Here is a 135,544-nt window from a genome sequence, read left to right on the forward strand (position 1 = left end):
CAATTCAGTTCAGTTGCCTGGCATTGAAAAGGTTGCAGAAACAATTGCCTGCTAAGAGCGACTTGGGGAGGCACCCACAAGGTCTAGTCTCCAGTGCCGGAGTTTTCTATTGACACAGAGCACAACTCAGCACAAAGGAATTCAAAGTATGAATTCACTTTTCACCTTTTGTTTGAACAGGGAGATCAGGTTTAGCTGATAAGGAGTGAAGAAAATAACACAGCTGTTAAGAGCCTTATGCAGCCCATGAATGTGAATGTGCATGAGTGAGTTCTTTGCAAAGGGGTGTTTAGGAAGGCCCACTGCCTGTGCTGCTCACACACATATTTGAAGAGCAGGGCAGCAGGCATTTCCCACATTTGTCTCAGAAGATGGGAAAGCCCTGCTGAGTCTTGGATGGAACATCCTGCTTCCAACCGTGGGCAGCAGCGGGATGATTCGAGAAACCCTCAGACAGGCGACTGAGGCAACAACGTCGTCTCCGTCTTTCTTTGAAGACACAACTTTTCTCCTCTGGATCGCAGTGCTAGTTTCTTTCCATCCGCCTCAGGCTGGATAGCATTAGCTTAGGCTACCGTTTTGTATACTGTATATGGTTTAATGGTTGCGTTGTTAACTCACTGTGATTTCAGGAAAGGCGGCATTAAAATATTTCAGATGAAGAAAAACAAGGGACAAGCTACTGCCTCTGCAAAATGAAGGTTCATCCTAGCAGCCTTCCTAGCTCATAGCCTTGCGCATCCCGATCTCGTAGTGGATTTGCTTAACCCTCTAACCTGCTTTTTATTGATGATTTTTTTAAAAAACCTTACTCTTTCAAGTCCCACTCAGATTTAAACACCGACTGACTGGGCCATTTATTCTCGCGCCCTGACCAAGTGCCCCACAGGTAGCCCAAGCAATCTTCCCCTTAGTTTTTTTTAAAGCTGCCAGCGGCTGCAGCTCTCCCGTCGCATTTCTTCTTCTGCTGCTCCTCTTCTTCTTATCGTTTTAGCTGCTGCTGCTGCCGCTGCTGCCCAGGAAGTTGACTGGGAGGCCAGCGCTCGTGGGGCCATGTGATCGTTGCTCACCGATTAGGTGGTTGGATCTGGTGAGCCCTGGGCGAGGGGAGAGGAGGATGGGAACCCAGCACTGGAAGCATGTGACAGCCACATAGTTTCGCACCACCTTCTTCCACCGAGAAAGAGACCAGAGAGAGGGCTGAGCAGCACCCAGGAAGCAGCAGCAGCAGCAGCAGCAGCGCGTATTGCAAGGTAACCTCAGCTGCGCAAAGGGCGATCCCCAGGGGGAGAAGCGCAATTGCAACCTGCTGCTTGCCTTGGCAGGCTCCAGGGGGGTTGTTTCCCAGGGGCAGAGGCAGTGAGCAGCAGCCGAGCGAGGACCTGGCGGGCGTTTGCAGGGGGCAGAGGAAGGAGGACTGGGAGCGAGGGGCCAAGGTGAGCGCCAGCTGAAGGAGGAAAGGGCTGTGCATTAGGAGAAGGACTGAGCTGGAAAGAACGGGAGCATCTCCGCGCGCCTCTCTGCCCGCGTTCCGTGCACCGGGGATACGCGAATTGGCAGCAGTCACAGTTAAACCAACCTAGAGGAGAGGAGAGGAGGGATGGGAGGCTGCTGCTGCCCTGTGGCACTGAATGCTCTCTGGCGCACAAAGAGCTTGTGACTTCCTGCTCATGGGGACGCCTCTTCGCCAGAGGCGCCCCGAGGCCGATTGAAGGTTAATTTGGGAAGCAAGAAGCGCCATGGCTGCACATGGCTGCAGATGACTCCACATGCGCCCTTTCTGGCAAAGCTGCCGACTGGGGTAAAAAGAGCAACTTCCTTGACTTCTTTCCTTCCGGAGATTTAAATGTGGGTTCATTTTTACTGTTGACATGTTGTAACTGGAAAGGCACATTTCCAATTTCTTACTGATTTGTTAAATGTAAACTATGGAAATAAAGCCAATGCAAATCTATAAAAGGGTACCCCCCCATGGAAAGTCCCATTTCAATAACACTTTATTGAAATATTTATGAAAGTGCTTGAAATAGTTTTGAGCAACACCGGATCTATCTCGTTTTTGATCAGGAGTCAGGTTTCAGCTCCATCAAAGTTGCAGCAGTATTTGGACAACTCCTTCTGTTTATGGAAAGCTTTTTTATAGACGGCCAGTCTGACAAATAGATCCAAAGCCCCGGAAGTTGTTAATGGCAAACAACTAGAATATGCAGATCACTCTCATCTCCAGCCAAGGGGCTGCAGATTGTTTTCCAGCCCTGCAGATCAGATGATGCCCAGCACTCAGCATCTGGAAACTGGTATCTGGCCAGCTGACTGGAGTTGGGGCTGATTTGCATATTTGGTACTTGTTCTCAATAAATCTAGTCATTTGTCACTAATAATAATAATAATAATAATAATTACTTTTTTACCTTTAATCACCACCACCCTCATCTGTGGCTGTGGCCTTTTGTTAGATTGATTATATTTAGCATTTATTTTAGGTTTCAAATTATATTAACTAGAAGGCCAAGTTTAAGACACAGGTAAAGTTTATGCAGAATTTACGGTACCACCTGCAAATACAACCATATTCAGTGGTAACTGAGGGTATTCTGAAATTGTGTAAAGAACTAATGTGCCATGACTAGAATGATGGAACTGGGTGTCAGAAATCCAGGATCATAGAACTACTTTGCTAGAAAGCTCATTGATATGAATTGGAGAGGTTGAACTGATCTACCTATCAGGTTGTTGAGGTGCTAAAGCACTGCTTTGAACTCCTCAGAAGTGTGGCATTAAATGAAAATTGCATCTCACATCTGTGGGGATTGTAGTTTGCTAGGATTCCATGACCCCACTAGAAAAAGTGTCTTTCGCTGTCTGTTGCTGAGGCTGAGGCTAAAAAATATATGACAAGTCCAAACTACTGCTGTTCATCTCCTCCTTGTCCCCACCCCACCCTTTAGGGTGTGATTTCAGGATAACAGCAAAAAAAAATGGGAGGTGGGTTGCAATTTCTCACAACTTCTGTGTGCCTAATGCACCATTTTATTTCTCCCCTCTGCAGGGGGGTTAGACAAGGAGCCAGCATAACCGACATCAATGTGCAGGTGGACAGAGTCATATTTGACAGAAGCACGTCTGGCCTCTTTCAAAATCACTCCACAGACCCACCCTCTAGTAGCCGGTCTACAGTCAGCATCCATACCTTTAGGAAGAGGTTTTTGGACTGTAGTTATGGTTTAGCCTGGGGGTGGGTGGGGGTGGAGCTAGTCTGTTAACTGGTTGTTTAGAGGTTGGGAGGTTGTTTGGCTCCCAACTCCCACCAGTCCTGGCCAGCACAGCATGCTGGGAATTGGACTCCCAACAATTTCTGGACTCTGTCCCTGGTTTCCCCATATCCGATCCTAGCAACATTCTAGTATTCTGGAATTTCAACAGACTTTCCCACTAAGTCTTATTTTTGTTCTTTAAGGAGGCCTGGCATAGCGGTTGAGTCCCCTTTGGATGCGCTGTTCTGTTGGAGGGATTCGGTCTCACACCAGCATGTTTAGGAAAGTGATGTTGTAGACAGTGAGGGATAATGGTTAATGGAAAGTGATATAATCTCCACACAGGCAATAATCAGATTGCCTGGAAATGGCCTAAGAGACAGAGCGACAAATCAAGAGGTTCCTGTTCAGATATCAGCTCTGCCACCTTTTCTAAGCCCCAGGGCCTTCATAACACGGCGGTGATATGGACCTACCTTACATGATTGGTGTAAGAATGAAGTACTTTGAATGCTCTAAAGCACTGTATAAAAGTGAAGTAGTATTATTCGCTATCTTCCATGCTTAAGCAAGTGACAAAATGACTGACTTGACCAGGTTTCCAAATATGGGGTGCATTAACTTGTGGAGCTTATAGTGGTAGGGAGAAATTGCAACGCCTGCTTCCCTTCTGGTGCCCTCCAACTTTTCTCATTATTTTGCTTCCAATACCTTGAGTGGCTGAGATTGGTATGATTATTCATTTGAATCACGGGGGAGAGAGAACTTAGATTTATGGGTGGCATTGGCAGCAGTGATCTGGAGTCTCCAGTCTTCTCTAGGTTGACCTTTGCAGCTCTATTGCAGGACGGAGGCCTTCCACCTGTGTACTTGAGTGTACTTGAGTGTACTTGAGTGTACCCCCCCCAACTGACCCTCGCTGGGCTGGTTCCTCTGTGAGTGGAACGGGGGACATAAGCAGAACCATCTTCTCCCATCAGCGCAGCACCCGGAAGGAGAAAAGACACATTTTCTGAAGCCATGTTTGAGACCCTTCTCTCTCCACCTCCCTTCTCTTTTAAAGTTCATCACTTTATATCATGTTTCAGGATCCATTTGTCCCTTGCAGTTTCTTTTGACTAGTATAATTGTTCTTTAGAATTCTGTAGAAAACTCTTGTTAAGTCAGTAAGCAACAAGGCATAAATATTAGACCAAGTCTGCAGAATGTAGGAAGCAATACTTTCTCTTATGTGTGGCTGTGAGATCACCGATGGTGGGGTGGGGAGGTTAAGCATGGGGTGTTCACTCTATTTTGCCTTTGTCAGACCCCGCCTGGAGTCCTGTGTCCAGCTCTGGGCACCACAACTGAAGGAGGATATTGACAAGCTGGAAAGTTTTCAGAGAAAGGAGGCAATACCAGGAGAATCCATCCTGGATTATTTAAACTAAAAGGCTAAAACAAGTCTATCTAAGCTTCTCTTTAAATTGCAAAGGGATGACACTCTGCTCACGGGAGGGAGGAAGGATAATATCTAATAAATATATCCTCTCTGAGCATCTAATTCACATCCCAACATAGGTTATGGGCCCAGATTAGATTATTTTTGAAGTATTTTGGTGAATGCACCTGAATTCTCTTCAGAAAGAAGAGAGGTCTAAAGCAGAACTCTTTCTTTTGTTTCTGGGTGAGCATATGGTGACTCCCTTGCCTCCACTGTGAAGAGAGATAGAATGATAGAATCATAGAGTTGGAAGAGACCACAAGGGCCACCCAGTCCAACCCCCTGCCAAGCAGGAAACACCATCAAAGCATTCCTGACAGATTGCTGTCAAGCCTCTGCTTAAAGACCTCCAAAGAAGAAGACTCCACCACACTCCTTGGCAGCAAATTCCACTGTCAAACAGCTCTTACTGTCAGGAAGTTCTTCCTAATATTTAGGTGGAATCTTCTTTCTTGTAGTTTGAATCCATTGCTCCGTGTCTGCTTCTCTGGAGCAGCAGAAAACAACCTTTCACCCTCTTCTCTATGACATCCTTTTATATATTTGAACATGGCTATCATATCACCCCTTAACCTTCTCTTCTCCAGGCTACACATACCCAGCTCCCTAAGCCGTTCCTCATAAGGCATTGTTTCCAGGCCTTTGACCATTTTGGTTGCCCTCCTCTGGACATGTTCCAGCTTGTCAGTATCCTTCTTCAATTGTGGTGCCCAGAACTGGACACAGTACTCCAGGTGAGGTCTGACCAGAGCAGAATACAGTGGTACTATTGCTTCCCTTGATCTAGATGCTATACTCCTATTGATGCAGCCCAGAATTGCACTGGCTTTTTTAGCTGCTGCATCACACTGTTGACTCCTATCAAGTTTGTGGTCTACCAAGACTCCTAGATCCTTTTCACATGTACTGCTCTAAAGCCCGGTGTCACCCATCCTGTATTTGTGCCTTTCATATTTTTTTTGCCATAGTGTAGTATTTTACATTTCTCCCTGCTAAAATTCATCTTGTTTGCTTTGGCCCAGGTGTCTAATCTGTTAAGGTCATTTTGAAGTGTGATCCTGTCCTCTGGGGTATTAGCCACCCTTCCCAATTTGCTGTCATCTGCAAACTTGATCAGGATGCCCTCAAGCCCATCATCCAAGTCATTGATAAAGATGTTGAATAGGACTGGGCCCAAGACAGAACCCTGTGTCACCCCACTAGTCACTTCTCTCCAGGATGAAGAGGAGCCCTTTGGGTTCGGTCAGCCAGCCAGTTACAAATCCACTGAATGGTAGCATTGTCTAGCCCACATTTTACCAGCTTCTTTACAAGAATATCATGGGACATCTTGTCAAAGGCCTTGCTGAAATCAAGAGAGGCTATACCCACAGCATTCCCTTCATCTACCAGGCATGTAATTCTGTCAAAAATGAGATCAGATTAGTCTGACATGACTTATTTTTCAGAAACCCATGCTGACTTTTAGTGATCACAGCATTCCTTTCTAGGTTCTCACAGACCGTTTGCTTAATGATTTGCTCTAGAATATTTCCTGGTATTGATGTCAGGCTGACTGGGCGGTAATAGTTTGGGTCTTCCCTTTCCCCCTTTTTGAAAATAGGGACAACATTTGCCCTTCTCCAGTCTGCTGGGACTTCGCCTGTTCTCCAGGAATTCTCAAAGATTACTGCCAGTGGTTCTGAAATCACCTCTGCCAGTTCTTTTAATACTCTTGGATGTAGTTCATCTGGCCCTGGAGACTTGAATACATCTAAACTAGCCAAGTATTCTTGTACTACCTCCTTACTTGTTCTGGGCTATGTTCCTCCTGCTGAATCATTTGTTCCATATTCTTCAGGTTGGGCATTGTTTTCTTTTTTGGAGAAGACTGAGGCAAAGAAGGCATTGAGGAGTTCTGCCCTTTCTCTGTCCCCTGTCTTTTCAGTCCTTGACATTTGGATGATCATCTTCAGCACTTGGTAGATTCCTACCTTCAGGACCACTGTCTCCCTCCCCCACATAAGTCAGTTTAAAGCCCTCCTGATGAGGTTTTTGAGTTTCATGGCAAAAACATTCCTCCCAACCCTTGTGAGGTGCAGCCCATCACTTGCCAGAAGTCCATCTTCAAGAAACTGCAGACCAGGATCTAAGAATCCAAACCGTTCCTTCTTGCACCATTTGCGAAGCCAGTTGTTCACTGCCCCTATTTTTCCTTCTCTCCCTGTGCTACGTCGTTCAACTGGAAGGACAGATGAGATGACAATTTGTGCATTTAATTGCTTTAACTTCCTGTCCAGAGCCCCATAATCACTTTTGATCTTCTGAAGTCTATGGCTTGCAGTGTAATTGGTTCCCACATGGACCAAAAGGAAGGGGTATTTTTCAGTGGGTTTTATGATTCCTTGCAGCTGTTCTGTTACATCTTGGATCTTGGCCCCAGGGAGACAGCACACCTCTCGAGACATCTTGTCAGGCCCACAGATCACTGCTTCTGTAGCCCTCAGTAGGGAATCCCCTATCACCACTACATGCTACCAAGTGGTCAGGATTCTTCCATGTGTTGTCCCCACTTCCCTCACAGAGCAGTAGCTAGATAGTGAAGATTTTTTATCTTACATTTTTTAATCTTAAATTTATCTTAAATTTTCCATTGGAGACTTTGTTCTGGTTTTGGATTTGTCACATTGTCCTCCAATTTTTGAGTTTTGGACATTTCCCCCATTTTTGAGATGGCCAGTGAGGTTTACTTCAGTGATGCAAGCCTCAAGACGCCCAGATTAACATCCTTACTCAATGGGGAAGTGTCTGATGTTAATAGCAAAGAAATACTAGGTGGGATAAAAAGTCAAAGGTCTACAGGCAATAACAAAGAATCTAGAGCTCCAATCAATGGATGAGAACGGCAGAATAAACAAGCAAGAGCCACAACTTTAAGCGGCATTTCAGATGCCCAGATTGTGCATTTTAAGGAGACTGATACTGCAGTCCAGATACTTGAGGGTCTGGAACTTTCATATGGATTTGGAAGGAAAAGATTCCATAAAAAATGGATGTGAGATTTGCTGAAGCTCAGGTTGAATTCTAAGGCAGATTGTCCCAAACATGTGATTGAGATCTTAACGGTTCTCAAGAAACTAGAACTGTCAGGGTACCCAATGTAGGAAGAGCAGTTGTTGTTGTTTAGTCGTTTAGTCGTGTCCGACTCTTCGTGACCCCATGGACCATAGCACGCCAGGCACTCCTGTCTTGCACTGCCTCCCGCAGTTTGGTCAAACTCATGTTCGTAGCTTCGAGAACACTGTCCAACCATCTTGTCCTCTGTCGTCCCCTTCTCCTAGTGCCCTCAATCTTTCCCAACATCAGGGTCTTTTCCAAGGATTCTTCTCTTCTCATGAGGTGGCCAAAGTATTGGAGCCTCAGCTTCACGATCCGTCCTTCCAGGGAGCACTCAGGGCTGATTTCCTTAAGAATGGATAGGTTTGATCTTCTTGCAGTCCATGGGACTCTCAAGAGTCTCCTCCAGCACCATAATTCAAAAGCATCAATTCTTCGGCGATCAGCCTTCTTTATGGTCCAACTCTCACTTCCATACATCACTACTGGGAAAACCATAGCTTTAACTATACGGACCTTTGTCGGCAAGGTGATGTCTCTGCTTTTTAAGATGCTGTCTAGGTTTGTCATTGCTTTTCTCCCAAGAAGCAGGCGTCTTTTAATTTCGTGACTGCTGTCACCATCTGCAGTGATCAAGGAGCCCAAGAAAGTAAAATCTCTCACTGCCTCCATTTCTTCCCCTTCTATTTGCCAGGAGGTGATGGGACCAGTGGCCATGATCTTGGTTTTTTTGATGTTGAGCTTCAGACCATATTTTGCGCTCTCCTCTTTCACCCTCATTAAAAGGTTCTTTAATTCCTCCTCGCTTTCTGCCATCAAGGTTGTGTCATCTGCATATCTGAGGTTGTTGATATTTCTTCCAGCAATCTTAATTCCGGCTTGGGATTCATCTAGTCCAGCCTTTCGCATGATGAATTCTGCATATAAGTTAAATAAGCAGGGAGACAATATACAACCTTGTCGTACTCCTTTCCCAATTTTGAACCAATCAGTTGTTCCATATCCAGTTCTAACTGTAGCTTCTTGTCCCACATAGAGATTTCTCAGGAGACAGATGAGGTGATCAGGCACTCCCATTTCTTTAAGAACTTGCCATAGTTTGCTGTGGTCGACACAGTCAAAGGCTTTTGCATAGTCAATGAAGCAGAAGTAGACGTTTTTCTGGAAGTAGAAGGAAGAGCAGAATATCTGCTATTTCCTAGGGTCACTAGGACCCAAATTTGAGACTTTTGCAACTCTAATGGATGGGAAAGAGGACTTGACTTGACTTTCAAAAGATTAATTGCCTGTTTAAGAGAGGAATGTGTACAAAGGGGAGAAGAGTCTCCAATCAGGGGTGCAAAAGCCAATGATTCTAGTTATGTTTCTAAATGTCAAATGAGACTGGAGGTGGGGGAAAAGATAAATTTTGACAATGGGGCAGATTTGTCAGGCGTGCGCAGGAACAGCTTGAAGGCTTTACACAGAGAGGAAGCCCCGCATGGGTTTCCCTGCATGTAACGTAAGAGGTACCGGTAGGGAGCCAGCTCAGATAGAGATAAATACATTGGGGGAGGGGAGGACAAAAGAGCACCAAAGTCTGCCCCTAAGGGCTCTGGGACCACCCTCCCTAAAATATATACTTGTCTTCAATGTATTGTTACCACTGTTATTCTATAGTACAAATCCTTTTGAAATTAAACACTATCTCTAAAATAAAAACGGCAGAAGTAATCAGTAGCATAGATATCGAAGGAAAGGCGAGAGAATAGTCCCTAATAGATACAAGTCCCTAATAGTTACAGGTAGGTAGCCGTGTTGGTCTGACGCAGTCAAAACAAAATAAAAAAATCCTTCCAGTAGCACCTTAGAGACCAACTAAGTTTGTCATAGGTATGAGCTTTCGTGTGCATGCACACTTCTTCAGATACAAAAGCTCATACCTATGACAAACTTAGTTGGTCTCTAAGGTGCTACTGGAAGGATTTTTTTATTTTGTTTTAAGTCCCTAATAGATACACAAGCACACAGAAGTAAACTCCCCAGCCTTGGGGAGAGGGGTAGGAATGTACAGTTTGCTGTACTTAGCCTTGAGATGGGAGACTGAAAGGGCTTAAAAAATAATAGTCTTGTGTCTAGGAATATTTTTCTGCAAAAGCATCACTGGTTGTCATTGTGGGGTCCTGCCTTCATGCAGGGGAGACGGGTGTGTGCGTGAGTCCTCCTCCGCCTCCTCAACGAGGGGCTGCTGCCACTCTGGGAAGGAGGGGGAAGGGGGCTGGGAGCCTCCCTCTTCCCTTCTGCCCCAGGACGAGCTGAGCGGAAACCAAGGGACCGCCCCGCCCCTTTCCCCAGTGTGGGCACAACCGTGTCATGGTAACACTTTGGCTCTGGAGCCAGAGCCTCACCAGAAACCAGAAACCAGAGCCAGAAACCAGAGCCAGAGCCAGAAACCAGAACCTCACCGTGATCCCACACGGACTGCGCATTTGTGGGCGGATGGGAGGGGCATACCAAGTGTCACCCCCCCCCAGGGTGGCACCTGGGGCGACCTGCCCCCAATGCCCCCTTGCTACGCCCCTGCATTTGTCCGGAGAAAGTTAAGGGGAGTGCAGCCCTGCTCGTTCTCCTAGATCTCTCTGCTGCTTTTTAAACTGTTGGTGCCTCAGGAAGGTGTGGATGGGGGGGGCACTGTACTAAAGGGCTCCTGGGAGGCACCTGGGAATTCTCCTGGGGTGTTCCACAGGGCTCCATCTTGGCCCCCATGCTAGGTAACACCCAAAGGAAGCCTCTGGGAGCTGTCATTAGGAGATTTGGAGTGAAGTGTTGTCAAAATGCTGGTGACAACCAGCTCCATCTCTCTGTTCAGACTGAATCAGGAGAGGCAACTGAGGTTTTAGACCACTGCTCGGAGGTGATGAGGGGCTGGATGTGGGCCAGTAAATTGAGGCTGAATCCTGGAGAGACAGAGGTATCCCAACTCCTCATGTCTCTGAGGTGTGGAGGCGGCCTATCCTGGACAGGTTAGTACTCTCCTGGAAAGGAGGCTCAGTTGGCCTTGATAGCTTGGAGTGCCTTCTTTGGGCTCCATCTGGTTCGCTAGTTATAGCCCCCTTTCGACAGAGATTACTTGGCCACTGTACTCCCTGCTCTGGTAACTTCCAGATGGGATTATTAGAACGTGCTCTATGTGATGTTGCTCTTGAAGATGACTTGGAAACTTTGGTTCATCCAAAATGCATTGAGCAGGCCAAACTGGGGTGGGATAAGGAGAGAGGGAAAGTTCACTGTGGGTGATGTTCTTGGATATTTATACAGGAAACTGAATATAAGGTGACTGAGCAGCAGCCACCTCTCTTACAGGGTGACGTACCAGAGTGTATGTTGCACAGCCTCTCTTTAAGCAGAAAGCACAGTGGTATCCAATATACAGGCCTTCCCTTTGCTTAACAACCATCATAACAGAAGTCCTTTTGCTAGGTTAACATAAATATAATCTGATCTTGATTACATTACTTCTGCAAATAAGTTGTGTGCTGGCTTGTTCACTGGAGAAACAAATGGCAGGAAATCAGCCGACAGTCATGCTGAATTCATTTTACCTCTCACACTAGGGAACAGTCTTATACTTACTGCTGTTGGCTGAGTGATCCAGTTGTGCGGCCCTGTAAGATCCCACTAATGGACTCTAAATCTTATAACCAGGTCATCTTGTCTATGTAAAAATGTACAGTGTTTAAATACTTCAGATGCCCAGTGTTGTGTGAGAAATGCATCGTCTAAGTGTGACTTGCACAAATAACATTCATTGGCAAGTAAAGCAATAGACCGCTGACCAGTATCAATTAGGAGCAGGGATTGCAGCCGAGTGGGGCCACCAAAGGTCGGGGGGGGGCGCTTTGGCTTCCTGCATTGCCAATGGATGACGTTGGCTCCTCCATCAGCCGCTAGGGCTGTTGTGTCCCCCCACAATTTTTGAGTTTAAACTGGCTTATCAGGGCAAAGCAAGCAGGCAGTTTCACAAGGGTGGATCTGACCGCTGCCTGACTTCAGTTAGGTCCACCAGCTGACCAAAAACACAGGCTGTGCTGGTACTCTGTGGATCATCTAGTCCAACCCCCTACAATACAGGAATTTCAGCCAAAGCATCCATGACAGATGGCCATCCATCTTCTGCTTCAAAACCTCCAATGAAGGAGAATCCACCACCTCCCAGGCTTTTCCACTGTCAAACAGCCCTTACTGTGAGATGTTTAGTCAGAATCTTGAAGCCATTGGTTAAGGTCCTTCTTTCCAGAGCAGGAGAAAACAAGCTTGCTTCATCTTCCATGTGACAGCTCTTCAGATATTTGAAGGTGGCTATCATATCTCCTCTCAATCTCCTCTTTTCCAGGCTAAACATGCCCAGCTCCTTCAAGCTTTCCTCATAAGGCTTGGTTTCCAGACCCTTAATCATCTTGATTGCCCTCCTGTGCACAAGTTACAACTTGTCAACAGCCTTCTTAAATTGGGGGTGCCCATAATTGGATGCACTATTCCAGGTGTGGTCTGACCAAGGCAGAATAGATCACTACTATGACGTCCCTTGATCAGGACACCCGATTTCTGTTGATGCAGCCTAGAATAGCATTCACTTTCTTCTTCTTTTTCTTTTTTGCTGCTGCTGCTGCTGCATCAAACTGTTGACTCATGTCAAGGTTGTGATCCAACAAGACTCCTAGATCCTTTCCACATGTTCTGCTAGTAAGCCAGATGTTCCCCATCTTATATTTGTGAAGCTGGTTCTTCCTGCCTTAAGTGCAGAACCTTACATTTGTCCCTATTGAATTTCATTTTGTAAGCTTGGGCCCAGGTATACAATCACTTAAGGTCTTCTGAATTCTGATTTTGTCTTCTGCAGCATTAGCTACCCCTCCCAGTTTTGTGTCATCTGCAAAATGGAGATGAGCTTCCCCTCAATTCCTCCATCAAAGACATTTATAAAGACGTTGAACAATGGTCCCAGGGCAGAACCCTGTGATAGTATCCTGTGGCACCCCACTTGTCACTTTTTTCCAGGATGATGAGAAACCATTAAGGAGTACTCTTTGGGGTTGATCAATTAACCAGCTGCAAATCCACCGAACAGTTACCTCATTTAACCCACATTTTACCAACTTCCTCGCAAGAATATCATGGGGGATGTCAAAAGCCTGACTGAAATCAAGATGCACTATGTCCACAGCATTCCCCTGATCCACCAAGCTTGTGACTCCATAAAAAAAAAAGACAAGAGATTTGTCGTGCATGACTTGTTTTTGAGAAACCCCTGCTGGATCTTAGTAATCACAGCATCCTTTTCTAAGTGCTCACAGTATTAAATTATCTGTTCTAGAACCTTTCCTGGTATTGATGTCAAGCTGACTGCTCAGTAGTTGGCTGGGTCTTTCTTTCCCCCACTTTTTGAAGATGGGGACAACATTTGCCTGCCTCCAGTCTGCAGGGACGTGTCACCTGTTCTTCAAGATTTTTCAAAGGTCATAGGCTCCGAAATTACCGTATTTTTCCGTCTATAAGACAGAATGAGATGCCTCCTATTTTGGGGGACTCAGATTTTTGGGGACTCAGATTTAAGAAAATGGGGGGTGTGGCACAGAGTATAAGATGCCCCCTAATTTTTAACATTATATTTTTTGGGACCTAGTCTTATACACGGAAAAATATGGCACATCTGCAAGTTCCAGTCATACCCTTGGATGCAGCTCATCAGGCCCTGGTGATTTGAATTCATTTAAAGTATCTAGGTGTTCCCTTACTACCTCTTCTCCAATCTTGGGCTGCAGCTTCCTCCTTGCATCATTTATTCTGTTATCACCAGGTTGGGCATCACTTTCTTTTTGGATGAAGAAGGAAGCAAAGTAGGTGTTGAGCACTTCTGCCTTCCGTCTGTCAACCAATAGCGTTTCTCCATCTTCTCCACACAGAGGACCTACCATCTGCTTGTTCTTCCTCTTGCTTCGAATATAGTGGAAGAAACCTTTATTATTATTATTATTATTATTATTATTATTATTATTATTAACCTCTCTTGCAAGCCTGAGCTCATTCTGGGCTTTAGCCAGCCTGACTTTCCTGCTGCAACTGTTGGTGTCTACACCTCCTTTGTGATTTCCCCTTTCTTCCACTTCTTATACATGTCCGTCTTAAAACTCAGCTCATCTGGAATCCCCTTATGCAGCCTCACCGGTTTCTTTACATGCCTCCCATTTTTCTTTCTTGTTGGAATTGTCTGCATTTGACTTGGGTCACTTTATCTGCTTTCCCAGAGTTTAAATGGGCCTTTTTCGTTGTTTGTTATCTTGATGCAGTTATAAATTTAATTCAGGCTCATAATGAAGCAATCTTCTGTTTCCATATACTGAAATGACCTGACATGTATGGTCAGATAAAGGCCCTGTTGTTCATTTTGCCCTTGGAAATGAGAGCAGCTCGTCAGGAGTGCCTCTGCCTGAATCCGTGCTGAGCAAAGTTGGCCTGCGAGTGTGGGATCAGCAGACTTTCTTGGCAGACCTTTCTGTCTCTTCACTGGCAACCTCCACAAGTTCAGTTTACCGGACAACTTCCTGGAGAAGAAGCAGCTGATCCAGTTTTTTTTACTTCTGGAAAGAAATCTACCCAATTTTAAGTCTGTCCTGTGTATTATTGCCAGTTCCTTCAATTCTGTGTCATTAGGCCTGATCCAGTGTGCGTTCCTTGTTTGACAACTGTGCAAAGGTAGGGGATTTCTGGCTGCCTGTCATGCATTTCAGGGCGACGGGAATGCATTTCTCCATTTCTCATGATGGCTGCAAATTGTCTTTTGACAAAGTCCACCATGAACTTCTTGCAGAGAAGCTGGTAAAATGTGGGTTGGATGAGGTAATTATTAGGTGGATTTGTAGCTGGTTGACTGACCAAACCCAAAGAGTACTCATTCATGGTTCCTCGTCATCCTGGGGAAAAGTGACAAGTGGGGTGCTGCAGGACTCTGTTGTTGTTCAAAGTCTTAGATGAAGGAATTGAGGGGAAGCTCATCTCCAATTTGCAGAGGACACAAAACTGGGAGGGGTAGCTAATGCTGCAGAAGACAAAATCAGAATTCAAAAGACCTTAACTGGTTGTGTACCTGGGCCCAAGCTTACCAAATGAATTTCAAGAGGGACAAATGTAAGGTTCTGCATGTAGGCAGGAAGAACCAGGCGCACAAAAATAGGATGGCGGACACCTGGCTTGCTAGCAGTACATGTGAAAAGGCTCTAGGGGTCTTGATGCAGCAGCAAAAAAGGTGAATGTTATTTTAGGCTGCATCAACAGGAGTATAGTGTCCAGATCAAGGGAAGTCATAGTCCCACTCTATTCTGTCTTGATCAGACCACACCTGGAGTCCTGTGTCCAGTTCTGGGCATCACAATTTAAGAAGGTGGTGGTGGTAGTCTTATTTAATTTATTTATTTTAATTAAACAAATATCATTGGAGAATAATGAGTTCTAACCCATTTGACACAGTTTACCCGACTTTTGTTCTTGATTTTTAGGTGCTCTGTTTTCTAAAGATGGGAAGGCGGAAACTGGATCTTTCCAAACTGACAGATGAAGAGGCTGAGCATGTTTGGGAAGTTGTTCAGAGGGACTTCGATCTGCGAAAAAAAGAGGAAGAGCGTTTAGAGTAAGTGGCTAAAACACGAGAATAGGAGCTTTGATGATTCTTCAAAAGGAGAGCTGTGGGAGGCCTTTAGCATTTGTCATTTTCAAGCTGTTTTCCACATTTGGGGGGGGGGCTACAAAAATGGCTATGGGATAATATAGATAATGTCGTCACAGAATTGGTTAATATTTGTAATGACACAGTTTAATTTAAATTTAAAACTTCCAAAATTTAAATAGGAAAATTCTTTTACCACTTACCGGTACTAGCTGCTGCATACTAAATCTAATGGAACAGAAAAAGCAGACTTAAATGCATGAGATTCAGGAAAAGACAGGCATTTAGTGAATGACTGGAAAAACATGTACTTTTGTATTTTGCTTGGTCCATAGATTTATCTTGTAGACTTCTCTAGGAGTCGGTTGGTTGGAAAATGCAGCTTATACAAAAATGCTCTTTCCATCTTCTCAAAGGTCTCAGTTATATGCTTCTGAAAGTACATGTTACAATTTATACGCAGTTCTGGCTCTATCAGTTTCAAGCTCAGCCTTGATCTGTGATGCACTGTGATGCAGTGGCATTCCTACCCCAGCTGGTACCGGGGGCGGCGCCTGCGTGGCGCCCCGTGCGGCATCCCACACATGCACAGTCCGCACAGGGTGGCTCGCAAGAGGCACCCTGCTTTGCCCAACTCAGGGAGGGAGGGAGGGGAGAGTGAGACAGTGGCCCGTCACCTCCCCAGCCCAGCGAGCTCTGCCTCCGTGTGCAGCCCCGCCCTGCCCTGCTGGCCACTGTTGAGTGGCGGATGGCAGCCAGCAGCAGCGGGGCAGCCTCTCCGCGTGGCGGCCGCCGTCGTTGGAGGTGCGGAGGGGCCAGGGAGCCCGCCCCCCCCCTGTTGTGGCACCCTTGCTGTGATGTCACTTTGGCGCAGCACATTCTGACCTACCCTCATAGCTCCCAGAATGCCAATTTTGAATTTTTAAAAGAAATATCTGTGTTTCCAGCCCTTGATGTTTGGGAGATCTATTTAAGAGCCAGGCAGGAAGTGCTTGACAAAGCATCAGGAACAAGTTTAGGAAGAGTCCTTTCCACGTGGCAGTGAAGCATTTCTCTTTTATCCATGGTGCTGTTAAATTATGATCATCAATTGCTTTTTTAATAATTCCCTGGAAGAGTTCGGGATGCTCAAAGTACGTGGCACTTTCCCTTTCTCTTCAGAAGAACTCTGTGAGGTTGGTTAGGTTGAGAGACAGCTAACTGCTAGTAGTTTTTCCTCAGGTGTCCAATACTGCCCTGGGATGGATGGAAGAAACATGGCCATGGCATTGTTTTGCAGTATAATTTGAAGTACAGAAGTGTATAGTATTTTTCTAGGCACAGAAGAATTGTGAATGCACAGGTGTAAAATGGAACCTTTAAGGAGTATATTTAAGAAGAGCCAGTGTGGTGTAGTGGTTAAGAGCGGGGGACTCATAATCTGGTGAACCGGGTTTGATTCCCTGCTCCTCCGCATGCAGCTGCTGGGTGACCTTGGGCTAGTCACACTTCTCTGAAGTCTCTCAGCCCCATTCACCTCACAGAGTGTTTGTTGTGGGGGAGGAAGGGAAAGGAGAATGTTACCCGCTTTGAAACTCCTTAGGGTAGTGATAAAGTGGGATATCAAATCCAAACTCCTCCTCTTCTTCTATCACAGCACTATAGAAACAATATTCTGGCAGTGGGGAGAACAGCTTAGCTGCGCATAAAATTCCCCAACAGTGACTTTTGAATGCTAGAAGGGAATGAAGAGTCAGAATAGTTATTTTTCTTTCATTCTTAATCCTTACAACAGGAGTCAGGGCAGAAGGGGGAGAGGCAGGAGAATTGGAGTGGCTTCGTCAGGGTTTCCAGTCCTCTTTAGAATAATTTAGTTTGATGGTGTTTTTACCAGAGAGGACAAGCTGCCATACTGCAAAATTAAAAATAAATCAATTATACAGTTTGGAGTGCCTGGACCCTGCCTTGAAGAACAGAGACGAGGATGTGAAAGAGTTGCTATGTTTCTTGGGAAGAGAAGGAAAGATTAATTCACTCCTCTTAAAGGAATTATTTACTTTGAGGGAAGAAGCAGGAAGTGAGTCATCAGATGGATGGCTTCTTTAATGCGTGCACTGACAATCATGGCTTTACAGTATCCATAATGAGAAAAAGAAAAAGAGAAACTTTCCTATGTCCATGTACTATGAGTGGTCCAGGAGGAAATGCATTTTTGGACCATTATAAGCCTCCTGGGCTTTTGTCAATGTGCTATAACCCTTTGCCTGAAGAGAATTCATTTTATTCATTCCAGATTCATTCTCTCAACCTAGATTTCCCAGGAAGGCAGTACAAATTGTATTCAAATAGCAATAGATCTGTTCTTGCAATCTGGAGAGTTTTTGATCCCAATAAAATCCCCCAACCTCCTTTACTTCTACTGTCTTTGTAAGTCTTACATCCAGTGTTTTGGGCAATCCCCCCCCCTCCATTGCATCCTCTTCGTACTCCCAAGATGAGATCTTTTGAGTGGTTTGCAACTAATTATACACTAGCCCTGGGGGGGGGGGAACCCACTCAGTGACCTGCTGCGATTAAAAATAAATCAGTTATACAGTTTGGAGTGTCTGGACCTTGCCTTGAAGAACTCTTTGTATGAGTTTCAGTTGGTGCAGCTCAAGGATGTGGAAAAGGTGCTTGGCCAGGATTGTGTGGCCACTTGTGTGTTTCATGGCTTATACTACCCAGCAAGGAGGTGACAGGGGGTGGGCCAAGGAAATGACTATTGCCTTGTTACAAGAGGGGGTGGTCGCAGGCTACCTAACAGGCCACTGGGTGTGACCGTTCCTGAAAAGAGCTTTCCATGGATCTTAAAGATCCAGCTCATGACAGACCACTTTCAAATGTTCCCTCTTGATCGAGCTTCTTAAACAGGCAATCTGCAGCCAGGCCCAGGTGCTCCAGGATCAGTGATTTGCTGGGTCCAGTTCAATGTGGGTTGAGGCTCAGTTTAGGCACTACAATTGTCTTGGTTGGCCTGTATGATTATCCTTGTCAGGATAGAGACGGGGAGAGTGTAACACTGTTGATGCCTGATCTTTAATGGCTTTTGATACCCTAAATCAGGCACCCCCAAACTTCGGCCCTCCAGATGTTTTGGATTACAGTTCCCATCTTCCCCTACCACTGATCCTGTTAGCTAGGGATCATGGGAGTTGTAGGCCAAAACATCTGGAGGGCCGCAGTTTGGGGGTGCCTGCCCTAACTGATGGTATCCATCTGGAGTGACTGTCTAAGTTGAGGTGGGCAGCAGTGTTTGCAATACAGATGACATGCAACTCTATTTCTCTTTTTCTATTTCTATGGGAGTGGTGATGCATTGATTGCTTGGCTGCTCTAAAAGACAGGATAAAGGTAAAGGTAAAGGGACCCCTGACCATTAGGTCCAGTCGTGACCGACTCTGGGGTTGCGCGCTCATCTCGCATTATTGGCCGAGGGAGCCGGCGTATAGCTTCCAGGTCATGTGGCCAGCATGACAAAGCTGCTTCTGGCAGGATAAGGGCTATTTAACTAAAATTCAATCCAGACGTGGCAGAGACACTGTTAGTAGGTGACTGCTGTCCCCAGATAAGTAGTGTTCACCTAGTCCTGGATGGGGTTCCTCTCTGCTGACGGCTCATGCTACTAGTTTGTGGGTACTCTTGGACCCCTTGTTGTCATGTGGCCTCCATGGTTTGGGGTGCCTTCTAGCAGGTTCTGTAGATCTTTTAGCATCTGTAGATCTTTTAGCAATGTTTAATTATTTTATTTCATTTTTCTGTTGTAAGCCGCCCAGAGTGGATGGGGAAACCCAGCCAGATGGGCGGGGTATAAATAATAAATTATTATTATTATTATTATTATTATTATTATTATTATTATTATTATCTCATCACTGCTTTGGGGGGTTGATCATTTTAATGGTGATCAGGCTTACCCTTGTAGGGGGAAGTGAGGTTCCAAATACTGTATAATCACTTTCAGGGTTTTAGTGGCTAATTGTTTTGCACCTTGCAGTAAGCCATAGGGGCAGCATAGCTGCCAAGTTTTCCCTTTTCTCGCGAGGAAGCCTATTCAGCATAAGGGAAAATCCCTTTTAAAAAGGGATAACTTGGCAGCTATGAGGGGCATACAAGTGAGCAAAGGCTCAGCATGAAAGAGCACCATGCTGGTGCATGTTGCTAAACTCACACCAACCCGACTCCTCTCTTCACCAACAGGAGAGGAAAGAAACCTCACAGCACCAGCTTGGCATTGCATGCGGACGAGTGCTTGTGGTTTGATTGTCTCCAAACAAGCCATGAGAGGAGGTAAAGGTTTGTTATTGGCTTCCTCTTGCGGTTTGTCTGGAAAGAAACAAATGTGATGCTTGTTCCCCTGTGGTGCTACAATGGGGTGGAAATGAAGTCATACTTTGTAACTACAGCATAGTTTCCTGTGCCGTATGACTTGTCTCTTGTCTCTTTCGCCTTCCACTGTTGTTTGTATCTGATCCCTACAGCAGCCTCTACTTTGCTATGCTGCCCATGGTCCTGATGCTTTGGAATTCAGCCTACCAATTGTGTTCTAATTTGCTGATGATTTGATGACCTATTTGGTCCAGCTAAGCCCTAGTGCTAAGAGTTTTCTGACCCTAATTCTGCAAAGACTCAGGGACATTTCATGCATTCATTCTCAGTTAAATATTCTCCAGACAGAGAAAAGGTACTATGGGGATTGAAATGTGTATTATCACTGAGTGGGGATTTCTGCTATTGCCACAGTACCCAAAGATGGCTGCAGAGTGGCTGAGCCTAAAGTTGCCTGTGGATAGTTAGGTGGTTAGAATTGTTGCATGAACCACTTAGTTCACAAGGGTTCTTCTGCATGTGAGAAGCCAATGCCTCCTGCAGTTGCATGGGGATAAGTTTGCATGAGCCATCACTTGTGCAGATAGACCATTACACTCATAGAGTGTAGTGGCGTTTGCGGACAGGCCAGAAAAAAATCTGGGAGGGGGTGGGCCAAGTGTAAGCTGAGTCACGGGGCGTGCCTTGAGTTTGATTGACAGGCACATCTAATTAATGATTGCGTCGCTTTCGTTTTCCCCAGTCTTTTGAATAGCTGCCGAATTCCCCGCCCACCCAACCTGACTTTAGGCTTTAGTCGACGCTGCTTGCCCGACTAGCGGGGGTCGCCTGTATTCAGGGGTCCAGTAGGAATTTTCCCACTTGGCTGATTGGCTGTTGCCATTTGGTTTTCGCCTACTGTCAAGCAATCTGTCACAACTTGTTAGGTTGGCCGTTAGGCTTTGGTTAAATGGTATTGGAGGGGCATGGCTAAATGCCTACCCCCCATTATTTGCTCCTCATAGAAGTATTCCATTAAAGGAATCCTGGGGCTCAGGGACTCTAGTCCATCATCCGGCCATAAGCAAGGATGGTGTGTCCATTACAGAGCCGAGCCTTAGGGAACACTCCTTGCGGGAAGGAGAGTATAGTGAAATCGTACCTCCAATCCCTTGGGGTGTTTACTTGACTTACCAACCACTAGGTAAGTCGGAGCTGGTCCTGACCCAAATGGTCAGATGGAATTGGTCCTGCCCAACGGGCAGATGGTATGGTCCTGACCCAATGGTCAGATGGAAATGGTCCTGTCCCTTAGGGTGGACAGATGGATTAACCAAAGCCTAAGCCAACACTCAGAATTAAATTGTATTTTAAATAAAGTTGTGGCCAAAAATAATGCCCAAAAACCAAACCATAATTATTGTGTCCGTTGTGAGTTATTGGGATTTCTTGGGGCCTTGACACGCGAACACCACTGCTCTTCTTGTAGTTTGGGGAACTGGGAAAACTGTTGCAAAGCTTTACACACACACACACACACACACACACACACACACACACACGTGATTGGAGGGCTGCACCTGGGTGCAGGGATGGGAATCTGTGAGCTGGCTTGCCTCTAAGTATGTCTAGTAAAAGTTGTTCCTTAACAAGTTCTAGAACTGAAAGCAAAGATATTCAGATTGTAAATCTGACTCCAGCAGCAGTGAAAGAATAGAGAACAGCTTTGGAATCTAGAACTGGGCTTGCATGTTGATGAGCTTGATTTAGTGTGATGAGGATTGATCTCTGTGTGTTTTTTTCCTGACCACTGACTCTGAAAACACTGAGTCCAGCTCCCCCAAAGTCTGCCCCTTACGATTTGTAATTCACACAATGCCAAGGCTTGGAACACATAGTTGGGATAAAACATTTACAGCACGTCCATGAATGCTTTTAAAGGACTTGTATCAATGAAGTGCTGATAAGATAGCTAATATTCTACCTTGCAAAAACAAAGATGAATTTATTACCATGGTTGTTTGGCATTGTTGCTCAGTTTCCAGAGTGATAATGACGTTTAGGTTGTACAGTATACATTTTTGAGGCAGCAAACTAGTTTCAAACCTTCATGTAAAATACGATACGAAGGGAGCAGTTGTGCCTGCTTATTCATGGGTCTACCACACGTTAGGTTTAAAGAGGTAGGAGTGATTTTTTACATCAACGGGGATGTGAAGGTGAGGGTTAGGCAGCTAGGTCCCCATGCTTTGCCTATGCAAATACTCTTCGCCCCCAGCTCAGCTCACCTCTGGTATAGGAAGAAAATTACCTGAAACGATGGAGAACAGAGTCTGGATGGGAGTGAGGTAGGAGCCCAGATCTTCTCACCTGCTCTCAGTTTGGTGTACAAAGTAGAGCCCCATCTCAGCTTCATACTTGAATGAGAAGTGTCTGCTCTCATCCCACTCAGCTTGGCTTTTGGGACTGTGCGTAACACGCACAAGGCATTTTCCGGTGACAAAAATGATGGATTCATTTAAAACCACTAGGTTAAATTTACTTGGAGTTTATGAATAAGCAGATATGTACAGTGGTAGCTTTTGGAAGGAAATCTGTTACATTTTTGGAAAATCCAAGTTTATAAACACACAACGCATAAGCATCACTTCTTGTATCCCTGATCACAAAAGGCCTGCTTCATTGAAGGGTTGGATAGGAATTTCCAAGGCGGGGAGCTTGTCACACCCTTGCCGTCCCTCTTTGACGTGTTGAGCAGTACCAACAAGGCTGCCCCTTAAGCACTAAAGCGAGTGCCACTCCCATCTTCATCGCATCTTCCGCTTATCTGAGTGGGTGTGGGGTAGGGAATCATGTGTGGGACTAGGAACAGAGTGAGCAAGGCTCAAATCCCCACTTAGCCCTTTTGCTGGCAGGGTGTTTTTGGACCAGGCACCATCTCTCAGCCCCATCTGTTGAGGGTGTGGTCAGTGTGGTCCAGTGGCTGGAGTGTTGGACCTGGGTTCAGATCCTCACTGGGCCAGGAAGAATGACTCTGGGTGACCTTGGGGCAGCCACTATCTGTCAACCTACCTCACAGGGTTGTGGTGGGGATTAAATGAGGAAGAGAACCATGGACCCCACCTGGAGCTCCTTGGAAGAAAAGAGGGCAGGATTTAAGTGCAATAAACACATGAAGACATGAAGACATAAATGAATGGAGAGAGAGGACTGTGCACACCACTCTCAGCTAAGAGGAAGGGCAGAAGAAAAACAAAGTTTCCCATTCAATGCAATGGGATGTTAAAGTGGCTCTGTTTGGCTTCGCAATGGTGTGGGTTGGTATCTGCTAACCTCATGTTCTCCAGATGCTTGGGACTGTCACTCCCATCAGCTCCAGCCAGCACATCTGGAGGGCACCACATTGGCAAAGGCAGATTTTTGTGTTGAGAAGGCTCTTTGCAGACTTTGCTCTGCCTGCTCTTCCACCTCTTCTCATATGCCTTTTGGACATTTTGCTATTGTGACAAGAGAGAAAACTGCTGTCCCGTTAGCACTCCTCTGCCCTGTCTTCTGCCACCTGCTGTTGCCACACAACTTGGCCTGCCTTTGGGTTCTCTGGTGGTGCCCTCAAGCTCTCTATCCCTTTTGGCCTGGGGGCATCCTTGGGCCCTTCCTCGCTTGATTTTGCCAGCTATAGAGGTGTGGAGGGTGGCACCCTGGGTTTGAGTCACCACTCTTGCACATCTCCCCTGTCCTGTCCTGGATTCTTCTCATCTAGGCAAATGCCCAGTGGTGGCATAGGCTCAATGGCTGGGCTAATCTCATGGACCAAACCAGAACCCCAAACTGTCAAGTCTTCTTAATGCGTCACTTAAGCATTCATGTATACAGAAAAGTTTGTTTTCCGCAAGTCCTAGCTAAGATCAGTATCTTTTTGTCTGTTTCTTTGGAGGTTTCTGTAGCTGGTCACGCTCCCAGCCATATCCTAAAATAGGAATAGAAAACATTTTGAAAAGGTGTGTGTCAGTTAATGTACCACAAGAGCATTGGTAATTACTCTTTAGGTGAAAAATTTCCAGCCCTGCCTACATGCAAAATAAGCCTCCAGGGGCCCATCCTACTAACCAAACATTGCACTTCTTATTTGTAGCCCCAAAGGCAAACAGAGTGCTGTGTTTATTTCTAGCTGCTCTGAAAGCAAACAGAAACCTATTGCACAGCCTGGCAGAATCCTGTCCTGCTATAATCCAGTACAAAGGCATTCACTTTGATTAGAACCTCACCAGGAGGTGTTTTTAGACACCACACAAGGCTATTCTGCTTGGAGTAGAGTTTCTAGAATGGTTTTGCTTTCACATTGGCTGCATGTGGATGTCATGATAAACAAATCATAGTTTAGTGTGTCACGTACCAGCCTGTGCAAGTCTTGGGCTTGTTGCTGTCTCCACCCCATCCCCTCTTCTAGCATGGCTGTGAGAAGAAGTTCAAAAGCTTTAGTTTCCATTTTAAATTAACTGCAGTTTTAGCTAAGATTAACAACAGGATTCAGAGCTTAACTATGGTTTGTTGAAACAAGCCAGCTTCACAACCCATAGTTTTCAGCAGGGTTGTTCTGTTCCACTCTCAACCTTTCTGATAGTAAAAGCTGTTTGGCAGTGAAACTGTCTCCCTCAGGAAGTGGCGGACTCTCCTTCCTTGGAGGTTTTAAAGCAGAGGTTGGACAGCCACCTGTCATGGATGCTTTAGGTGAGATTCCTGCATTGCAGGGGGTTGGACTAGATGACCCTCAGGGTCACTTTCAACTCTACAGTTCTATGAAACAAACCATAGTTGAGATTTACCACAGGTTAGGCTGACATAGCAAGCCATAGATCAGCGTAGGTCCCAGTTTGGCTTGCAAGGCTGTTTTCTCCAAACCCCAAACTATGCCCACGGCCTACACCTGGTATCATATGTGGTGTCAGATGAGATCCAGTTTCCCATCCCTGCCATAATGAAAAGTGAAAGTGAAAGCTTCCAAACATTGCTACACTAGCAGAGGGGAAGGGAGCGAGAAGGTGCGTCAACCAGAGGCTCCAACAAACTCCTTCGCAGAATTGGGGGAACTCAGGCCCTGCAGGTGAATCCAGCCTCCCTCCCGGGACTCTTTGCCCAGCTCTTGGGATTCCCCCCCCCTGAGCCTCCTCATCCCACTCAAGTGCTTTTGCTTATCTTTAAGGTGACCTTGGACTGTGACCATTCCTCTTGTTTGCCCTGCCGTGCAAGTGTCTGTAAACCCCGACTTTTGCATGGTTGGAATGAAGCATACCATGCAAAGAGAAGAGTGCATCCATTGCTCTGCCACTTTTTGGCTCTGGCCATGCCCACTTTTGACTGGCATGTGGCCCCCTGAAGGTCATCCACAAGAGAATGTGGCCCTTGGATGAAGCAAGGCCCCCCACCCCTGTGATTGTACCCTGGTTTATCATGACACCCCAATGCAGCCACTTTCTGCTGCATTGGTAGTTCCCTTGTTGCGAGAAGCCAAGCTACAGGGAACCAGGCAGTGGGTCTTCTCGGTGGTGGCGCCTGCCCTGTGGAATGCCCTCCCAACAGATGTCAAAGAGGAAAACAACTACCAGACATTTAGAAGACATCTGAAGGCAGCCCTGTTCAGGGAGGCTTTTAATGTTTAATGTTTAATAGATTACTGAGTTTTAATAGATTACTGAGTTTTATTTTTCTGTTGGGGAAACCACTATTATTATTATTATTATAAACAAGGCTGCCTTCAGATTGGCTTCTCACAGCGAGGGAACCACCAGAAGGCCCTTGGCACTGGACCTCAGTGTCCAGGCAGAACGACGGGGTGGAGACACTCCTTCAGGTATACTGGTCCGAGGCCGTTTAGGGCTTCAAAGGTCAGCGCCAACACTTTGAATTGTGCTCGGAAACGTACTGGGAGCCTGAGTACTCTACTCTGAATCATACAATTATTACTGCTGTTATTGCAGCCAAAGCAGACATGCAGGACAGATCCCCAAGCCTTCTTCAGAGGACATATGCCTGCTTGTACTTTGAGTACTTTGATAATATACTGTAGAATGTGATGATGTTGCACTATATTTATTTAATGGAAACCCATAATGTTTTTCTGAGTCATGAAGCTGAACAATGGGTGTGGGTTTCGACAGAGTTCCATAATGGTTTGCCACTAATCTGGACTCTCTGTTCCTAAACAATCATCACTAGAGCCAAATATATGAAAGCAGTCAGAGGCAGATTGAGAGGTTTTCTCCATGAGTTTTACCACCCAGATGCTCTCTTAAAGTCCAAGCCTGAAGCAGTGAGAGAGACACATTCCGTGGCCAGAGAGAAACACTACATTGTCCTAGCCTTGATAGGTGCATGTTTGTTACTGGTGAGAATTGGAGGATTGTAGAAGGTAAGAGCCAGGAGATTCCCAGTTTGGATCCCACCGCTTCTGACACAAATTCACTAGTCCTTTACCCATCGGCATGCTGAGGGTTTGGTTGTTAAGAATTACTCAAACAGTATGTGAAATGTTTTGAACCCCTGAAATGTGCTAAGTATTAACTGAATACTGTACAAACATTTGATGGAGCCTGAACAAACCATTTTCTCCTGTTGAGTTCTGAACCAACTTTTAGGGCAGAATCATCTGACGTCTCTTCTGTGCCTTCTGGCTAGATCTTGAAGCCTTTGTTTTTTGCTCAACGTTTACTTCCTGTATTCAGGTGCTAAATACTCCTATTATCATTTTTCCAAAGGAAACTGAAAGGCAAGATTGAGAAAGAAAGCACAAAGCGTGAGCTGCTGTCCAGTCAATCCCACCTCAATGAAACTCATTGCATTCACTGCCTGCAGCCCTTCAAGTTCCTGGTGAACAGCAAACGAAAATGCTTAGACTGCCACTTACACACCTGTAAAAATTGCAGCCGCTACAATAAAAAGGAGGAAGGTTGGGTGTGTGATCCTTGCCATTTATCCAGGTAAGCAGGACAGATTCTTGTTGCCAAGCACCAATCTTTTCTATCTCTCATTCCGCAAACTTGGTTGCTGAATTCCCTGCTTCCCCCAGAATGTTTTATCCCCAGGCTTGTGTTACCTATGCAGGACACTTGTGCCTAGAATAAGGAGCTGGGCCAGCCATGTTCCCCAACAGCCCCTGGACATGAGCAGGGAGCAGTCAACATGTGGATGTAGAGGCCAGGGCTAATCTGACTCCATGGAATGGTCCGACTCCTATCCTTCACATGAGGGCCTGCGCACAGGCAATTGCTCCCTAATCCTAATGGAAATGTTACCTTTTTATATGATTTGTGCTTGTGTGGTGCAGTCAAAACAGCACTAAACTCAACAGGTGTGTTTTAATTGATTGAATTAATTATGTACCTGTGTACATAATCCGTTTTTTCCCTCTTACTGGACAGGATTGTGAAGACTGGATCTGTGGAATGGTATTATGAACATGTGAAATCTCGTTTTAAGCGGTTTGGAAGTGCTAAGGTGATGCGGTTGCTCTACGGAAGGATGACACATGGACAGAAAATGAATCCTGCCTTGCTTGGTATGGGCAGGGGTCTTGGGGGGGGGTCCTCTCAGTATCTTTCTATACAGCACTCTGAAGGTTCCACAGAATACTGGGTACCAAATTAACTGTCACCACAAATCACAATCATTATATCTGAGTAGCCACAGTCTGTTCCCACACATTTGGAGTGAGTGACATGGCTCCAAAGTTAGAGAGTGTGGTTTCTCAGCTGGCTTGAATCCCAGCACCTTTGTTTTTAGAAATTAATCACCAGTGGTGAGCAGTTTGGAAAAAGTGAATTGCAATGAGCTGTTTGCCCTTTCACTTAATGCTAAAATTAGGGGCACTCACTTGGAAGTTAGCTGCAGTTGATTTGAAGTTAATCCAGCAACAATTTTTGAAGGCAGAACCATTGGTTACAGTTCCTAATAGCAACCAATCTAGTGCTTGGGGGTGTCGTTAGCATTAACTGTTGAGAGATTGATGGCAAATCTTCCTGGAGCATCTGAAGGTGGTCTCTGTTGAAGAAAGTCAAATGAGGCTCTTTAGGAGCTATGCAGGTATCAGGTTCCCCACAGGGAACAAGATGCATAAGACTGGCCCAGCTGCCATCTGCGAAAACACAAAAATTGGTGATTACCCAGATCTGATTTAATTTTGCAGGCCAAGTAAAATAAAATGTCCAGATAAGACATTATAGAAACAAAGGCTGGAGATGAAAAAAATAATGGTAGTAACAACAACTACTTCTGCTTCTACTACTATTTCATGCAATTGTTGTCACGTTGTGTACACATTCATCTCTCTGCAGTTTTCAAGGTAACAGTCTTTGCATGTTTTCATAGTGTGTCTAAAAGTCACGATGGGCAGGAACAATCGGACCAAAGAAATGAATGTGCACCATCACCTGCCGGCGAGTGTAGTATAAAATGCCCTCCCATGAAGCTGCGGTTCACCATTTTTGGGGAAATGTAAATGGCGCAGCAACCAATACATGCATGTTTTTCCTAACAGAGCAAATGACAATTCAGGGACTGAATTATTTGGGGCAATGGACCAGACAAAGGGTTAAGACCCACTAATTCCCATTGCTGTGATGCAGGCCCAGATTGCCCCAGCCCTGGATGAAACTGCAATTTGCCAAAATGTAATGAAATGGGAGGTCTGACCAGAGATATTTGCCACCTTGCCTCATTAGGCCCTCAGTTGTGAGGGAGATACTTCAGAACACACTTATTGTGGGCATCAGTCTTTCTTGGGAGACAATGGAAGAAATGCAGACTAAACAGGCCTCTCTAGGCTCATTCACACTTTTGTTTGCCTCTTCCTTTCTGGGAAGGCCCTACCTTTTTAGCACTGTGTGGCTGTGTGTTGTGGAAGACTGCTAATGGTTATTTTCCTTCTGCTTAGAATTCTTTGAACCCAGTCCAATAGATCTGCTCTGCAGCTGGAACATAATGACTTGCTGCTGGCTTTCCTGGGACACATTGACCTCCAGGGTTCCTTCCAGTGAAGCATTCTCTAATATGGCCAAAGCTTTCTGATGGCTGAACATTTGTTTCCGGTTATGAAGCCTTGTTTTGTCTATTTGTCTTGCTATCCTCCTTTTCTATCTGTCAAATATTGATGCAGTAGGCTAACCGATTGTAGCATTATGGGAGCCACTGTGCAATGAAGACCTCACAGTTTGTGTTACCAAAAGCACCACTGGAACCTATATTGTCTGTGTACTTAGGTAGACTCCTTGCTTGTCCAAGAACTCTAAAGCAAATTAGAATAAAATATGGAATATATAATGAACAGCATTATTGAAAGTAATATTTAAAAAACCATTTTGGAAACCTACATACTTAACAATAATGATATGCTTAGGAGAATCTCAGATTTTTTTCCCTCTCATGCTTGTTAATTCCCCCACCCTCTTTAGATCTGTAAAAGTTTAATGTCTGAAACTGAAATCCAAGGCACTCTTAACTTTGGAGCACATCTTAACCCAGTGGGACTTACTTTGGAATACATGCACATTATCAGGCCTGAAAGTGTGCATGTGTGTGCATTTTGTTCCTAGTGCACATACCTGCTGAATTGTACCTGGCCAATAGATGGCAGCCTTGAGCAGCCTTGCAGGTTTGTCATGTGAAGGCAAGCTGCCATTTACAACACACTCCATGAGAAGTGACATTTGGAAACCTCTGGCTCAGTGAGATCATCAAGGAAGAAGGTTTTTTCTATGGGTCTTCCTTGTTTTCAGCATGGGATCTTTGGGAAAATTTGTATCCCTGTTCACTTTTAAAATGACAGCATGCAATGAAAGACCCTTGCTTCCGTTTTATTTATTCTACCTCTCACTTATTAAAAGAACTAACAGGGATGGTCTGGGGTAAACTGAGCCTCCCCCTATTGCTCCCCTTAGCCTTTCTGTATTCCCTCATGCACTCAAGGGATTTATTCTATTTCCTCTTCTTTTATACAAAAGAGACTCTCTTCCAGCACAACCATGGCCAGGTCCCTATTAAAGTTCAGGGCTGTATCTGAGACTATCCCTTGGGTCCACAGTATAGGGAGTTCTGCCTCTAGAAATCCCTTTCTGTAAAAGCTTGCCCCTTCCCTGAGGTAACTTTAGGATACCCTGGGTCGGTCTGCCTGGCTCGCCCTCTTGGTGCACCCCAAAGATACAAACTAACAGTTCCACTCTTGAAGGAAATGTCGTCTTTTTAATGGGTGTCCTCATGAATGAGTTTCATGTACCTTGGCTGGAAAATAACACAGACGATTTTCTGATTGGCACTTTAACACTGGAAATTTTATTTCTCAAGACCGTAATGGTTGCTTTAAGGTGTTCCTGTTGTACAAGCTGAGTTTCAATGGTAATAACCTTGTTACTCATGTACTAGATAACCTAACGACTACCTAACCTAAACCTACTCTCCTAGATCTTCTTTACAACCACCCTCACACTCCCGCTCCCCCAGCACCCTCTCCACTGACCAAAAGGCTGTCCCTTCTCTTTAAACATTCAACCATTCCACTCCCCTCCTGGAATGTCCAGTCAGTCAACACGGAGTCTGAGTTAACCCTTGATGGGTCGGGTTGATAAAGCTATAACAAACAGTGTAAAAACATCACACAGCACATTAGTTTTATACAAAAGCATACCAAAATCATGCCAAGGATGGGGTCATTTACATTCAGCCCTCCTTCATTTGCCTGATGATACCTGGGGTTTTGGATCATTAATAAGCAGAGATCAAGATGGTTAACAGAGCACCCTCTGATTTTGGCATGCTGACAGTGTGACAGCAGAACCCTCTGCGAAGCAAACCAGGGAAATCCACGCTGCTCTGTGGCCCCTTGGTTATGGGTCTGTTGCAAAAGTTAGTTATAACTTATCAGGTGCATTATATTGTACTTCATGGCTTCATACAGGGCTGTTCTCCATGCTGTTTTGGCATGGCCTGCATTTCTAGCCTGATGCTGATGTTCTGGTGCCACAGCATCAACCCATGGCCAGGGGAACAGCATGATGTTGCAGGATGGGGAGATGCCTTTGTTATGTTCCACATTTTGGCACTGTGGCAACCCCAGTTATTATTCCACCACATCTTTGTAAGTGTTTGCTAGGAAAAGCCTAAGGATATATCCTGTATACATATTACATGTGTCAGTGGATGTTGATTTAAGTGGAAACCAGGCACAGGTAACTGTTTCCTAACAGGAATTGCCCCTCAAAGCCAATAGAGCATTTTCTTAGGAACTAACTTGCATGTGACCACAAGCTTGTTGATTTTCAGTCTAATCTGGGGCTCCAGGCTGATAATAGATGCTATTTTTAATTGTCTTTACCAATTGTACATACATTCTCAAAGGGTTAATTATTCAGCCCTACGTCAGACTTACTGCAAAATATATTTTAAAAGTATTTACGTTGCATTTTCCTCTTATTCTAGGTCTTCATGACAGAGTTTATAGCTTGCCAGACATCAACAGTAAGTGGCTTAAAAACAAACGAACAAACCTATACACCCTGCCCCACCAAGAGAGGTCAGGATTGAACCTGGAACCTACTGCATGCAAAACAGATGCTCTGCCACAGAGGTATGGTCTGTCAGGGACAGAGGAAGGGGATTAAATTGGCTTTGGCATCCCCATAACGGGAACAGCAAACATTCAGGCCACAATCTGAGCCACTTACTTGGAAGTGAGCTCCATTGAATTTACCTCTGAGTGAAATGCCTAAGATTGAAACAAATGCTGTGCATTCAAAAAAAAATATAATAGCAATGATCAGAAATGAGGATGAGGTGGTCTTATGCTGAGTCAGACCACTGGTGCCTCCTTCAATATTTCCCAAAATCCCAGAAGCTCTTCCTCATCTTTGGAGGAGAGCCATAGCTCAGCTGTAACTTAGCACATCTGCTTTGCATGCAGACAATCCCAGGTTCAGGGCCAAGCAGCTCCTGCACTAGCAAAGAGGCCTCCTCAAATGTTGAGCTGCTGCCATGGCTGGACCAATGGTCTGACTCTGTATAAGGCAATTTCCTATATTCCTGTGTTTTCCCTGCTAATACCCATTCTAGTGGAGATGGCTGACACATTCTGAAAGTAAAGCATGCATTTTCCTGCTGAGCTACAGCCACTTCCCAAGTGCACCTCGCAGGCCTGATTTGACTGACCTGGGGGCCCATCTCTTTGCTGTCCAGGTGACTGCCGCTTCCACAGCGGGAATGAGGACAGTGAGGAGGGAGAGGCAGAAGATGCTATCGATGGCGGAGAAGCAGAGTGCTTTGCAAGGGTAAGGGCACCTGGGAATGGACTTTCTTCCATGTTAACACTGAGAACTCGTTTATATGTCACGCTGGGCCTTCTTGAATGAAGATCTTACTCCTTTTTCTCTGGGAAACGGCAATCTTACTGCTTTTGATTTCTGATATAAATCTCATTTCCTGTGGAGTCATTTATTGGAGCCCTCATGCCTCAAGCTGGCTTCTGGGTGATGTTCTCTTATTTCTGTGCTCACAGTCTCTAAGAAGAATCTAAATTATACCTCTGCATCCACTGAAAATGTAAGAAAAGGAAACCCACTATTTTGCCCTTCTATAACCATCAGTATGGAGTGTGCAAAAGCTGTTGAAGTATATTAATGAATGACCGACTGTTAGCCAATAAAAGTTTAATGATCTTGAGTCATGGACCTTGACATGAGCCCAGTAGGATAGCCTCACCCATATAAATGATTTATTTTAGCAAGAATTGTTATTTAGGTGAGAAAAAAATTCTCACTGAAATGTTAAATCCTCAGATTCAGATCTTTAACTTCAGCTTTGGCATTTCAGTATATGTATAAGGAAATCAACATTTGAAGAAATTCCAAATTCAGAGTGCTGAATCCTTGATCTGATTGTTTTTGTTTGAACTTATTTCTGCCCTTTTGGGGGGAAGTAAATTTCTTTCAAAGGAGTGTTTGCATGTTTTCTGTATAAATCTATATGGAAGAGCCCTCAGCTGCCCCTGTTCCTTATTGACCTGAAAAGCACCCCATAGGAGAGAACTCTGGCATAGAACTAGGGAACTGCGAGAAAAAACCCCTGCAGACCACTGCGTGGAAAGTAGCAAGATGGTTACTAAGCTTTCCAAGAGACCTGTGAAAATATTTTACTATCAACTGTATTTACAATGGAATCTGGTGTCTTAAACTTTCTGTGCTTTCTAAGATGCGCAAGACCAAGCGCCTGCTGTCTGTCCATCCCTTTGATTTTGAAATGGACTCAGAATATTCTGCTCAATCTCGCCGGCAGTCTGTGCAACTCTCTCCTGGGAATGAAGGTCTTCAGGTATTAAGGTGGCCTGCCTGCCTGCCTGTTCGCTTGCATCATCCTTGGCACCGCAGAATTGCTCCCTTCCCTCATTCCTCTCATTTTCTTGACCTTTGCTAGCCCAGTTTGTCGTATAAGCATGTTTGTCTGCCCTGTGAAATGTATTAGTGAAAGCTACAAGTTGGAAATAGGCTAGAAAGTGAGAGAGCAGATTCAGACGTCAGGAGGCTTCTGTTTGTTGTCACTTTCCAAAGACTTTCTGACAACATCAAGCAGTGAGTCGCACGTGTGACTCAGCCTTCAATGATGGAGCACCACAGATTATCACTTCCATCTCTCTCTCTCTCTCTTTCTCTCTCTCTCTCTCTCTCACACACACACACAAACACACACACAAGATTATAAATTTTTCCCATGGGGAATTATTTGAAACACAATGGCAGTAAAACATCAGGTACAGTATTACATAGAAAGTGTCATACAGTCCTATTCATGCTTTTGGATCTCCTTATGTTAACTCAAGCACAACACTTCAGTGTAGACCATTCACATATTTAACAGCCACCCAACTTTGAGACATGGAGTGGAAAGTTAGTATTTTTCCTCTTGGCAGCTACCAGAGTGACTGTGGCTGCACATTGCAAACCTCCTCCTCCTCCTCCTCCTCCTCCTCCTCCTCCTCCTCCTCCTCCTCCTCCTCCTCCTCCTCCTCCTCCTCCTCCGCAAGCCTTCTCATAGTTTCTCACTCACCATTGTGATTTGGGGTAAAGGTAAAGGTAAAGGGGCCCCTGACCATTAGGTCCAGTCGTGACCGACTCTGGGGTTGCGCGCTCATCTCGCATTATTGGCCGAGGGAGCCGGCGTATAGCTTCCAGGTCATGTGGCCAGCATGACAAAGCCGCTTCTGGCAAACCAGAGCAACACATGGAAACGCCGTTTACCTTCCCGCTGTAGCGGTTCCTATTTATCTACTTGCATTTTGACGTGCTTTCGAACTGCTAGGTTGGCAGGACCTGGGACCAAGCAACGGGAGCTCACCCCGTCACAGGGATTCGAACCGCCGACCTTCTGATCAGCAAGCCCTAGGCTCAGTGGTTTAACCACAGCGCCACCTGGGTCCCATGTGATTTGGGGTGTGTGCATGCAAAAAAAAAGATCATTTTGATCAGGGATGGTATCAATTCATCACATATATAACTGAGGAAGTGACCCTCCTCCAGACGCTTACCTGTCAATGTGGAGAATGAGAGATCAAACTGCATCCTGGTTGAGGCTGATGGGCACTGTTTCTTCTTAGAGCTTTGCAGGATTTCCCGGTGCCAAGGAAGACCCCTCCCAGAGGGAATCCATGATTGCCGAAGCCGACCTGGCAGCCACGTTCCACCACCTCCTGCAGGAGCAGGGGCAGCACCTGCCGGCCCCTGAACAGGAGTTCAGCACCGAAGTTCGGCTGACCGTGAACTCGCAGTCTAAAAACCTCGAGAGAATTCCCAAGGCTGGTAGGTTCTCCTGTAGCCAAACACCTGAGGAAATGCCTTCTCAGCAGTGTTTCTTTTAAGAAGAACTAAAATATTAAAGGTGCAGCCCTTTGTAGGTTTATGTCTTTTAGTGTGAATCAAATTTACATGCAAAAATCACGTATGTCAGAGGATAGAGAGGATGACCAGGCATCTCATCTCTAGGAAATGGTTGCAGAGCAACACAGATCTTTCTTGCCAAATCCTTCCTGCCAAAGTGGAACAAATAACACATTAATACGCTATTAAAAATGAGCCCTGTGCAATGGACTATGCAAACTGCTTTTGAATTTTCAGATCATTGCTGTAAAGGTAAAGGTAAAGGTAAAGGGACCCCTGACCATTAGGTCCAGCCGTGGACTACTCTGGGGTTGCGGTGCTCATCTCACTTTATTGGCCAAGGGAGCCGGCGTACATCTTCTGGGTCATGTGGCCAGCATGACTAAGCCGCTTCTGGCGAACCAGAGCAGCGCACGGAAACGCCGTTTACCTTCCCGCCAGAGCAGTCCCTTTTTATCTACTTGCACTTTGACATGCTTTCGAACTGCTAGGTTGGCAGGAGCAGGGACTGAGCAATGGGAGCTCACCCCATCGCGGGGATTCAAACCACCAACCTTTTGATTGGCAAGCCCAAGAGGCTCAGTGGTTTAACCCACAGCGCCACCCGCGTCATTGCTGTAGTTATCATTTATTCTCATTTACATAAATACATTTGACTGGAAGACCAGGAAGAACGTAGTTCTGCAAGAGTCAAACATTATTTCTGTAACAGTGCATAGCAACAGCAAACCCTCAGTGCCACCCTGCCAAAATGGTGGAAAAAACAAAAGAACCCCCGCCCTGCCAATATTATATATAATCAATATATTAAAATAAAAAGGAAAGACATTACACTAAAGCCTCTTTCTGAAGGCACTTCAGATATTACTTGAAATTATCAACTAGAGTGAGAGAAACAAAATTGTATTATTTGTGTGTTTACACTGGGGAGGGGGTCTTTGTTTTTGATTTTAAAAAATTAAAATATTCTGTTAAAAATATTGAAATGGTTATACTGTTACTGTGAGCCATTCCTCCACTGTGCTAGTAGCCACTGAGCTTGCTGAAGAAGAGGGAGTGTTAGGGCCACAAGGCCTGTGATAAGTTGGTTGCCCCCAGGATAAAGGACAAGTCACACATCCCAGACCAAAACTGCCCCTGTGCTGTCCGTACTTCAGACTGTGGGGAACTGAATGATGAAATATTCCTTTCATGAAAAGAAATCCCTAAACTGATATGACAAGAGCAGCTTCCTTTCGGGTAGCGTGCATCATGTTTCCTATGCACAGGAGCTGTTTAATTCGCATCATTCCTCCTAATAGCAAAAGTGGCTGGTTAAGGGCCTAGTTACAGGTAGGTAGCCGTGTTGGTCTGAGTCGAAGCAAAATAAAAAAATTCCTTCAGTAGCACCTTAAAGACCAACTAAGTTTATATTTTGGTATGAGCTTTCGTGTGCATGCACACTTCTTCAGATACACTAGAAACAGAAGTGTCAGACCCTATATATATACAGAGGGTGGTGGGGGTGGGTGGGAATGGGAGATGGGCTGATGGGAGTGGTAAACCTGTAGATGGGTGTTAATGGCTGCTGATGGCTGCAATTAGTCCTGGGCTGAGGTGCTAAAGAAAGCTTGATCATGCATAATGAGATAAGAATCCGATATCTCTATTCATCCCAGGTGCTTCCATGGTTTTAAGCTTGGTAATGATTTCCAATTCAGCAACTTCCCTTTCCAGTCTGTTCCCATTCCCACCCACCCCCACCACCCTCTGTATATATATAGGGTCTGACACTTCTGTTTCTAGTGTATCTGAAGAAGTGTGCATGCACACGAAAGCTCATACCAAAATATAAACTTAGTTGGTCTTTAAGGTGCTACTGAAGGAATTTTTTTATTTTGGTTAAGGGCCTGTCAGTCTGCAAGTGAAATGAGACCTCCCAAAAATAAGGGTGTGTCACCCAAACACTTGGGGAGCATTTCTCTCCCTAAATTAAAATGTTAATAATAAATTTAAAATAATCTAACAAGGATCTATGAGTTTCCTGGCATGTATGTAATGTTGAGTAGTATTTTGTTTTGCAGAGGAGAGAGGAAGCGATGACAGGAGGAGTGATTGTTGTTGTTTAATCATTAGTCGTGCCCGACTCTTTGTGACCCCATGGACCAGAGCACGCCAGGCGCTCCTGTCTTCCACTGCCTCCCGCAGTTTGGTCAGACTCATGTTGGTGGCTTCGAGAACACTGTCCAACCATCTCGTCCTCTGTCGTCCCCTTCTCCTAGTGACTCCCTTTCCAGGGAGTCTTCTCTTCTCATGAGGTGGCCAAAGTATTGGAGCCTCAGCTTCAGGATCTGTCCTTCCAGTGAGCACTCAGGGCTGATTTCCTTAAGAATGGATAGGTTTGATCTTCTTGCAGTCCATGGGACCCTCAAGAGTCTCCTCCAACACCATAATTCAAAAGCATCAATTCTTTGGCAATCAGCCTTCTTTATGGTCCAGCTCTCACTTCCATACATCACTACTGGGAAAACCATAGCTTGAACTATACGGACCTTTGTAGGCAAGGTGATGTCTCTGCTTTTTAAGATGCTGTCTAGGTTTGTCATTGCTTTTCTCCCAAGAAGCAGGTGTCTTTTAATTTCGTAACTACTCTCACCATCTGCAGTGATCATGGAACCCAAGAAAGTAAAATCTCTCACTGCCTCCATTTCTTTCCCTTCTATTTGCCAGGAGGTGATGGGACCAGTGGCCATGATCATAGTTTTTTGATGTTGAGCTTCAGACCATATTTTGCGCTCTCCTCTTTCACCCTCATTAAAAGGTTCTTTAGTTCCTCCTCACTTTCTGCCATCAAGGTTGTGTCATCAGCATATCTGAGGTTGTTGATATTTCTTCCGGCAATCTTAATTCCGGTTTGGGATTCATCCAGTCCAGCCTTTCGCATGATGAATTCTGCATATAAGTTAAATAAGCAGGGAGACAATATACAACCTTGTCGTACTCCTTTCCCAATTTTGAAGCACTCAGTTGTTCCATATCCAGTTCTAACTGTAGCTTCTTGTCCCACATAGAGATTTCTCAGGAGACAGATGAGGTGATCAGGCACTCCCATTTCTTTAAGAACTTGCCATAGTTTGCTGTGGTCGACACAGTCAAAGGCTTTTGCATAGTCAATGAAGCAGAAGTAGATGTTTTTCTGGAACTCTCTAGCTTTCTCCATAATCCAGCGCATGTTTGCTATTTGGTCTCTGGTTCCTCTGCCCCTTCGAAATCCAGCTTGCACTTCTGGGAGTTCTCGGTCCACATACTGCCTAAGCCTGCCTTGTAGAATTTTAAGCATAACCTTGCTAGCATGTGAAATGAGCACAATTGTGCGGTAGTTGGGGCATTCTTTGGCACTGCCCTTCTTTGGGATTGGGATGTAGACTGATCTTCTCCAATCCTCTGGCCACTGCTGAGTTTTCCAAACTTGCTGGCATATTGAGTGTAGCACCTTAACGGCATCATCTTTTAAAATTTTAAATCGTTCAGCTGGAATATCATCACTTCCACCTGCCTTGTTAATTAGCAGTGCTTTCTAAGGCCCATTTGACTTCACGCTCCAGGATGTCTGGCTCAAGGTCAGCAACCACACTACCTGGGATGTACAAGACCTCCATATCTTTCTGGTATAATTCCTCTGTGTATTCTTGCCACCTCTTCTTGATGTCTTCTGCTTCTGTTAGGTCCTTTTCACTTTTTTCCTTTATTATGGTAATCTTTGTACGAAATGTTCCTTTCATATCTCCAGTTTTCTTGAACAGATCTCTGGTTTTTCCCATTCTGTTGTTTTCCTCTATTTCTTTGCATTGCTCGTTTAAGAAGGCTCTCTTTTCTCTCCTTGCTATTTTTTGGAAGTCTGCATTCAATTTCCTGTATCTTTCACTATCTCCCTCACATTTTGCTTGCCTTCTCTCCCCCACTATTTTATAAGGCCTCATTGGACAGCCACTTTGCTTTCTTGCATTTCCCTTTCATTGAGATGGTTTTCATTGCTGCCTCCTGTATAATATGAGCCTCCATCCATAGTTCTTCAGGCACTCTGTCCACCAAATCTAAATCCTTAAACCTGTTCCTCACTTCCACTGTGTATTCATAAGGGATTTTTGATTTAGATTGTATCTTACTGCCCCAGTGGTTTTTCCTACTTTCTTCAGTTTAAGCTGGAATTTTGCTATAAGAAGCTGATGATCTGAGCCACAGTCAGCTCCAGGTCTTGTTTCTGCTGACTGTATATCACAGAGTGATACTTGGAGTATAAATTGTAGGGGAATTGGTAAACCCCTGATAGTTTATACACTAAGTATCCTGAAGGGGGATTAGGATTGTGGGGATGGTAGCTGTGAGGTGAAAGAACTCCAGTCCCTGCATTTCCCTCTCCCACTCTCTGCAACTCCCCCTCCCCGGCTGAAATGGTGATTGCTAGCAAACCAGCTCCAAGCCTGACCCCAAGCCCAGTTGGAAGAGACCCCAAGTCCCCCCCCCGAAATTCCCCTCTCCCTCTCCCTCATAACCCTGGTTCAAGGCTGCCTAGAACTTTGAGGCTGCCACATCAGCAATCGTTGCAGGTCTATAAACTGTACACACACCCACACCCTCATGTGGCAGTGCATGGAATTCAATCTTCCAGTCATAAATGGTACAGACAAGACAAGTTGGCCCATACAATAAGCTCTTGATCTGGCATGCATTTCTAGAAGGGCAGTTGGAATGAAGTCATTGCACAGACACTCCAATAGCATAAGCCCAAGCCATCGCTAACTGCCTACAGTTCTGGCAGATGGAAGACCTTCTTTCTTGGCACTTAAGATATCTTTATTGTCATTGTCCCCTTGCGGGAACAACGAAATTACTCGGTTGCTACATCCACTCAGATAAAGCATTCCGCATAATCCAAAATTACAAAACCTAATTAAAAACAGTAAATATAATACAAATAACAAGTAAAATAAGATGACTTCAAAGTCCAGGCTTTCCATTTAAGGCCAAAATCGCTCTAGAGAAGAAACTGTTCCTGAGACGGCTTGTTCTTGCCTGCATAGTTCTATATCTCCGTCCCGATGGCAGGAGCTCAAAGAAATGGTGACCAGGGTGCGTTGGATCTCTTGATATGTCTAGTGCTTTTCTATGGCACGTGGTGGTGTAGCTTTTCTATGGCACGTGGTGGTGGAGAGTGAGCAGCCAATAATGCTCTCTGCTGTTTTAATAATTCTACACAGCCCTGCTCTGTCCTGAGAAGTACAGCTTCCGTACCACACACATAAACCGTACGTGAGCACGCTCTGTATGGCACAGTGATAGAAGGCAAGCAGCAGCTTTTGTGGAAGATGGTTTTTCCTTAAAATTCTCAAAAAATACAGTCTCTGCTGTGCCTTCTTCACAAGCCCCCTTGTGTTAACACTCCAGGACAGATCCTCCTGTAACTCAATGCCTAGAAATCTAAACGTTGTTACCCTCTCCACACAAATTCCGTCAATCAAAAGTGGCTGGACCTCGTTCTTCTGTCTCCTAAAGTCCACCACAAGCTCCTTTGTTTTCTTTGTATTTATGAGCAAGTTACAGTATTAACTCTGCATAAGGGGATGGCACTTTGATTTACACCTTTTGGCAAGCCGCAGAACGCCCTGCAGTAGGACGAAGATAGTTCTTTTTCCTCGTCTCACATTGCCCATCATAGGTTTGCATTTTAAGTGAACTTATTGTCAAATTGTCTATGGAAATGGATCCCAGTCCAGTTCCTCTCAGAAGGTTTTGTTGTGCCACAGGGTTCAGTGCTTTACAGTTACTATAAATATCTGGAAAATGTGATTATCGTAAACTAAATTATCCCTAATGTGGTTTCTCTTAACAAGGTAACAAAACAGGAAAGTGCATGGTGCAAAGATTAGACACCTGCAGCCTCTCAAATGCTGCTCAGCGTGTTCCTCATTTGTTGGTTAGGTAATGCTGCTCAGAGTTTAAAGCCCGGCAACAAACCAGGGCTGAGCTACTGTTGAAAATACAGGGTCAAAACTCCAGAATTGGTGACAAGAGCCTTCCCCTTGTAGTTACAGAGGAAATAATAATAATAATAATAATAATAATAATAATAATAATAATAATAATAATAAATTAATTTATACCCCACCCATCTGGCTGGGTTTCCCCAGCCACTCTGGGCGGCTTCCAACAGAAAAATAAAATACAGTAATCTATTAAACATTAAAAGCCTCCCTAAACAGGGCTGCCTTCAGATGTCTTCTATATTTTTTAATAAACATTTTTATTAGATTTTCCAATTTAAACATCTAATCCATTTTCAAATTATACAAATTATACAAATATCAATTAAACAATTAATCCAAATCTTCTGCCAAATTATACAAATTTAAATGTGACTTCCCATGCTTCAGACTCAGAAAGCCTAGTTCTCTTATATTCAGTGCTTTCTAATTAATCAAGTCCAGATCTTATCCAATAGTCTATTAAAATCCTTCCATCTTCTTTCAAGCCCCTGAGTTTTTTCGAATAGGCGAGTTTGACCAAACCATATATGTATCTGTGTGAAATTATGCCTGTGATTCCTCTATAAATTAACACTGTCTCTTCGCACGCTGGTCTCTTGCCAAGTCCGTCCAAAAACCCAAAGATCTTTCTCACAGCCGGCAGCAGCCAGCAACAGCCAGCCGCAGCCATCTTAGAGCAGTCCCCATAAATCAAATCTTTCCTGCCTTCAGATGTCTTCTAAAAATCTGGTAGCTGTTTTTCTCTTTGACATCCGATGGGAGGGCGTTCCACAGGGTGGGAGCCACTACCAAGAAGGCCCTCTGGCTGGTTCCTTGCAACTTGGCTTCTTGCAACAAGGGAACTGCCAGAAAGCCCTCGGTGCTGGACCTCAGTGTCTGGGGGTGGAGACTCTCCTTCAGGTATACTGGACCGAGGCCACTTTAAAGGTCAGGACCTTTGAATTGTGCTTGGAAACGTACTGGGAGCCAATGTAGATATTTCAAGACCGGTGTTATGTGGTCTCGGCGGCCACTCCCAGTCACCAGTCTAGCTGCCGCATTCTGGATTAGTTGTGGTTTCTTGGTCACCTTCAAAGCTAGCCCCACGTAGAGCGCATTGCAGTAGTCCAAGCGAGAGATAACTAGAGCATGCACCACTCTGGCGAGACAGTCTGCAGGCAGGTAGGGTCAGCCTGTGTACCAGATGGAGCTGATAGACAGATGCCCTGGACACAGAATTGACCTGCGTCTCCATGGACAGCTGTGAGTCCAAAATGACTCCCAGGCTGCACACCTGGGCCTTCAGGGGCACAGTTACCCCATTCAGAACCAGGGAATCCTCCACACCTGCCCGCCTCCTGTCCCCCACAAAAAGTACTTCTGTCTTGTCGGGATTCAACCTCAATCTGTTAGCCGCCATCCATCCTCCAACTGCCTCCAGGCACTCAAACAGGACCTTCACTGCCTTCACTGGTTCTGATTTGAAAGAGGTAGAGCTGGGTATCATCTGCATACTGCTGAACACCCAGCCCAAACCCCCTGATGATCTCTCCCAGCGGCTGCATATAGATGTTAAAAAGCATGGGGGGGGGAGGACAGAACCCTGAGGGACCCCACAAGTGAGAGGCCAGGGGTCTGAACACTCATCCCCCACCACCACTTTCTGAACACGGCCCAGGAGGAAGGAGCGGAACCACTGTATGACAGTGCCCCCAGCTCCCAACCCCTCTAGACAGTCCAGAAGGATGTTATGGTTGATGGTGTCTAAGCAAACTTGAGAAGGGTCCCCTAGAGCGTGATGTGTTTGGAGAGTTTTGCATAGGCGGCTAGCCACTGAAGGCAGCAGGAGTTTCTGTGAGCCTGGTCTCCTGCCTCTTAACATAGGGCGTTGGGGAGCAATAAATGGAGAGCAGTCATTGTCCATTGTTTGCAGCGTAGCGGGGTTTACCTCTTTCTAAGCATCGTTTCCCCAATAAACATTACCCTCCCTCCCAATCCCCAAAGTGGCTTTTTGCTCCATGAGAGAAAACTTTGGGGTACATGTAACTTTCTCTTAATAGGTCAAATTGCCACAAAAAGTGGGAAAGCACAGGGACGAGGTTAAGCCTCCCCTCACTCTTGCAAACATTTAAAGAAGTAGGTACGGTAATACATCGCGGCTGTCCCTGCCCCCAGAATGTGCACCACGCCCATGAGGGCGGAGCGCTCTGCCCCCGGAATGCGTGCCAGCCCCGCCCCCGCCTGCTCTCCGCCCCAGGTGCTGGAGCAGGAAGCTCCGTCTCTGTGCCCCTGAAATAATGGCCACACTTTTCACATATTTTGATTTTTCTGGGTTGAAAACTGGTAAGGAACAAGCACCTGGCTATAGAAATATTCTATTCCCTGCAATTAATTTGCTTCCAGCTTTTGATTTGTTTAAGGAAGTTTTTAATGTTTGATGTTTTATTGTGCATTTAATTCTGTTGGGAGCCGCCCAGAGTGGCTGGGAAAACCCAGCCAGATGAACGAGGTATAAATAATACATTATTATTATTATTATTATTATTATTATTATTATTATTATCCCCTGTTTTTGTAAACATATCTGTAAACATATCTGAGGCCAAAGTGAATAAATTGAAACTTCTTCCAGGAAGTTTCAGAAATTAGTAATCTTGCTCAGATTGCCCTGAAACACAAGAATTGAGTTTTGAGTCTATTGCTCTGAATCCCAGCCTTGTTCTGTTCCCAAAGGCCGTCCCTGGAATGAGCAGCATCCATCGCAGTACTCAGCTGATCTGGACACTTCCGAGGAAGACATGGAGGGAGCGCAGAAGACCCTCGTCTATCAGCCCCACCACACAAAACGCAGGAGCCGAGCCTCATCCCAGGAAAACATAAATCCATCTGGAAATCAGGTAAATAAGGAATTGGATACCTTCCTTCAAAGCGTCTGCCACTGAAGTAAGGCAAGAGATGGGGTTTAGGGGTGACTCTTGGCTCAGAGTAAGAATCTGTGTCCAGGAGCAAACTAGAGACTAAGGTTGACTGACACAGAGAGAACACAAGATTGCAAGAGTCAAATGCCTGCCCAACAAATGTTTTTATGTTTTTCCTCTTCAAGGTTTCAGAGAAAGCAGGCTTCAAAACAAGAAAACTTACTTCCCTTCCTCTTTGATGAGTCTAAAAAAGGTTTTCACAGAGCATCTTATCCATGTTAAAACATTCATAAATGGACGTGAAGTTATAGGCTGTAGAGCTATCCCATTCACCCACTGTTAGTCTTGTTGCATTTTATGTTCATTAATTGTTTGAATTTTAGTTCCAAGGCATGTGTTTTAAATGCATAGGATTCAATTGATTTCTTTTGGAGCACAAAACAGAACAACCCCTGTTGATGAGTTGTAAACTGCTTGAAATCTTACCTGCAGGATCAATGCTGCTTTATCTGTCTCTGAAAAGCTGCAAGTAGAAATGTAGCACCACTTTTAATGAAACCACAGGAGGTTACGCACCTTGGTTCTGATTTTCACCCAAACTGGAGATGAGAAGTGGAATTTAGAGAAAGCATTCGTGATCAAACTGATCTCTCTCTCTTTTTAATAATATATTTTTTGAATTTTTTCAACAAACAACATAAAAACCAAACCAAAAAGACAATACATACATACACAACATAACAAAATATCCACAATACAACAAAAACAAAAATTATTTCCAACCAATCTTATATCTCATGTCTCTGTCGACCTCTTCCATTCCCTTCCAACTACGTTTCTAAATATCACTTCCTTAATACTTTCCAAATCTTGATTACAATCTTTTCAATAATTATTTAAACCTATTACCACTCTTAACTCCTTATCTATACAATAAATATTTTATACTTATCTTAAAATATAAATCAATTCTAATTAAATTTTGAAAATTCAATACCATAATAATACTTATCTAAATCTTAATCCACAATAAACTTAACTAACATTCTTCTACAACCTCCTTTTGCTTCCAGATCTGTAACTAAATACTGCTTATCTTACAATTCTTCTCTAAATAAACTTTAAATTTCTTCCAATCTTCTTCCACCGATTCTTTTCCCTGGTCCCGGAGTCTCCCAGTCAGCTCGGACAGTTCCATGAATTCTATCAGCTTCATCTGTCAATCGTCCACCGTGAACTTATCTCTTTCTAGAGTTGTTCTAAGTTTCTGCAACAAGACCAAGAATCTTAAGAAGTTTTTTCCCTTCCTGTAGACCACAGGGGGGCAACTACTGATCTGAAACTTCCCAGTTCTTCCATCCCATTGCACAGTTCTCTTTCTCCTTATTTTTATTGGCTTTTTAAAGCTTTTCTATTTCATTACAGAACAACTGGAAAGAGAAATAGTTTAAGAAAAATACATTGATTAAAAAAAACACAACCAAAACTATGGCTATACAATTTGGGCAAAATAGGTTTTTACCCCATCTATCCAAAAACTGCTTGGTAAGATTAAAAAGGAATTACTTTCACTGGTTTTCCAGACCAGTAGATTCCATTGGTCTTTTATATTGAAAAAAATTTTTTACAAGCCTCCTCCCCGTTCCCCTTTAAGTTTTGAGTAATAGGGATTTTGACAGGTGAGTGGCCCTTCCCATTTATCAAATTTGGCCCACGAAGCAGTTCCTGGTAAGGATCTGGCCCATTGTCAGGGTCCTTGTGTGGATGGATGGGGTGAACTGCAGAACCCCAATTCATTTACACTCCCACAACTGAGAGCGTCGAAAGTGCCTACCCAGGTCCTTTAATTATTTGTCTGCAAGTGACATGAGAAGCCAGATTCTCTCCTCCAAGAACATTTCCCCTTGAATCCAACTGTTTATAGCTGAAGTTATTGGAGGCTGTGGCTCAGAGAGCTCTCAGGCTGCAGCCATGGCAAATCTCCAATGTTAGCAAGATACATTCAGACATTCTCAATTTCAGAGTCAATTAAACCATTATACTTACACCTACGTACAACTCCCTCCCTCCCTCTCTCTCTCTTTCTCTCTCTCTCCCCCCCCCCCAGCCCTCCACCTTCAGTTGCTCTGGCAACAATTCCCTCTCCCTACTCAACTGAAGAGGGAGATGTTGTTCCCTATCCCCATCTGGCCTCTGGGCTTTCTCTGCCTGCCATACTGACACGTCTACTTTATTTTTTCATTTTTCCCACCACCAGCAAGATCAGTGAGTTCCTTGCCTGGGCCAGTCCCTTGATTCAGGTTTAGCCACCTCAGATTTAGAGTGTGTTGGGATGGGGAGATTCACAGAAGTTGGGGCTGTTTTTTGGCCTGTTCAGCTATATTTTCATCTGTGAAGCAGAGATGTTATGCCCCACTTTTGCTTCTACTTTCCTGGAAATGAAGCAGCAACATGTTGTTCCAGAACTGGTTCTCATAGTCTACCACTGAATGCTAAGGAACTAAAATGAGGAACAGGCCCTTCCATCTTTGTTTCTTTTCTTACTGAGAAACACACTGCATTTTATCTTTCCTCTAACAATTTGGCTCTTCTTTTCTTTTGGCGTCATTGATTTTTACAGACATTCCCACCTTTTGAAAGCCATCAACTTCACAGCCTTTTATGGTTTTCTGTTGGCTGCCAATGGCTTCCCCCACACTAGGCATCTTGAAACTGATCTCACCAGGGCTCTTGGATCAGGAACAAATCTTGGAGAGGGGCATCTAAGCATCAAGAACTCTCTTCAGTGTTTCCTCCAAGTGTCCAAATCACAGCAGAGCTCGGTCACAGTGACTTGTCACTTGCTAGCCTGACTGATGCAACTGAGTGGTTATTTTTCTCTGTAAAATGAGATTTATTATTTCTCTTTACCCAAGAGCCTTGAGCTACTTGGGAAAACACATGTTGATGAGCAAATTAAAGCTACTGTACTTCTATTCCATAACTCTTAGATCTTCTCTTGTCTGAATTTGTTTTATCAACATAGCTACTATATGGTGGTCCTTTATAATCAGTAATCTCAGTTAATGAAAAGCTCAATGAGTGTTTCTTGCAACTTCACTTCCAAGCAATGACAACTTGAAACATTTTTCAATCCAGAGCAGACGCTAGCCGGCTTCTTGTCTGCTTTAGATTAGACTCCCACAGTTGACCTGGATTTGGATTATGGAAAGGGCTTTTGTATTCTCTTGAATACTCACCACCAGCACCACCTCAAATACAAATTCTGGCCATGACCCAGAAAAGCGTGCAGTTATTTCTTCCTGTTCAAGCCACACACACCATGCTACGTGGCAAACTCCTTTTGGAAAGGATGAGACATTTGAAAGGGACTTGTGCCCTGAGCCAGGCTTGCCCCAGTGCTTGGATGTGCCTAAAAAGAGGTATTGGGGTCTGAATTACTGACATTATAGCCAAAGCTGTTAGTTTGGGTTTAACAACAGAAACACACACAATTCTCAAGAAACTACAGTAGGGATTCACAATATGCAAATGCAAGGCACGTAAACAAATTTCATTTTCACAGAATCATAGAATTGGAAGGGACCCTGAAGATCATGTAGCCCAACCCCTGCAATGCAGGAATATGTCCCATACGAGGATCGAACCTGCAACCTTGGTCTTATCAGCACCACTCTCTAACCAACTGAGCTATCCAGGCTGAACTTAATTTGGTGTTATTTTTGTCATATATATTATTAGCCTTTAAACAGAACATGTCTTAAGAGGAATGTTTTTGGCATTAGCATTGCCCTGAGATATTAAGATTCTTAGCATTGAGATTGTTTTAGCAGGCAGGATACAGCATCGTTCATACAGATATAGCACATGTGTCAGAAACGCCGTGCTTTAGTCCCGAATGTTTGTAGTCTGCTTTCGTCATGAACTTGTTAAGCCTCACAATTGGGATTTATTAGGAAAGAGCCAAGCTTTCTTTAGCTGCAGAGATTCAAATACTGAGGTCTAATGAATTGTGCTGAGCTAAGGGGGTAATCCAATTATCCTGGCTACCTAAGTGGCTTAGTCTTGGCCGTGATATAAGAGATAAGGTGAGTGTAACCCTATTATTCCTGCCATGTTCACAGTCAGGGGCAGATTCTGCTCTCTGGAGAGCCCTGCAGTCCTTTTGACCTATGCGAGGATTTAAGTGGAAGCAGAGCACAAGAGCATGGTTTCAATTAGAGCCAACTCCAGAATAGAATTTCATTCCTACAGGAAATTCCACTGTGTTTGAAATTTTGTTTCTGCTCCAAGGGAAAAATAGAGTATCAGACTCAAAGTTCTGAAGTGTTTCAGTGTAGACAATAAAAATTCATCTGATTTTCTGTCATTGCGCACAGGGGAAGTACATTTTGTTTTGTTGTCTGACAAAATTTTGATATACTTTAAAATTTAAACAGCAATAGGAGAAACAGCCTTGCTTTAGATTGCCTCAACAAATATTTGCCAAACTTAAATGTTAACTAACCAACCTTCTTGGGCAATGCTTAAACAACCCCCAGGTAGTCCCTTAAAACTAGGAAATGTTAAATAAATTTGTTAGGGTGGTTACAGCCACCTCCACATGACACTGAATCCCGTGCAGCCTCTTCCTCCCAGTCTGCTCGGGGGGGGGGGCTCCAATCCAGCAGATTTCATGGGGAACTGGGATGCAGGTGGAGGGACAGTCACCGAAAATGGCCTCCCCCCTTCCACTGATGGATGCATCTGGGCTCTCCATCCTTGGAGGCTTTTAAGCAGAGGTTGGATGGCCCCTGTCATGGAAGCTTTAGCTGGGATTCCTGCATTGTCGGGGGTTGGACTAGAGGACCCTCAGGGTCCCTTCCAACTCAAAGATTCTAGGATTCTGTGAAGGGACACCAACCAGATACCAACCTTAGCCTTTGCAACAGAAGACTTTTTGCTGTATTTGCTGCAACTGACTCACATGGCAGACTCTGGAATTTGACTGTTTTATCCGCTTTCTATGCAGCTCCCCGACATAGCCCTTGAAGTGGTTTGCAACAACTTGCAAACAATAAACTGCAATGCAATCTAACAATGCAAACAGCCATTACCTGAATCACAACACATTCGTGCAAAAAACATTTAGCAGCCACATCCATCCTCTGAAGGAGTAGCTGGTAATGAAAGCTAAACAATGATGATGCCAGCGATATCTCGTGTAATCACAGCAAAACAGCGAGAGGCGCCTCTCCTGCAGATCTCAAGGCACAGGCAAGCAGGTTTACATCTGTTAGTCATTAAGATGCTAGGAGATGCAAAGGGACCTTGGCCCCTGGGAGTTGGCTTCTGCACTTCAGAATTGCATGAAGAGCTTCTGACAAAATGTTGCTGCATGGAGAGCTGAGGTGCTTCGCTCCAGCTGATCAATCATTTGTTTTTCAGATATACTCAGTGTCATTTCTGCTCCCCTTAATTCCTTACCCCCCCACACACTAGTCAAATAGCATTCTGTCCTCAGTCATCTCATTTGATGCCCCCCGGCCCCGCCAAGCTTTCTTTCTCAAAAATTTTAAACTTATGCAAACCTTGGCTTTTCCCCAAACTACTGATACCTGCCACCTGCCACCCTTTTGGCTACCTAAGAATGGGCTTTCCGAGCAGGAGTCCACTAGCATTATGTGCCATGAAATGACCTATCCAGACAACACATCGTTTTTCTCTTCCCTCCTTCACACCCCTGTGCCTCCTCTGTCCTTTCCCGGGATACGCCATTCCTTTTCCTCTCCCAACTGGTTTCCCATTTCCTCTCTTCTCAGCAATTCAACATTCAGGAAAACTGGGATAGGAATGAAGGAAGGGAAGCACTTCTCATAAGCTCGTTTGCTTTAATCATAGCTGCCAAGTTTTCCCTTTTCTCACGAGGAAGCCTACTCAGTATAAGAGAATTTCCCTTAAAAAAGGGAGAACTTGGCAGCTATGGCTTTAATTGAAAACTGAAAAAGAGCTTTTAAAAATTAGTGGCTCAACTTAGGTGACTAGAATATTCTGACACAAGCTGAACTTGTGACTACAGAGGAGTTTCAGCCCCATGACTGTCATTTTCCACAGCAGATGGAGGAGGAAAGGCCACCCCAAAAGACCACCCACTCCCTCTGCCACCCTCTCTCAACCCACAAGGGGAGATATCTCTGGTCTTCATTCAGCCCTGGAAAGGGCTTAGAGAAATTACAGCCAGCAAATCCTAAACTGGAACCATGGCAGAGAGAACTCATATTTCAGATGCCCTTTAATCTGCCACAAAGTCTCTATCCTGTGCTAGACTTTACAAAGTATTTGTTTCTCTGGTTTTCCATCCGAGAGATTGCCAGCTTCATCTGGTTGATTTGTCAAAAGATTTTATCAATGTTGTGCTTGCTTCAAGCTGGACCTGGTTGCTGAAAACTCACTTCAGAATTTCATGAAACATTGCCAGGCTGCATATTAAGATCCATAAGAAAATATTTTCAATTAAGGATATGGATTACAGCTTTACTTTGACCCTAGCCAATTTTACAATCATTTTTTCCCAGTGTGCTTTAATCTGCTATGCAGATCCATATGGTAAAATTATTTGTGAGGGAATTAATAAAAAATGAGGCAATTAACCACAAAAGCATAAGAGGCCCTACTATAAAAGCACTCAGGGTGTCTATTGTCCCATTATCATTATCATTATCATTAATAATAATAAAAATAATATACTGCCCTACACCCGCAGGTCTCAGGTATTCATTATCAATTACATTGATGACATTAATAATAATAATAATAATAATAATAATAATAATAATAATAATAACCCTTCATTCAAGTACAGTGGAACCTCGGTTTATGAACACCTCGGTTTATGAATTTTCGGTTTATGAACGCCGCGGACCCATCTGGAACGGATTAATTCACTTTCCATTACTTTTAATGGGAAAGTTTGCTTCAGTTTATGAACGCTTCAGTTTATGAACAAACTTCCGGAACCAATTACACCCATGTTTCAGTTTATGAACGCTTCAGTTTAAGTACTCCGCGGACCCGTCTGGAACGGATTAATCCACTTTCCATTACTTTCAATGGGAAAGTTTGCTTCAGTTTATGAACGCTTCAGTTTATGAACAGACTTCCGGAACCAATTGTGTTCATAAACCGAGGTACCACTGTATCCCTGAGTGGCTTACAATATAAAAACACAGAAAGATATAACACGGTGTTATTTGCTGTACGCTTGAGCCCCAGGCCAACAGAGGAAGTTGCCCTCTCAGGTGGCAGCTGCCTCTTGTCTCCTGTTCCCCCATCTTGAGAAGGAGAGACCTTCATATAACTTCATATAAAACTCAAACTTTGGAAGTTATTGGGAAAGGCAGTTAAGCTTGCACAATCTGGACATTCCTCCCTTCCCACTTACTGTAACAAATAAAAAACTTTATTGTTCACTTTCCAACGGAACAAGGCCAAGTCCCTGTTATTCCTTCATTCTCCCCTTAAGCCCCCTTTTTAGGCATTATGCATGAAAGTCTGTATTAATGAAAGATGCTGTTCTTCCCCAGCTGGACTTCCGCTATGTAAGCATTGTTTTCATGGTGATTCTGGGAATAATATGTTAACACAAAATGGTTGCAATCTGATGTAGCAAACTACAATGTATATTTTCCCCCAAATTGCTACTACTCTTCCGCTCTTAAAGCCACCGCCCCAGAATTCTGTTGTTAAATGAAATACTAATGTCCTGATCCACCAACTGCATATTGCTCCTCTGTAGCAGGGATGTTAGGGAAAGCAAAGGAGGGTGAGGAGGGCTTTGAGAAATGAAATGAAATGAAATAAAACATATGGAAGCCACAAACTGTAGAGCAGCTTCCTCCTTTGCCACATTTGCCTTGATTGGGGTAACAGATTTGTAGTTTTGGGGAACTTGAGTGTCAAACCCTTGTGTTAAAAGCCTAAAAAAGATTACCCATAAATAATCTGGCATTGTTGAATCCAGTACTTTCCATTGCACATTTACAGTGTGAAGAAATTTATATTACTCACTTCATTTATATTTGCAAAAACCTTTTTCCCATTTAACAAAAGGGGAGCAAGTTAAAGTATACAAGTTTATAACTGATCTGGAACTTAAATCAAGGCCTCCCAGTCAGTACATAGTGTATCAGTTTGCAAGTGCAAAGAACTGGGGGAAATTACTCACATTTATCATCTTAAAAAACAAACTCATTTGGGTTATTCTGATAATATTACAAGGCTTGTCTTGTTATTTTTTAACGGATTAAAATTAGCTGTGCTGCTGTTTTTGCTTTTGTTTTATTGCAGTGCCTGGGACTGCAAATCTGCTGATTTCTCCATCTAGGGGCAAAGGTGGCGGAAGCTATTCTGCACTTTCTCTTTAGCTGCTAAGAAAACTGTGGTGGTGGGCTCTATCCTATGCTGTCGTCTTTCCTTTCTCTTAGATTCTTGAACTGAACAAACGCATGTCAGCTGTCGAGCGCATGCTGAACCGTCTTGAGGAAAAGATCCTGGTTCATCCAGATGAGGTAAACTCAGGAAAGAGGACTCCCCCCCCCCCGGAGGTTGTCCATCCTATTATATCATAAAGGGAGTGTTTTAGATATTGTGGCCATCAGAGAAGACTAGCATTCATTTCCTTTTGGGGAAGAATGGGTGAATAGTTCATCTCCTTCTTCCTCCATTTGTCTGGGATTTTATGCAGCCCATGCAGCTATTGTGATTAGTATAAATCACATGAGATGTCCGAGAAGAATGTAGGAACAGAAGACTGTCTTATCTCTTCCGTCTGAGCGTGTTATTGAACTGTACTTTCACTTTTGCAGTATGCAACAGTTGTTCTGCCAGAGCTTGGAGAACACAGACATTATTATGGATTGTCTGTATAAAATGTAAATAAAACATAGTTTAGATCTATGGATGTTTTTCTTCTTCTTGCTGTATGATGCCAGAAGACTTGTGTGCACTTTTCAGATGAAAAGTGTCGCAGAGAGGCACTCTGGAGATGAAGGGACATGCTATTCACAGGTTCTGGGGGTCGCTGTCTCCCCAAGAGCGTTTGCCACACCTCACTGTGGTCCACGTCAACCATCCATTGGCAAAATGAAAAAATAAGAAGACCAGAAGACCCAGAAAACATTAGTTTCCCATCCTGAGAAAGCACCATGTTGGAAGCTGATCACCTCATACAGAATTCATCCTGGAGCATTCTCCTTTCCAAGAACTTGCCCTGCCACAACAAATGCTAGCACTGACCTAATAATGCATTCAGCTGAAAACACTTAACTATGTGAATATTGTTGCAAACAGTGCTATTTTTCTAGAAAAAGAGGTGCTGGATTCTGGAACTCACCATGAATACCTCCCTCATTCTCTTAGAATGGCAAAGGTGCTGGAACTCAGTTCCAGTGAGTTGTGGCTGGGGAAAAAAGCCCTGGGTGTAACAGGTTTCCTCACCCATGTAGGCCTGCTGCATATGGTGCACAGACAGGTTGGTTTCTGCCAAACACTAATCGCATGTGCTGGGTGCTCCAAACCTTTACAGCAGGTGAGCAATAAAAGGCATGCATTGGCCGTGTCATGTGGAGTGAGGGGCTTGGGACGGGGAACCACCTTGGAGACATTGTGTGTGACAGCCAGCACCCAAGGAGGCTGCAGCTGCTGCAAGTGTAACTTTTCTCTGTACTTTTAATAGGTGTTTGACACTGTTTTATGTTAGTGAATTTTTTCCAACAGCAACTATGCTGCCCATTTAATGTATAAGTGGAAGACAACATAACTCCCTGTTTTATGTCTCCACATTGAAACTACTTAATGGGCAGGTGGCAGGGTGTGGTTCTTCTTCATTTCCACTCCACCGAGTTAAATGTGCAGTGAAGGCAAAAAGCTGGACTTTCTTTCTTTCTTTCTTTCCTTCTTTCCTTCTTTCCTTCTTTCCTTCTTTCCTTCTTTCCTTCTTTCCTTCTTTCCTTCTTTCCTTCTTTCCTGCAAAAGGGAAACATGTGAGCCCAATGAGCCTGCTTGGACTGGCTGTCATTGCATTCACATAACAAGGGAGCTCACTCTGTGGTGGCAATGCCACGCCACATAGTCCTGTATTTATGAAGGCCAGAAAAAGCCCTTGGTCTCTGCAGATTTATCAACAAAGGAAAACTTTCTCCCAATGTGGCTCAGGTTGCAAAACTTTCCGTAGATAGGAGCATATAAATATGGGGTGTGTGTGTGTGTTGTCGTTTGAAATGATGAATGTTGGCTAGTCATTGTTTCTAGGCTTTAGAGCTCATCATTTTCACCTTCTGGTGCTTACTAAAGAGGCTGCCACAGACTCTGTGGCGTGGTGGGCGAGAACAAATGAATGTAAGCTCAGAACTTGCCATGGGAAATCAGGTGGGTAGGCAGGCAAGGCATGGGGCTTGGACAGGGATGAAAGCTCTCCAAGGCAGACTGGGCGGGGGAAGGATGCATGGAAGTGGGCAGGTGGACAAGTGAGCAAGCGCCAACCTGACACCTAGAGGCCCCCTCAGCTGGGCAGCCAAGCTGCTCACTTGCCTGCCTAGTCAGCCTCAGCAGGGAAAGCAATAGAACCCCCAGGTTCAGGGAAATTCTACCTCTGAATACTAGGCGGGGCACCATGTTCTTGTTCTGCTCAGGTGGGAAAATGTCTTGGGTTCACCCTGATAGGCACATTGAAGCATGAACTTGATCAGGCATCCCCAAACTGTGGCCCTCCAGGTGTTTTGGCCTACAACTCCCATGACCCCTAGTTAACAGGACCAGTGGTCAGGGAAGATGGGAATTGTAGTCCAAAACATCTGGAGGGCCAAAGTTTGGGGATGCCTGAACTAGATGGCTGAAGTAAACTGAGTATTGCTGGTCTGTCTTCTGTTTGTTTGTTGCTAGCCTCCAGCTCCTGAGTCTCCTACTGATCCTAGCATAGAAGAGAAGGAACTGAAGAGGAAACTAGAAGAGCTGGCAAGTAACATCAGAGACAAAGCTGTTTCTTCTGACGAAGAAGAGGAGGAGGAGAAGGAGGGCAGAATGAAGCAGGAAGGGTGCATACCAGAAATAAGCTCGTCTAGCGATGACCTGCCTACTGATGGCAAGAAGGTATGGGCTTCCTTGCATTTGGTTTTCTTTTCCTTCTGCTTGTTATATTTCATGGAAAGTAGTCTTCATGCATCTAAGCTAACCTGCCTTCTGGTATGATCAGCCTAACTCATCTAGCTAGTTGCTATAATGCAGGTCTTGGGGTGGATTCGAACCGCCTAATTGTGCCTCTTGCAGGTGATGCTTGCAATCTCCGTTGAAATTGTCCATATGATTGCATGGAGATGATGATTCTGCAAGGGGGGTGGATGATATTCATAATCACCATGTGGGCAATAAGGTTTTGTAAATCCACCCTTAAGTCCTACTAACAAATAACACAAGATGTGGGTCACACAAGATGTGGCACTGGGGGATTTATGAACATATCTCATAGTGTTTGGATAGCAGTCATGGGGGGGTCTATGGCCTTGAGGTATTGGCATTTAATCTTTCCCTCCACTTAGTTCCCCCAGTTTTTGTCCCATTGGGGCAAGCCAGGCAGGTTCCATGTGGGACAGAGGCAGCAGCATTGAGGGAGGGCCCTAGTTTCATGATTAGAACAGAATGAAGGAAGAGGGTTTGTTTAATTTTATTTATGTATTCATTGGATTTATATCCCACCCTTCCTCCTTGGAGTACTCTTCTGATCACTGGATCCTGTCCAATGCCCTCTGTAACAAAAAGACAGATCTAGGGTATGACCCACAGTATGTTTTGGGTGTGTGATGCATTGAGACAACTCCATGGCTGTCCTGGTGGCCATGAAGTCTTGAGCTGGCCCAGACGAGGCAACAGCATGGATACTGAAGTCCCCCAGAACAAATGCTCTGGGGTTCACCAACACTGCGCTGAAGACAGCCTCTGCCAGCTCAGCCAGGGAGGCAGTTGGTCCACTGGGCGAACAGAACACCAAGATCCCTGTTCTGTCTCTGCTTCCCAACATCCAAATACAAACCCATCATGTCGAGCTCCCAGATGGAGGTGAGAATGGTAGGGTTTTTATGGATCACTGCCATGCTCCCTCCTTTCCCCTCCAAAATTGACCGGTGCTGCACTGAATATCCAGGTGGGCAAAGCTGGGTACCCACCCACCCTGAGCTCAGCCAGCCAGGTCTCTGTCATGCACACCATATCAGCCACTTCATCCGTGTTCTATTGTGGACCGAGCTGGCATTAAGTAACAGCGCCACCAAATGGGAGAGCAGACCAACATGACTACTACTCCAGTCTCTGTTGGGGGCAGGGGGCTGAGCAGGGGCAGCAAGTGTCAAGTGTCTCCACTCTTCTATGGCAGTATTGCCTACCCCCCGTTCTATACCTCACCGTCCCCAAGACCCTAATAACAGCAGTCCCCTGAACTTCCTCTGACCCAGGCAGATGGTGCTGTTGCTGGTTTTCCCCCTCTCCCCAAGGGCCCCTGCTCAGTCCTGCAAAATGCATTACCATCCACCAAGCATATGAATGGGTTCCATGCTCCAGGGGTGTCCATTTTCACTGCCTCAGTTCTATGAGATCTTGCCATTAGCTGCCACCAATCCTCTGGTGGCCATGGCCGGGGCGGGTGGGGCACCACCCCATGGGATTCGGCCACCCAAGGCGGCTGCTTCAGTCTGCCTCCCGTGTGCCGTGGTCTTGCCAGGTCACTGTCCCCCAGAACTCCCTCTCTCACCCAAGAGGCACTCACTCTGGAATCCTGGTGGTTCCTGGCACTCACTCTGGAATCACATCCATTGTCCTGTGTTGCAGCCCCACTGGATCCAGGGCCTCCCCAGGACTGCTATTCCACTTTGAAATACCAAGTGGAATCTCTGATTGCTGGCCTCTTGATACTGCATCTACTGCACCCTAAGAGCTGAAAGCCTAACAATACTTACTGTGAGCGAAGCCCCATTTGAAACCTGCAAGACTTACTTTTGAAGAGGAACTGGCTGTTTAGTATGTTTACAAAATGATTCATGCAGCTCCTCCCTCCATGCATGTTACATATATTGTGTTTCAAGCAAACCGTTAAACTTAATGCCAGCCTGTTATTTTCAGGCATTTGCATGTCGGAGCTGAAGGGTTCTCCAACTTCCCATGACCACATATGAGTAAAATAACTAAGAATCTAATCTTAAACACATCTAATAAATCTATCAAGCTCTGTACTTCCTTCTGAGTAAATGGGCTCTATAAATTTCCAGCTTTGCCAGATCCATTAGCCTAGGTAGGAATGTTATTCTTCTTAAACTGAAAAGTCTTTGTCAAACAAATGGTTTTTGCCATTGCTAAAACACTGCTCTAAACCGTTACTATCTCCATGCAGTGATTAATGAGACATTTCTGTCTCTGATTCCAAGAGTCTATGGACCCGTATTGATAGTTTTGGCCAATATGTGTCTGGTTGTAACACATGAAGGACAAGGAAAGATTCAAGTGTAATTTTAAAATGGAGGAGTGTGTGCCTGGCATCTTTGTGAACGCTTTTTCTTTTGAGGGGCTACATTAACACAAAATGCAAAAAGTTGCATTCCTTTGGGTTTCTAATGGCTTCTTTGTCAATCCTGCCCTGTTTTATTGTTTCCAAGTCTCATTCTGCCCCTCTGAATGAACAGTTTTAGTGTCATAGGACTGATCTTGAGTCAGGCTCTCTATCACTCTGTGAAAGGTGACTTTCATCTTCATCTAAGAGCAGGAGCTTTTTTCTCATTAGATCTTTCATGTTGTTCATCTGCAGCTTGTGGGGTTGGGCTAAAAGATTTTCAAAAATGTAGATACTTGGAAGACAAAATGGTGAGAAAGGGGTAAGTAGTAGATATTTGAGATAGGTTAGTGCCTCCTACAAACACACAGAAATTGCTCAGATGAACAGAAGTAATTTTTCTTCATCTCTGAACTTAAATTAAAATTAGTGTTTTGAACATCTGAAATATCCCTCATTCTCCCCCCTCCCAGGCACTCATTGCTGCATTTCAAAGACACAGCAGTATTTCCTACCACCTGGAGCAGGATTTGAGCTGACCTGGGCATCCTGCTCCAAGCTGACCTGGGCATTACCAGCAAGCCCAGATCAAATCTTGCCAGTAAAAAGACTCTGGGGAATGGAAATCTGATCCACCCAGATGAATCCCCAGGAGCCATAATTCCAAACCTGCCAGCAAATTCCAATATTTTCTGTAATTTGACAGCAACTCTGTTTGATGTTAATTCAACATAAAAAGTCGCAAGGTACAACCCCACCTCGAATTTGCACATCTTTAATTGGAATCATAGAATCCCCTCCAGAAGATGGCTGATGTAGTTCCCAGAGTGCCCCTTCTTAAACATGCCAAGGTGGGTGCAGCATTCATGCTCTGCTTCCCTGGTAGTGTTCAGGATGCTGCTGAAATCTGTACCAGGCAGTTTCGTCTTGCTAGAGGGCCCAGCAGCGTCACGTTGAGATCTCTGGAGAATCTTACAGAGAGCTGAGCAGGGTAGCATACAAAATAAATTCTGAAAAATCATCAGCTTGTAAGGTTTTCTTAGTTTATTTATACATCTACTACTAGTTTACTTACATTGCATGTTTTGTTTCTGTTGCACTTTCACAAATGAAAAGACAACATTCTTGCAATATTGAATGACAAACGCAAGCAGTGACTTGGCTGGCAGCCATTAAACACCCAGCAGCAATTAACCTGCTCTTTACAATTTCTCAGCCATTGTAATATCTGGTACAGATTTCACTGAGTTTCACATTGTTATATGTGATCATTCGTCTCCTACAGAGACCCTGCATACTGCAATAACAAGCTGGACTTCAAGATCTGGACCAGTGTTTCATTGCATTCATTTCAGACTTTATTACCATCAAAGGCATCTTTTTTGAATGTGCAGCAGCCACAATCCTGAAATGTGCATGCTGTGTGAAGCATTCTCATTCAAAGCTGGGTTTCATTGAGATGGCTCTAAAGATGGACCACTCTAGTCTTTTTGTATTCATCCAGACTTACGAAGTGGAAATATTGCAAAGCTGCTTAGGAAACATTAGTCAAGCAAAGTACATAAAAACAGTTGTACAAATAAGAAATGTGCTCATGAATCACTGTTGACAAACTACAAACGAATACATACAAACTTCATAGGCAAATGCCACATCAATACACTGTCAAACGCTTCAGATCTAAACATATGATTATTTTTTAAAACTGCAAACCAGCAGAAAAAGGAAGATGGCATATTTTGGCAAAGCCACCGTAATCTATTTGGGGGTTCTCTTTCTTTCCACCTTCAGTGTTGCCTACACTAATTTTAATTGCTTTCTGTGCATACATTAGTTTTTCAGCAGTTGTATATCAAATTAGCACTCATCATGTAGCACAGACATGCCTGCTGAGGTGCCGTTTCTCTTTTTGCCCTTGGTCCCAACCCTGAGGTTGACCTCAGAAATGGGGGCAGGTTCATGGAGTTTGCGCCCACTAATTGCCATGCACAAGCACCAGCAGGGCTGTTCCTCATCTCCCAACTTGGCCTTTCTCCAGCCATCTCACAGATACTTAGCTTTAGTTAGCATGTTTAGTATTCTGGGCAGACCTAGGGTTGCCATATTTCAAAAAGTGAAAATCCGGACACAAGACTTGTTGAGCTTCTTTTGGAATATCTCAAAGAAGAAGAGGTTTTTGAGCTATTTTAAAGAAAATTCACCTTCCCGGACATATCAGCTATTTCTGCCTGGACACTGCCAAATCCTGGCTATGTCCAGGAAGTTCCAGATGTATGGCAGCCCCGTGCAGCCCTGACTTAGGGAGGCTTTGGACCAATGTAATCATGCACAATTGATGATCCATTTATGATTCATGCACAATTGATGATCCATCCACTGGGCTCGTTTTCCCCACTGCGCTTGGGACTAGGACTGCCAGTCCCAGAATCCTCTGCACAGTGGGGCACACAGAGTCAAGTTTTCTGTTAGTGGATACTTGGACTGGTAACCCCAATCCCATTCCTGTCAGGAAATGATGCTCTGCCTGGGGAGCAACTCCCTGTTCCCTGACCCAAGGTAAGTTTTGGGTGTAACATTATTGACAGTATACCTCCCAAGGGTGAAGATAATAAGAACCCGGCCGGTCCAGCATTCCGTTTCCCACAGTGGCTTCCATGCTAAAGGATGGGGAAATGTAGACGAAGGGTTTGCGTTCAGAGCCCCATCATTTCCACTGCCCACAGGGTGCCTGCAGGCCTTCACCCCCATCACTCAGCCCTGAACCCTCTGCTGCCCCACTGCAAGGAGGGCAAATGCCAACGCCTGCCGTGCTAGGCAATGCATGGGGGCATCTATTCTGCATGGCCAGCCCACCTTTCTCTTGGGCAACTGTTCCCCCCTCTCTCTGAGAGAGTCAGCCCTTCATAACGGTTACAGTCTGATCTTCTCTTGGGAGCACTCCAGGACAAGCAGAAACCTTATGGATACATTTGGACAATGTTCTGTGTGTGACTGATCTGTGTGCTGTTTCAGTTTCAAAAGTACACAATTATGGAGAAATGTATGGTTATCTATATTGTTTTGCTACTCTGACAGTGAAAACTGCATTATGCACAATGACAAGGACCCCTGGGCAGTAGCTAATCGTCTGACTGTACTTGATGAGCTCTGTGATCTAGTCATTTTGCTGAACTGATATGCTTGGTGGCTACATTGTTTATAACCTGCCGGATTAAAAAGTGGCAAATCTACTTTCTGGTGTTCCTGTTGGTGTCTGCCCAAGTTGGTGAGGTTGCGGGGGAGGAAAGGGGCTTGAAAGGAAAGGGACTGATAAAATAGGCTTCACTTGGGGGGGAGGCACTGTCCACCATGAGCCATATGGCTGGGCAAAAGCCCCACTCCCTGGGCATGTCTGCCACTCCCAGTGCCTTCCCTGCAGGAAGAGCTGTCTCTCAGTGGCTTCACAGGCAGAAGGTCCCAGCTTCCATCTTTGGTATCTCCAAGTCAGGCAAAATCACATTTTACTGCCTGATGCAAAATGGAAATGTGCTGCCCCATCATTTCCACGCAACACACGCCCCAGTCAGCAAGGACTGAGGTGTCCCGCAAGGCATCCTGGCATCCGGACAAGTGGGTGGGGTGCTGCCTCCTGCACTTCCACTGCCTGAGGCTAGTGCTCCATCTCCCCTCATGGGTGGGCTGGCTCTGCTCCAGCTGGTCGGTGCAGTCAGTGCTGAGGTAGATAGAGCAACGGGCTGACACAGGGCAGCTCCCTGTGCTCCTTTCTTCTGAGAGAGCAGCACCCCATGACAGCTCTGCCATCCACCTTTGGGGAAATAGCAGGGGCAGCCTGTCCCATTTCGCCACCTGAGGTGAAATGAGAAGGTGCAACTATTGCTGCTTCATTTTCTGGGGTCATGCAGCCGGTGGTGGCTGTTCCCCGAAACTGCCACCACACAATGCTGGTAGCAGCAGGAGCAGGGGGGGAGCACATGTGGAGTGGCGCCCCCAAAGGATTCCACCACCCAAGGTGGCTGCTTCTGTCTGCCTCATGGGCCAGCCGGGCCTGAAACATGAGCCTTATTAGATAGGCAGTTTCTCATGGGCTAATGACCTGTAGAACTCAAGACAGCTACAAAAACGTTGTTTAATGAGAAATACTATTTTTTACCTGGGGGTGGGGTGGGGCCGGCACAGAGGAGACCTCCAGCGAGTAAGTAATCCTTGACAATGCTGCTTGACATTCAGAAGTGACAATCCGAACATGAATATGATAGTGGCTTCTGTACTGAATTCAAGACAGCAGAAATGGCCACCTTGCCCTGGGCTTCCTAAATCTGAAATCATCTTAATTTGAATATTTTTTGACTGGGGTGGGGTGCTCATATTCCTCAGTTCTAAACTCAGTTCAGCATGAAGCTTGCTGTACAATCACTGAAATGTCCATTTAATATGCAGATGGTGATGATGGTGCATGTAGAAAGTCAAGATTTGAATGCTGTGGCGACATGCTGAATATGTATTTCAAATGTGTGAATTCACATGGTATGAATCCTGTTTCCCCACCCCTCTGCAGTCCTCCATCTCCATAATGATCTGGTTTCCTCTCAGCGCACCTGACATTGTCCTGAGCGGAAAAGAGAAGTTGCCCCTCATAAAAAGTCTCCCCATTGGGCACAGATGCTCCCCAGGGCAGCATGAAGAGGTTCTTGTGTCTCTAATGGGAGCTCTTCACTTGCATGCTGAGGTGCTGCCTTTGTTGCAGCCGCCTTGAGTGAAGCATTATCCCAATCAAAGCATTACTTGGACAGTTCCTCTTGCAGCTAAGAGCCCTGTGGGGACAATGAGGACCCTTTAATTAAAGATCGACATACGTTCCGCTCCTTGCCTGTCTGCTCTTGCCTCTCATCCCCCCATTTCCACTGCACAGCACAGGGGTTAAAATGCCTCTTTGGCTGAGCATAGAGGTTGCAGAGGTCACTGGCTAAGGCTTTGTGTGGCATCTCAGCCCAAGCGCTTAAGAGCCATTAACGCCCGAGAAAGAGCCCTGCATGACTCATTGGAGGGATAAAGGCATAGGGAAGAGGGCTCTGTTCTCTGGATCTTGAGAAAGAGGTAGGAGGAGTTGCCTCTAACCTATCAAGGACTTGAAAGAAACATATGAGGAGTCGGATGTGTGTCTTAGGCAGATAAAAGACATAAGGCTGTTTAGTCTGTGCACAAATAATGGACGAGAGTTTTGTCGTTCACCTTATAAATATGTAAATGGGGATTGTAAACTAGGAAAGGGTCACATGAAGGTGTTTGCCATCCCAGTTTGCTGGGTACTAATATCTGCTGAAACTGGTGGCAATATGAAGAGGTGGGGGAGGGATTCTTATCCATAGAGCAATGCAAGCAGAAAAGGTGGCTGTCTAGTGTAGTGCCATATTTTGCACCCCAAATTTCAATCTCACCTCAGCCAGGAATTTTCTGTGTGATCAGCACCAGCCCTACCATTGGGCAGAGTGTGTGGCAAATGCTGAGGGGTGAGGAGCATTCAGAGTCCCCCCCCAGCCACTCTTCCTGCTGTGTCCCCCACTAAGCTAGCCTCCAGGTACAGTGGAAGATGCCTGGCCCATCACGAGTCCCGGAATAAGATTCAGCTTCCAGCCTGGTCAACTTCTGTGGCCCTGCATGGGCAAGTGAGGCATCTGCTGTTAACCAGAAGGCTGGTGTTCCAAGCCCATGCAGGGACAGGATTCCTGCATTGCAGGGGGTTGGACTAGATGACCCTTAGGGTCCCTTCCAACCCTACAATTCTATGGTTCTCTAAGTGATTTACAGAAATGTAATCAGGATGGTGCTGATGAGTGCAAAATGTCAAGCTGCACATGCTCAGTGCCACATGGGCTGCCCTGGGCCCTCTAGGAGCAAAATGGCTTGGCTGACCCTTTGGCCCTCCTAAGAGACTCAACATGCAGAAGAGCACTGGAAACAACTTCTGGTGGGTTGAAGGGAGAGCCAAAACCACACAGTGGCTGTCAGTCACAAAGATACAGGATGCCACCTCACTCTCCCCGACCCTCACCCTGAACGGTGGCATTTTCCTTCCATAGGGAGCTTGCAAGAGGTTCATACATGTATAAGTTGGCCTGGTGGGGACATAAAAAGAGCCACACTTTCAAAGCTCATCATGGTCTGAAGCTCCAGAGGTAGCCTGAAGGGTCACTTCAGATAAGACTGCTTTCATAGTGTGTTGGAAGGGATCCTTAGGATCATCTAGCTCAACCCCTGCTTAAAAGCCTCTAAGGAAGGAGGGTCCACAAGCTCCCACTGTCTGCTGTTGAACAGCTCTTACTGTGTTACTTTGACGAAGGTCCAAATACTTCCAAAGCAGCCTGCTTTGGGCTCGGAGGTTGGGCTTCACCTGAAGCCTCTGGTGCCTCTAGCATTTGTGTTCGTTCACAGATAGGAAAGCTGAGCATAAGTGGAGGCAATCAGGCACTCGCTCAGCAGGCGGCAGGTCCCCAGGGAGCTCCTTGTGCAGCACAGCTCCCCACACTGTCCCTTCTGCACTTTCCAGCAGCTCCATCAAGAAACTCAGCAATCTTTCACTTTCTTTCTGTCTCTGCCCTTTCAAAGTCCCAGGCTGCTGTTTTTCACATACACAACCTGCAGAGTCATCTGCTCAGAGCCTATTCCTGCAGATGAATTTCCCAGTCAGAGATCTTCTAGGACCACTAATAAACACTAAGAGGTTTTGCCAACTCCCTGACTGCTCATTCACCATGATCAAGGCAGCCAAGTCTTGCAAAAAGCAAAAGGCTACATTTAGGGCTGTAATGCACATTATGTGAAAATGGGTGCTTGGCTACTGGATTGTTTTTTTTCTCTTTCAAAATAACAGCTTCAGGGAGATGGGTTTGACACACACACCATGGTCACACCAAAAATCACCAGTCTTGTAGCTACAATTTGACCAAAGTCATCTTCCTTGTCAAGGCAAATCACAGCTTAAGGGTGGGGGGGTCATTGGGACCAAGCTGCAGAGAAGAGGGTTAAATGCCCCCCACCCAGCTGCTGTGTTAAAAAGAAAACACACACACACACACACACACACACACACACACACAATCCTCCCCACCACAAACACACAAATCCTACTGAGTTAAAAGCAACCAGGCCAAAGTGCTGCTTCTTCTTTGGCGATCCCTCGCAGCCGAGTAAGATTGTCTTCCACGAACACAGTCTTAACGGTGAGTCCATAAGTGACTGGGGAGGCCAATTCTGGATCCACAAGGGGGACATGGGTTTCCGCGTGGGAGTTGATCACAGTGAGGATTTGCCAAGTGTGCCTTCCTCTCTTTTTCGTCCTGAGTTTGAGCATCTTCAAAGTCCATGACAGCTTTGGTAAAGGCTGTTCTCCAATTGGAGCACTTGCAGGCCAGTGTTTCCCAGTTTGTGTTTTATGACCGCTAGGTGGATGCCCAGCTGGGTGCGGTAATCCAATCATGGAAAAAGGGAGGCAGACTATGTTTAGGGCACCTTTTTGAGGTGAGCAGAGTGGATCCTAAAAAGGGCTGCTCAGTCATGGATACAGCTGCTGAGCTGCTCAACTGCCTCTTTCCTTGAGTCAGAGCGACTGAATCTGTATGCACCGCCCATGTGCTGGTTCATGGCTAGGGGCTTCCAGATTTCACAGTCCTGCCCCCATTACCATTTGTACCATGGAACTTTTTTGGGTTTGGGATGGGTTTTTAGAAGACGGCTGCACATTAATTTGTTTTATGTGTATAGATCAGTGCACACTAACCAATGCACAGTCTTCACAGTAAGGCTCTATTCCGATGGCATGAAGTAGTCACGACAAACCGGTAGATTCCTGTCTGCTGCCGCCTTCATCCGCCCTCATAGCCATTGTAACATACTGCTTGTTATCATCCGCCTTTTCTGCCGTTGAGGACTTCTTGGATCATTCTTTGTCTAGCTCCTCACCTTTGACCTAGCCACTTTGGGTTTCCCTAGCCACTTTGGGCGGCTTCCAACAGAAAAACAAAACAAAACAATCTATTAAACATTAAAAGCCTCCCTAAACAGGGAGTCTTCAGATGTCTTCTAAAAATCTGGTAGCTGTTTTTCTCTTTCACATCTGATGGGAGGGTGTTCCACAGGGCGGGCCTTGTTCTCTGCAACTTGCCATCTCGCAATGATGGAACTGCCAGAAGGCCCTCGGTACTAGACCTCAGTGTCCGGGCAAAATGATGGGGGTGGAGACGCTCCTTCAGGTATATAGGACCGAGGCCGTTTAGGGCTTTAAAGGTCAGCACCAACACTTTGAATTGTGCTCGGAAATGTACTGGCTCATCACCATAACAAGATGATGATCCAGCGAGTAAGAGGCTCAAGTGCACCTGTTTGCTGGCCCATAAGGTTTTGAAAACCATGTAAGTTGTACCTTTGTTCTCGAATGCCTTGGTACTCAAACATTTTGGCTCCTGAATGCCATGAACCCGGAAGTGAGTATTCTAGTTTGCAAACGTTTTTCAGAAGCTGAACGTCCAACATGGCTTCTGATTGAGGGCAGGAAACTCCTGCAGCCAATTGGAAGCCATGTCTTGGTTTTTGAACTGTTTTGGGAGTCAAATGGACTCCTGGAACAGATTAAATTCGAGAACCAAGGCACGACTGTATATGAAACTATCTTCCATGGGATCTTTGTGAGAAGCAGAAGCAAAGGATCTTCATGTCATTAGCAGGGCTCACAGGTCAGGCACAGCTAACCCAGGGGTTTGGTGGATTGTAAAGTACACCTTTGATTGTGCCATTCATTCATTCATTCATTCATTTTTATTGTGATCAATAGACCAGAACCGGCAATAAATTTGAGCTGCAATCACTAAGGATATTGACTTGAAACTGAGGGGAAAAGAAAGAAATACAACTTAAATATTAAGCAATAAGTAGATTGTTGTTGTTTAGTCGTTTAGTCGTGTCCGACTCTTCGTGACCCCATGGACCATAGCACGCCAGGCACTCCTGTCTTGCACTGCCTCCCGCAGTTTGGTCAAACTCATGTTGGTAGCTTCGAGAACACTGTCCAACCATCTCGTCCTCTGTCGTCCCCTTCTCCTAGTGCCCTCAATCTTTCCCAACATCAGGGTCTTTTCCAGGGAGTCTTCTCTTCTCATGATGTGGCCAAAGTATTGGAGCCTCAGCTTCAGGATCTGTCCTTCCAGTGAGCACTCAGGGCTGATTTCCTTCAGAATGGATAGGTTTGATCTTCTTGCAGTCCATGGGACTCTCAAGAGTCTCCTCCAGCACCATAATTCAAAAGCATCAATTCTTCGGCGACCAGCCTTCTTTATGGTCCAGCTCTCACTTCCATACATCACTACTGGGGAAACCATAGCTTGAACTATACGGACCTTTGTAGGCAAGGTGATGTCTCTGCTTTTTAACATGCTGTCTAGGTTTGTCATTGCTTTTCTCCCAAGAAGCAGGCGTCTTTTAATTTCGTGACTGCTGTCACCATCTGCAGTCGTTTGCGGTCATCAACAGCTATCAGTCAGTCAATCATCCATTTCCACCACCCTTCTGAGTGATCCCCCCTCCCCATCCCCACCCCTCCCCACCCCTTCTCTACATAAGTGCCTGGAAACTTCCATTTCACTGTATCTGAAGAAGTGTGCATGCACACGAAAGCTCATACCAAAATAAAAACTTAGTTGGTCTTTAAGGTGCTACTGAAGGAAATTTTTTTTTTTTATTTTACTTCGATCCAGACCAACACGGCTACCTACCTGTAACCATCTGCAGTGATCAAGGAGCCCAAGAAAGTAAAATCTCTCACTGCCTCCATTTCTTCCCCTTCTATTTGCCAGGAGGTGATGGGACCAGGGGCCATGATCTTGGTTTTTTTTGATGTTGAGCTTCAGACCATATTTTGCGCTCTCCTCTTTCACCCTCATTAAAAGGTTCTTTAATTCCTCCTCGCTTTCTGCCATCAAGGTTGTTTCATCTGCATACCTGAGGTTATTGATATTTCTTCCGGCAATCTTAATTCCGGCTTGGGATTCATCTAGTCCAGCCTTTCGCATGATGAATTCTGCATATAAGTTAAATAAGCAGGGAGACAATATACAACCTTGTCGTACTCCTTTCCCAATTTTGAACCAATCAGTTGTTCCATATCCAATTCTAACTGTAGCTTCTTGTCCCACATAGAGATTTCTCAGGAGACAGATGAGGTGATCAGGCACTCCCATTTCTTTAAGAACTTGCCATAGTTTGCTGTGATCGACACAGTCAAAGGCTTTTGCATAGTCAATGAAGCAGAAGTAGACGTTTTTCTGGAACTCTCTAGCTTTCTCCATAATCCAGCGCATGTTTGCTATTTGGTCTCTGGTTCCTCTGCCCTTTCGAAATCCAGCTTGCACTTCTGGGAGTTCTCGGTCCACATACTGCCTAAGCCTGCCTTGTAGAATTTTAAGCATAACCTTGCTAGCGTGTGAAATGAGCGCAATTGTGCGGTAGTTGGAGCATTCTTTGGCACTGCCCTTCTTTGGAATTGGGATGTAGACTGATCTTCTCCAATCCTCTGGCCATTGTTGAGTTTTCCACACTTGCTGGCATATTGGGTATAGCACCTTAACAGCATCATCTTTTAAAATTTTAAATAGTTCAGCTGGAATATCATCACTTCCACTGGCCTTGTTATTAGCAGTGCTTTCCAAGGCCCATTTGACTTCACTCTCCAAGATGTCTGGCTCAAGGTCAGCAACCACACTACCTGGGGTGTACGAGACCTCCATATATTTCTGGTATAATTCCTCTGTGTATTCTTGCCACCTCTTCTTGATGTCTTCTGCTTCTGTTAGGTCCTTACCACTTTTGTCCTTTATTATGGTAATCTTTGTACGAAATGTTCCTTTCATACCTCCAATTTTCTTGAACAGATCTCTGGTTTTCCCCATTCTATTGTTTTCCTCTATTTCTTTGCATTGCTCATTTAAGAAGGCCCTCTTGTCTCTCCTTGCTATTTTTTGGAAATCTGCATTCAGTTTCCTGTATCTTTCCCTATCTCCCTTACATTTTGCTTGCCTCCTCTCCTCCGCTATTTGTAAGGCCTCGTTGGACAGCCATTTTGCTTTCTTGCATTTCCTTTTCCTTGGGATGGTTTTCGTTGCTGCCTCCTGTATAATGTTACGAGCCTCCATCCTTAGTTCTTCAGGCACTCTGTCCACCAAATCTAAATCCTTAAACCTGTTCCTCACTTCCACTGTGTATTCATAAGGGATTTGATTCAGATTGTATCTTACTGGCCCAGTGGTTTTTCCTACTTTCTTCAGTTTAAGCTGGAATTTTGCTATAAGAAGCTGATGATCTGAGTTACAGTCAGCTCCAGGTCTTGTTTTTGCTGACTGTATAGAGCTTCTCCATCTTTGGCTGCAGAGAATATAATCAATCTGATTTCGATGCTGCCCATTTGGTGATATCCATGTGTAGAGTCGTCTCTTGTGTTGTTGGAAGAGAGTGTTTGTGATGACCAGCTTGTTCTCTTCACAGAACTCTATTAGCCTTTGCCCTGCTTCATTTTGAACTCCAAGGCCAAACTTGCCAGTTGTTCCTTTTATCTCTTGATTCCCTACTTTAGCATTCCAATCCCCTGTAATGAGAAGAACATCCTTCTTTGGCTACCCAGACACCGGCTGCCCCTCCGCTTGGAGGCTCAGGATCATCGCCATGGCCCAGAGCCACTGATAAACCTCCCCATTATTCTGTTCAGTTCCCTTCTCCAGTTGTCTGAGCTAGTGGCCGTGTCTTGTCACACGAACATGAATTTCATGGACTAACTCTGCCTTACATGAAATGATTCTTTATTTTGTCTCTCCGGAATTTGCTCCTAATCAAATTAATTAGACGATCCTAAGTCACATCAAAGTGCAAGTAGATAAATAGGTACCGCTCTAAAGCGGGAAGGTAAACGGTGTTTCCGTGTGCTGCTCTGGTTCACCAGAAGCGGCTTAGTCATGCTGGCCACATGACCTGGAAGCTATATGCTGGCTCCCTCGGCCAATAATGCGAGATGAACAGTGTAACCCCAGAGTCATCCGCAACTGGACCTAACAATCAGGGGTCCCTTTACCCTTTACCTTTTAATGTTCCAAAGGAGAGGAAGAAAATAATTTGTCGGTCCACTCTTTCCACATTCTGCCTACTTTGATAAACCTCTATCCTCTCCCTCCACTAATCATCTTCTTTTTCTAACTCCAAAACCCCAAATTCTTAAGCCTTTTGTCACAAGGAAGAGACGTTGACCCCTTGATCATTTGGGCTTCACTATTTCCAGCTCCATTCTAGCCTTGCCTAGACAGGGCTTACGGGAGTGTAGACACTAGTCCAAATGTGGGAGATAATATTTTAAAAATCTGTATCTGGAAGGTGACTTGATATTGTTGGCTCCAGGTGTTTGTTTCTGCGGGGAAAGCATCTGGGCTAGAGAAGAGGCCAAGAGACCGAGGCCATGGTGTCTGCCACAGCACAACCACCGACTCGGAGCTCTCTGAACTTGAAGACAAAGTGGCCTTTGCAGTGGCACAAGTGCAGCAAACAGAGAGTGAGGTAATCCTTGGTTTGGGGAAGTCAAAAAAATTCAAAAACAAAAGCAGGAAATTTATCATTATTATTTGTAAATATAGATCACTCTCCCTCCTGAAGGAGCTCAGAGTTGTGTACAACATAAAAATAAACTGATAAAACATCTGCAATTCAGTGAGAAGTTACAATATATGAAGCAATATACCCCCAAATGTTGCCTGTCAGCCTACTTTTGTTGTAGTGGGTGGCCAAGCGGTGATACCATATTTTTCCGTGTATAGGACTAGGGTTCCCCCCTAAAAAATAATGTGAAAAATTAGGGGGCATCTTATACACTGGACCAACTCCCCCCATTTTCTTAAATCTGAGTCCCCCAAAATAGGGGGTGTCTTATACATGGGGGCGTCTTATAGACGGAAAAATATGGTATGTTCCTAGCCCAAATCAGACTTAACTAGTCCCTTTGGCACTTGAAACACTCTTACTGGATGATTCATGAGGATACAGGGGTGGTGGAAAAGTAATAATTGGTTCTAATATAAATGTAGTCTTACCACTCCTAGCACATGACCTCCATGTTACTGCTGTGAAATCATAAAAATGCATTGACTGAAGCATACTTTAGAGAATGTCTGGTGTTTTATGTCCTGCTTACCTGGACATAACTACCTTCATTGGGGAATGACACGGGCTCTTTGCTCTCAAGGTATCCGATATAGAATCTCGAATAGCTGCTCTCAGTGCTGCTGGCCTGACTGTTAAACCAGTGGAAAAGTCTAAGAAGAAATCAAGCACTCAGGTGAGTAGACCAGAGTTTTGCAAAGAATGGGAACACTTATTCATGAACACTGGAAGGAGACCTTTTGGTCAATGGAGTTAGTTCAGTTTAAAACAGGCTGGAGGCCATTGGTATTGCACTAATAAATAAAATTCAGCTGCAATAATGGAATGGTACACTAGCTAAATGTGGAAGTGGTCAGGGACTGAGCTTAAAGTCATGGAAGGTTTCAGTGAAGAAGACACTTTGCCTGTGGACAACACGTCATTACTTTCTAGGGTTGTGACTCTAAGCATCCTTACTGGCAGTAGATCTGATTGCACCTGGTGGGGTTTCAGAATAGGCATGTTCAGTGTTGTGCTGCACACCTGAGTTCTTAATAATTTCATTTATACAGCTCTTTATAGGACAACATAAGCAAAAAATGGGTCCCTGCCCCGAGGAGTTCACTCTTGAGCTTTAGAGAGGTTTGGGAAGGAAGGCAAGAGCAAAGAAGGAGAGGCATTCGCCATTACGTGGACTTAGGCTTTGTTTCCGTTGGGGATAAGGACCAAGGAGTTAAGTCAAGGATATCTTAGCTAAGATGCATTTTGCCTTGGTGCTTGAAGGCAGAAAGGCAACATCTTAGGTGTGTTCTGGGAGGAAGGTAGAGGCATAAGAGGCAGCAAAAGAGAATGGGTGGAGAAAGCAGGTTTGTGGGCAAAAGTAAAAGCAATTGCTATGAAACTGATCTGAAGTAAACTTTAACAAATATTAATAACAATACTAATAATACTAACACGTACTACTGTTTGGTGGTTACAGCTCTTATCCACAGCACTGTGAATGTTGTGTAGGAATTAGGATTTGCCGAAGTTCAATCACCAAAGGACATAAGCCAAAGGCCCATGTAGTCCAGCCTCCTGTTCTCCCAGTGACCAGCCAGACGCCCATGGGAGGCCGGCAAGAAGGACGCCAGCACAACAGCCCTCTCTCTCCCTGCTTGCCACCCCTGAATTCAAAGGCTGGAGGCAGAGCAGAGCCATCATGGCCAGGAGCCCCTTGGTTACAAGAGTGGCCCCAGGCTCTGCATGCAAGCGCCACACACCAGGGCATCCTCTTGGAACAGCCTCACGCATTCCTTTTGCCACATTATATAGATACCTCATTTTAGTTTGGCTTTGCACATAGCAGGTGGAGGTGCACAAGCCAGAAGCCGGGTACTCTTTGAACAGGACACCAGCCAGGGGTGGGGCTGAGGGAGCAGAAAAGGGAGGGCTGAGCCATCTTGACGTAACTTGCCCGTTTCTTCTTGAGGTGTGCTTGTTTGTCTGTTTTTTTTGCTCTACAGCAAAGCAGAGCAATATGTTCCATTTCTTCCACCCCCAAGGTGTTTATCCTTCAGCCTCCCAGGAACTCTTATAGTTCTCTAGAAGATCAGAGTGCAGACACTCCTGTCGCAGCATCAGCCCCCGGTGACTTCAAAGTGAGTGCACACGCCTTACGGAGAGGCAAGGGAGAATTTCATGGCCAAGAGATAAAATTGTGTTAGGGGCCACCATGGGGATTAAACAATGCAAACTGAATAAAATTGAAAAAGAGACAAAACAGGATTATGCTCGGAACAGAACATTGGCATGCAGCTTTGAACCTCTCTGTGTTTTTGTAGGGTGGTCCAAGGGCTTCCCTGGCTCTCTTAAACAACAACAACAACAACAACAACAACAACAACAACAACAACAACAACAGTGTCTAGCTGCTTGCTGTTGGTCATTGAAATCCTTTGACTATATATAGTTCTGGAACCAGCCATGCATTTCAGCATGCCACCCATTGCTGGGTTTGTGTATGGAGAAAAAGATGGCTGCCCCCATGTAGGGTGTCCCTGACAATGGCCTTGTAAGGAGGGAAAGGTGTCTGTGACCCTAGCAGCCGACTTTTTTAAAAGTAAAAAGGAGCCTGGACAGATCAGTTCATAAGTGCCTTAGAATTTTTTTTAAAGGGTGCAGATTTATTTATTTTTATATTTTTTAGAATTTTTTAAAAACCATTTTGCCTAAGATATCACAATGTATGTTTGCTGGAATGAATATGCAAGGGGCCATATTAAGACCATCCCATCCATCCCCATCACCCTTTACATAAATATTAAACAGGATAAAAATACGGAACAAAAGATAAAAGTAGAACTACACAATATGTACTGCCAAATGCCTTAAAAAGGTGCAAGACTGCAGGACTGGACCCTTTCGCCTTGGAGTGCTTTATAAAGAAGGGTGGGTGCGCTCATGCATGTGGGGGTTGTTGTGGTTGTGTATAACCCCCCCCACACACACACACATGAAAGAATAGCTGGGCATTCCTACATTTTAAACAGTCTAAAGGGCAGGTAAACTGAAGCCCACGGCTCAAACTCCACCCTAGGAACCTCAAAGCAGAAACCTGCCCTTTCCTCAACTATGGTTGGTGAGGAATGCCAGTCCCAAGGTCCTAGCAGTACTTCTGTTGGTCTCTTGGCACCCAACATTATAGAATTGCCCACTGCAAACAGGACTAGGCTGAACGTAGTTGGGATCAACCATCCCACAGAGGTGAGGGGGTGGGGAGGAGAGAAGAATAGGTTGCTTAACATTCCTAACATCTCTAACTGTGCTTACACACCATAATATAAATGTTACGGTGGGGTGGGCAAGACAGTCCATCAGGTGTGAATGAAGTTTCAGAAAAGCTGTGCTTAGGCTGAGTTAGAAAAGCCACAATGAAAGCTGATCCAGACATTAGCTTGTTTGCACTCTAATTAAGTTTGTACTCCTTTTAGGTAATGTCTATGCCACATGTGTTGAGGAGAAAATTCAACACTTCACTTGAAACTGCAAGTAAGACTTGTGCTTATTTATGTATGAAGTAGAGGGAAATGCTTAGTGGTTTGGAGAGGGGAGAGTTTTTGCAGTAAGCCAGGAAATCCCCTGCTTAGGAGCGGCTGTCCAAAGTATAGCTAGAGTTCAGTTATTGTCTGTTGTGGGTCTCTGAAGTTGTGGACCCTGATCTGTCCACATACAAAGAAATGTTCTGAGCAACTAAGAAAACCGCAAAATCTCTCTCTGAAAGTTAGTCTTTTTACAGGATTGTCTGATAATATAAAACACAAGACAGCTTTAAAAGTTTTATTACTTTCAAAATTAATCAATTTCCTTGAGAAATTTTAAATTGCTCACAATGAACTAAAAAAAAGAAAAACATAAAATCGACAGATTTACAAATTCTTGGCCTGACTTCAAACATTCTACCTTTCAGATTTCATTCTAAAATGAGCTTATACTGACTTGTAGCCAAGTCAATTTAAAGTCTTGAGTAGGCTAGGAATGAAACGTTGATCGCTCACTCCAGGCCATGAGCCATTTCTGCCCCAGGTTTTCTGTGACTCCCCCAACAATTTCTTTTGGCAACAGTGACACTTCTTAAAAATTCTAACAAAGTTCAGACCACTGTGTTCAGCTGCCCACCTGCACCCCTGGGTGCCCCATGTTTTTTTCACAATGGTAAAATGCTGCTAATTCTCCAAAAGTAATTTCCTGTGGCAGCTGCACTGCTTCTGGGTAAGTCGCCTCTTGCTTCCTTATTCACAGCTCATCTCCATCACGGCACTGAAGTGGGCAGAGATGTTTTGTCCGTGGTTTTCATAGATCTATAGGCCAGTGTGTTGAACACTTGAAACACACTGTACATGTGTTTGGTATTATTAAATGCTTTTGTAGAAGGGCTGGTGGGGAATGGGGGAAAGCCGTCATTCTCCCACAGAGCCCCAAATCCTTACCATTAAACTTGAATGGTGAAGGAGTATATTTCTTGATCTGGGCTGTGAAATGTCGTCTGTGTTGTTCGGGAAGAAGTCACCCAGTCTCACCCTTAAAGGGCAGAAAGATAAACTGGTTGACTTTTCACTCTGCAATGCAGATAGAGTCAAAATACAGTCAAAATACACTCACAGTTTTCAGGCTATCTTCCTGCCCCTCTCTCCCGGGGTTCCATGATGTACCAAGTAGTTGAGGGAAATATGCAGATAGGAGAAATTTGAAACAGAATCTCTTGGAAGAGATTCAAATGTCTTTCATGGTGCTGCGGTGTAGGCACTCAGAGGAAGTCCTGATGGGATTTTTAAAGCAACAGAACACAATCTGCAAACACAATCTGCAAACACAATATTATGGTGTTGCTGCTGTACCCCCTATTTCGGGGAGGCCTATTAAAAAAATGTGTAAGCTTCTAAGCTTCAAAGAAACCACACTGAATCACAGACAGGTGTGGGTGTGGGTGTGTTGCAGGACTCTGCTTTCCCCTTTGGCCCATCCCACCCCCCTGATTTTGTCTTGTTGGCAATACTTTTCTGATTAGAAATCAGACTTTGTGACTTTGTGCAAAGGTTTCTGGCAGAATACTGCAGTTCCATCCAAAGGCCAGGGCCGGCTCATCGTAGACCCCCAGTGGCGCAGGGCACCATGGCGCCGGCCCGCCCGCTGGCCCGCTGCGCGCGGCGCCCGCCCGCTGGCCCGCTGCGCGCGGCGCCCACCTGCCCACCGCGCTGGGAAACAGGGCGGGAGGGCGCCGGAGAGATCCGGCGCACCATGGCGACAGGGGCGCTTAAGACGGCGCTGCCAAAGGCTGATCTCCAACATAGTTCAAATTGACGACTCCTCCAGCAACAGGACCTCCTCTTTCTTCTCCTCTTTCAGCCTTCCATGTTGTGCAAATCTGCTCCAGAGGAAGGGGAAATCCCACAGCATGAGGAGAAGTTTGTTCCACTCATAGATTCAATTAAGTGTCACCCAAAGCATTTATTTGCTGCCACAGCAAGAATAAATGTAGAAATCCTAGTAGCTAAATAATGAACACTTGCACCAGGCCTCTGGTACCACATTTCAAGTTGCTGATTTAAGCAGCAGCAGCAGCAAAATCTTTTCCCCTCCATTTGCAGAATAGTTCAACTGTTTCATACTTCAGGCCCAATGACTTCAAACTACTTCATGTTCAGGTGTTTACTTCTTTAAATATACATGCAGAATCCATGGAAACGAGGTCCCAATCATTGCCCTTGCAAATATGCTGGCACAAGTTCTATATTTGGGCACCATTGATGCCCAAGGTGAGGCATATGTGCCCAAGGTCAAGAAGTGTTATCAGAATATGTCCCCAGACCACTTGAGTTCTTCTATGGCAGAGTTGCTTTTGTTCATGACTGCATGGTAGATCCCTGTGACCATGTGCCACCAGAAGAGGTGACCCCACAGCTAGTTTTTGGCCAGCTAGGCTTTTGCAACTTGCTAAAAACCAAGTATAACTCTTCCAGAACAAGGGGAAACTTTTGTGTGTGTCAAAGCTCATTTTAAAATGACTGGGTGTTTCTTGTTTTGGTCATCATTACAGTACTCTTTTATGCTATGAACTGTATGTGATTTTTTTTGTGGTGGATAATTGGCTGTATTGTTTCATGGTTTAACATGTTGATGTGGGTTTTAATTGTACTTCTGTGGTTTTATGTTGTAAGTCACTTGGAATACTTCTGCAGATAGACAGGCGAGCAGGTAGAGTCCCCCAACATCTGCAACAAGAGCGCAGTGTGGCAGTTCTTGTATTGGTCTACCAACATAGTCCCATTTTCCCTTGTGAGCAGTTTGGAGTGTCCTCCTCAAGGAATGCCTGGACTTGTCTGCAGGTGGTTCCATTTCAGCAGAAAACTGCCTGATCAACACACAACATATGTTCTCTTACTTTTGTAGTTCCATGAAGGTTCAGGAGTTTGCAACTAGAGCTCAGAAGTGAGGTTGTGTTCTTGCAAGCATAGTCTTTGCCTGAATGATTCTTATGGTAATCGCATAATGTCATAGGCCCAGTACGCAACAGTCTGGGCTAGCAAGCAAAAATTATGCCACTCACTCTGAGTCATCCATAGCACACTGGAATCTTATCCTGCTGTTTTATTTCCATGTGCCAGATTCACCCTGCAGCAGAAATAGGCATGCTTTTTTTAAAAAGATGGGACTTTGCAAATTTGGCCAGTGCCGTTTTTGAAGTCCTATCTCTGTGCCCATGTGTAGCGCAGACTAGTGGAATGATTACTGGACAATGTCTTGAAAAATGTGGGTTCAGTGTAGTTGACTAGGGTGTTTTAGGGCTTAAAACAAGTTGATCTGGGATTAAATCCCCACTTAACCGCGAAGCCACCAAGAGATGGCAGACCTTCTCTCAGCCAGACCTCCCTCGCAGACATCTTACAAAGTGGGGGGTGGGGGTGGGGGTAGGTAAGTCTCAGCATCATTGTCTGTGAAAGGGGAATGAAGTCTTTTCTCACTGGACTAGTCTGAGGTGTGAAGTGTTGCTATGCTCCCTGAATCTTAGAAACAGCCACCTATAAACCTGTTCAGCTGTTTCCTTCATTAGGTTTCACAGACAATTAGATTTGATCCATAGTCATTTACACCCGGTCATAAGAGAATGTAAAATGTTAACCACATTGAGTGGTACTTTGGCCTGGTATAAATAACTTCATGCAGTATAAATTGCTATATAAATGTGTCCTGAAATGCTGCCAGCAAGATACATTTTGTGCCCATGTTGTGTCATTCCCCACACCCTGAAATGGCAGCCAGCTCCAAGCTACAGAAACCAAGTCATCTGTGTCCCTCTCTAGCTGGTGCCTGAACTCACTGTGCTCAAAAAAATATTAAGAGCTGATGCAGTGAGCTACGAATTGGGGAGTCCTTGCTTCACCTCTGCCATGAACCGAGGTGGCCTTAGGAAGGAGACCTTCCTCTCACTCAGCCCCCCCCCCCCAAATAAAATGGCAGGGGTCATGCTCACATCACGGAACTGTTCTAAAGAGCACAGCGAGATAATGCTTATGAAGCACTTGGCAGCACTATGCAAAGGCTACATGTTAAAATATTTGTGTGTATCAGTAATGGAGGGCTACAAAAAGAATTCCAGTGTTGATAAGAGAGAGCTTCTGAAAACTAGTAGGATGTCACAGACTAGTTCAGGTTAGTGTCCTGTGGCTAGGGATGGGGAAATCTACCTGTAAGGGGGAAGGCTTATAGGGAACAACCCCACCTCATCCGGTAGAGTTCCTCTCCAAGCAGTAGGTCAAGCACAGGATCAGATTACAAGAGCCAGGAAACAGAAAGAGAGAGGTGAGGCTCTGGCAGCATCAGGCAGCCCTTACTCCAAGGGGAGAAAGGGAAAGGGAAAAAGGGGCTGACAGTCAGTCGGTCAGAAGGCCACCCCCCCCCCCCACGCCAGAATTGAGGCGTCGGAGAAAAGGGAGGCGCTTCACAGTTCCCAGGCTGTTATGCTGGGCGCGGAACAGGAAACCCGCATTGCGAGATTCTGACTCAGACTGAGGCAGACATGTTTTTGGACGCTTTACACGGTAAATAATATGCACCAATAAAAACATCTGAAAGACAAGCAGATGTGGAGGGTCGTTACTCAAGAGTAGCCACAACAACCCCTGACAGCACCCATTTCACTTTCCTTCTGTTTCTCATTTTTCCAGGCTTAAGTACAGTTCTCCTCATTTCCACACCAGTTTGCAGTTTATTTATTTTTAAGTGAAAATTCATCAGTATTTTAATTTGCAGATTTCTCCTTCTATTACATATTTTTGTGTGCCACTTTACCTAGCATACACACTTTTTGCAAAGCAATTCCCCTAATAATTTGCATGGTATTTTCTAAAATATGTATGATTACGCACACCATGTCCCAGTAGGTGCACCCCCCCCCCCACACACACACATTACTTGGCTGGAGAACTGCAAGATTCAGAGAAGTGCAAACTTCAAAAGATGGCTGTGCTTCCGTTCCATTCCATTCACTTGCTTTTGGGGAAAGTGCAAATTTGGTACTTTCCCTTTTAAATGTGGACTGAATCGGACTTCTCCCTCCCCCACTCCCTGTGACTGAACAATGAATCACTCAGGCAGCAAAACTTCTGAATGGTGGAGATGCGGAGAAAGCCACCTGACCTAGACGGATAAATGGGCTCACAGATAGGCCTCCTGCTTTCACACACCTCAAAGGCTTCCTCTCCAAGCAGATGGTTCTAGAAACGCTCTCTCAAGCAAAACAGTGGGTCTCAATGTCATAACAAATACCTCTCTGCCTTCCCTTTTTCAAGACAATGCTGAATCCTTTGCTCGGAACTCGGATTACAGAGGATCTTTGACACAGCGAAATCCAAATGGAAGAAACAGGAAAGCAGATCACATCTTTGCGGCAAGTACTATTCAGAATCCAGCTCATTGCCCTCCTATAAGCTGAAAGGTAGTAGACTATCCAGGGGTAGCAGGGAGGATTTAGTGCAGGACACCCCAAATCAAGATGCAGAAGGAAAATGGAGCTGTTTTTTTTCTTGATGAGAGATTATAAGTATGTAGGCAATTCAAAATGGGAGAGGTACAATCTTTAATGGGTCCAGCTCCTGTTAATGTGAGAACATGCATATCCTTGAATTATGCAAGACTCCTTATCAGACATTAGACAGAATGAAAAGAAATTTCACAAAATGAAAGTACCACCCCTTTTGGTGACAGCCATATCATCGCCCAAACATTTTGGCCTTGGCATGTGTGCATTGTTGGGTTCCGCTTTAACCCTTTAACTGTCTTAGCATGGTTCCTTACATTGCCTTGGGGTGCTTCCAAGACAAGAAAGATAGCATTGTGGATATCTTTTTTGCTATAACTTTATTAGTGGTAAAACCCTGTTCGGTGAAAAGGGTGCACTACAGGTGACTCTCCATTTAGGTGGGGTTACATTCCAACCCCTGTGCTCATCAGTGAAATTGCATAAAATGGGGAATTGCCTGTATCAGCTCAGCAGTCGCCCGGGGAAGAATTTCCCCCTCATGTCAGCTGTGCAAGCCCCACTGTCCCTCTGCACTCATGTAAGTCGAAGGGGCGGCAGGGCCTGCACAGCTAAGCAGAACAGCTGACCACCATGTTTTGTCCCTGCTCACTGAATATCTCTGAAACGACCAGCTTCACACCCTGCAAACAGTGAATGTGGGTGAGCAATTTTGGCCCATCCTCATTGATACCAGAAGGGTTCTCATCAATGTTTTGATACTTTACAGAAGCCTGTGATGACCCATCGCTCTTGAACAGAAGGAAGTCTTCTAAGACCTCAACTCAAGATTTCATCCCCTCATTCTATTTTCTTTCTTTTCTTCTCTCCATCTGTTCACCTGCAGTGCTAGATCTACAATCTGCTCCCTCCCTTTGCCTGAGTCAGGAAACAAGGAAGAAGCAGGAAAAGAATTATCTAGGCAACATCCCTTTGAAATTTGGTTCCTACATTCATTGCAACAGCACGCAGAGCCCAGCTTAGTAAAAGGAATTTCTGTTCTAGGATTAACTTAATTACCCACCCACATCTATTGAATAGGACTTGTAGCTGAAATGTGTTTTTTTTTCATGCACTGCTAAAGTATGCATCCATATTCTGATCATTTGGGCTGGTGAATTACAGTCAGGTCATGTCATGCTCAGGATTTCACAGTGCCCTGCAATAATCAGGAGGGTTTTTCCAATGGTCTGGAATATGGAACCAGAAGGCAGAATGCTAGGCTTGCACCCTTAGCTGCCTTTCAGTACCAGATGCTAGAGAACCCCCAGAACAGCACACAGAGGAGGAGGGGGGAACATTCTGTCTGGCAAGCCAAAGCGCTTGCTCTGATGCAACAATTGATGGCCTTAGTGCAACGTGGGATTCTTCCCCAAGTGTTCTGTGGTTCCTTGAAGACTAAGAAATCTACTATGGCATCATAAATGAACTAGTGCCCATTTTGGAGCCCCATGGCAATGCAGGGCACAAGGAGAGCCTTGCTAGACCAGACCATTTCCCACAGTGGCCAGCCAGATGTTCATGGGAATTCCACCAAAGAGGGCAGGAGCAGCACAGACCTCTGATCCTCTTCCTCCCCAGTGAGTTACACCACAATACATAGGTTTTTGTCAGCCTTCAAGGTTCACAGAACGCTTTGTTGGTTTTGGCATGCCAACGTCTTGCGGCTCTGTCTCCTTCTGGAATATGTTAGGGCTTTGGTGCTTAGCCAGGAGTGCAGGCCATGGTTGCACAGGCATTAATCAGAGAGGCTTTCTGCTCACATTTCTCCATGCAAGGCATCTGCTTCTTCAGAGTTGCAGAAATGGCAGGAAGTAAAATGGCAGAAACAGTGGAGGAACCATGGCTGAGTGGAAGGTCAGGACTTTTCAAGGTCCGCTCCCTGGCACCTCATAGACAATACAGGGCAGAGCAGAGGCAGAGATGCCTGTATGATCCTGCTATTCCTTCCATGTTATAGTAGCATGTGTCTTTGCAGAGCTTTAGGTGGATGAAGAGCAGGCTTATGAGTAACAGAGCTTAAATGAGATATGAAAAGAATTCCCTATTCCATATGCTCTAGCAGAGGAATGCAAAATTCTTTCTCCTATTTCTGATAAGCACATTAAGTAGAGGCTCAAGGAAGCACATCTGAATTGCTGTTGAAGGTCAAACATTACGATAGGCAGATAGATACGCTCACAGTTGCAGACCTGACTTCTTCCCTCTGCAAGTTGTCATGATAAATAAGTGATAGGATAGTTAGCTTTCAACCCTGATTTCAGCTTACTTCTAAGTTGTATAGAATTGTACTGTCTTCTTCAAGTATCCTTTAAATCCTCCTCGGGATAAATCAAATGTTATGACAAACTTGCAAATTTATCCCCAAAGAAATTGGCACCGTGAGCCAATTGGCACAATTACATTTTGCCCTCACGTAGTCCATTTGGAGTTTCTGTTAAAGTGCATCACATTCCACATTTGATTCATTTCCATTTTAATTTCTTTTCTTTTACTGAAATCCAAACTTTTTTTTTTACACAACCATACAGTGTCATCCTGAATATCCAGAATTTATATGGCACCATGCCTATGTGACTGGCACTCAGACACATGGAGATACAGGAATACAATTTTTACCACACACTGAGGGGTATACAAAGGATCCTTAAAATGTGTGCACCTACCCCCATTGCTTATAAAGCTTTGCCCTATAAACAAACCACAGAAAGCGCTAAAGGCTCCTGCTAAGACAGCTCACTGCATCGCTGGCAGGAATCCTCTTATGTTAGCAAGCATTTTCCCCTTGCAGCACCCTGATCCACGCAGGGCCTCTGAAGTGTGTCTCATTTGCCATCAGCTTTTAAAGTGCCCCACATCCCCTCCAGTGATGTCCATTAGTTTCATGATGCAATCGAAGGGCAGAAGTGCGTGCTGCCTTTAGTTCGACGGTTCTCTTTCCCGGGGCTATTTTTATCAGACAACGAGCTGTTGCGCAAAGGACCGGTGGAAGGCGGGGGCAGCAATGACCACCCCCATCCGAAGGCTCCTCACAACTGCTTTAGAGAGCCTTCGTGACAAAAGATGTAAAGAACATTGCCTAATGTCTCCTTTTGGCCTAAGATAAAACATAGTCATTCTGCTCATCTCAGCCATGTATCTATCATATGTATATGCTAAACCATACAATAAACACTGGCATTGTGTTCCTATTAAGCAATGTTTCATGCAGTATCTTTTTTTCCTTTCCTGATTTCTGGAGGGAGGTGGGGAGGGTAGGCCACTTCATTCCTACCAGCTCACACTTATGCCTTAACCAGCTAATAATGTCTTATTAGTAAAAAGAAAAAAAGATATTTATTAATAAAGGAAACAAAGTTTGGACGCCAAAGTGGAAAATGGAGAAATCAGCTAGTGAGAAATATAGTACACCATCCCTTTATACAGAATTTGCATCTTGCTTACCATACGGGAGGAAATTAGTTCAGGTAGCAGACTGAATACCGTCCAAACCTGATTTGTGAGATTTGAACCACAGAAGGTTTTAAAGGCTGTGCCTTTAAAAGAGTTGTTTTTTTTAAAAAAAAAAAGGCCTTGAGAAAATTCATCAGGATTTCTGTACACATTTATCCGCATACACTGTCAGGAGTATGGGCAGGAGTCAGGCTCTGGGGCCTGTAGTGCTTTGCAGGACTGGGGCCTGCCTCAGCTTGTGCTGGAGAAGCAAGGCGTGGCCACACAGGTGAAGACATCAGCTTGTGCTGGAGAGGCAAGGAGTAGTCACCCAGGTGAGGCCACTTGATACTTCACTGCACCTGGTGGCAGGAGCTGGGAGGGATAAAAGCTCAGCATTTCCCTTCAGCTCTTTGCCACAGCAACGCTATCCCTGCCTGGTTGCCTCTGGCCTCTTGCTCCTTGGACCCTTGCCTTGCCGACGCCTTGATCCTCGACCCTTGGACCTTTGCCTTGCCGACGCCTTGCTCCTTGACTCCCAGACCTTCGCCTCTGCCTTGCTCCTTGACCCTGCGACTGCCTGCTGCTGGACCCTCAGCCCTGTACCTGTTCCTGCTTCTATGCCACCATCTTGCCTCTGGTCCTGACGTCCTCAGACAGGGCTTCAACCACCCGCCGACTGGACCGTGACATACACATTGCTTTGTATTTTTCAAGTGCAATTTCCCCTATTGTGCACATTTTGTAAAGCAGTTTCCTCATACTATATTTTTGTATGTTGCCTCCACTGATAAATGCATTTGTACAGTGGTGGACTCTGGGCTCTCGGAATTCAGTGGCGCCGCCATGTGCAATGCTAGAATTCAGCTTCCCTGCCTCTTGGGCTCCATTCTACTCTAAAACTGCTTCTGATTTTTGTGCACAGCATATACATTTTTGCCCTCATAACTTGGCTAGAGAATTCTACTGCAAAATCTGGAAATGGGTAACTGCGTTTTGGTTTACTCCCCCTCCCCCCCCGAAAGTGCAAACTTTAAAATGCAAACTGAATCCAATTTCTCCTCCGCCCCTATAGACAGCTCTTGTGGCTGCTTTGCCTGACCCCCAATATCACTGCTTTCCAAGCCAACTCAGTCTTGCTCCTAGATGCTCGGGGGGGGGGGATAAATAAAAGTACCTTTAGTGCCTTTCAAACCAATCTCTGGAAAATCAGGTGCTGCTTTTGGATAAAATAGTATATTTTGAAATGCCTTGGTTAGTTCATTCTGGTATGTTGACCACATACATTCCCTACCCAATCCTTGACACATTACCTTTTTATCTAAAAGTCCCATGTGGGAAACTCGCTCTTTGCTTGAAGTCCAATAGCAGGCCTTCAATACTGGGCAGGGAATATTATGTTTCCTAGTTACAGCTGCAGTCCACCAGAGAGAGAATAGCTTGGTGTACTGTTTGCTCAAGACAACAACCTAAACATTAGCATATGCTTATGGTAAACATCCCTGCAATTCTCTGTGCCCAAAGAGGCCCCCACTGCAACAAAATGCAAACACCACAAATCCCAAAAACCTAACTTTCATGTCTTATGTAGTACTAAAAACTAAACATGACAGAACTTGGCAATCAAAATCTAAAGTATCATGAAACCACAAAACACAACAGTGCAAATAGCAGAGTTTGTCCAAATGAATCCCAATCATGCAACTATAACAAAAATGTCACTGAAGTATAATTTATGGCTATGAAGCAAACTCCCAGACTTCCCTGTGCAAAACTTGGATTTGGAGACACCACCAGGTCTCTCTATTTTCACTAAGACAGCGCTGGTTCCAGAGATCAGGCCATTCCAGCCCCACTCCTGCCCTAGGTATCGTAGCAGCCGCAGGTTTATATTACAAACTAGCGTTCCTTAACCATTTTAACTATATGTTGTTCTCATAATCTGCCAGCCGCCCAAATAAAAGATGCAATATAAATACACTTTTCACTCATGCAGCACAAAAACTTACAGCCTAAGGTGAAGAATTCTCCACTCCCCAGAATGTTATTCCCTTTGGGCCAGAATTAAACAGGGATGGGGTAAATTTGTGCTTCCACTCCAGTAAGTTATTGCAGAACCAGGAATAAATCCATTGTGTGGCACCAAAACTCTGGAAACCCACAATTCCATAGTGAAAACACACAGAGACTCACACACACACCCTGTAGGTGCACAAGCCAGAGAGGAATGGCTGGTTGCATCTTTATAGAAGAAGCAAAGACAGGCAGATGCAAGCAGTGTGTGGTTGGCTGTGCTGTGCACCCCAGGACTGAAGATCAGCGCAGAAGAAGAATGGAGAAAAGATGGCCTCCCCCCCCCTCTTCTGATCTCTTTCAGTGCATGCCCTGAAATGTAATGGATCATGCTCATGGTTTCCATTGTATTTACAGTGACATGGGAAGCAAACCCCACCAGGCAGAGAGGAGTCCAGAAACAGAACGATAGATTTATTTGTAGAATTCCTCTCCCCTCTCGATAGGAATTCCCGCAGTCCAATGCAGGCCCCAGGGATGTGTTACGAGTTCCTGAGAATATGTGTCTCTGGCTATACCTCACATATCCCATCTGCCAATACACTCCTATTGCCTGTTTCTTAGTGGAGTACAACACAATTTTAAACCATTTTAGATTTTTAATCACTCTTAAAATGTTTTGCTTTATGGTTAATTTCATTACTTTTGCTACTTGGCTGTTTGCCATCCTTGGCTCCTTTGGGATGAAGGCTGAGAGAAATGTAATCATCACCATCACGACAAATTGGAACAAAATAATTACACATTTGATTCCTGCCTTGCAGGGGGTTGGACTGGATGACCCTCGAGGCCCCTTCCAGCTCTACATTTCTATGATTCTATTAAAACAAACAAGGTGTACAAATGCATTCATCCATTTTTGCCCAACTTATTCTAGTTAATCAATGTGAACTAAGTGGTCACACAATACAGTATATGGAAGATGACATAGTACAGAAAGGCAATTCACTGGCAAGGGTCTCCATGTGGACAGAAGGAAGGAACGGGGGGGGGGGGGGTGAACACCTGCAGTTTAATCTTGGAGTGCTGGTTTTTAGGCTGCAGTCCTATACAATGTAATGTAGTGTAGTACATAGACACATTCTCACCTGGGAGAAAGTCTCCTTGAACTCGGCAGGATTTACATCAGAGTAGGCATGCATAGGATTGCCCTGTTAAGAACCAAATATGCATTTTAGGATATTAGAGTACTATACAAAAGCTGAATTCTCAGGTGCAATGTAATAGGAGGAAGGACCCGTCTTCTGCAGCCCATAACATAAGTTGTTCTGGGGTGATGGGAGGATTATGCTGAGATGCCTTGTTCCAGTCCTGATGATGTCACAGGCAGCATAAAAAGGAATAGAGCGACCACCGGCTCTCACCGCGTCACTCCCTGAAAGGAGAGCCAAGCAGTGCCACTCTCCATCACTCTGGGGAAAAAGTAAGTATTCCTCTTCAGTTCTGCTTTTCATTGCCTGTTTCAGAAAAAAGTCGGGATGAGCGAGACTAAACAGAAGGCATGCTTTGTGTGGCACCTGCAGCCTCATCAAATAAATTTGGGGAGCTGTCTGAGTAAACTGGCTTTCCACTCCCATGCCCACCGTGAGCATTTTCTAACTTTGCTGCTTTGTTGTGTGTATGTGGGCTTGTAATTTCATTTTAAAGTGATCATGGTTTGCTAGGGTAATAAAAACCAAAGGGGTTTCTAGCTAGATCTTCTAATAGCTTACTTTTATTTTCTGAAACCAAAGCTCAGGTATCCCCTTTTGAGATAAACTAGTGCTGCTCCCAGAAAAACAAAAGAAATAGTAGAGGATGCTGTTCAATAATTTAGGATTTTAAAGATTTTCAAGAGTAAAATTATCACTGCAATTATTTTAGGTATATACCCTAAGATATTGACATAAATGACAATCCACTGGGAGGCAATTATTATGCCAGCTTTCCAGTTGGGAAACTGAGGCTGGGAAGCAGCAACTGACCCAAAGCCAATGTGTGAGTTCCATGTCTAAGCTGTGGTTTGATTCAACCTTATTCCCCTTTAGGCTTGCTGGTTTTCAGAATAGACAGTTTGCAATGTATTTTGCAGCCAATAAATACAACAACATGGTTGCTTTTGGCCAGAAGCCTTTAAAGGTCAGGCTATAATGTGAGGATGAACAGGAAATGTGCCAAAATGCATCAGGACTTGGGGAGAGAGGCCCCTAGTTCAGCAGGTGTGGTCAGCACATAGGAAGTCCAGAGAGGGAAGAGCCCACAGCCAAGGCAGCAGCAGCAGGCACTGTGCTTTCTGTTGGGTCAAGACTGCACACAGATCAGCTTTTCCAGATTCGACCCACTGTGCTTCCTCGCAACTAAAATCTGCACAGTGGCTCACAATTCCAATCAAATGTTAGCTGAAATGTCTTACCAGTTTAATTTGTATGATAAGTGCTGGGCATTTTTGAAAATTTGGCTACAGTTATCCTGACTACAGCCCTGCAAAACAAATGCATATACATGTGTCTATGCGGGAGAAGAGCTGCACACACACAGCCAGAAGTGCCTTTGAACTTTCTGCTGCAGCTTTTTGCACAATTGAACAGGCAAGCAAACTTTAAACTGAACAGAGGCCGGCCCATTCATGGAGGTGCTGGAGCCATTGCAGTAGAAGCTTCAGAACCACCTCCTGCTCTGCACAGAGTTCGTTCTCCCCCTTGCACTTCCATGCCATGCCAAGAGCCAAGGGCACTGCTCTTTTCTTTCTCTCACCAACAAAGGATTCAGGTAGAGACAAAGCAAGAAAAATTGCAGACACCCTGAGAGTTAAAACAATTCTGGTTCCTTTTAAAAACACGAATTTACCTTAAGTTCTTTAACTTAAAGACTGCTAGAGAATGATGGCAGTTGTTTTTCCAAAGGTGAAAAAGAACTTTTGTTAGCTAACAGGCTAATGGTAGAGGGAAAAGCTGCATTATATTGGGGGGGGGCGGCTCTAAAGCCTGTTTGGCCTCTGAAGCTTAAAATGTCCACATTTTGAAATACTAAATAGGAAATATTGAAAGTAGTCAAGCCCCCCCCCCAATCCAAATATGTGTGTGTGTGCACACTGCAGCTACCCCTCTCCTTTGACTGCATCACAACTATGATGTTACATGTGTACATGAGGACTTTGTTCACACATGAGACCTTTCATGGTTACACCTCCCGAATCTTCCTCAAGGTTACCTATCGGCACCAGAAGACAACGCCTGACGGGATTTGCTTGTGCTGTATGTTGTTGTCTTCTCCCCTCAACTACTACTTCCCCACCCTCCAGATGTTCTGGAAAGCTGAGGTCCTGTGCAGAGGCATTTGTCTCCATGTTGTGTGTGTGTAACTCTCTTCTTCTGCTGAGCCTTCCCACCTAACAACTTGAGAGCTTTTGGTCCTTATAGGACCAAGTAAATCATTTACTTAATTTCATTTTATCGTACTTACACTCCAAAGAGCTCCAGGCAGAGGCAGGGACTGGCTCAAGATAAGCTTTGCCTGAGAGGGATTTGAACCTAGGGCTTCCCACTTTAAACATATGTGATGGACTGGGGTGTGTTGAGTCGATTTCAGCTTCTGCTGGAGAAGTGGCAGACTTCTGGGGGATACCTTTTTTGAGAGGTGGGGGGGAGAGAAGAGAGAGAGAGAGAGAGAGAGAGAGAGAGAGCATATTCTTCCTGGATGTCTCAATCAGGTATTGTCTCAATCAGACATGTATAAATAGACAAGGATATTCATTTTCATTCACATTCTTTTCCCCCCACCCCACCCCTGTCTCTGTCTGTCTCTCAAACAGAGGATCTAGGCATAAAAAAGCACCAAATCATGGGGGAAGTAGGAAACTTCTTTTAAAACAATACTCTACATGAGCAGAGTTCATCAGAGACCCAGACTGCATGAGGAATGCTACTCAAATTCAAGCTCAGGGATGGTGAGGGACTGAGGACAAGCTGCTCATGAAGACTCGAGGACGGGACTTGCATGTGCTCACTTTGAGCCTTTGCATGTTCAGGCAAAAACCTGAATACACCTGAATACCCTTCCCTTCCCTTTTCTTTTCACATCCCCCACTAATAGTTCTTGAAATGAAAGTTGCAAACCTGTTTGTGCATGTTGTAGAGTTTTGTGTTGCTGCTGTTGCTCATCCTGAAGTGCCCTTTGGAAGGGCACTTCCCTTGCCTGAAACTGACAGCCCTTTCCCTTGTGACTGCAGTTGGGGCCTGAGCTTCACCAGGTTCCCCTTCCGAGTCACAGAACCTTTGAAGAGGGAAAAGGAGACAGACATGAGGCTCTTCATCATCTGCCTCTTGGGCTTGCTGATGGACTGCCTGCTGCTGCCAGACACCGAATGCCGAATCCTTGAGCGATCCATGGAAGTCAGAAGTAAGTTCTTGGGGACTGTACGGGGTAGAAGATAAAACTCTTTAAAGCAGCTGTGCTGAAGAGACCCTTTCTGAGGAAGCCGTTGATCACTGCAGCACTGGGAAATGGCCAGTGTCCCCTGCAGTGAATTAAGGGACATGGCAGCCACTGATAACTGGATGAACAGCTGGACCCAAGTGAAGGGTGTGCAGCACAGTCATCAAACCAGATGAAGTGGAAGGTGAACTTTCATAAAGGAGTTCAGCTCAGGATAGGGTTTGCTGGTCTGTAACATGCACTTGTGATGAGTCTTGAGGGACCTTGGGAGAGCCTACAGAAGGTAGAGGGAACCTTTTGGCCATCCAACTAGAGGTGGAACATTTTTGGAAGTTTCGAAGCCAGGGGAGAAAAACAGCCCCCCTTCCTGGGTGTCCCCCCCCCCCAAGGAAAAGGGTAAATTATTGGTTGGTTTTTTCTCATAGCATTCTGTATGCATTGAAAGTTACTTTGCTGGATGGTGTCCTTCCTTGTGTGCTTCTCTTTCACTCCTTTATTCCTGCCGCTGCTACTCCTAGCACACAATCCGCAGGCGTATTGGGCAGGTGTGAAATTAGACAGGTAGAAAAAATGCCATCAGCTCAACAAGGGTAGTCTTGCAAAAAAGCTTTGCAAGTGCTGAAAAGCTCGCATTGCCTCCCCACAAACAAGTGTGCCAGTGCTTTAGAATACGGCGGAGCAATGCCAGGTATTCCGGTGCTGGAGTGGGAAGAACTTTTCTTTTTCCTAGGCTCTCAATACCACCTGGGCTTTGCCTTCCAGATCCAGACATTGATCCTTCCTGGTACACGGGGCGAGGGATCCGACCTGTGGGACGGTTTGGCAGAAGGAGAGCAGCTGGAGAGAAGGCCCAGAAAAGTGACCACCGGCCCCAGCAAGCCTGCTTCCCCATAGGAGACAGCGATGAGCAGCTGCAATATGAATGATGCCTCAGAAGTGAAAGAGCGCCCGTCCCGAGAAGAAAGAACACACACACACAAACATCGCAATCTCTCCGGAGGCCAAATAAAAAATGTTGGACTTTTTGCTGTGTTTCTTTTATGCCTCATGCCAGAGGAGTAGAGTTCAAGAGCAGGGATGGGCTGAAGAATTTTCTTAGACTATATCTCTCTACACCCTCACATTGTATTCCTTTTACTGTCAATTCCCTTTCAGATTTCTTGCCCCAGTAAAGGCTGTTCCTTTTGTGAATGACTTTAATGTGTTGCAGAACAACTATCCTTAAACTCCACTCCAAAGCACCCATTTGTTGATGATACAAGTTTTTATTTCATTTACTTGTTTTTATAGCACCAGAGGTGTACATTCTTGGGACTAATAGAGTTAATAGAGTAAGGGATGGGGAAGGAGAGTCAGTTGTATATAAGGAATTAATATGCATTTCTTTTAAATACATACAGACTTTGACCAATTAAGTCCCCCACCCCCACCCCAGCCAATATCAACTTCATCCTGACCTTGTTGTTTAGTCGTTTAGTCGTGTCCAACTCTTCGTGACCCCATGGACCACAACACGCCAGGCACTCCTGTCTTCCACTGCCTCCCGCAGTTTGGTCAAACTCATGTTTGTAGCTTCGAGAACACTGTCCAACCATCTCGTCCTCTGTCGTCCCCTTCTCCTAGTGCCCTCCATCTTTCCCAACATCAAGGTCTTTTCCAAGGATTCTTCTCTTCTCATGAGGTGGCCAAAGTATTGGAGCCTCAGCTTCACGATCTGTCCTTCCAGGGAGCACTCAGGGCTGATTTCCTTCAGAATGGATAGGTTTGATCTTCTTGCAGTCCATGGGACTCTCAAGAGTCTCCTCCAGCACCATAATTCAAAAGCATCAATTCTTCGGCGATCAGCCTTCTTTATGGTCCAGCTCTCACTTCCATACATCACTACTGGGAAAACCATGGCTTTAACTATACGGACCTTTGTAGGCAAGGTGATGTCTCTGCTTTTTAAGATGCTTTCTAGGTTTGTCATTGCTTTTCTCCCAAGAAGCAGGCGTCTTTTAATTTCGTGACTGCTGTCACCATCTGCAGTGATCAAGGAGCCCAAGAAAGTAAAATCTCTCACTGCCTCCATTTCTTCCCCTTCTATTTGCCAGGAGGTGATGGGACCAGGGGCCATGATCTTGGTTTTTTTGATGTTGAGCTTCAGACCATATTTTGCACTCTCCTCTTTCACCCTCATTAAAAGGTTCTTTAATTCCTCCTCGCTTTCTGCCATCAAGGTTGTTTCATCTGCATACCCGAGGTTATTGATATTTCTTCCGGCAATCTTAATTCCAGCTTGGGATTCATCTAGTCCAGCCTTTCACATGATGAATTCTGCATATAAGTTAAATAAGCAGGGAGACAATATACAACCTTGTCGTACTCCTTTCCCAATTTTGAACCAATCAATTGTTCCATATCCAGTTCTAACTGTCTAGTCAAGTTTTGTGGGATCAATTTCAATCTGTTACCTCCGAGGATGTGGACAGGCTGCTTAGACGAATGAAACCAACCACCTGTCTCCTTGATCCTTGCCCATCCTGGCTTATAAAAGCTAGCCAGGAAGGGCTGGGTGATGGGCTTCGCGGGTTGGTAAATGCTTCTCTCCATGAGGGAGCCTTCCCAGACCCGCTGAAAGAGGCGGTTATTAAACCGCTTCTTAAAAAACCATCTTTAGATCCGGCCAATATGGCCAACTATCGCCCAGTCTCAAATCTTCCATTCTTGGGCAAGGTGATTGAGTGAGTGGTTGCGGAACAACTCCAGGCACGCCTGGAAGAAGCGGACCATTTGGATCCCTTCCAGTCAGGATTCAGGCCTCATCATGGGACTGAAACTGCCTTGGTCGCACTGGTCGATGATCTCCGGTGGGCTAGGGACAAAGGTAAGAGCTGTTTCCTTGTTCTGCTGGATCTCTCAGCGGCTTTTGACACCATCGACCATAACATCCTTCTGGACCGTCTAGAGGGCTTGGGAGCTGGGGGCACTGTCATGCAGTGGTTCCGTTCCTTCCTCCTGGGCCGTGTTCAGAAAGTGGTGGTGGGGGATGAGTGTTCAGACCCCTGGGCTCTCACTTGTGGGGTGCCCCAGGGTTCTGTCCTCTCCCCCATGCTTTTTAACATCTATATGCAGCCGCTGGGAGAGATCATCAGGGGGTTTGGGCTGGGTGTCCATCAGTATGCTGATGATACCCAGCTCTACCTCTCTTTTAAATCAGAACCAGTGAAGGCGGTGAAGATCCTGTGTGAGTGCTTGGAGGCGGTTGGAGGATGGATGGCGGCTAACAGATTGAGATTGAATCCTGACAAGACAGAAGTACTGTTTGTGGGGGACAGGAGGCGGGCGGGTGTGGAGGACTCTCTGGTCCTGAATGGGGTAACTGTGCCCCTGAAAGACCAGGTGCGCAGCCTGGGAGCCATTTTAGACTCACAGCTGTCCATGGAGGCACAGGTCAACTCCGTGTCCAGGGCAGCTGTTTATCAGCTCCATCTGGTACGCAGGCTGAGTCCCTACCTGCCCACTGACTGTCTCTCCAGAGTGGTGCATGCTCTAGTTATCTCTCGCTTGGACTACTGCAATGCGCTCTACGTGGGGCTACCTTTGAAGGTGACCCGGAAACTACAACTAATCCAGAATGCGGCAGCTAGACTGGTGACTGGGAGCGGCCGCCGAGATCACATAACACCAGTCCTAAAAGACCTACATTGGCTCCCAGTACGTTTCCGAGCACAATTCAAAGTGTTGGTGTTGACCTTTAAAGCCCTAAACGGCCTCGGTCCGGTATACCTGAAGGAGCGTCTCCACCCCCATCGTTCTGCCCGGACACTGAGGTCCAGCTCCGAGGGCCTTCTGGCGGTTCCCTCATTACGAGAAGCCAAGTTACAGGGAACCAGGCAGAGGGCCTTCTCGGTAGTGGCACCCACCCTGTGGAATGCCCTCCCACTAGAGGTCAAAGAGAACAATTACCAGACCTTTAGAAGGCATCTCAAGGCAGCCCTGTTTAGGGAAGCTTTTAATGTTTGATGGATTTCTGTATTTTAGAATTTCTGTTTTTTTGGAAGCCGCCCAGAGTGGCTGGGGGAACCCGGCCAGATGGGCGGGGTATAAATAAATTATTATTATTATTATTATTATTATTATTATTATTATTATTATTATTATTATTATTATAACTGTAGCTTCTTGTCCCACATAGAGATTTCTCAGGAGACAAATGAGGTGATCAGGCACTCCCATTTCTTTAAGAACTTGCCATAGTTTGCTGTGGTCGACACAGTCAAAGGCTTTTGCATAGTCAATGAAGCAGAAGTAGACGTTTTTCTGGAACTCTCTAGCTTTCTCCATAATCCAGTGCATGTTTGCTATTTGGTCTCTGGTTCCTCTGCCCCTTCGAAATCCAGCTTGCACTTCTGGGAGTTCTCGGTCCACATACTGCCTAAGCCTGCCTTGTAAAATTTTAAGCATAACCTTCCTAGCGTGTGAAATGAGCGCAATTGTGCGGTAGTTGGAGCATTCTTTGGCACTGCCCTTCTTTGGAATTGGGATGTAGACTGATCTTCTCCAATCCTCTGGCCATTGCTGAGTTTTCCAAACTTGCTGGCATATTGGGTGTAGCACCTTAAAAGCATCATCTTTTAAAATTTTAAATAGTTCAGCTGGAATATCATCACTTCCACTGGCCTTGTTATTAGCAATGCTTTCTAAGGCCCATTTGACTTCACTCTCCAAGATGTCTGGCTCAAGGTCAGCAACCACACTACCTGGGGTGTACGAGATCTCCATATCTTTCTGGTATAATTCCTCTGTGTATTCTTGCCACCTCTTCTTGATGTCTTCTGCTTCTGTTAGGTCCTTACCACTTTTGTCCTTTATTATGGTAATCTTTGTACGAAATGTTCCTTTCATATCTCCAATTTTCTTGAACAGATCTCTGGTTTTCCCCATTCTATTGTTTTCCTCTATTTCTTTGCATTGCTCATTTAAGAAGACCCTCTTGTCTCTCCTTGCTATTTTTTTGGAAATCTTCATTCAGTTTCCTGTATCTTTCCCTATCCTTTTCCTTGGGATGGTTTTCGTTGCTGCCTCCTGTATAATGTTCATCCTGACTTTAGCAGGACACCAAATCTATTATATTCCAAATGGAGCATTGAACAGGATATAATTAGAAACAGTTTCCACAAAGCTCCAATTTGCTCACAGAAAGGATGTGTATGGATGTTCAAGGCTCCAGGGGTGTAACAAGGGGGGGTGCGTGGTAAGTGCGGCCCACCCCATGTGCCCCCACTGAGGGGGGTGACAAAATGGTGGGCAGCACTCACCGCGGGGCCTGCAGCGCGCCTGAGCCACGTGTCTCGGGACCCCCAAAGGCTGCACAATGTCTGCTCACTGCCTCCCCCCAGCTGTAGGGCAGCTGAGGCCCCGGCCCCTGCGGTCCATCCCATCCCTAAGGGCACCACACCCCTGTCCCATCCTTCCCTATGGGCACCGTGTGCCCCGTCCCTTGGGTGCCTCTTGCCCCACCCCTGGGTGCACCGCCCCAGGTGCCCAAGAGGTTTCCTCCACCGCTCCAAGGCTCCCCATTTTCAAATTTCATGGAGTCTTCAACACTACCTCTAAAATCAAAAAAGTAGACTGCTGGGCATTGGGGTGGGTGGTACCCTAGCACAGGGTCCCCAAACTAAGGTCCGGAGGCCGGATGCGGCCCAATCGCCTTCTAAATCCGCAGATGGTCCAGGAATCAGCATATTTTTACATGAGTAGAATATGTCCTTTTATTTAAAATGCATCTCTGGGTTATTTGTGGGGCATAGGAATTTGTTCATAATTTTATTCAAAATATAGTCCGGCCCCCCACAAGGTCTGAGGAACAGTCGACCGGCCCCCTGCTGAAAAAGTTTGCTGACCCCTGTTTGCAGAATCATCTCCTAACTCAAGAACCCAACACTACGTGCAAACACTCAGGTTTAGTGGGCTGTTGGACAGGAACTCCGATCGTGGAGGTTTAATCTTGACAAATCATGGCAGCACGCGTTCTTCCCACCCATCAAGTTGCTGCTGTACCGAGAAAGCCTGTCCACAAAGCTGAGAGAAGATAACCCCACCCCCAAAGCCACATCTCTGTAATGCAAGTCAGACTGACATCCTTACCTGGGATTAAGTTTACTACTCACCAACACTGAAGAGAACTATCCACAAGCTTGACAAATTAGAATAGAACCATAGAACTGTAGAATTTGAAGGGACTCCAGGGCCATCTCTAGGCCCGGGTCCGGTGGCGCAGGGCGCCAGGCCACCAGGGGCACCGCTGCACCCGCTGCGAGGCACGGCGGAGGCTGCCCCAGGTGCGCCTCTCAGCTGTTCAGCGGCTTCAGGCCGCTCTCCAGAGGCGTGTGGGCCTGGGGCCGCCTCCGCTGCGCACAGGGGCGTCGCAACAGGGGGCGGGTAGCGCCCCTGGCCCAGGGCCAGCCCTACGGCCAGGCTGGGTTGTGTAGGGCTCTGGCCCTCCAGGCGGCAGCCACGCTGCACACTGTGCCCACCCGCCCGCTGCGCTGGGAAATGGGGCGGGGCGGGGGCGCCAGAGGGATCTGTTGCACCACGGTGCCAGGGTGCCAGGTATGCTTAAGATGGCCCTGAGGGACTCCAAGGGTGACAGATAGCCATCCAACCTTTGCTTAAAAACCTCCAAGGAAGGAGAGCCCATCACCTCTCATGAAAGTCTGTTTCACTGTCAAACAGCTCTTACTGTCAGAATGTTCTTCCTGATTTAGTCAGACTCTCCTTTCTTATAGCAAAGACACTGGTTCAGGTCCTCCCCTCCAGAGCAGGAGAAAACAAGCTTGATCCATCTTCCCTTTAGATATTGGAAGATAACCATCTTATCTCTTGCGTACCCAGGCATCTCCCATAAATAATGAGGCATGTTGTATATGGGTGAAATCAGGCCACACCTTTATTGACTACAGGTGTAAGAGGTTTGGCATTGGCACTGGGTAGAACCCCACCCCTTCTAGTCCATCTGCTGGTAGGACTTGCACCTGGGGGCCCCCATCAGGGCATCTGGACAGAAGCATCTGCCCTGGATCCCTTTAACAGGATGTGTCATTTTCTGTAGGGGCAGGCAGAGGCAACAACCTCTCCTCCAACCAAGACTACGCCTATCCAATGCCAAAACTGCCACTCAAGCAAATGCTCACTGCCAAACTGCTCACATCTGAAGCCAAGACCTTAAGCCTCCCACCTACAAGTCATTTCACACTCCCATCCTGTTGGAATAAGGCCTCTCAGTTGAAAGTGATACCAGGGCACCAAATCGCCCAGCTGCCCAGCAGCAGCACCTTGTGTTTTATGGCTCGATTCCCTTTCTTTCTTCCTTGCCGTGTTCATGCCTGCTGGCTCAGGGGTCTTGTCCATCTGATCACGCCAACACTGCCTCTCCAGTAGCTTAGATCCAAGCAGCAATCCTTTGAGATGTAAACAAGTTTAGAGTGATGTGTGTTGGGGCAAACCATCCTAATTTGACATATATGCTCAAGGGATGTGAACTGGCAGTGGCTGACCAGGACTGTGACTCTGGGCCACTTCCCTTGTGCCACCGTGGGAAGGAAGCAGGTGGCTAAACAGGATAGACTGTTACTTGGGTCTGATCTGGCAGGCATCTTCTCATATTCTTATGAAATGGCACAATGCTATTTTTTCCTCTTCTGTTTATTCTCTTTATTACATTTGGATACCAAAGAAAAGCTATAATATTGAAAGCTTTCACAAATAATTTGGAAGTGTGTATTGTTTTTAGGATGTTAGCCACTCTGAGCCCGGCCTCGGCCGGGGAGGGCGGGATACAAATAAAATTTATTATTATTATTAAAACTTTTAAATGTCTTCTCACAGTGAAAAGGAATGAGGTAGGCACATAAAACAGAGGAAACCCTCTGGCTCGGAGGAGGAGGCTTCCGTTTTTTATTGCAGCAGCAGCAACCCCAGCCACACGGAACAACTCATCTCAGATTGCTTGGCAGCATCTCATTTGGGGAAAACTTGTTTCTTGCAGATCAACATGTGATTTCTTCCATTGTGTTGATTGAAACGCATTTTCCTTCTGTTGTTCTTGTTTTAACAATTCATGAGCTTTGTGAGGAAGGGAGAAATGGTTATTTTTCTGTGAAATACAAGATTGACAGCCTTAATTAAAAGTGCAAGTTTTTACTTATCTGCTTGCGGTACATGGAATAACAATGGTCCATGTGCAGCTGTTTCCTCCACCACATCACCAGTGGGTGAGTCTGAACCTGTTTCTGGGTTTCAGAAAGAGTAATGTGAAGTCTGTGACCCTTGAAGGTCAAACAGTGACCTTCAGGTGCCTCCTGCCCTTTAAAGGCTGGAAGAGGCAGCTAGAATGGTCATGGAGTTGATGGCCAATTAATAGATCACTTGCCCAGTTTGCAAGACACAGTAAACCATAGTTAAGAACAACTCTTGGCTTCCATAGGTGGCCTTTTGGGAGAGAAACAAACCCGGTAGATGGCATGAGAGGCCAGACTACTGCATTTCCCAACAAGGCAGCAGGAGGAGGAGGAGGAGGAGGAGGACCTGAGAGGATGGGAGTGCCTGCAATTTCAGCCATGTGCATCAGCATGCTGCTCAACCACCTAAAACGAACTGGGTGATTGTTTTGCAAACATGGCTATTATTCTGGAACAATGATGTTAAACGGTGTGGACACAGAATGTGGCTTTTCTCATCTATGCAAGAGTCATTTTACAGCCTCCAGCTCCGCCTGCTACAATTGTTTCTTACCACTCTTATATGTTGAAGAGAAAGCAGGTGATATGCTTTGATGGCTGAAGCAGACATAAGATTAAATGAGAACGTGGAACAATTTCTACAGTTGTGCTCTCAGATCACTTTTAGACACAATCTGTCTTGCATGCCAGCAAACTGAGCACGGGCTCAAGGCCTTTAGTCTTTCCCTCATCCAGCCAGAAGCAGCAACAGGAACCAAGGATGGAAGAGCCAAGGCTGAATGCCATTCTCAACTACACAACTTTCAGAAGACATCGGAAGGCAGCCCTGTATTGGGAAGGGTTTTTTTATGTTTGACATTTTATTACGTTCCCACCCTGCACTCAGTTCTCACCTGTCAGCCGGCAACAGTGACCACACCCCAGGAAATGGCTCCAACAGGAGAGCTAAACCAGGTGAGGGCAGCCAATAGGTCTCAAACCCTTATTGAGTTAGGGACTTGTTTATCCCCTGCATGCGAAGACAGGCTCTGGTGGATTGAGAGGATGAGACCAAGAGGGGTTCTAATGGTCAAGAGGGTAGTTTCTGCACATTCTGTAGAGGGAAGTGAGGGGTAGACGAGACCTGTCAACCTGGGAAGGTAGCCAATCCAGGAGAAGGAAAACTCCAGCCTTAAACCTCTGCTGCCTTGTGGGATATCTTCAGGAGAAGAAAAGGCTAAAGAGCAAACCCTACACAAATTCAGACTGGAGTCACTAAGATGGATGGGTGGTGCCTTGTACGCCTCCTTCAACATCTTGCTCTGCTTTCCTTTGGACCCCATCAGCGAGGCCAAGACAGGGGTCTTGTCATCTGCGCAGCCCAGGACCTCTAGACACACGGCCCAAACTTGTGCCCCAGGAGGTCACTTCAGTGCTGCTAACACAGCAGTTTTGACAACACCCCCCAAGATGCACACCATTGTCTCTTGAGACATATGAATGCCAACAACAAAACAAGTTTAGTACTTGAAAATGAAATAGATTTTACATTGGGTATTCTATCTTGAGAGAAGCATAAGAGCATAAATCAGAAGCGTAGGCAAAATGTTGAGAGACAGAGAGCACCTTCTGTTAAATGCTAACTGTGTAAATTAACTTACCCAGAGACACGAAGAGTTCTGCCACTTGGTAATTAGATTTTGCAGATGTTTCCATGTACTGCAGGTTCTTTGTCTGTGCAAAATCCTTTGCCTCCTGGAGAAACAACGTATCTATGATTTCAGGGAAGTAGACTTAACTATACAGATACATAGATTCATATATAATCCTATAACACACCCTCTACACAACTCAAGGTGGGTTTCTTATTTATTTGTTGTTGTTGTTTTGCCTTCTTGAATTAAGCAAGAGTGGTGATTTATGTGTTTATTATTAGAAGGCACGAATTTGACCTGGAGAGCCAAATGCATCCCACCAACCATCTCTGATTCCTGCATTGCAGTGGGTTGGACTAGATGATCCTTGTGACCCTTCCAACTTTACAATTCTACAATTCTGTGATGGGCTGTCACATACATGATAAACTCCAAAACAGCTATGTGAGATTTAGTGTTTTGGCAGAGGAATGTGTATAGATGTATGAGAGGGAGACGGGGAGGGGAGTGAGAAGGCCTGCATTTGTAAAAGTCATTGGCCTAAATACAAGAATAACTTCTACCTGTAATGTGACCTCCCGTTCAGCAGAAAGGTCCAGTTTATTGCCAACCAAAGCTATAATTATTTCATCAGGAAGGAATTCCTTCTCCAGTTCTGTCAGCCACACTTTTGCTTTCTCCAAACTTTCCTGAAAAGACAACTTATATGGAAATAACTGATATACAAGCAAAAATGGAGCTATAATTTCTTAAGAGAAATTAGGTTCTGTATTAGTGTGTGAAATGTGTCATGTGCAACCAAACAAATTAAAAAATATGCCAAAAATTATGCCAAATTACACGTTCCTAAATGGTGAAATGGGAAAAGGGAAGGGAAGGGAAGGCCTACCCAGAGCATTCCTGCCTTACCTTCCTCGTTATATCATAAACCAGAACAGCAGCATTAGCCCCTCTGTAATAGAGATGGCAGACACTATGGTACTTCTCTTGGCCTGCAGTGTCCCAGATCTCAAGCTTAATTGTGGTGTTATCCAAACTTAGAACCTGCGTGAAGAAGGAACCTGAAAGCAAAAGAGAAATGAATCGCTTTCCAGTGGAAGCTGCAGACACAAGGGAGATTAGATTTTTGTTAACTAGATGGCCTTACTGGTTACGCTCATCCTCATGCTTACACCTTGTGCTAATGGGCCACTTCGCAGATAATGGTAAACCAAACCATGGCTTTGCACAAATGCACAAGTGTGAGGGCTCTGAGAAAGGAGATCACAGCTGCTGTGTTCCTCCCCTGGTCCTCCCGCTGCTGAACTGCCATGAGCAAAGTCTTGCTTGGCTTGAGATGTTGTCTGAGCCCAGACTCTTGGCTTCTTCTGCTCCAGACAAACCGTGCAGAGTAAACATAAGAAGACCCCTTGGTTACTAGACCAGTTATTGTTTGGCTGGAGTGAGACAAGCTGCAAGCCCAGGGTTGAATGACATGGCTTAATGGCGGCAGCACAGCAGGAGAGATATGAGAAAAAACCATAGACTTGAACATTGTTTTCCATTGATGTACGTATGGCTGAAGCAGTTCTCATCCTGAAAGAGGCAATCCCTGTGCTCTCGCTCTCACTGATAGCATTATGATTTTATTTATAACTTCTGTGTATTTGCAGTTCTATCAACTTCCAGACTCACAAAGCAGCTTCAGTAATGTTCTATATTAATCTTTTTCTACTCAAAAGTCAAAATATGGAACTTTGGTGTGCAAGTTCAGACATGTAAGATTCTGCACCTGCCCAGGCATTGCTTTCTTTTAAAATAACCAAGTGTGCCATGCTTGTTGGGGAGCCTTCCTGGTGCCTGCCAGGTGCAGAGGGCTACAGTTCTCGCCAGCCCTGTCCACTGGCCAATTGTCAGGGATGATGGGAACTGCATGTAGTCCATCCGGAGGGCACAAGGTTGGGGAAGCCATCCCTGTTAAAAATGAAGTGGGAATATACTGTGCATCCATTCAGATTACGGGTGACTTTAATTGTACAACATGGTGTCTGTCGCCTGCATTCCCAAGGTGCACAAGAGTGCAGAAATCAATTTTCATATCAGTATGTATATCAAGCCATCATATAGCTGAGAACCAAAGTCACTATCATGTTGCCCTTCCCAATGAATGAGTCTGTTCAGTGCTTCTGGCGCTGCTGTTTCCCATTCCTGCACTTTACCAAGTCTCCTTCCTAGTTGGTTGCTGCCTTGCACATAGAATGCCAGAATTGTGAAGTTGGAAGTGACTGTGCTTCTTTAACCCTGGACTACTCTGAAAGCCTGTGAACTCTGCCACAATCACTTCCACGTCCACTTCATTTCCTAGCAGTTGGCTGATAAATACTGGGAAGGGCAACTCTGGGCCCCTCTCATGATGCTGTGCAGGGAGGGGGCCCACGTGGTCCCACTTTCAAAATCGCTTGCGTCTACAAATATACAGACACACCAAGAGGTTCTTCCGTGTCGTCTGGCCATGTTTTTCACCTCCTCGGCCGCTGCACTTCAGCAGCCTGGTGGTGGGGGTAGTGGGTAGATGTCAATTAGCCATGCCCCCCCCCCCCTAATCACATGATGGTGTTGAAGTTGTGCACTGCGTTGCTTTTATCACTGGGTGTCACTCTGTCACTACAGTTGCAAGAAAAGAGATAGCGCTCCATCCCTCTAGGGTGTTCTGTGCATGGTTGCCATGGAGACAATATTTCATAATGAAAATCGCTTCACCCTTCACTTACAGCCCACAGTGGGCAGGGAGTCCCGGAAGTCCTTCTTCACATAGCGATAGGCTAGGCTTGACTTTCCTACAGCCGTGCTGCCCAGAAGAACTACTTTGAAAATGTAAGACTCTTTTGGGCAGGGGACATAAAGGCAAGGAGTGGGCTCCTTGTTCTGCACCCTTCTCTGAGCCATGTCCTGGAGAGAAAAAGGGAAAGAAAAGGGAATGATTTGGCAGCAATAGAGGCTCTGGAACTGAGAGAAAGAGGAGGGGAAGCCTCACAAGTATGCTGCAGCAAATGGAACAAGTTACAGGTAGTTACAGGTAGGTAGCCGTGTTGGTCTGGCGTAGTCAAAACAAAACAAAACAAAAAATTCTTCCAGTAGCACCTTAGAGACCAACTATGTTTGTCATTGGTATGCACACTTCTTCAGATACACTGAAACAGAAGTCTCCAGACCCTTATATATAGTGTGAAGGTGGGGAGGGGTATTCTCAGGAGGGTGGTGGGAATGGGTGTGACTGATAGGTGTGGAAACTCGTTGATGACTGTTAACGACTGCAATTTGTCTTACAGGAAAAAGCAAGGGTTACAGGTAGGTAAGGGTGGCGCTGTGGGTTAAACCACAGAGCCTAGGGCTTGCAGATCAGAAGGTCAGTGGTTCGAATCCCCACGACGGGGTGAGCCCCCGTCGCTCAGTCCCAGCTCCTGCCAACCTAGCAGTTTGAAAGCACGTCAAAGTGCAAGTAGATAAATAGGTACCGCTCCGGCGGGAAGGTAAACAGCGTTTCCGTGTGCTGCTCTGGTTCGCCAGAAGCGGCTTAGTTATGCTGGCCACATGACCCAGAAGCTGTATGCTGGCTCCCTTGGCCATTAATGTGAGATGAGCGCCGCAACCCCAGAGTCGGTCATGACTGGACCTAATGGTCAGGGGTCCCTTTACCTTTTTACAGGTAGGTAGCAGTGTTGCATGGCCACTGGTCCCATCACCTCCTGGCAAATAGAAGGGGAAGAAATGGAGGCAGTGAGAGATTTTACTTTTGGGGCTCCATGATCACTGCAGATGGTGACAGCAGTCACGAAATTAAAAGACGCCTGCTTCTTGGGAGAAAAGCAATGACAAACCTAGACAGCATCTTAAAAAGCAGAGACATCACCTTGCCTACAAAGGTCCGTATAGTTCAAGCTATGGTTTTCCCAGTAGTGATGTATGGAAGTGAGAGCTGGACCATAAAGAAGGCTGATCACCGAAGAATTGATGCTTTTGAATTATGGTGCTGGAGGAGACTCTTGAGAGTTCCATGGACTGCAAGAAGATCAAACCTATCCATTCTTAAGGAAATCAGCCCTGAGTGCTCCCTGGAAGGACAGACTACGGTAAGTTTGTCTGTCATTGGTATGAGCTTTCGTGTGTATCTGAAGAAGTGTGCATGCACATGAAAGCTCATGCCAATGACAAACTTAGTTGGTCTCTAAGGTGCTACTGGAAGGAATATTTTTATTTTGTTTCATAAATGGAACACTTTGCTGTTGGATAATGACATTTCTCAACCGTTGCACCAAGTAGTTCCTTCCATGTGATTTTTTGACTCTGAAGAATGCATTATCAAAAACATGGAGTTTTTTATATTCCACAATTAAATTTTCCACATGTGGGCACACATTACACCTCTTTGTTCTGAGAGGCACCATGAGGATGGAGTAAAGAAAAGGCCTATTCATGCAACCGATGACATTAAGTATCTCCTGGTCAAATAACATAATAATCCAAAGTATGGCGCTACTTTTAAAATGCCATGTAAACTACGATTTCCTTAAATACATTTTAATCTTACTTTTTGATCAATATGATTTTCTTCCTGGAGTTCATGCCCAGTTTCCTTGCCTCTCATGCCTACTTGGCTGAATAAACCACCACACACACACACACACACACACACACACACACACACACACACACCACACCGGTTATGTTCCTGCTTGGTTTGGGGACTCTTTCATTGAGCGTCTATTTACTTGCCTGTTCAAAGCACTTAGATAGTGTCAGCTGCTAAAGTAAGTGTTATCAAGTTGAGGGGTTGCTAGTGTCCTTGTACCTCCACTGCTAAAGAAGTGTGACCTCGGATGAGCCCAGAGCATCAGTGCCACCATCTCACCCGCTTGCCTTGCCTTGCTGTCCTTGTGGAAGAAAATGCCTCTGACCTGGACAGAGTGAAGCATCTCCTGAGGAAGCTGAGAGACTTGAGTGGGGACCCAGGGACTAGAGAATGGGTTGGGGAGGGGGAATGTCCACAGATCACGGGGCAAGAATAGAAGAAGCAGAAAACTGAAATGGCGCTGAAAAGCTGCTGAATCTCAGATGGTGGCAGCTGCTACTGAAGGGGAATCACATTTTTCTGGGATATGACACTTATTCCCAGATGCTGCAGATAACAGCACAGTCCCCCCTTTTTTTCTTCTTAGGTGGCTGAGTAAAGATGACAATAAGGTTGCTCCCATATTCTGGTCTCTGTCTTCAGCTTCAGCTAATTCACCTGAAGGATCACTTTTCTCACATAGGCCCACTCACTGCTTCAGACTGCAGAAACAGTCCCTTTTCAAGGGCCACATAATGTTAATTTCACACTTGAAAGTAATAGAAGCCGTTTACCTTCCCGCCACAGCAGTACCTATTATCTTATGAGGAACAGCTTAGGGAGCTGGGTATGTTTAGCCTGGAGAAGAGAAGGTTAAGGGGTGATATGATAGCCATGTTCAAATATATAAAAGGATGTCATATAGAAGAGGGTGAAAGGTTGTTTTCTGCTGCTCCAGAGAAGTGGACACGGAGCAATGGATTCAAGCTACAGTACAAGAAAGAAGATTCCACCTAAACATTAGGAAGAACTTCCTGACAGTAAGAGCTGTTCGACAGTGGAATTTGCTGCCAAGGAGTGTGCTGGAGTCTCCTTATTTGGAGGTCTTTAAGCAGAGGCTTGACAGCCATCTTTTAGCAATGCTTTGATGGTGTTCCCTGCTTGGCAGGGGGTTGGACTGGGTGGCCCTTGTGGTCTCTTCCAACTCTATGATTCTATGATCTACTCGCACTGGCGTGCTTTCGAACTGCTTGGTTGGTAGGAGCTGGGACACAGCAACGGGAGCTCACCCTGTCACGGGGATTCGAACCGCCGACCTTCCAATCGGCAAGCCCAAGAGGCTCAGTAGATTAGACCACAGCGCTACCTACGTCCCTTTTTAATGCACCTGAACCCCTCAGGGGTGGAGGTTGAACTTGGCCACCTCCACTCCACTTCAGCAGTTGGACACATGCCTTTACAGGATGGTGCAGAAGAGATAAAAGGTCAATTTTATCATACAAAGTACTTTGGGGGGGGGGAGAAATTGTTGTTCAACAGAAATCTCCATTCCGAATGCTTCAGAGGGTCACTTCTCCTGGAGCTTAAGGTAGCCTCTAAGTTTCTAACATAGCAATACTTACTAAGATGTAATCTTGCTGAAATTTGAGTTTGGAGAGTAGCAGGTCCAGCACCAGCACGTGGCCCCCCAGGGACCCAGGAGGGCCTAACCCCCACGGTTCCTCCAAGCAGCTATTTTAATTTCCTCAATGCTCAGAGTGGCACTATGCTGTGGGAAATTAAAATAACAGCTCCCCGATATGACTGGTGTGCTGTTGTCCCTGCCAGGTGACTGAGGAGGGGGTCCCTCAGAGAATGAACAACTTCCATCCTGCTAGGATGTGCACATCATAGGGAGCTCATCATTCTCTTTCCATTGAGATGAAGCAATCATTCCTTCTCTTCCTGCCCACATATTCACACATTTCTTAGAAACATTCTGCAAATATAATTCCTGGGATCTTTGCGTGGTCCACACAACTCAGCAGTGGAAAATCAAGAGGTTGAGCCAAAAAAGTGGAGGCTATTGCTGCAGGTCCGAGGTGAAAAGACTGGCAGTGAAATAGACGTCTTGGGGCTGAGGAAATCCACCCAGTCCGAAGGCAAGGAGAGCCTTGCTGGATGAAACCAGGGCCCAGCCATGTGCCAGCGTCAGTCCTCTCTCATCCAGCTCCTAAGAGGAAGGACCACCAAGTCTACTTTTCTGCTGGGTCTTCCCCTTCCAGCAACCCCCTCAGCTACAACTGAGAAGAGAGGAGCTAGCCTGGAAGCAGGAGGGAGGGGAAGGCCTGGAGAACATGACCCAAGAAGCAGCTGCAGTCTGGGACACCTCAGGGGCATCCCAGCACTGGAGGAGGAGAGTATCAGGAGCAAAGCAAGGGAGTAATGAGAGGTAGCTCTGGGCCCATTGCATGGAGGTGGCTGGGGAAGCCTGGGAGGAGCACAACCTGTTGCACTGCCAGGATTGCAACCCTGCACAAGCCACACAACTTGCCAATGTGCAATAATGACAGGGGAGTGGGACGCATTATTTATCCTAGGCTAACCTTGGGCCAATCCCCAAAGTGGTAAAGTGGTCCTATTTAGTAATAATACTGCTTAGCACTTATTACATGTTTGAAGCATATTTCTTGTTACAAGCTTTAGAAAGAAGCGTGGTAGCCTTGCCTCCCATATTGCAAACAGGAAGTTGGTTAACTGAGTTCAGGTCAGAGGGGAGATTTAAGCAAGAACTTCCTGAACTGTAGCTGAGAGGGCTGTCCAGTGGGATCCTTGCACAACAAAAAAAACCCAAAAAAGTTTTGTGATAAAGTGACAGGAAAATGCACAATAAAGTGCAAGACACTTCCTTGATGCCATGTCCTCTAACCTCCCCACAATAAATGCAAATGAATGCTCAGTACACAGCCAACATCATCTAATCTCCCTGCAAACAAATCAGGATGAATTCTCAATGAACAGGTTACCAGGAAGGGTGCTCAGTCTTTAGCTGTTTGATCGTATGGCTATTTATTTGCTCAGAAGGAAATGTTATTGAATTCAGTGGATCGGCAGTCCTTAGGAGTGCTACCCCAGATACTAATCGCCAGTTGAGATTTGTAGTTTGGAGCACCTTTGATTGCGGAAATGCTGTCCATGTAGTAGTAGAATAACTATTTCTAATGTCTTTAATGGCAAAGCTAAGGCCTGACAGAAATTATCCACACTGGAAGCAAATAAGTCCTCTTGCAAATTCACCGTGCAAGTCCAGATGGAGCCTGATTATCCCTTGTATATTCCTGCTACTTTTCTAAATGATACAAGACCCATTTTATGTGAAGACTAATCTAACCAGTTTCTCTTTTAGCTGAACATTCACCCACCTCTCATCCAGGCTGTCCATATCAAAGCAAACAAACCTTTCTGGTAGCTGCATGTCACAAGTTATATATTAGCAAGTCCTGTTCCTCTCATAGGTCACTGAGTAACCGTTTTGCTGAGTTTCTTCTACTACTAAGCATCTTGGTGCTTCTCTCTCAAGAGCTTACCTTTCCAAATGTTCCTGCCGTGTTTTCTCCTTTTCAAGATTTCTGCTCATTTATGTGGGGGTGCTGAGATGGGAGAATGGGCAGCCTCGGCAGTGGCACAACAAAAGCAAGACTTCTCCAGTCAGGGAAGGGCTCTGGCAACTTTCCCAACCGCCTACTGCTTTTATCAGCAAGCTGACCCAGAGTTTAAGGTCCACTGATTTCCCTCTTGGACAATCACATTCAGAATTGTGCTGTAAAGAATGCAGAGCCATAAAACCTGATGATCCAGGTGAGTTGCAGTTGGCAGGGACTGTTTCTCACAGGGTGGAGCCCTGCGCAACTCAGTGAACCTCAAGGCAAAACCACTGCCTGATACCTGTTCCTAGCCATTTCCCACAACTGATTTATAGACCACCTCCTGTTTGGGTTTTCCTTAAAAAAAAAAACTTCAAATGCTAGAAAGCCAGGGGATTAACCAATTTATTTATTTGTTAATTTATTTTAAAAACAAAGAGAGTACCCTCATCATATTCATCACAACTTGATGTTATGGGTCTTTGCACTGACGTTGAAAGGGAGTTGATCCCAGACCCTAAAAGGCTTCCATGTGTTGTTGATTAAGCCTAGCTTTGTCTGCCCCTTACCATTCAAGACCAGAGCGCCTTTTATCTAGCTCCTCGCCTCTGATCTTACCTGGTCTACAGCCAGCCATTCACCCCATGGCCTCCTCCTCCTCCTTGCCCTTCCCTGCAGCACATGAATCATTTTTGCTGTATGCTGAAAATCTTATGTTAGGAGCAACTTTCTGCAACCGTGTCAGTCCACTGAGTGACAAAGAGTCTTGTGGCATCTTCAGAAATAACGAATGTTATGGTGTAAGTTGTGATGACCCCACTGTAAGACTCCACAAGACCCTTCGTTCATTAGGAACCAGGTTTTGCTGAAACTTTCACCCATCTAGTTTGTTCTAAAAGTCTTCAAGAAAACTTTTGATAATGCACATCAGATAGAAAAAAGGCAAGAAAGGACATTCTGACTAAACATTAGGAAGAGCTTTCTGATGATAACAGCTGTCTGACAGTGGAACAAACTACCTTGGAAAGCGGCAAACCTTCTTCATTGGGGTGGGGTTGTTGTTGTTTTTTTAAAAAAATAAAGGTTGGGTGTCCACCTGTCATAGATGCTTCAGCTGTGATCCCTGTTTTGCAGGGGTGGGACTAGATGACCCTTGGGAGTCCCTTCCAGCTCCCCAGTTCTATGTCCCAGTGAAAGAAAGTGAACATCCAATGGTCACCAGTCTCATGTATTGCATTCTTACGCTGCATTAGCCACTTGTTGCATGAAGAACAGGAAGGAAAATGTAGCACGCATTTCTACAATCCCAGGAGCCAACTCCTAGGGCCTGAGGTCCCTTCGACTCTCCCCAATAAAATATTGGGGGGCCACTCCCTCCAAGTTGATGGGCATTGCCATTCAACTGAGGTGTGTGCATACTGTCATGTGATCAATTATGTGGGGCAGGCCTTACCTGCCCTCCCAATATTTTAGTCAAGTTGCCCCACCCCTGTCTACAATGGTCATTTCCAATCAAATACAAGTTCAAAAGCTAGCTTGAAAAAGCTGCTATCTTTTAGAAACAACAACAGAAAATGCCAAAGAGCAAAAGCTCTGGCAGATTGTTTTCGGATTGCAAAGCAAAGCTCCTCAGCTCAGCCACACTTGGCTTATCACTAATCTTGTTTCTTTCTCGCTGAATGTATGGTTTTCCCAGCCTCCTTCTCCAGAATCTTTTCTGCTGTTAGCATGCAATTTGCAGCCTTGTGTAAAAAAAGCACCTGAAGGTTAAAGGCAAGGATTCTCCGGGTCTTGTTTTGTGTAGTTTCAGTGTGGTTTTCTTTTGTGGTGTCTTATGATCATGTCCTTTTGTGGCTTCCTCACACACTGCTTATCAGAAGCCATATGTTGGGAGATGGCGATTTGTCTATGGAATGAAATCTGTGATGTGCATTTTAATTTCTTCCCTCTGTGCTGAATACTAATTCCCATGATGTCACACAAATGACATTGAGCGGTGTCTGTGCCAAGCTGCAGTTGCCTTTCGCAGCTCCACCACAGCTGCACTCCCTCCTCCCCTGGAGGAATGACCTATATTTGGTGCTTTGAATTTTTGTCCTCTTCTGGGGCCAACTGCAGCCTGAGCAGAAGGAAGAATTGCGGGAAAGTGGCATTTCCTTCTCCTTTCAATGGAGAGCTTGGAGAAATGACCCACTGCATACAATCCTGGCTTGCTTTGGTGTTGCAACATGTGCCCCGCTGTTACCCATTCCAAAATAACAGATGCCTTGACGGGAAGATCTACAGGAGCGGCTTCTCATGTTTGTGTTTAATGCTACAGCAGATCTTGCATGGGGAGCCTACCATTCGCCCGCTGGGTACTTTCTTTTGTGCCGACGGTGTGTGACATGATGAATTTCAGAAATGGACATGCTCAGATTATAAATGAGCTTAAAGCCAATTCAAGTCACATGGCAACTGAGCAGTCAGTTCTAGATTCTCACCTCTTGACCACCCCGTTGGTTTTTACTGCAAGCCTGGTAAACTGAGCTCTGGATTTCAAGGGCTTTATCAAGGCTGTAGTATCAAGGACCCCATGGGTGAATCCTGACCCACTAGGCCCTAGATCGTCCTAGCCGCCGTGCTTGCTCTGCCATCTAAGCAAGTGCGCTCTTGGATGGCGACATTGACTCCGTGGCTGCTGCCTTTCCCTGTTGGGTTCTTTGGATCTTGGGCCCAGCCTGGCTTTGACTGAAAATCTGCTTCTGGCTCATTTTGACTGATAACCCTCTCTCCTGGGTCCTGCACCTGTAACATGGAGCTAGTTATGCTAGAGGTTAATTTTTTACAATGGAGTGCAGGTCTGGGGAACTGTTGGCCTTCCAGATGTTGTTAGACTCAACAATGCCACCAGCTCCAGCCAGCAACATCTGGAGGGCAAAAGGTTCCTCAGCCCTGGCACAGCAAGTTGAATCACTCCCAGGCACAAGAGTTCACCAATAAACAAAAGCAGGACTAGCTAAAGAGCAGGCCCAGATGTTTCTAAAGGCTGTCAGCACATCCTTCGCAAAGTTCAAAAAAATGTTCAGACCTGACAAGCTGCAAGGGGGAGATTCTCTCCCTCTCCCTCTCCCTCTCCCTCTCCCTCTCCCTCTCTCTCCCTCTAAATGATCTCCTGTATCTTTAACAGGCACAGAAAATCAGTAGGTGCAGCCTTGCCCATCAATGTATTGTCAGAGGCACAGCTTTCTAGACATGGGCTCCATGCGAAATTCCAGTCCCTGTCCAAGCACCTTTTTTTCCCCCTTGCTGATTTCCCCAGGAAAACCTGCTCTTTAATGCTGAATTGGAGCAAATGGGAATCCAGGTTTTCTTCAGAACTGTTTTCAGCAATGAAGAATGGGTTTTTGCAGGAAAGCACCAGGGCAAAAACCAAACCAAACAAAAACCCACCGACACTTGGACATGGAGCTGTAAAGCCTAAACCAGTGGCCAGCAAACTTTTTCAGCAGGGGGCTGGTCTACTGTCCCTCAGACCTTGTGGGGGGCCGGACTATATTTTGAAGGGAAAAAATGAACAAATTCCTTTGCCCCACAAATATGCATTTTAAATAAAAGCACACATTCTACTCATGTAAAAACATGCTGATTCCCGGACCGTCTGCGGGCCGGATTGAGAAAGCAATTGGGCCGGATCCAGCCCCTGGGCCTTAGTTTGCCTGCCCATGGCCTAAACCTGTGCCTAGAAATGCAGCATGAAAGGAAATCTGGATGAGCCCTCAGAGTGAATTTTCGAAGATGTAGCCCTACATATAAGTGGAGCTTAGACCAGTAAGTTAGATAACAAACTTGTTCATTTATATATTTGGGTGTTTTCCCTGTGAATCTGTTTCATGGAAATGGCATATTATTTATTTTATTTCATAAAACGTATACACCGCTTGATTCTAAAAACCTCATAGCGGTTTACAAAGATAAAGCTGTAAAATCCCTAACCTACTGTAATTTAAAGCATACCAAAGTTACAATACTAAAACAGATTAAAGATATTTCAACTTTCTAAGCATCTGGGTAGGCTTCTCTAAACAGGAGTGTTTTTGGCAGGCACCAGAAACCATAGCTGCCAAGTTTTCCCTTTTCTCATGAGGAAGCCTATTCAGCATAAGGGAATTTCCCTTTAAAAAAGGGAGAACTTGGCAGCTATGACCAGAAATAGGTACAGTGTACCGGTAGCTGCCTGCTTGATCTCAGTAGGCAGGGAGTTCCAAAGTGCAGATGCTGCCACACTAAATGCCATTTCCCTCATTAAACTCACTGAACCCTAAAGCTATTATTTGCCTCACCAAAGAAATCTTACAGATTCGGAATTTCATCATTAGGTAAATTGCAACCTGGGGTGAATTCAATAAGGAAAATGAGAATGAGTTAAAACACTCCTTCCCCTGCTTCATGGTCCTGATTCAAATCACATTTCTACTAATGTTTTTTTCAACAACAACAACAACAACTGAGACCCCCTCTGCTGGGTCTCCTGTGACACAGTTTGGTCCTCAGGAAGATTGTGAACCAGCAATCTTCTTAATTTCCATGTGGAGGGATCTAGAGGGAGAACTGAGGCAGGATTGTTGTTGTTGTTTAGTCGTTTAGTCGTGTCCGACTCTTCGTGACCCCATGGACCATGGGGTCAGGAATAATCATCAGCATAAAAAAATAATTAATTTAACACACATACTATTAGATACCAAAAGTTGTCAGCTTGGAAATCTTTTAACTTTAGCTCATTTTGCCAAGCGGACAGTGTCTCCGTTTATTAGGTTCCCTGCCAGGGGGGATGTCAGATCCGCTCATGTAGGCACGGAGCTTTTCTCAGCTCATTTCTGCAGAGACTGTGATGACTTCAGCTCCCTCATTTCCTATTATGTCTTCTTTGCTTTTCAGTATGAGAGCACCCTTTCTTTGTGCCTTCCCGTAGGTATGTCTACATAAAAGGGGTATTTTGTTTTTGTTTTTTGCTTGCTGTGTATAGAGATTTACTTAGTTCTCCAAGAATGCTTTTTTTAAAAAAAGGAAACAACAAATAATATGAATTCATGACGTGAGCGCACAGCAGTTGAATTGGTTTTCCTTGCCTCAGCTGTGCCTAGGAGGGGATGTGACATTATTGAAGTCTGGTCTTTGAGGCTGATGTGTTCTGATGGCTTGTTCACTGGGACATTAAAATCATTGCCCCTGTCTGTGTGAAATACACAGCAAGGAGAGGGATGGGAACACAGGTCAGAAAAGGATTGTTTGCCCTCCTTTTGTGGTATAGGGTGTCACACAGAGAGCCCGGCATGCTGCCTCTTCCAATGTCACCCCTTCTACTGAGCTAAAAGACTATGGCAAAATTGGACTACTTGTATTTGGGGATTCAGTGACAAGGATCCAAAGAGTTCCTTTAGGAACATCCAAGGGCTGGTGCAAGCCCAGTGGGATTTTGAGTCTTTTCCCTTCAACACCAGCCCCCCCTTGCTTTCACTGGCCAAAAGGCATAGCACTGGAGCTTAAGAAACAAAAGTTCAAAGCCTCATTGCACATAGAATTTCAATTGCTGGCCAGTATCTTCTTGATGCATAAATAGTGTTTCACAGCCAAGCTGAGACTAAAGAACACAGAATCAGAGCAGACCACAACACACACACACACACACACACACACACACACAGTCAGACATCAAGATTGGTTGCAGGAATGATCAATACATTTGTACTGCTCATAACCTGATGTGCAAAATTGAAAGCTGAACAACCTCACTGTCCTGAACCCCGGCATACCCAGAGGTGAATCCTGATGGTGCTCACAGCCCCAAGAGCAACACTAGAGAGGAGGCAGGCCGTCCAAAGGGTCAAATATCGGTCCAGGTCCAATACAATGAGCAAGGTCCAAAGTCAACCCACACAGTCAGGTTCTGCCCTCTGCAGAAGATCCAGGGTTGGAACCCCTGGGGTCAGCCCCAAAGTCACAGTCCGGTGGGGTCCCCAAAGCAGCCAAGTTGTGCTCCAGCAGCGGAGAAAGTTGAGCAGACACAGTGCCTCCGCCTTGTTTCTCTTTTTCTTCCACCCAATCTTATTTGACATATCCGAGTTTGTGCCAGCTGTGCAGCTATGACCCTCACCTGCCCTGAGCCTCATCCAGCTAAGTGACCACAAACCTTATCCCAGAGCTAATGAGCCCTGTGATCTCCACCTGGTTCCCTAGTGAGCTGGGCTGCGTTTCCTTGCCTGCCTCAGTCTCCTGGAGTGCACTTCTTGCTGTTCCCAGCTCCTCAGAGGTTGCCGTGTCCCTGGAGATGGGGGCACCTCCGGTTCTAGTGATGTGTCCCCCTCCCCAGGCTCCCCTGGCCCCTGCAGCAGCCTCTCATGCCCTGTGAGTGCCTCCTAAGTCCCCAACCTCCCCTTCCTTCTCTTCAGCTTATCCGGATGTGTACCAATCACAGCTACACCCCTTACTAGGATCCTCTCCCTTTCCTTGGTGTCCTTTCTTTGGTGTCCTGTCAGTGCCTGGAGTTCAGCGACTGAGGAGGGAGCACAAGGTGAGCTGAGCTTGGGGGACACTGTAGGTTTTGCGGATTTGTCTTTTGGGGTGTGTGTGATAAAGTTTGTGTGCTTATCTGTTTCCTTATTTGATTGTGTGCTTGTGTGTGTTTGTTTCTGGCCGGTGACCTTGCAGGTGACCTTGGAAGTGTGCTCTCCCTGAGCACATGGTCTGAGGGGGCGGGGCTTCTGTGGAGTCAGGTGACTAGCTGTGGGCGGAGCTAGTCAGTGCCTGGAGTTCAGCGAGTGAACTGTGGCGCACACAGTTTGACCCATCTTTTAGATTTACGGGAGCTAGTCTTAAATGTTTATTGTGGAGACCTAGGTGGCTTCTTCTTCTTCTTCTTCTTCTTCTTCTTCTTCTTCTTCTTCTTCTTCTTCTTCTTCTTCTTCTTCTTCTCCCTCGACTTCAAGCTTTTCAAGATGGAGGGTAAGGGAACAACTGCAGTCACCTGCAATTCCTGCGCAATGTATTCCGTTCTGGTCAGACCTCACCTGGAGTACTGTGTCCAGTTCTGGGCACCACAGTTCAAGAAGGATACTGACAAGCTGGAACGTGTCCAGAGGAGGGCAACCAAAATGGTCAAAGGCCTGGAAACAATGCCTTATGAGGAATGGCTTAGGGAGCTGGGTATGTTTAGCCTGGAGAAGAGAAGGTTAAGGGGTGATATGATAGCCATGTTGAAATATATAAAAGGATGTCATATAGACGATGGTGAAAGGTTGTTTTCTGCTGCTCCAGAGAAGCGGACACGGAGCAATGGATTCAAGCTACAAGAAAGAAGATTCCACCTAAACATTAGGAAGAACTTCCTGACAGTAAGAGCTGTTCGGCAGTGGAATTTGCTGCCAAGGAGTGTGGTGGAGTCTCCTTCTTTGGAGGTCTTTAAGCGGAGGCTTGACAGGCATATGTCAGGAATGCTTTGATGGTGTTTCCTGCTGGCAGGGGGTTGGACTGGATGGCCCTTGTGGTCTCTTCTAACTCTATGAGTCTATGATTCTATGATTCATGACACTCATTTTTTTAAAAAAATTATATTTTATTGATTTTATAGTATAAAAAAGAAAATAGAAAAAAGACAGACATACAAAAGAACTACTACATAACATATTTACCACTGACTTCCGCCCACCCTCCCAGAGCCCTCTCCTCCCACCAGAGGGACCCCCGAAAGGCAGGCAGCCGGCAGTGTTTCCTTTTGTGGTTGAATTTCTCCCCCACCTCTCCCTCCCCTCCCCAGAACCCCCCCCCCTGCCACCGAGAGGCTCTAAGAGAGGGAACGAAGGGGGGGCATCCGTCCAACCAATTTCCAAACAGAAAAAGAGAAAAAAAGAAAAGAAAAGAAAAAGAAAAAACCAAAAGAAAAAATGGAGGGGGGGCAAAAAGGAAAAGATCCCCCTAGAAAAAAAAGGAAAAAAAAGAAAAAATAAAACTAAAAACTAAAAGGGAATAAAAAGAAAAAAGAAAAGAAAAAGGACCTCCCCAAACCTCCCCCCTATCCCGACTTCCATTTTCAATTCTTATTTAGCAGTATTCTTAATCCCATTCTATTACTACAGAAAAAAAGAAAAATTACCTTATATTATAAAAGCTATCCCAATTTTTAAATCCTCTTAATCAAACTAAATTTATATTTCCGAATCTTTTCATAGTCAAATCTACTCATTACCTTTTTTTTTGACCAGCCTAGCTTCCCCCCCCCCTCCAAAGAACCTCTTTATTATTCTTACTTTCACAAATTTTTAAATATCGTTATCGTCCCCTCCCCACCCCGGTCACGGCCTTTCCCTTCCAGTCCAGCAAGTTCCAAAATCGTCAGTCCAGTTATCAGTCCTTTTTGTCTGTCCTGAATAGTTAAATATTCAATCTTCCTTCAACCCACCCCCTTCCTAACCTGATTCAAAATCCAAACTCCTCTGTCTCCCCCTCCCCAGTCTCCTTTTCTTCTTTGCCGTCCATTTTTCTCATGGGTGTTCTGTCTCTCCTGTGACTCTTGCATTGTTGACTCCTGTGATCCATCTTTATTCTTTTGCTTTTCCTTTTTCTCGTCGCTCAGATCATACAGCCATTCCCCATCCTGTACCCTTTTTCCAGTTAAGACCTTTTCCTGTAATTCTTGTGTTCTTTCTTTAAATAAATCCTCTTTTTGCAAATCTTGCTTCTTTTCATTTCGTAAATCCCGTTCTCTGAGCTCCTGTAAGTCTTGGTTTATTTCCAACAGTTGTTGCTGAGTCTTGTACATCTCTATTCTGAGTTCCCATAAGAGTCTTATCACTTTGTCCTTGAACGCTGATGTATGTTCTTTCGTTGCCATTTTTCCAGCTTACTGTGGGTGGAGTGAGGCTTGAGAGCCAGGAGATGGTTACAAAAGACATATATTGTCACAAATCCAAACTGGAAACTGTATATAATCCGCAATATGTAACTTCAACTTTAAAATTATTTCAAACAGTCAGTCAATGAGTTTTTAAGTATCAAATCCTTGTTAACATCCATCTTCGCAAACAGCTTACTGTCCTCTCCGGGCTGCCGATTTCGGGGTGGAGAGAGGCTCTCCCTTTCTTGAAATGCAGGGAATATTAGCCTTGAAATAACTCTCCCCCCTGTACCCTGCCTCCGGAGGTAATTCTTTAAAATAGTCTCTGAAGGAGTTCAGATAATATACTGCTTTTCGTCGGCACTGGTCTCCCTTTTTATTACACTGCTTCTTAAATCAATCAGTGGGAGAAGGTGGCTTCCGTTTTTTCCCTTACTCCCGTTTGCCAAATTGTAGTCCAATATCGTGGTATAATATTTTCAAGCTTTACTCACGGGTTCCAATTTTTCCGAATCAGCGAATTTGGAAGAATCTGCCGCTCACCACCACCGGACTCGAAGCTTCACTTCGCTGAGGTAACGCTGTTCTCCAAAATGGCCCCCGCGACTACAACCCTTTCACTCCGGGGCTCTTATTAGAGCTCACCAGAGGATCGGGGAATCGGTAAAAAATGGGGCACCGCTGGAGCTTTGTTTCCAGAACTCTCTATCTGGAACTCTTTTGGGGCGCTGCGGCGCTTCCGCAGCCTTCCCCCCCCCCCTCAGCAAAGCCGGGCTGTCTCAGCGCTCGAGACAAACCCTGCCGGCCAGATCGGGCGACAAACCGGAAGTCCTGATTCATGACACTCAATTTCACCGTTGATCTATTGTTTTTGAAGTGGAACTTGGATCCCACAGCTGGCAGAATCAAATTCAGAGGGAATTTCCAAGTACTGTATCTGGAATTACTTGTGTTGCTAATTCCCATTATCTATACACAAAGGTTCTGTTCACTTAAGACATATATTGTGTGCTGCAGATATATACTGCAGGGTCCCCAAACTAAAGCCCGGGGGCCGGATGTGGCCCAATTGTCTTCTAATTCCGGCCCGCGGACGGTCCGGGAATCAGCATGTTTTTACATGAGTAGAATGTGTCCTTTTATTTAAAATGCATCCCTGGGTTATTTGTGGGGCATAGGAATTCATTCTCCCCCCCCCTTCAAAATATAGTCCGGCCCCCACACGGTCTGAGGGACAGTGGACCGGCCCTCTGCTGAAAAGTTTGCTGACCCCTGTACTGTCTCAGTTTGGGTACCAAATATATCATGTGGAGTGGGCAGTACTGTCAAAGATACATACAGAGAGATTACAAAACTAGCACATGCTGCCACTATTGGTTCCTCCAGAGCAGAAGGTCCGTATCACAATGAAAGATGGCTATCTTTTTTTTACTCTTCGTGCATAGCATGCCAGTCCCAAGACAACAGTCGTAAAAAGGGTTTTTCAGTAATTAGCATCAGCCAAGGCCTCCATCAAATTCTGCCTTGGTAGGAGTGCCAAGGTTTGAAATGCTCTTCTGCTGTGTTTTGTTAACTGGCAGTTTCCCTCCTTCTTTCTTTCAGAATTCTGAAAATAATTCTGTAGCATCTTATCCTATGGCAGTCAGCACTTCTCTTAAATTTTCCAGTTTATCTCTATAAGAAGATAAGATAATTTTAATCCTCGACATTTTGTCTCCTTGTCTTGTGAAGGGCAGAGTATCTTCATTTTGCCAGGGACTGAAGCTGAGTTAGCTCAAGGCAACCTATTATCCAAATAACTGACAACCACATATATGGAGCCAGATCAATGGTCTACTGCTTGAACCACAGTATCTCTGACCTAGTTAATTTCTCCAAAAGATGAGGTTTTTATGCAGCAAAGTATCAGTGACAAATGTCTGCCCGTCTTTCATTGAATAAGGGAGCTGGAGGGGTTAGAGGGCCATTAAGTCCAGCCCTTGCCCCAAGGTAGCTTCTTCCATACATCAGTCTCCTAAAGCTCTCATTCAAGTATCCAGGCAGGCCAGGAACAACAGCAAAGTAAGTGTGCCATACCAGGAAAGACAAGGAAATGAGGCCCATATGCAAGATACAGTCAGTTGGGAATTCACAGAATGCAGGCAAATGCTGCACTTTTACATCCAGTGAGAAATAAATAAATAGATATAGCTGTGGTTCCTGCAGGGTTTTATTTTGTACAACCAACAAAATCAGAGAGATCTTGTATCTGAGTGAAGATTTAGAGTTGTTCAAGAAGGGGGAAAATCACAATGTGCTCCCGGAGATTTAATGTATATAAAGTGACAGAATGTTCATAAAGCCCACTTTCTGATTTTGGCAGGAGGCGGCATTGAATTATCTACACGAGAGAGATAAACAATGAGCTGTGTTAGTTTAATATCTCCAGTATGAAAAGTCAATGGACTCAGTGAAGTCGAACCTGAATGAAATCAAATTTGCTAATAAATTCTAGTTCAGCAATTTTAGAGTTCTTTTTCCTCTTCCTCAAAGTTAGGAGCAAAGTGACCAGGGACATGGAAAGTTTCTCTTACAGCAAACCTTCTCTGAATGCTGCTGCTTTTGTTATATATAGATTCTCTGTTCATATATTTTCTGTCCATACATATTTCTGACAAAATATTAATAGCAGCAGTGTAGTCATAGTGATGAAGAAAGAGGAATCACAGGATTTGCCCCCAAATGGTCTGATCTCATCTTTTCTTTTATTGCCTAGCAAGATCTGATTGTTTGCTTTGGCCAGTAACTCACACACAGTAACGCTTTGTTCTTTTCATCCGTAAAACTAGGCAAACTGCAAAAAGACACAGTGATATTTTCAGTCCACCATGCACTGCACACCTGACTTTCTTTCAGATTGTATTTTAGATGAATTCCACTGTGATGTGCCATTGTGGCTGTGCTTTTGGCCCTAGATTCCCATAGGCCATATCACTGACTTCTGATTCTCCCACCTTGGTATTATTGTTTGAAGCAGGTCTGTAACAATCTATCAGTAGCAAATATCTGAAAAGATGACACAAACAAAATGTGCTAAATTTAAAAGTTCTATGGCCTTTCACGGCGTGGAATATTTTTGTATTCCTTTTGCATCAGGTTCTAGCATAATCAGATACAGCATTATTTCTCAGCAATTATAATATTGCAGACCCACTTGCAGTGACCCCCACCCCACCCCAGGGAACAGAGGCCTAGACAATGATAGGTGGGACAAAGTGCACAATACAGCGTTCTGGGATTTAAAATTGGCCACACCTTTTATTGATTACAGTTGTAGGTAAGCTTTATCTCAAGCACTGGGTGTCTATTCATGTTCAGCCTCCAGATGGAGGGCTGGCACTTCAGCAGGGTTGTGCCTGGGACTAGGAGACCTCCTCAAGACGCAGTTCCATCTAGATGGTCCCCCGAGGCTACAGCCCATCTGCCCCCCCCCCACTCTGCTTGGTTTCTGGACAGAGACTCCCTACTAGAGCCCTCTAACAGGGTACCCTGCAATCGCCCCTGTTCAGGATAGGGGCAATGCACCACTTTACCCCGATCCAATATTAGACTAAGCCAGGATTCCACCCAATGGAATCCCTTATCTGGCCAAACATGGGACTGTTTCCAGTGGCAGAGGAAGGGGGGTGCCGCGGGGTCGATCCGCCCCAGATTTCATCCCTGAGGGGGGGGGTGACATTCAGCGCGCTGCCCGCCCGTGACTCCCAAGCCTACCCCGAGCTGTTGGTGGCATTCCCCCCTTCCCTCTTCATTTTGACAGCTTGGGGGAGGCTTGGGAGTCGCAGGCGGGCAGTGCGCCAAATGTCTGCCATCGGTGGCTCGCTCCGTCCCCAGCTGCAGGGCATGCCACTCCGTGCATCAATCAAGCGCCTATCCCAAGCCCGGGAGGGCACCTTCTGCCCCCCTCGGGAGCGCACCTGCCCTGGACAGCATGGGCATACGCTCCACCGCTGACTGTTGCTTATGAGGAAGGCAAACAGCAACCATTAATGAACCATCACAAGGTATATTATGCAGTGCAGGGAAGAAAAGGTTAGCATGCAAAATAAGCACAGCATAAAGGAAAGGATGGAGAATTGTTCTTCTGTTGACTGCCATCCCAAACTCAGGTGCAGCTGGCCTGTATAGCTGGGCCCTCTGGCCACTGATTGGCTGATTCAAAACTTGGGGATGGTGGCCATCCTGCCCTCCTTTGTGGCCGACCAGGGGAATTCCCCAGCCGCTGGCTGCACAATGAAGAAACCTTTTGGAGGGGCCCCTGTGGAGTTGAGGGCTGACGTGACGAGCCACAACTGATGCCCAACTGGGTAAGCAGCCATTACAGTTCTCCCCAGTTGCTCAAGGTATTTCTAGATGTGGTGCATGAAGCATAATTGGGGCTTTTTTTTCAGCCAGAACTTGCTGGAACTCAGTTCCAGCATCCCTTAGGTGGGTGCCATAGCCTTTCTTTTTCTTTAATTTTGTCCTTTATTTTCTATTTCAGCATTACAAATCATACAAACACAAAAAAGAAAAGAAAAAGAGGGGGGGGAGAAGAAGAAAAAATAAAATAAAAATAAAAAACTTTTTAAAAAATATTAATCAATAAATTTAAATCATACAAATCATACAAAATTCAAAATTCAAAAATAATATAAAGAAAAACCATATAGGCAAAATGCATATACAGCGGTACCTCTACTTACGAATTTAATGCGTTCCGAACACACATTTGTAAGTCGAAAAAATTTGTAAGTCGAATCCCATAGGAATGCATTGGGAGAAAAAATTCGTAAGTCGAAGCAACCCTATCTAAAAATTCGTAAGTAGTAAAAATCCTATCTAAACCGCATCCAAGATGGCGGACGGAGCTCCATTTGTAAGTAGAAAAATTTGTAAGTAGAGTTATTTGTAAGTAGAGGTACCACTGTATAAGATAAATTATATAAATCACACAAAACATATAAATGATAGCAAAAGAAATAACACTAAACAAAGCAAAGCAAAACAAAACAAAACATAATAATCACATTCCCCCCCCTTCTTACCATATTTTCAATATAGGTGGGTGCCATAGCCTTTCTAAGAGAACAAGAGAGGTGTTCAGGGTGAGGCATTTTTTAAAAGTGAGCTCAATAGCGCCCCCTAATGGAAACAGTGGTGCTTGTTCTTTGAACCCTGGTTAATTATCCAGAGTGAAGGGGGATATAAGCAATCAATTGATAACCAGTTAATGTCTTAATTTGACCCTTCTGCTTAATATGAACTTGAAGGTGAGCCAATAGTTAATTGTATTGATTTAGGAATTAGATTTGTTTCTGTGGTATTGTGGCCTAGGGAAACAAAGATCCCGAACATTTGTTCTCTTTCCCCCCATTGGTTGCTGCTTCCTCTTCACGCCCTTCTGAAATAATTAGTCAGAAAACAATATCCCTCCCAATGTGGAACATGCATCAACCTTGCTGGGGGCAAAGAGGAAATTCATGTGGAGGAGGACATCTCTGACGTTTTCTGTGGCTAGTGAGATTCATCCTGCCTCAGCCTGCGTGGCAATTAAATGACATGAACCGTATGCCATATGATGTTTTCAATATGCATTCCAAAAGGCAAGCCTATTGCTATTGATTACATATACGGGATGCTGCATGCTTTTATAGTCAGAAGGCCTCGGTGAATTGAAAGCATTCTAGCATCACAGTATGAGCCCTTCCTGATGTCCAAGAAGTCCGGCATTTTATTCTCAGGGTTGTGAAATTGCAAGCCGCAACCCAGCTCCAGCAACATGGCATTTCACCGCCTTGTATGTATTATACAGGGTGGGAGGAGAAGGCGGCCTTTTGCCTACAGGTACTTGATTTTTAAAAGCTCCTCAGTGCAGGGAGTGTTTTACTGCCAGAGAGGAAGGGAGTGCAAGAACACATCCTCCCAAGAAGAAAACAAATGATGGGGAGAAACCCATGCTGGGTCTTAGTAATCACAGCATCATTTTATAAGTGCTCACAGATGCTCACTGTTATATGCACCCCACTTTTCTTTCTTCTTGAAACTGTCTGCATTTGGGCCTTCAACATTTCACCTTTAAGGACCTTACTTTTTTTTTTTTACAGAGTTTGAGTTCCACCAGATAACAGAGAAGTTGAAGTTGAAGCTGTGAGTACTATATCTCTCCTTTTTGAATGTTTGGCAATCTGCTGTAGGAAGGCATCATCCAGTCTTCAGTCTGGCTTGGCGATCTATAGCAGACACTCACAGTAAGGTCACGGTTGTTTCTCTCTCCTATAGTTTTTACCCATATACTGCTTTCGATGCTCCAGGTCGTGGATTTCTTCACAAGTGTACATATTCTTTACATAGAACACCCCTCCTGCTCTCTTCCTGTTTGGTTTATTCCTTTTGAGCAGGTTATAGGCCTACCCCTCAATTCCTACATTCCAGTTACGATTCGTATCCCACCAGATACCAGTTGTGACGTTTTGCTCCAGGGAAGGCGAAACCTGCCAATTCCTTCCTGGTCCTTTAACAGCAACCATTGTAAGACCGGAGCAGCACCCGCATACCTGTAAAGAAGAAGATAACCTGCACTAAAAGGCCTAAGCGAAAGGAGGGCAGGTAGGGCGGGAGAAGCTCTGGGGCCGACTGAGAACTCCCATGTAGGCTCCGCCCCCTTTGATGTTTCAAGAGCAGACCCGACCCTCACCTGGCCACGCCTCCCCAGTCGCAATTGGTTCTCTGAACTGAGGTTTGGCGGAAACCTCAAGGTTTGCGACTTGGGGAGGCGGTCCAGGAGTCATATTGGATCAGGGGTGCTGCACGCAAAGGGCGCCATCCATTTGATGTGAAGAGCGGTCATTGTATTCTTATCGATCAATAAACAGGAATCAGAGAGTAGAAGTAATTGGGCAGTTCTCACAATGGAGTGCTGGAAGCAGTCCCCCAAAGGATCAGTATTGAGGCCTGTACTTTTAAAGTTGCTTATAAATGATCTGCAGTTAACAGTAGGGTGTGTGTGTGTGTGTGTGTGCATCCCATGGCCGTGTGGTCCACCAATGTGTGAACAGGATGCTGAACCAGCCAGGCCAGGGCTCAGCAACCTTTTTCCAGCCATGGACCGGTCCACTGTCCCTCAGAGCATGTGGGGGGCCGGACTATATATTTTGGTGGGGGGGGGGTGAACGAATTCCTATGCCTCACAAATAACCAGAGATGCATTTTAAATAAAAGCGCACAGTCTACTCATGTAAAAACACACCGTGGATTGAGAAGGCGATTGGGCTGCATCCGGCCCCTGGGCCTTAGGTTGCCTACCCCTGAGCTAGGCCTTTGGTCTGATTTGGCCGGACACTGACGTTTATATGTACTACTATATCCAGAGAGAGCTCCATTCACATGCAAAAACATTTAGTGGGAAAGCTTTCTCAGAAACAGTTGTGGTCCGTTTTTGAAATGTATCAACAGGGTCTGTTCAGTAATTCAAAGCCTAATGCCACTATGTGCTTTACAGTGGTTTTCTATGAATTTCACTGTGGTTTTAATTTAAAGAGTACTTGTTTTGATCCTCTAATCTGTCTGGCCTGCCTGCTATTGAGGGAGGAGAGTACAATGATTTTGCCATCTTATATAATTACTTAGTTGATTACTTGGAGCTTGGTTTAGCCAAATGCCTTTCAATGAAGGACAACACAGATTCTGAGCTGGAAAGTACTGCCGTTTATCCTTTCAGGCTCCTGACTGTGTACAATTGATAATCCCGCATTGTTTCCAAGCCAAAGGTGGCAATGGAAAATCTCTATTGATTGCACAGTTGTTGTTTCTCTAGCATATGTGTTCTCACATCAGCAATTACTTTTAATATGTCATAGTATACTCAGTTGCAAGCCTGTTAAGAAAATTAACACTTAATTGTTTAGAAAGAAACATAATTTCCTGCTTGGCAGGGGGTTGGACTGGATGGCCCTTGTGGTCTCTTCCAACTCTATGATTCTATGATTCTAATTCAGTTTTCATATTGAAATTCAGGAATGTCACACTGAGTACAATGACCTCTTTTCAATTAATCTACAAGACTGAGAAGACCTTTTCCTTTCTGCTTAACCTCTGTCCTGTTATCATATTTTGATTTTCTTTTTCACCATGTGAGTTTGGGCACCTTTTCCTATTGGACAAGGAAAAGTATGTTGCATTGCAAGTTTCCCTATTTGCGCTTGCAGCCAGGACATCAAGGGTCAAACTCTGTTTTTTTTTAAAAAAAATTGTTATGGCTCCTAGTTGAACAAATAAAACCATCACTGCACTACTACTTAACCGTTATAGATAGAATAGAGTGGGAAGACCATTGTGGCTGAGCATAGGCAGGGAGAACAGACCTGTAGAAAGGGGGATGTATCGGACACAGCAAGAAGTGAACAGTCTCTCAGTACAAGGATTTCTGCTTGTGCAGTTGAACAATCTCTCTCTCTCTCCTTGCCCTGAGACTCCTGGAATTTATTCTAGGAGCCCCTTAACTCTCTCAAGCAGATCTGGAGAGGCCACAAATCCTCGCAGTGATGGGATGTGCTAGCTGATCACCATCCTAGGTTTCAAGCAGGAACAAGATAAAAACGCATTCTTGTTTCCAACCTTGCAAAATGTTTTGCTGTATCCTTTTGTTGCCTCGCTAAGGAATGGCATTCATCTAATAATTACATTCTTTACTACTCTGCCACAAAACAAAAGGGTCCCAAAGTGCGTTCCTGTCACTTGGATCTCTCAGGTTTAACTCGTCAATGTTATTGCAGTGGAGTAGCATCACCAAGGAGAGGCAATCTTGGTCATGTTGAAACCGAAGAACTAGCTGCAATGGCCAATGGCCCTGATCCCTCACTTGAGTGGGCTTGCTGCCCTCTGCTATCCAGACTCAAAGTGGGTTAAATAGCTGTGTGCAAAACTGCAGCTTCGGCTCATGAAGCATAACGAGTCCAGGAATCAATACAGATGAAAAGGTAGCTGCCATTGACAAGCAAACAAACAAAAAATGGTCACTGTGAACAGGACAGATATGTACATTGGCACAAAGTAAATAAAGGAATCCTTTTTATGTAGTGGGGACGACAGTGACCTGCAGAGTGGATGGTCTTTAGCATTGGTTTTCTTGGTGAGAAGCAGATTGTTTTCTAACATGCTACACTTGCAATCAGAAACACAGTAAAGTGGGGGCACATTACTATTTATATTATAGTATAGTAATAGTAGAATTATATCATATCTTCTGTATAAAGAATTTCCAACACATTGAAACAATGCAAAAACTGGCCAGTAACAGGACTCTCAGAGCAGGATACAATTTTAAAAGAAAGACAATAAAATAATAAAAAAATGCAGCAGAACCCACAAAAATCTAGCAAAGCTGTACAGTGCCAAGATAAGTTACGATAATAATTGTTTTTCCTGGTTCAGAAAATACATCAAGCTTACCTATCAACAGTGTGACCAGAAATAATATATTCAGTTAATTGGTTTCAGTGCCTTGAAATCCTTTAGGAAGCATCTAAAAAGAAACTCCTAGAAAGAGTAACTTAGAAATTATAGTTAGAATGGTGTCCATTTTCAATCTGCATATATCATCTTTAAATTAGCAAGATAGATTTGCCGGAGTGGAAACAGTTAAATAACTAGGTCACTACACTAAGCTATATTGAGTAGTACACACCACCACTAGACAAGGCATGCGATTTAGTGAGAATTACACCGATGATGCACAATTCAGATGAATGTGCATATAATCATCAAAATTGTTTGTTACTTAAAATTAAACAAAAATAGGACCCCAAATGGTGAAGGAGTAATATTTGGCTAATTGCTGGATCCATCTCCCCAGTCAGAGGGAACTCCTGTCTGTTGAAGCCTTGTGGCCTGAGGGCAACGCATTGGCTCAGTGGCTTCTTTTTGTTTTTTTTAAAAAATGTCATCAGAATTATGCAAACATCACTGTTGGTTGCATCCCATTTCAAGGAAACCAAAGGATTTGGGAGAAAATAGGTCACATGCACTTCATCCCATGTCACATGATTTCCATCCAGAGGCCAATGAGGGTTTAGACCTCTATGCATTTGAACAAGATAACGCTGTCATTTTACCCATTCGCATTTTCCATCTTTTCTCAACGTGGAAAGAGTGACCATCTGTTTGAAACCCACAGCAAACTAAATCATTTCCAAAGCTGCTTTTTTAGAGGTAAGGAGATTTAAAATATTGTTTTGGTGGTGTGCAACAGCCATTCTAGAGACATCTCCTACCCCAGTGTGTGTTAGTGAGACGCATAAGGACAATGATAGATAGCAAGTGAGATGAAGGAGCCCTAAAGTATATCAGATCTGTATTTAAGGGGTGACGATCCTCAGCACGCTGACCTGGGAGGAAGCCCCACTGAACACAGTGGAACTTAATTCTGAGTAAATCTGCATAGGATTCCTTTGCTGTGACGTCTCAAGAACGGTCTTGACAGGAAATCTAAAAGGAGCAGAATGGATGGAATGTTTTCTGTTTGAAAGAAAACCAAGGGAAAACCAATGGATTTGGGTGTCTTTTAAGAGAATCTCCAGACATTGTTTTTACTCAAATGTGTTTGTTCACTACTATAGGCAGAATTGCATCAAATACCTTGACGTAATAGTGATCACCCAATAATACAGTATGATGATTAAACTTAAATATGACAGACCCTACTTTCTCAGTGTGTCATTATGCTATAGAATGCTCTAGAATACTCACAAATTTGGTATAAATAAGACATAGCAAAGAAAACCATACATCTTACAGTTTAGATGGAATCCTATATTTCTTTTAATATTTTATCTAATATGCATGTAACATTATATGATCTAATCTCTTATTCCTTTGGGGGAGGGGGAATATAAATTAATATCAGTTTTAGTTTAGTCCATAAGAGCAGTGTAATGTAAAATAAAACTGCATTAGGGTTTTGATTCTAATTTGATATCTAACATTTCTTTTAATATATCATAAAGCTACATTAAATAAACTATAAATGTGAAATGTGAGTTATACAGATCCCAATGTTAAATAAATTCACAGATATATTAAATTTCATTGCATGTAATATTTCCATTCTGGAATTAAATAATGTGCTATAATTATCCTAAAACAAATCATATACCACAAAACAGAAAGCATTTCAATATTCATATATAATAATACTATCAGAAGAATGTCACACAAATAATATTGATCTTAATTGTCATACAGGTAAAAAATGTAGTAGAATTTCCATGACATTTCTAATATGAACCTAACATTTTAGATTACAGTGAAATAAATATTTGAAGTACAGCTCCCCAAATTTCACATCAAATGGTAAATGATACAGGAAGTCTAAAAATATGTAGTGCAATTGTAAGCACGTTTACTCAGAAGTAAGTCTCGCTGATCTCACGGGTGCTTTCTCCTTAATAAGTGACCTTCATATTACTGCCTTAAGATGTTTACAAGCATAAAAATTTAAAGAATTTTATTAGGAATTGTAAATTGTGCTGAACATTGCCCATTTTTGTAAAATACTCTAAGAGATGGTATACTTATACTGCAGTCCCCCCAACCCAATGAAACCAGAAATATACACTGTAATCCTGAGCGTATTAACTCAGAAGGGTGTCCTATTGAGCTCAATGGCACTTATTTCCTAATAAGTGTGCTTAGGATTTAAAACCCAAGAACAAAATGAATATTTGGCAAGTCTTTTAATTATAAAAGGCTATGTGTGCGTCCAAAAGTGTGTAAGCACTACTGCAGAGATGAAACCGCATGTTTTCTGAATTACTGGGATGGAAAATGGCTTCCTTATTATTTCTTAACAGAAACCCAGATATGAAAATTTGTTGTCTAAATAGAATAAAATGTGAAATGTACATCACTTTGTAGGATAGAATGTGTTTTTCTGCTTCCCTTTTCATTTTCCACTGTGTAGGCAATGACTTTTATGAATTCACAAAAGGGAGGATTTCCTAGAGTTAGAGAACACCTATGAACTATATTCACATTATAAAACTGCCAAAAATGAGAAATCCACGACTTTTGCATTTTCTCATTACAGAGTGCAATTACAGTATGTTGATGAGGCTCCACTGATTGTTCAGAAAAATCAATGTTACACATATGTTCAAGAATCAGTCAGTGCAGCCTTGAATAGAGTTAGTGCTAATTATTTCTGTAAAACAAGTTTTGATCATTTGCTTTTGTCAGGTATTATAAACACAGTGTTCTGTCCAAGCCAAGGAAAAGAAATAAGGAATGTAAGCATATTGTGTATATATGTCTGTATGCATACATGTATAGATATATGTACATGAATACTCGGACAGCAATTTATATTTAGATCATTTTAAAATACTATTAAGTATACATGAGACTAATTTGACAAACAAGACACGTAAGTGTCATTTCTGGTTTCTGAAGAGGACACCTGGAGGATGACATCCAGAAATATAGAGAAGCCCACTCTTGAATATGTAAGGTTAAATTGCACCAAAAAAGAAACAAAAAACCCAGTTACTGCATTTATTTTCCTTTTTGTACTTCTGCAATGATAGCAGTTTTATGCGCATGGGACACATGATGTCTCTCCCACCTCCCTGTGACACACCAGTTCTCTTTCAGCAAGGAAAGTTGTGACTTTGCATGCGTCATGCATTTCTAGGGTGTAGAATGACTTTAGTCTATGTACAAATAATCACAGTTTGTAGAGAACTAGTAAGTTGCTCAGAAACATAGGTTGTTGGTGTTGTTTAGTCGTTTAGTCATGTGCGACTCTTCTTGACCCCATGGACCATAGCACGCCAGGCACTCCTGTCTTCCACTGCCTCCCGCAGTTGGGTCAGACTCATGTTGGTAGCTTCGAGAACACTGTCCAACCATCTCGTCCTCTGTCGTCCCCTTCTCCTAGTGCCCTCCATCTTTCCCAACATCAGCGTCTTTTCCAGGGAGTCTTCTCTTCTCATGAGGTGGCCCAAGTATTGGAGCCTCAGCTTCAGGATCTGTCCTTCTAGTGAAACACTCAGGGCTGATTTCCTTCAGAATGGATAGGTTTGATCTTCTTGTAGTCCATGGGACTCTCAAGAGTCTTCTCCATAATTCAAAAGCATCAATTCTTCGGCGATCAGCCTTCTTTATGGTCCAGCTCTCACTTCCATACATCACTACTGGGAAAACCATAGCTTTACCTATACGGACCTTTGTTGGCAAGGTGATGTCTCTGCTTTTTAAGATGCTGTCTAGGTTTGTCATTGCTTTTCTCCCAAGAAGCAGGCGTTTTTTAATTTCGTGACTGCTGTCACCATCTGCAGTGATCATAGGTAAGAATCCTGAAAGGAATAATCCAGTGGCCTGAAAGTGCATGGGGATATGGTCCTGGCTCTCCTCACAAGTGGCAATTTCAGGAGGAGAGGAACTACTCCGACTTTCCCTCCGCACTGAGCACAGTCAACTCCGCCTGCTGAGCAGTCCAAACACAGCACGGTCCCTTGGGGAGAAACCCTGATGACACCAGTGGAGAGAGAAGGCCACTGCCTTGCAAGACAAGCGAGATCATTCAGTGTGGATTTTACCTTTTTAGCAAAAATCTGTGTTACCTGGGAACAAAGACCACAATCCCACACAGAATTAAACGCACTTACATCAATCGGCATTAAAGAGACTTAACTGTGCTTTGGATTTCTCCCATATAATAAGATTCTTTTTTTAAATAAAAAAAACAACCAACCCTTATCTTGATTTTAATTCAGGCTGAGATTTAGGTGAAGTGAAAACAGATCTGGACTGACAGCTTTAGAGCTTGCTGTCAAGGTCAGAATGGAGTGTGCTCAGTTTATGAGGCTTCAGATACTGAAGAGGAGAGAAAGATTTCCGAGATCCATAATCTTTACTGGCAAACATTAGCGATAAGGTCTTTCATGAACAAACCCAACATGAATTAGATGACTCCGTTTTTCTTTTATTTATATATCTTTTAAGTTCAACATAGTTTCCTTAAATAGCAATTCTTATCTGGTGCATCACTGCTGCATGTCTGAGCCCCGTTAGGTTCAATGGAGATTGCTCCCAAGTAAAGGGCTATAGTATCTCACTGGGATGTTGTTATTTAGTATCTTCTAGCCTTTATGATCTCTTTTGTGATAATCTTTGCTCAGGGTATAAACCTAACGCCACCCACTGCGTCCGTAGCCCCACGACGCAAACCGATTGGGGCAGAAAGTTGGGAGGCTGGCAGTGAAAGGCCCCTCCGTTTCAGGAACTTCTGCTGGCTGCTAGCAGTGAGGATCCAGCTGGTGGCGCTTCTGTTTGCTCACTTGTAGAAGCTGGTAGGGTCAGGGGGAGGCCTCAACCCAAGCCAACCCCCCCCCCAGGCCAACGCCAAGAGTGTTTGGATGGTGCACTTAGTTATCAGCATTACCTCACTGCCTTGCAGACCCAGGTCCAGGTCCCTATTCAGTCTAGAAGCTCACTGGATGCCTCTGGGTGGGCCTAACCCTAGAATCTGAATGGTGGACCATCTACGTACTGATGATATTGAACTCATCCTTTCTTGATGGCATCCCCAAGCAGTTTCCTCTGGATGTTTAAAAGTGTAGGAAGCAAACTGAAAGCCTTGCGGAACCTCATGAATCAGAGGTGGCCAGCTGTTGCACTCCAAAATATTGCCAACAACTCCCAAAAGTTCCTGAGTGATAGGCCATATTGGAAGTTGAAGTCCATCAGCATCTGAAGGACAACTGGAGGCCACGGAGTATTGCAATACAATTGCCTGCCTTCTCTCTAGGAATGACTGGAGTCGCCACAGAATAGTCTGGCAACCAAACAGGGCCCTTCTCTTGGCATTTAACTGGTTATGAGGTGTGTGTGTGTGTGTGTGTGTGTTTCAGTTTGTCTTTGGTTTTTGAGTTTTTCTGCTTGGCTTTTAATCTTTTTGTTCAATCTGCTGCTGTTTCAAATTGTATATGGATCCACCCAGTGTTCCAGCCATTGCTCCTTCTTCGTTCTATCACCTTCAACTCTACAGAAAACAAAGGGGTTGACTGACTCTTCCTCATGTCAGCCATGCCAGTCATCCATCAATTCCTCCAGTCAACCAAATTTCAATCCCTATCCTGGCAACCTCAGATAGGGCACTGCATGCCCCAGAGGTGTGTTTAACATGTAGTAGAAACCAGGTTTTTATTTCTCCAGCCCAAAGTCCTCTGGAATAAGTTACCAGCTGAAATTGGACTCATGCCTAGACATGTTTTGGTATTCTTAAAGGACTAGAACTCAGGAAAGCCCAAGGATGCAAGACTTCTATTTCCCCATTCTGGCTCATCCAGTTCCTACCCCTGTGCCTTTCTCACCCTGCATTCAATGACCCTTGAGTCCAGGTTCCACCTTCAGTTAACAGATTTCAGGTGTCAGGTGCTGGGCATTTTGGAGAGCTGCTGCCAGCCAAATTAGACACCACTGGGCGATGTGGACAAATGATCTGACTTCATATGTCCAAGCTTGATTTCCCCCAATCCTAGCACTAAAATAATCGGTTTATTGTTTTGTTGTTTAGTCGTTTAGTCGTGTCCGACTCTTCGTGACCCCATGGACCATAGCACGCCAGGCACTCCTGTCTTCCACTGCCTCCCGCAGTTTGGTCAAACTCATGTTGGTAGCTTCGAGAATACTGTCCAACCATCTTGTCCTCTGACGTCCCATTCTCCTAGTGCCCTCAATCTTTCCCAACATCAGGGTCTTTTCCAAGGATTCTTCTCTTCTCATGAGGTGGCCAAAGTATTGGAGCCTCAGCTTCACGATCTGTCCTTCCAGGGAGCACTCAGGGCTGATTTCCTTAAGAATGGATAGGTTTGATCTTCTTGCAGTCCATGGGACTCTCAAGAGTCTCCTCCAGCACCATAATTCAAAAGCATCAATTCTTCGGCGATCAGCCTTCTTTATGGTCCAGCTCTCACTTCCATACATCACTACTGGAAAAACCATAGCTTTAACTATACGGACCTTTGTCGGCAAGGTGATGTCTCTGCTTTTTAAGATGCTGTCTAGGTTTGTCATGGCTTTTCTCCCAAGAAGGAGGCGTCTTTTAATTTCGTGACTGCTGTCACCATCTGCAGTGATCAAGGAGCCCAAGAAGGTAAAATCTCTCACTGCCTCCATTTCTTCCCCTTCTATTTGCCAGGAGGTGATGGGACCAGTGGCCATGATCTTGGTTTTTTTGATGTTGAGCTTCAGACCATATTTTGCGCTCTCCTCTTTCACCCTCATTAAAAGGTTCTTTAATTCCTCCTCGCTTTCTGCCATCAAGGTTGTGTCATCTGCATATCTGAGGTTGTTGATATTTCTTCCGGCAATCTTAATTCCGGCTTGGGATTCATCTAGTCCAGCCTTTCGCATGATGAATTCTGCATATAAGTTAAATAAGCAGGGAGACAATATACAACCTTGTCGTACTCCTTTCCCAATTTTGAACCACTCAGTTGTTCCATATCCAGTTCTAACTGTAGCTTCTTGTCCCACATAGAGATTTCTCAGGAGACAGATGAGGTGATCAGGCACTCCCATTTCTTTAAGAACTTGCCATAGTTTGCTGTGGTCGACACAGTCAAAGGCTTTTGCATAGTCAATGAAGCAGAAGTAGACGTTTTTCTGGAACTCTCTAGCTTTCTCCATAATCCAGCGCATGTTTGCTATTTGGTCTCTGGTTCCTCTGCCCTTTCGAAATCCAGCTTGCACTTCTGGGAGTTCTCGGTCCACATACTGCCTAAGCCTGCCTTGTAGAATTTTAAGCATAACCTTGCTAGCGTGTGAAATGAGTGCAATTGTGCGGTAGTTGGAGCATTCTTTGGCACTGCCCTTCTTTGGAATTGGGATGTAGACTGATCTTCTCCAATCCTCTGGCCATTGCTGAGTTTTCCAAACTTGCTGGCATATTGGGTGTAGCACCTTAACAGCATCATCTTTTAAAATTTTAAATAGTTCAGCTGGAATATCATCACTTCCACTGGCCTTGTTATTAGCAGTGCTTTCTAAGGCCCATTTGACTTCACTCTCCAAGATGTCTGGCTCAAGGTCAGCAACCACACTACCTGGGGTGTACGAAACCTCCATGTCTTTCTGGTATAATTCCTCTGTGTATTCTTGCCACCTCTTCTTGATGTCTTCTGCTTCTGTTAGGTCCTTACCACTTTTGTCCTTGATTATGGTAATCTTTGTACGAAATGTTCCTTTCATATCTCCAATTTTCTTGAACAGATCTCTGGTTTTCCCCATTCTATTGTTTTCCTCTATTTTTTTGCATTGCTCATTTAAGAAGACCCTCTTGTCTCTCCTTGCTGTTTTTTGGAAATCTGCATTCAGTTTCCTGTATCTTTCCCTATCTCCCTTGCATTTTGCTTGCCTCCTCTCCTCCGCTATTTGTAAGGCCTCGTTGGACAGCCATTTTGCTTTCTTGCATTTCCTTTTCCTTGGGATGGTTTTCGTTGCTGCCTCCTGTATAATGTTACGAGCCTCCATCCATAGTTCTTCAGGCACTCTGTCCACCAAATCTAAATCCTTAAACCTGTTCCTCACTTCCACTGTGTATTCATAAGGGATTTGATTCAGATTGTATCTTACTGGCCCAGTGGTTTTTCCTACTTTCTTCAGTTTAAGCTGGAATTTTGCTATAAGAAGCTGATGATCTGAGTTACAGTCAGCTCCAGGTCTTGTTTTTGCTGATTGTATAGAGCTTCTCCATCTTTGGCTGCAGAGAATATAATCAATCTGATTTCGATGCTGCCCATTTGGTGATATCCATGTGTAGAGTCGTCTCTTGTGTTGTTGGAAGAGAGTGTTTGTGATGACCAGCTTGTTCTCTTGACAGAACTCTATTAGCCTTTGCCCTGCTTCATTTTGAACTCCAAGGCCAAACTTGCCAGTTGTTCCTTTTATCTCTTGATTCCCTACTTTAGCATTCCAATCCCCTGTAATGAGAAGAACATCCTTCTTTGGTGTCATTTCTAGAAGGTGTTGTAGGTTTTCATAGAACTGGTCAATTTCACTTTCTTCAGCTCCGGTAGTTGGTGCATAAACTTGGATTACTGTGATGTTAAAAGGTCTGCCTTGGATTCGTATCGAGATCATTCTGTCATTTTTGAGATTGCATCCCATTACAGCTTTTGCCACTCTTTTGTTGACTATGAGGGCCACTCCATTTCTACTACAGGATTCCTGCCCACAGTAGTAGATACGATAGTCACCCGAACTGAATTCGCCCATTCCCTTCCATTTTAGTTCACTGATGCCCAGGATGTCTATATTTATTCTTGTCATCTCATTTTTGACCACATCCAGCTTACCTCCACTCATGGTTCTTACATTCCAGGTTCCTATGCAATATTTTTCTTTACAGCATCGGACTTTCCTTTCACTTCCAGGCATATCCGCAACTGAGCGTCCTTTCGGCTTTGGCCCAGCCGCTTCATCAGCTCTGAATCTACTTGTACTTGTCCTCCGCTCTTCCTCAGTAGCATGTTGGACGCCTTCCGACCTGAGGGGCTCATCTTCCAGCGTCATAACTTTTATATGCCTGTTGTCTTTGTCCATGGAGTTTTCTTGGCAGGGATACTGGAGTGGCTTGCCAGTTCCTTCTCCAGGTGGATCACGTTTAGTCAAAACTCTCCACTATGACCTGTCCATCTTGGGTGGCCCTGCATGGCATAGCTCATAGCTTCTCTGAGTTATTCAAGCCCCTTCGCCACGACAAGGCATTGATCCATGAAGGGGAATCGGTTTATATTATTAGAATAAAAAGCTAAAGTGTGGTAACACTACTACAAGAAACTCTTTTAAGTGTCCCAACAGCTCTTTCCAAAGGATAAGGCTTTTCTGACTTTATTTACATTTAAATGATATGCAAAGGGGTGGGGGACCAGAGATTGCATTGGATCTAGACACACCCTTCTATTGATGAAAGGATTCTTCTGTTTGTGGAAGGAGCTCAGATCCAGGAAGGCGGGAAGGCACTGGAGGAGGAAAGAGGAATCTGTGAAAATCATGCCCACCCCTTCCACCTGTGGAGGTGTTTCACGACCTGCTAATTTAAACATATTTTAAACTGCTAACATAAAAAAGATAAATAGACATTCATTTTATTATCCATGTCAAAAGCTCACTCTAACTTTGCACAAATATCCAGGTCACTGGGGGGAAATATTCTGTATATACACTCCCCCCTTTTGTATAAAAAAAATGCTTTGCATTCTGAAATGCAGAGTCACACTAATCTTTATTACATTCACATAGAACTTGCATTCAAGTACTGTACATTTTTAAAAGATTAAAAACAAACAAGGCATGAAATGGGGCCATTAAGATTGCTTTGCTCTTGGACTGAGAGGATTTGAGGGACACAGCTAGATCAAGAGATTGAAAATGAAGGCCGATTATTTGGAAGATATTGCCTGTGGGATTAAAACAAGAGCAATGAATGGATTCAGGCTGAGTGAACAGAGGGAGAATCCCAGATGTGGAGCTCACTGGCTCTTCTGTTCTGTTAATACGAAAGCAGTGGCATCATTTCACATATAAGGAGAATGACTTTAGGTACCATTTCAGCAGATGAAGACCTAGGAAGTGATAAGCAGCGCAGAATGGTTATTCACACAGCACTTATAAATGGCAGCCCTGATATATATTTAACTCTTATG

General features: G+C 44.9%; 3 protein-coding genes across 12 annotated transcripts; 2 read left to right on the forward strand and 1 right to left on the reverse strand.

The window, feature by feature from the left end:
• The first annotated feature begins 984 nt into the window (after positions 1 to 984).
• On the forward strand, positions 985 to 81,482 carry MLPH (melanophilin). 9 transcript variants are annotated; one of them, XM_035139421.2, is made up of 17 exons: positions 985 to 1,253; positions 15,366 to 15,496; positions 26,611 to 26,832; positions 27,274 to 27,410; positions 31,322 to 31,360; positions 32,075 to 32,166; positions 33,086 to 33,205; positions 34,485 to 34,686; positions 43,500 to 43,663; positions 52,147 to 52,230; positions 54,602 to 54,808; positions 69,678 to 69,833; positions 70,516 to 70,608; positions 71,957 to 72,052; positions 73,385 to 73,442; positions 78,740 to 78,837; positions 79,697 to 81,482. In XM_035139421.2, the coding sequence occupies exons 2-17, from the start codon at positions 15,384 to 15,386 to the stop codon at positions 79,721 to 79,723; spliced, it is 1,908 nt and encodes a 635-aa protein (XP_034995312.1). In that variant the 5' UTR covers positions 985 to 1,253; positions 15,366 to 15,383; the 3' UTR covers positions 79,724 to 81,482. The 9 variants fall into 9 exon arrangements, with proteins under 9 accessions (XP_034995312.1, XP_034995329.1, XP_034995266.2 ...); XM_035139438.2 differs by lacking the exon at positions 985 to 1,253 and adding an exon at positions 1,416 to 1,436; XM_035139375.2 differs by lacking the exon at positions 985 to 1,253 and adding an exon at positions 1,443 to 1,848.
• Positions 81,483 to 88,685: 7,203 nt separating this feature from the next.
• Positions 88,686 to 89,896, forward strand: PRLH (prolactin releasing hormone). Its single transcript, XM_035134529.2, has 2 exons — positions 88,686 to 88,848; positions 89,647 to 89,896. The coding sequence occupies exons 1-2, from the start codon at positions 88,749 to 88,751 to the stop codon at positions 89,808 to 89,810; spliced, it is 264 nt and encodes an 87-aa protein (XP_034990420.2). The 5' UTR covers positions 88,686 to 88,748; the 3' UTR covers positions 89,811 to 89,896.
• A 5,464-nt stretch (positions 89,897 to 95,360) lies between these two features.
• Positions 95,361 to 107,072, reverse strand: RAB17 (RAB17, member RAS oncogene family). 2 transcript variants are annotated; one of them, XM_035139510.2, is made up of 6 exons: positions 106,895 to 107,072; positions 101,491 to 101,668; positions 99,650 to 99,801; positions 99,304 to 99,429; positions 98,747 to 98,857; positions 95,361 to 96,990 (listed from the first exon to the last, which is right to left on the reverse strand). In XM_035139510.2, exons 2-6 carry the CDS (start codon positions 101,663 to 101,665, stop codon positions 96,976 to 96,978), a joined length of 579 nt encoding a protein of 192 aa, XP_034995401.1. In that variant the 5' UTR covers positions 101,666 to 101,668; positions 106,895 to 107,072; the 3' UTR covers positions 95,361 to 96,975. The 2 variants fall into 2 exon arrangements, with proteins under 2 accessions (XP_034995401.1, XP_034995392.1); XM_035139501.2 differs by having other exon boundaries at positions 95,375 to 96,990; positions 98,747 to 98,840; positions 106,895 to 107,067.
• Positions 107,073 to 135,544: the final 28,472 nt, after the last annotated feature.

The sequence above is a fragment of the Zootoca vivipara genome, chromosome 1 (assembly GCF_963506605.1).
Source record: "Zootoca vivipara chromosome 1, rZooViv1.1, whole genome shotgun sequence".
Lineage (NCBI taxonomy): Eukaryota > Metazoa > Chordata > Lepidosauria > Squamata > Lacertidae > Zootoca > Zootoca vivipara.

What these genes read in the sequence shown, in the direction of transcription:
- MLPH (XM_035139375.2), top strand. Translation starts at nt 1,750, where the DNA reads ATGGCTGCAGATGACTCCACATGCGCCCTTTCTGGCAAAGCTGCCGAC. An exon ending in AAGCAGAGTGCTTTGCAAGG is followed by an intron (nt 32,167 to 33,085) that starts GTAAGGGCACCT and finishes GTGCTTTCTAAG; the next exon opens with ATGCGCAAGACCAAGCGCCT. An exon ending in TCCTGGTTCATCCAGATGAG is followed by an intron (nt 52,231 to 54,601) that starts GTAAACTCAGGA and finishes GTTTGTTGCTAG; the next exon opens with CCTCCAGCTCCTGAGTCTCC.
- RAB17 (XM_035139501.2), bottom strand. Translation starts at nt 101,665, where the DNA reads ATGGCTCAGAGAAGGGTGCAGAACAAGGAGCCCACTCCTTGCCTTTAT. An exon ending in CTCCCTGCCCACTGTGGGCT is followed by an intron (nt 99,802 to 101,490) that starts GTAAGTGAAGGG and finishes TTTTGCTTTCAG; the next exon opens with GTTCCTTCTTCACGCAGGTT. An exon ending in AGAACTCTTCGTGTCTCTGG is followed by an intron (nt 96,991 to 98,746) that starts GTAAGTTAATTT and finishes TTCCTCACAAAG; the next exon opens with CTCATGAATTGTTAAAACAA.
- PRLH (XM_035134529.2), top strand. Translation starts at nt 88,749, where the DNA reads ATGAGGCTCTTCATCATCTGCCTCTTGGGCTTGCTGATGGACTGCCTG. An exon ending in GCGATCCATGGAAGTCAGAA is followed by an intron (nt 88,849 to 89,646) that starts GTAAGTTCTTGG and finishes TTTGCCTTCCAG; the next exon opens with ATCCAGACATTGATCCTTCC.